Below are 144,179 nucleotides of genomic sequence, written 5' to 3'. Positions count from 1 at the left end.
GGTATAGCTATATAAATTCTTACGGATTTGGTAAAACTTGGTATGTCAACGCAGGACTTTAATCGAGGCTGGTGTCGTGATGAAGTTGATATTTGATTCGGACTACATTTAAAGGCGGGTACTTCTTGCTTTGTTTTCTTTTAGTACTTTGACCTTAGTGCATGAATTATTTTGGATAAGGACTGTTTACCTTGACTCCACTCTTATTTTTCCTGCGCTTGATACTTCCACGTGATCTTTGAGATATTTGTTTCCAGATCTATACAGTCTCTTGTTATTGTCCATGATCAGTAGCAGATACTAGATACCATGTTTGTATGCTTTAACTGTTGTTTATTTATGTACTATATTGAGTATGCTGGCTTCATGTAGCATACCTATTTCTGCTTATATATATGTGATGACTGTTGCATTGTTTGCATCATGTCATTGCATGCATGCCGCACCCTCGGCCACTCGAGAGAGTGGTAGCTGGAGTTGATGCTGTTTGTCCTGTCATGCCGCACTTGGCCACTCGTGTGAGTGGTAGCTGGAGTACGAGCAGCAGGGACCCCGTCGCAGATGTAGCTAGTTAGCTACTATGCAACTGTGAGTGGTAGCTGGAGTGAGTACAATTGTCATCGACCCGACCTCTCGACCATACAGGGGTCATGGTGCGGAGAGGTGGGCGGGAGTGACCATCCGTGCATACGCTGTTATTATATTTGTTTTGGCTATTGCTGTCTATATATGCTGTTATTGCTTACTTACTGCTGTTGTTCACATATACTGATATGCTTACTTGTGTTGAGATATATTCTCATTGTAGATGTTCAGTCATTGGAAATTTGTATATACCTTGCTTATTACCTCTGTAGTTATGAGCAGTATTGTAGCAGATTAGTATCAGTTCTGACCTACTATACCTAGCTTAGGATATGGTTTCAGGTATGAGCATTCATTTTGGTTCTACTGTAGTATCTGCTATTTCTCTTATGAGACTGTATACTGTTGACACTCTCTACTTATATGTTATATTCATGCACTATCTCTTCTCTTTACCCGCTGAGTTCCAATACTCACCACCCCACAAAAATGGTTTTCTTTCGCCAGGTAACAGATAGATGAGTCATGGATGCTTGGAGAGATGCCGACTGCCAGTCCTAGGTCCTACGTCACACTCGAGGATAGTTTTCATTTTGGTTTTGTTATCGTTTGGGGTGGTATATTGATTTTGTGTATTTTGTTTTCAATAAGTCGATATGAATTTTGGGTCAAGTCTGTGATGACAGGTATTTTTGTTAGTGTCATTGTTGGTTTACGTTCGTATCGTTTTATGTCTTCCGCTGCTGTGTGTTTATTTTATTCCAGCCGAGTGGGCTCTTATTAATTGTGTGGTTGAGCTTATATCCAGCCGTGTGGGCTGTTGTATTATGTTATATGTTTTATTCATTTATGTCCAGCCGGGTAGACTGCGTATATTAATTGCGTGGTTATGTTATTTCTATTTTGCATATATATTCCAGCCGAGTGTGGCTGAGGTATATTTTGTATGTAGTAATGTTTCAGATTGTCACCCGTACAGGGGAGATGTTGCCGAAATTTCTTCGGACAGGGACTCCTCTGGGGCGTGACATGGAAAGTCCTAGTGAGTGAAGCTAGGCAGATGGAAAGACCTGGTGAGTGAAGCTAGGCACGTGGAAATCCAGGTGAGTCAAGGTTGATCGGACACCTGGTGTTGAGAAGCCCAAGTAGGTCAAAGAATTGACCGGATACTTGGCATGAGGAAATCCAGGTGGGCCAAGGTTGACTGGACACCTGGTGTTGGGAAGCCCAAGTAGGTCACAAGATTGACCTGATACTTGGCACGAGGAAATCCATATGGGTCAAGGGTGACTGGACATCTGGTGGAAGTCCAAGTGGGTCATGGAGAACCGAACACTTGGCACGAGGCAGTAAGTTCAAGTGGGTCAATGTTGACCGGATACTTGGCACGAGGAGAAAAGTCCAAGTGGGTTAAAGGATTGACCGAACACTTGGTGAAGAAGTCCCGACAAGTTAAGGTTGACCAGATGCTAGGCACGAGGAGTCCCAGCAGGTCATGGTTGACCGGATGTTGGGTTTGGGAGCCCTAGAATTGATTCGGGCAAGCTAGGGTTGGTCAATTTGATTAAGTGATCAAATTAAACCAAGTCCAATCGATCAACTGATCGATTGGGCACAGCGTTGCGACAAATGGCAGCCCAATCGATCAACCGATCGATTAGGAGCTTATATTGCGTGCACGGTAGCTTCCCCAATAGATCATCCGATCGATTGGACTCCCCAATCAATCAGTCGATCGATTGGGCTCCCCAATCGATTAGGGTCAGTTTTCTCGCACAGATGCAAGAGTACAGAAGAAGGCTGAATCAATCAGTCGATCGATTCAGCCTCCCCAATTGATCAGCCGATCGTTACGCAACTTTCTCCACCGAGCTCACCTACACACACTTGATCTTGGAGGCTTAGAGAGGAGTGTTGGTACACTTCTAAGCAAGTCAAGAGGTGTATTCAAGCAAGAAGAAGAAGCTAGCGTTTCGGCTTCATGCTGTAAATCTTGTAAGATTTTACTTGTATTTGCTTCCCTTTTTTTTCTTGTTGTATTGTGTGTTGGTTGCTACTCGGAAAGCCTAGAGGTTCCACTGTACAAAAATTTTGTACAAAAGTCTGAACCTTTTCCTAGCTACCATGCGTTCTTTTAAATTAAATTTTGGATCGCCTGCGGAACTTAACACGTTTGATCCAAAACTTAATCTATTCGTTCTTTTAGGTTTTGACTTGGGTCTCCTGCGGAACTTAACACGTTCGACCCAAATCACCTTAAGTTATTAATTCCATTAAATATTATTTTCCATAATTGGTTCCCAGTACTGACGTGGCGAGGCACACGACCTTCTTGGATATGGGAGCAACCACCACCGACTAGACAAAACCTTTTATGGAAAGCTAATATTTAATTTCCTAAAATAACTTTAGGTTAACCGAAAAGAACAATCAAATCACAAGGAAAAATAAAATAAAAGAACACAACATCGAAAAACATATTCGAAACACTAAAATCATATGCCTCTTGTATTTGATATTATTTCCAAAAATAACTAGTATGATGCGGAAAGGAAAAATACTAGTTATACCTTTTAGAAAGACCTCTTGATCTTCTACCGTATTCCTCTTCTAACCTCGGACGTTGTGTGGGCAACAATCTTCCGAGATGAGAACCACCTTTCCAACTTCCTTCTTTCTTCTAGATTTCGGCCACAATAAACTCCTCCAAGGGTGAAGAATTTCGGCCACCACCAATGCTCCAAGGGATGCTAGAGACGAGGCTTGCTTTCTCTCCTTCTTCTCCTTCCTTGATCCAGCCACAAACAAAAGCTCCACCAAGAGATGAGTTTCGGCCAACAAGAGGAGAGGAGAGAAATAGGGCCGGCCACCAAAACCAAAGAGGAGAGGAAAGAAAAAGAATAGAAGTTCACCTCTTGAAGGCTCCTCTACCTCCTCTTTTATAATCCTTGGTTTTGGCAAATAAGAAAATTTTAATAAAAACTTCTTTAATTCTTTTGCCATGAAAAGGAAAAATTTATTTAATTAAAAATAATTTTTCTTCTCACAATTATAATGGCCGGCCACACCTATTCTCCAAGCAAATAAAAATTTTAAACACAAATTAAAACTTCCTTATTTGCTTCCGGAAATTTTATAAAAATTTCTCCAATAATTTTAATCCCTTCATGATTGGTAAAAAGGAAATTTTATAAATTAAATCTTTCTTTAAACATGTGGATAATTTCCGGAAAGTTATCTCTAAAAATTAAAATCTCTTTTCAATCTACAAATAAGGAAAGATATCAAATCTTTTCTTAATCTTTTGTAGAAACTAATAAAAGAGAATTATTAATTTTTTAAACTTTTAAATCATGAACATGATTAAAAAGGAAAGTTTTTACCAAAATTAAAATCAACCTTTTAATCTACAAATAAGGAAAGAGATTTAGCTCTTCTCTTAATCTTTTGTAGAATCTTATAAAAGGAAAGATTTAAATTTTTAAACTATATTTTAAATCATGTTATCCACATAAGAAAAATTTAAAAAATAAAAAACCTTTTATTTTAATTTGGGCCGGCCACACCAAGCTTGAACCCAAGCTAGGGCCGGCCACCTTGAAGCACCCATGAACCAAACTTTGGCCGGCCCTAGCTTGGTCTCCAAGCTAGCATGGCCGGCCCCTTATGGGATGGGTAAGAAGGTGGGTATAGGTGGGTATAGTACTTTATAATTCAGAGGCTACGATAGGGACCGAGAAGAGGAATTGGTTTTGGTCTCCCGATAAAATTAAGCATCCCATGTTCGCCCCGAACACACAACTTAATTTTATCAATAATAATTCATTCCACTAAAGAACTATTATTGAACTATCGCACCAATCCCAAATTACATTTTGGGCTCCTTCTTATTATGAGTGTGTTAGTCTCACTGTGTTTAAGATAACAAATGTCCACTAATTTAGTAAGTTACTGATGTTGGGTTTTTCGGGCCGCGAAAACCGCTTTTCGCGTCGCGGAAACCCCGAATCACCCAAAGCCGTAGATCCGTGCAAGGAAAACCGAACGAAAATTACGAGTACGAGTTTTAAATATCTAGATCTACTCCTAGATCTATGTGTTAAGAAGTATACCTTGAAGCGTGCCCTTTCGCGTTCCAGCTCGTCCAAGGAATTGCCGGATCTCTAGACCGTCAAGCGTCGGTCCTCTAGAAGTATCCACACGGACACGTAGGTGGAGAAAACCTCACACAAAGGTGTGCTAGCACCTTGGTAAGATTCGGCCAAGCAAGGAGGAGAGGGAGAGGGAGAGGGAGAGATTCAAGAGGAAGAAGGAAGAATAATGCACACTTGAATGAAAAATCAATTCATCCCCATTCAAAATGTGGCCGGCCACTATCTTCATGTGTAACTCCCCATTAAATGCAATTAATGTGAAGTTATTAAGAAAATGGCTTTGTAACTTCCATGAGGTGGCACCCATGATGATGTGGAGTAACATCATTGGTCCACTTCAATGCCAACTCACCAATGAGGTGGCATAAAGTCAAGTCAAACTTGACTTTTAATCTTCCTCTCAAGTCAAGTCAAACTTGACCAAATCTCTTCCATGGTTAATCGAATCCAACCATTTGATTCAAGCCAACTTAATATAATGAATCTAATTCATTTAATTAAATTGATTCAATGAGTCAAAATCTAAATTAGACTCATTGAACACATGAATCAACTTAAGTCGAACTCAAGTTAGCCCAATTAGGATTACTCTTAATCCAATTTGATTCATCAAATGAATCTAATACTCTTGGTTCATCATATGAACCTAATCTCCATCTAATTGTCCTAAGTGTGTGACCCTATAGGTTCTTGTAACGTTGGCAATGCCCTAAACCCATTTAGGAGCATAAGTAATGAGCGGTATCTAACAACACATCATTACTACCCAAGTTACAAGAATGTCGAGATCCGACATCACCTTGTGACTACTAATTGTGACTCCTCACAAAATATGACAAGTGTCCTTCTATCCTAGACATCTAGATTGATTAATGTGAGGCATAGACCGTGTCATCCTCTGACCAATCTAAATCTTGAACTCCAAGTAGACTCACTAAATCAAATGAGCTCAATATCCTATATTGACTCATTTGGGCATGGCCATGCACTTCGTGGTCTCACTCTATCAAGAATACCGATGTCTCTCCCGTCATATAGGAGGGATAGATCCCATCTACATCACTCACATCCCTCTGCATAATTTGTTATATACCCAGTAATCGCCTTTATCGTCCACCCAGTTACGGGTGACGTTTGACGAAACCAAAGTACATAACTCCTTATGTAGGGATCTATGGTGACTTCAGGTCTAAGGACTAGTAGTCATACTAATAGCCACATGAGAAAGTATATGACACTCATATAACGATCCATGATACTTTCTCATGGCGGGTCAATCAGTATACATTCTCTAATATATACCCATGTGTCAACTTGATATCTCTATATCCATGACTTGTGAGATCAAGTCATCGAGTTGACCTACATGCTAGTCTTATTACATTAACATTGTCCCTGAATGTTAATACTCGACTAGGAATGATTAAGAGTAGTGTTCCCTATATCATCTCACTATCGGTTCAACTAACCGATTGATATAGGTGAGAACCATCTACTCAAGGACATTATTATACTTAGTTTATTTGGCACCAATACAAGTAAGTATAATAACCAAAATCCAAATGCCTTTATTAACATACAAGAATATAATACAATGAGTCCATACAATCATCAAATGATTGGCTCTAGGGCTCTAACTAACAATCTCTCACTAGCACTAGTACCAATCAGTATAGGCTCTAAGGCCTAATGACCTAGTGTGACCATCATGCTTTCTCTGTGCCAAAGCCTTGGTCAAGGGATCTGCGATGTTAGCCTCTGTAGGTACTCTGCAAATCTTCACATCTCCTCTATCGATAATCTCTCGAATGAGATGGAAGCGTCGTAGTATGTTTGGTCCACTGCTGAGCGAGTTTCCTGTCGTGGCTATAGCTCCATTGTTGTCACAATAGAGCTCAAGCGATGCTAGAACCACCCCAAGTTCAGTGATGAACTGATCCAAACTTCCTCCTTCTTGCCTCCGATGCAGATATATACTCGGTCATTAGAATCACCATCGATCCCGCTGAACTCTTCCAACCGACAACACCACCATTAATGCAAAATACGAACCCCGATCTGTAATCCTTACAATAGTCATCACTGCCTCCATATATCAACCCTTTACAGCTAGCTCATCATCGCCTCCATATATCAAGAAATATTCTTTAGTCCTTCTTAAGTACTTAAGAATATTCTTGACCGCTATCCATGGACTTTCACCTGGATCATTGGTATCTGCTCGTCATGCTCAAAGCATACGAGACATCGTGTCGAGTACATAGCATGACGTATATGATCGATCCTATGGCTGAGGCATAAGGGATCGATCCATGCGGTCTCTCCTCTCTAGAAGAGGGACCTTGAGTCTTCGAAAGACTCACGCCATGTGACATCGGCAAAAATCCCTTCTTGGAGTTCTGCATGGCAAACCGAAGGAGTACCTTGTCAATGTATGTACTCTGACTTAGGCCAAACAATCTCTTAGATCTATCTCTATAGATCTGTATCCCTAGAATGCGGGATGCTTCACCTAAGTCCTTCATTGAGAAGCAACTCCCTAGCCAAGTCTTGACAGACTGAAGCATAGGGATGTCCTTCCCAATGAGTAGTATGTCATCCACATACAATATGAGGAAGACAACTATATCCCCTACAACCTTCTTGTAGACACAAGGCTCATCTTCGTTCTTGATGAAACCAAACTGTTTGATTGCATCATCGAATCGAAGATTCCAGCTCCGAGAAGCTTGCTTTAGTCCATAAATGGACCTATGCAGCTTGCATACTCTACTAGTATGCTGTGGATCTACAAAACCCTCAGGTTGTGTCATGTACACATCCTCGAGCAGGTTTCCATTTAGAAACGCAGTTTTGACATCCATCTTCCATATCTCATAGTCATGGTAGGCTGCAATAGCAAGCATGATCCGAATGGACTTAAACATCGCTACTGGAGAAAAGGTTTCATCATAGTCAATATCATGAATCTGCTTGAAACCTTTAGCTACCAAGCGACCCTTATAGATAAGTCCATCCATGTCAGTCTTTCTCTTAAAGACCCACTTGCACCCAATGGGTTTTACCCCTTCAGGTGGATCAACCAAAGTCCATACTTGGTTGGTGTACATGGATTCCATCTCGGATCTCATGGCCTCTAGCCATTTCTCAAATCTGGTCTCATCAGCTTCCTGATAGGTGGTAGGCTCATCCTCTATGAGCACAACATCATCATGTTGACAAGAGAAATGAGTATCTCTCGGGCTGACGACCCTATCGGACCTGCCAAGAGGTATGTCTACTTGAACCGTTGTTGTTCCTCAACTCCTTGTGGAACATCATCCACAACACTTTGTGGTTTCAACTTCCATCTAGGCTTCAGTGCGTGTATTATCTTGAACTTCTTCAAGATCGAACGTTGCTCCACTAGTCTTTCTAGAAACAAAGTTCCTTTCTAGAAAGACCCCTTCCACAACTACCTTAGGGAATGTAGAAATAATATCCTTAGTTTCCTTGGGTTATCCGATAAAATAGTACTTGTCGGATTGGGTCCTAACTTGTCGAGACTTGACATCGAGCGTAAGTCTCACAACCCCAAATCCTCATGAAAGACACAGGCATCTCTCCCATCCATATCCTATATGGTGTCTTTATCACGGCCTTGGATGGAACTCGGTTGAGAATGAAAGCTGCCGTGTCAGAGCATAGCCCCAAAGGTATGTCGGAAGATTTGTGTGACTCATCATAGATCGTACCATATCTAATAGGGTACGATTCCTCCTTTCGGATACACCATTCCACTGTGGTGTTCCGGAGGAGTGAGTTGGGATAGAATCCCACACTCGCTAAATAGTCACGAAACTCATGGCTTAAGTATTCACCACCTCGATCGATCAAGTATTTTAATACTAAGCTGGTTCCGTGCTTCATTCTTGAATTCTTTGAATTTTCAAAGGATTCGGACTTATGTGTCATCAAGTACACATAACCATATCTCCTGTCATCAAGAAATGTGATGAAGTATCTATAACCGCCTCTAGCAATGACATTGAAAGGGCCATATACATCACTATGTATGAGTCCTAACAAATCGATCGCTCTCACGGTGCCCACTAAAGGGAGTCTTGGTCATCTTGCCTCGTAGGCATGACTGCATATCTCATATGATTCAAAATCAAATGAGTCCAAAAACATCCTTATGGAGTGGGATAAGCGCTGTCATTTATATGACCTGCTAAGGTCGTAGAGATAGGTGTGGTTCATATCGCTCAATTTGAACCTCTTGGTACTAACGTTATAGATAGAGCTCTCAAGGTCTAGAATATAGAGTCCGTTCATCGAGGTGCACTACAATAGAACATATCGTTTAAATAGGGAACAACATTTGTTCTTTATTATAACGAGAATCCTTTCTTGTCCAAACAAGAAACCGATATAATGTTCTTAGTTAATGCAGGCATATAACAACAATCGTCTAACTCTAGTATAAGCCCAGAGGCGAGATAGAAAATAAGTCCCTACAGCAACAGCAGAACCTGCTCCATTACCTACTCGTAGGTCTATCTCGCCCTTGTCAATGCTCGCTATTTCTCGGCTTGTACATTAGTACAAATGTGAAAGCACATCCCAGTATCTAATACCCACGACGAAGAAATAGAGAGGTTGACTTCTATAACATTTATACCAAGTAGAAATCTTATTTCTCTTTTGTTAAGATCTTCCGTATCTCAAGTCTCTCAGGTCTCTCTTGTCCTTGATATAGTTGACGAAGATGTTCAACCATATCGTAAGCACACATCAACTCATGTTGCTTAAGCTCGAGTTCATGGTTGCGAAGTATTAGACAGGACACATCTAATGCGTCATCTTGATGCTTTTGTAAGCATCCGCCACCGCTGTGGCGTGGCGGAGGAGCCTCGGAATGGGTGCATCACGTATGATTACGTGAGTGAGAACTATTCTCGGTGTTCCCGCAATCCAGAAATTTGTTGAGCTTGTCCTTCTTAAGGACAGAACGCAGGAAGAAAGAGTTCGTATTCAACGTCATGGTTATCTACAACAGAAAATTTGCAGAAATAAATATCATATTTTTTTAAAATCATTTAATTAGGCCTTTAATTAAATGATACTCCCACTGAATTCTATAATTCTTGTGGGACAAGATCCACATCATACTAACCCTTGAGTTAGCTTTGGCTAATACGCCCAAGGCTTAGTATGATCGGTAGGTAACGATTACCAATTACATCTCTATGCAACTCTTGTTTATAAAATCAATATCCGCATTTATATTAAAACTCGAGTTAGCTTTGGCTAATACGCCCGAGAGTTAATATAGATGTGATTTTGACCTATCTTTTCCAACCGTTGGAAGAATGCCTATAGTTGACTCGATCTAACCGAGCAACTAGGAATACTCAATCTAATTGAGTTTGTATTTACCCATGCGTTGATAGGCGGGACCAAGATTGTCCCTCCGTACCCTACCAAGATAATATGTATTGCTCTGCTTTGGCAGATTCAACAATACATGTGATCGAGGTAGTGATAGGTATCACGGCACGGTTAGGCATTTAGAGTTGGTTCGATCGAGATCTAATCTAATCGAAAAGGATGCATCTTGTGCACGACTTAGATCTAATCTAATCGCAAGGGTGCATCATGTGCACGACTTAGATCTAATCTAATCGTAAGGCACTAATTAATTAATTACTTATTAAACATGCATCATATACATAAGCAATTAACTAATTAATCTATTTGTGATTTAGTCATGGCCCTACTACGATCTTCTCAAGCCAATGAGAAGATCGAATGGTCAACCTAGGGTCAACAGCTTCTTCAAGCTCCTCCCTTTGACCACCTTGTGTTGCTCGTGCCCGCCTCGGAACTCCGTCTCGTGTGGACCCTCCACCACACCAATTTGTACATTACAATTTGAAACTCGAGTTACATTCGAGTCTAAATCTAATTTACTACCAGAATATATGAGAAAGGCACGACGCGCGGAAAATAAAACATACAACACGCGCAAACACATAACGCACGCAGTCAGTATTATGAATTACAACACAATCCAATCATATTGGGTTTTGGGCCATGACTATCACAAAATTAATATATAATTCAAAATTATATATTTTCATAATTTTCTATAATTTTAAAATTAATTTTTACAATTTTACGAGTAAAATTTCAGGTCCTTTAGCTGTTTGGCGCAATCAAAACGGATCCCATTCTTGGCGCGCCTACCGCGATCTAACCATCACGAGGGTTCCTTTGCGATCCAACAGCGCCCAAACTCGCTGTCCCAAAACGATTGTCGAGACATTGCCGTTCGGAAAAATCTTCCCGGCGAGTTCGTTTTAGCGATTTCGGGTGCAATCACGAGCAAATCCCCTTGAGGGGGGTTAGTATCCCTACCCACAATCTAACCATCGTGAGTTGCTCCTGCGATCTAATGGCACCCAAGCCCGCTGTCCCAAACGGATTTGGGGCAAACGAAGTTTAAGAAAAACTTCCTGTCAAAAGCCTGATCAGAGATACTGTTCTTAGCTGAAAAATTACCCATAAAAACATAAAAATAAATTTTTACAGAAAATCACAGAAGGTTTAGTTTTCATAAAACCAAAAATTAAACTCGTACAAGCCTTGCACGTGGCTCTGATACCACTGTTGGGTTTTTCGGGCCGCGAAAACCGCTTTTCGCGTCGCGGAAACCCCGAATCACCCAAAGCCGTAGATCCGTGCAAGGAAAACCGAACGAAAATTACGAGTACGAGTTTTAAATATCTAGATCTACTCCTAGATCTATGTGTTAAGAAGTATACCTTGAAGCGTGCCCTTTCGCGTTCCCGCTCGTCCAAGGAATTGCCGGATCTCTAGACCGTCAAGCGTCGGTCCTCTAGAAGTATCCACACGGACACGTAGGTGGAGAAAACCTCACACAAAGGTGTGCTAGCACCTTGGTAAGATTCGGCCAAGCAAGGAGGAGAGGGAGAGGGAGAGCTTCAAGAGGAAGAAGGAAGAATAATGCACACTTGAATGAAAAATCAATTCATCCCCATTCAAAATGTGGCCGACCACTATCTTCATGTGTAACTCCCCATTAAATGCAATTAATGTGAAGTTATTAAGAAAATGGCTTTGTAACTTCCATGAGGTGGCACCCATGATGATGTGGAGTAACATCATTGGTCCACTTCAATGCCAACTCACCAATGAGGTGGCATAAAGTCAAGTCAAACTTGACTTTTAATCTTCCTCTCAAGTCAAGTCAAACTTGACCAAATCTCTTCCATGGTTGATCGAATCCAACCATTTGATTCAAGTCAACTTAATATAATGAATCTAATTCATTTAATTAAATTGATTCAATGAGTCAAAATCTAAATTAGACTCATTGAACACATGAATCAACTTGAGTCGAACTCAAGTTAGCCCAATTAGGATTACTCTTAATCCAATTTGATTCATCAAATGAATTTAATCCTCTTGGTTCATCATATGAACCTAATCTCCATCTAATTGTTCTAAGTGTGTGACCCTATAGGTTCTTGTAACATTGGCAATGCCCTAAACCCATTTAGGAGCATAAGTAATGAGCGGTATCTAACAACACATCATTACTACCCAAGTTACAAGAATGTCGAGATCCGACATCACCTTGTGACTACTAATTGTGACTCCTCACAAAATATGACAAGTGTCCTTCTATCCTAGACATCTAGATTGATTAATGTGAGGCATAGACCGTGTCATCCTCTGACCAATCTAAATCTTGAACTCCAAGTAGACTCACTAAATCAAATGAGCTCAATATCCTATATTGACTCATTTGGGCATGGCCATGCACTTCGTGGTCTCACTCTATCAAGAATACCGATGTCTCTCCCGTCATATAGGAGGGATAGATCCCATCTACATCACTCACATCCCTCTGCATAATTTGTTATATACCCAGTAATCGCCTTTATAGTCCACCCAGTTACGGGTGACGTTTGACGAAACCAAAGTACATAACTCCTTATGTAGGGATCTATGGTGACTTCAGGTCTAAGGACTAGTAGTCATACTAATAGCCACATGAGAAAGTATATGACACTCATATAACGATCCATGATACTTTCTCATGGCGGGTCAATCAGTATACATTCTCTAATGTATACCCATGTGTCAACTTGATATCTCTATATCCATGACTTGTGAGATCAAGTCATCGAGTTGACCTACATGCTAGTCTTATTACATTAACATTGTCCCTGAATGTTAATACTCAACTAGGAATGATTAAGAGTAGTGTTCCCTATATCATCTCACTATCGGTTCAACTAACCGATTGATATAGGTGAGAACCATCTACTCAAGGACATTATTATACTTAGTTTATTTGGCACCAATACAAGTAAGTATAATAACCAAAATCCAAATGCCTTTATTAATATATAAGAATATGATACAATTGTTGGTGCGGTTAGCACTAACGATTTAACCCAGGTTTTGATGAATGACAATTCAGGTTAAGTTAGTCTATTGTTGATCTAACACTCTGATCGAGTGTGCAGGAGAAGTCCAGACAGGTCGACGGGCGGATGTCGACCGACACGGAAGTCCGAGACGGATGACCGGATAGTCGGCGAGAAGTCGGCGGGTCGGAAGGTCCAGACCGGACGCTATAAAGAAGTCGACAGGTCGCTGGCGGCCAGTCGGGCGAAGTCCAAGGCCGACACGGGCGGCACTGACGCTGATGCGAGAAGTCCAGCTAGGTCGGCTGGTCGACCGGATGAGTGGCGAGAAGTCCACAGGACGAAGGGTCGCCGGGACGTCCCGCGGTAAGGTAAGTCATGAGGGGGTGATCGAGGACGCCTCCCGGAAGGAACATTAGGCGTCGATCCGGCTTAGATCCATTTCGGATATCTAAGTCGAGATTGTGACTAGATTCCGGTCTCGGAAAGACGGAATCTAAGTCATACTATTTGTGCTAGTTCATACTATTATAAAATGTGCTAACAATCTATTTTGCAGGATATATATTGCCTCGGACTAACTTTGTTTTGCAGGAAAAGGGAGTTTTCTGGAACAAGGTGAATCCGCAAAAGCAAATTATATCCAGCCAAGTGTCGCCACCGTGGAGCATCTCGTTGAGCACACATTCCGTGCATGCCCTAAGGAATCCAGCCTGAACATATAAAAGAAGCCGTGCAGGGGAGCTTCAAGATCAATCTTTTCACATCGAGAACTCGAGATTACTCACTGCTTCCGCCCAACGACCGATCATCACGGAGCTCCGCATACGATCCCGCTCTTTTAAATTCCTTGTCCAGCTTCCAAATTTGTTTTTCTTTTCATTAGCATCTTTTTGTACTTAAATTGTAATTATCCGAATTGCTAGTGAATTGCCCAACGAAAGTACTCAAGGAGTACGGGCCTTCGAGTAGGAGTCGTCACAGGCTCCGAACGAAGTAAAAAAACACTGTGTCTACTTTACTTTTCCGCTGCGCTTATACTCGATATTTTCGAATCGATATTCACCCCCCCCCCCTCTATCGACATTTCACGATCCAACATGTTGGTGCGGTTAGCACTAACGATTTAACCCAGGTTTTGATGAATGACAAATCAGGTTAAGTTAGTCTGTTGTTGTCTAACACTCTGATCGAGTGTGCAGGAGAAGCCCAGACAGGTCGACGGGCTGACCGGATGTTGCACGAGCCTGACCACAGGGTCGACGGCCACGATGGGGATAGTCCGAGAAGTAGCGGTCGACGGGCTGACCGTAGCTGCAGAAGTCCATAGGTCGACGGGTCAACCCTGATTGGAACGGTCGAGCAGGCGGCGTCGAAGAAGTCCGGGTCGAGGCTTGGAAGTCCAAATACGGTCGACACGTGATAGTCGAGAAGTCGAGCCAGAGTGGTCCGGGAGGCCTTGACGAGCGTGTAAGTAAGGTAAGTCACCGAGGGAGGAGATCACGTGGAGGAAGGGAACATTAGGCGTCGATCCGGCTTAATCCATTTGGATATCTAAGTCGAGATCGTGACTAGATTCTCGGTCTCGGAAAGACTAATCTAAGTCATACTCTTTGCTATTACTTTGTTGAACTTTAATTGTGCTAACAATTTCTTTTACAGGATATATATTTACCTCGGACTAACGCTGTCTTGCAGGATGGATTCATGGAAATAGGAGGTCCGGGCGCCCAGAAGGAATCCGGGCGCCCGGAGGTCCGGCGCCCGGAGGCAAACTTTATCCCGATTCGTCGCCACGTGAAGCTCATTGGTTGGACCCACCTCACGCGTCGTGGCCAGTATCTGAGGGATCGGGCGCACGAGCTTCATATATAAAAGAAGGGCAAGGGTAGAGCTTCGATATGAACTAAGAATCCAAGATCTGCTGCTCTATGACGCCACGAAAAGCTTTCCGACTTAGTGCTGGTTTTGTTTTAATTCTATTGTCGGTTTTTTTTATCTGTCAATTCTTGTACTTAACTCTGTAATATTCGAATTGATAGTGATTGTCCAACGAAAGTCAACAATAATGCCAGACTTTATGGAGATAGAATATCAGTAAAACAATCTTGTTCATTTACTTCATTTTTACAGAACTTAGATTTCATATTTACTATAATCTAACGATCACGGTCCTACAAGTGGTATCAGAGCAGGTACCGCTCTGATTTGGTGCAACCACCAATCAAGCAAAGGGGGGTCGTTTTAAAGAAAAAAAATTAGATATTGTTTGTCTTTTAAAGAAAATCACGCCTTTCGTTTTTCCCTCCAAAACGGTTTTTGAAAAATACATCGCCATCTTTTCACCATTGTTTAGTATTTAAAAAATATTACATTTTCAAAATTTTGAAATAATATTTTTTTCAATATTTTAATAATATTTTATTATTTTTCCCGAAAATAGTGAAATATTATTTTTTTCCAGCACTGCTAATCCAAGACCAAGTCTTGGGATTTTTTTTCTGTTTCTCTGTGTGCAAGAATAATGACTCTTCAAGAAGGACGGAACCCCCACGAACCACCACCATACGATCAAGATTTCAACTATTGGAAGCGATTAATGGAATGCTTCTTAGGAAGCGTAAACTTTGATTATTGGCTGATATTGAGAAAACCTTCTCAGAACTCAGAACTAAACACAAATGTAAGTAAAATCATTTGTAATATTTTACCTAATAATGTTTTATGTAGACTAGAAAAGTACAAAGATGCACATGAGCTTTGGACCCAATTGATCAAACTTCACGAGGAGCCGATGGAGCTCGAGGATCAAGTAAAAATCGAATCCGAACTCGGGTTAGATCCAATCGAAAAGCCTACTGAATTAGGGGTTGCGCTCAAGGTTAGTGATATTTACCAAAATACCCCTGCTAATAGTAGTTTAAAAAATATGAGCATTGATCTGGTTATTTCTGAAAATATATGTGAAAATAATGTAGTTGACAATAATTACAAAAATACCCCTAGGATATTATCCGATAAAACAAATCCAATTAATTTAAAAAATTCAAACTTAAACCTAAACAAATCTGAAAACTCAAATGATAGAGATGACAAGGTCAATATTGATCTAGATAAAATTAATAAATTATTTAATAATCTAGACAATATTAATCTAGAAAATCCTATCCAAACCTAAGATAATTTAATTAATAAAAAATTAAATTTTAACGATAAGAATAATCTAATAAATTCCACTAATTATATCAACTTAAAAAATAAAGAAAATATAAGAATAAAATCAAACACTTTGATAAAATCAAAACTAAATTTAACAAAATTAAAATTAAATGTTAAAAATAACATATTAAATAAAGATAATCCGAAAAATTCAAAATTAACAATTAATAAAAGGTTAAAAGATAAACCTTTAAGGAAACATAATTCAAACAATTTAATTAATTCAAATTTAAAAATGAATAAAAACTTAAACTTTAAAAATAAGCTAGTAAAGAAAGATAATTCAATTAACCTAAAAAAAGTGAAATTGAAAGAAAATTTAAATATTAAATACATTCTCTTAAAGAAAGAGAATTTGAGTAATTTAATTAATTCAAAATTAAAAACTTGAATCTAAATTACAAATTAAACATTAGATTTTAACCAAAACTTAACTATAATAAACCCAGAACTAAAAACTAAATTAATGACCAATAATTCAGGGGGAGGTTCCAGAATAGCTGGCACCTCCAAAACTAACCTACCCGATAGGGTAACCCTAACCAACCTACCCGAAAAGGGTAACCCCAACCAACCTACCCGACAAGGTAATTAGGACTAGTTAAAGAGGGTTCAAGTTTAACTTGAATCATGGTACTGGTGAAGTTTTTTGATGATAGTACGTTGGGGAAGCTTGGGCATCGCATGTCTAGAAAGATATGGCTTCAATCTGGTGCATTTGGCCAAGTGGAACTGACCGAAGCTACCTTTAAATGGATCCTAACTAGTTAGACCAAGGTTTAGTACTAAGCTCTGTGGATAGGACTATTCGGAAAACCTTGAAGGGTTGGTTACTTCTAATGATGTCCAGGTGACTCACCAAGCTTAGAAGTTTATTCGAAAAATGCCTATTTGTTGAGACCAAAGCTAAACCTGAATCTAACACAAGTTAAACCAAACTCTGTAATTAAATCTAATTCATCTCACAAAATTATAGGATTCCCTGATTGATAATCTAGATCGGGTGAGATGAATAAGGATCACATTAAAATTAAATTTTGAATTTCAAATTAAAATTAAATTTCGAATTTCAAATTAAATTAAAATTAATTAAAATTAAATTTTGAATTTCAAATTAAAATAAAATTTTGAATTAATTAAAAATTAAATTTTGAATTAAAACTAAATTAATTTTTTAAAAAAAATTAATATTAAATTAACTTTAAAAAAAATTTTAAAAATTAAATTAACTTTAAAAAATTATTTTAAAACAAAAATTAACTTTAAAAAATATTTTTAAATTTAACTTTAAAAATTTTATATTTAACTTAAAAATTTTATTCTAAACTTAAAAATTATTTTAAAATTATTTTCAAATTTTTTTAAAATATTTTAAAACTTAAAAATTTTTAAAAATTTTAAAATTATTTAAAACTCTTTTAAAATCATTTTAAAAACTTAAAAAATCTTTTAAAATATTTTAAAAACTTTAAAATTTTTAAAAATTTTAAAAATTTAAAAATCACTTTAAAAATTTAAACTTTTAAAATTATTTTAAAACATTTTCAAAATTATTTTAAAACATTTTAAAATTATTTTAAAAAAAAAACTTTAAAAATCTTTTAAAATTATTTTAAAACATTTTAAAATTATTTTAAAAACTATTTTAAAAACTATTTTAAAAATATTTTAATTTTAAAACTTTAAAAATATTTTAAAACATTTTAAAATTACTTTAAAATTATTTTTAAAACATTTTAAAAATTATTTTAAAACTCTTTTAAAATCATTTTAAAACTTTTAAAAACATTTTAAAACATTTAAAATCTTTTAAAAAATTATTTTAAAACATTTTAAAAAATTTAAAAAATTCTTTTAAAAATTATTTTAACATTTAAAATTATTTTAAAAACTCTTTTAAAATCAATTTAAAAACTTTAAAAATTATTTTAATTAAATTTTTTAAACACTTTAAATCTTTTAAAATTCTTTTAAAAATCTTTTTAAAAATTATTTTAAAATTTTAAAATTATAAAATTTAAAAACTAATTTTTTTTAAAAACTCTTTAAAAAATCATTTTAAAACATTTTTAAAACTTAAAATTCTTTTTAAAAATTATTTTACTTTAACATTTTAAAAATTATTTTAAAACTCTTTTAAAATCATTTAAAAAAATTATTTTAAAAATTTTAAATTCTTTTAAAAATTATTTTTTAAAAAAAAAACTCTTTTAAAAATCATCTTAAAAACTTTAAAAATTCTTTTAAAACCTTTTAAAACTTATTGTTATTTTAAAAATTATTTTAACTTAAAAATTATTTCAAAAATTATTTTAAATATTTTAAAAATTATTTAAAAATTATTTTAAAAATCATTTTAAAACTATTTTAAAAAATTATGTATCATTTTGAAAAATTCTTCTTATTTTTTCACTATAATAAAATTCTTTTAACTTAACAAAAATAGTAATAATAATAAATTATTTCTATAGACTATTTTCACATTAAAAATTATTATTTTGACTTTAAAATCATTTTTAATCTTAAACATCATTTTAACCTTAAAATTATTTTTTAATTAACTTAACTGAAAATTAGATCTTAAATTAAAACTCATTAAATCTTAATTTAAACATTACTTTTCAACTTAATTTAACCTAACTGAAAATTAAAACTTAAAAATTTAACTTAAACTTAAAACTTAAACCTAAATTAATCACTGATATTAATTTTAATCTAAAATCAAAACTGAATTGAGCGTATATTAATTGTCATTAAATAATTATAAAAATCATTTTAAAATCCTGTTAGAAATCCCTTAAAAATAGTAATAATTATAATTCTTTAAAATTCATTTAAAACTTAGACACCTAACTTAAAAACTTAAATTCCGTTAACTTTAACTTTAAACTTAATTATGTAATTAATAAGTAGAACTTAACTATTTAAGTTTTACTTTATTTGAGAACTAAGCTTGATTTGATTAGAACCTAGGTTTAACCTTAGTAAAAATATTAAAATTACTCTAAGTCATTTTTTCTATCAACCTTTAAAATATTATTTTTATTAAAACATAATTAAAGTTTGACTTAAATTGAACCTTACTTAACCTTGTTTAATAACGAGTTTAACTTCAAATTACTACCAACTTTAAACTGAGTTAATCCAACTTAAAAGGAAGTAAATGAAAAGTTAAATTATAACTAACACCTTCATCAATTAATACAAAATTTAGATTATATTAAATTATTGAATCAAGCAAAATTTAATCAATAAATTATTAATATTGATTAATTATTGAATTAATAACAACTTATCTTACTTAACATTACACTAAAGATTAACTCATTTCAACTGAATCTAACGTTAATTACGTTTAGTCAAATTTAAATAAACAATTTTATAAAGATAATTATACAATCGCCTAAAACACTTAGGTACGAAAATATGTTACGGTCTTAAAATTTTATATTAAGGGGGAGTAATAAATAAGGAAGATTAATAAATTAAAGGAGTATCAAATTCAGGGGGAGGTGTTTAATTATTTCCTTAAGTGTTATTTTTAAATCTTCTCTTTAAAATCTCTCTATAAAATTCTACCTCAATTTTTTTCTACTTTGAATATATTTAGCAAATATTTTCAAAATTTTATGTCAGGTTCAGGGGGAGAAATAAAACTAATTCAGTTTTTCAAATCGAATTTTAAACTTAAATTTGAAAATCAAAGTTTAAAAATCAATTTTCAAAATCAACCTGTTTAAAATTGTGAAAAATTTCTTAAATCAACTCACAATTGTTTGTTTTAAATCACAAACTTTTTATCCTTTTTACTTAGTCCTTGAAAACTGAACTTTTCTAGTATTTTAAACCATGGTTTTGAAACTAGTACTTTTGAACTATTAGAAAATTTTCTAGTATTTTTTAAAATGTTTGAAAAATAAATTTTTCAAACTCAGTCTTGAAATTTTTGAAAACTTATTTGAAAAGCATTTCAAAATTGAAACTTGTTTTGAAAATTTAAAATTTGATCTTGAAATTTAGAACTTATACACTTGTGTTTGAGATTTTGTTTATCTAAACTTAGCTATTTTTCTAAAATCTAAAAGCTAATGCTTTAAACAAGTTTTCAAAAGCTTAAACTCCCCTAGATTATCTTACATTTTTTCTTTGTCTGAAGTCTATGCTTACTTAATCCATGCTTATTTTTGATGAATGCCAAAGGGGGAGGGTTAGGTGGTTAAGTTAGCTAAACCAGAATTGAAAATACAAACTAACTTAAAAACCCTTTAAATGCTTGTTTTTTCACTAACTTAACAGGTTGTCATTCCATCAAAAGGGGAGATTGTTGGTGTTAGCACTAACGATTTAACAGTTTCAAGGAATGACAAATCAAAAGGTTAGTCTGTTGTTGCCCAACACTGATCGAGTGCGTGGGAAGACAGAAATACGACGTGGGTGGTACAGTGTGGGATGTAACCGCATGAAGCGTGGAGTCGGTAGGTCGTTGTGACCGAAGGAGCGGGTCGACTGGCATGGCCCGCTGTCTGAAGGTCAGGTCAGAAGATCCGATCAGTCCAAGGTCCGAAGTCGAGAGTGAGCCGATAGTCCGGACGCCGCTGACTGGCGAGAAGCGGTCCGAGGCCCACGGGCAACGGATAGTGGATAGTAGCGAGAGAATGGTCAATCGTGACGTCAAACAATACGCAAGTGGCAATGGGCAGGAGTCCTCGGGGTGACTTCGGTGGTTCAAGGGACATTAAGTCGCTCATTTCGCATCTCTCTATATCTAAGATCGGAGATCTAATTAGATCAAGTCATAAGTCATACTCATATTAACTTTGTGTACATATATTTGTTGAACCTTTCTACAACTCCCAGCGCGGTACGACCATATATTCTCTGTGACGCTTTGTTCGCAGGACCGAGAAGCACGCCACGCAGTCGAACCGCGCTCGGACCGCACTGTAAGCAGCCACGCCAAAGCTCATCGTGGACCCGCCACGCTCACTGGGGCGCCTCATATGTTTCGATACAAGCGTGAAGTACCGTGGTTAATAGGGCCCGCTGTTCCTTGTATATTTCGCTTCCATGTTTATCGGTCAGATATTATCTATCATTCGAATGTGAAGGGCACGCAAATGGTCTTCCATGGTGCCCTTGGACGACGCTGCGAGCGCCGCAGAAATCAAAGGCAGCTTCCAGGATCGCGAGGCATTACCGAACGTCCCGTCTGGTATCGGATTTTATTTTACCCTTTGCTGAAGTCGTCGCCGATTGAGCGCTGCTGCGCAGTCGTCATTACCAGCCCAATCATTGGCGGCAGCAGCTCAGCGCCATTGTTGGTCCTCACGTCGGTCTCAAGCTGTGGTCGACTAGTCGCGCGTAGCATTATTTGCTGAACGCCAGCCCGGCATGAATGCGTTATCAATGATCCGGCCACCGTTGCCACCATCTGCCCTGGGTCGTTGTTCATTACCCCGCTACCGTCGATCTGACTTCACAAAACCGATCCGAGTTAACCGCACCAACAATAACCTCCCTAGCTAACTGATTAACACTTAACCGTTACCGTTCTATTCTTGTTAAGAATTCGTTATTTGGTGTTAACCGCAACCCAATCTCCCTTTGATGATGACAACCGTTAAGTTAGTGCACCAACGGTCACGCAAGAATAGGAATGAGCATTTAACAGGCTTCAATTCGTTGTTTTAGTCTTAGGACTTGCATCTACAGTCCCTGGAATGCGTTGTCCAGCCACTTAGGTGCTCCGTGATATTCCGGCACACTCGACTGATAGTCGGATATGCCGTGCTCAAGCGGCGGCAACGGGGTCGATGGTCAACTCGAGGCTGACGGCGGACTCGGGCTGACCGAGGGAAGTCCAAGGGGACGCGACGGGGCGGACTGCTCATGAGAAGGTCCGAGTCGACTGTCTTTAGAACCCATTTCGATATCCGGCAGTAAGTCGAAGTCACGTCTCCGCCCTCTGAGAGACGGTGATCATGAGGACGCGCTACCAGTGAAGGGAACTATTAGGCCGATCCGCTAATAACATCTCTTTGCGTGATATCTCAACTTTGTTTTCGAAAATCGCCCGTCCCACTTAGGGATCGCGCAACCATATCCGACGAATCCTATTTGCTGTGCTGAAAAGTCAAAATTGTCAATCGCTTGCAGCGCCTGAGCATATTGCTGGCCTGACACTTGCGTCTTCTCCACTTCAACCGCATCTGTAGGCCCACCAAGTGTCCCTTCACGTTAGCATCCTCAGCTCAGACAGCAGTTACGCCATTCCATTCGTTCCGTTAGATAGTTATGTAGTGAGTCCGAGCTCAGTGTCAAACACAGTTCGCGAATAGAACGGCCAGATCGGGTGTTCATTTACCTACTCGATTTATGTTCCGTCTACCACCTGCGAATCAATATCGATCTACTACAAGCTCGTATCGCCGAGTCCAACACTCGGTCAGTAGTTAATCCTTGTCGGTATTACTCACTAGCTCTGCTTACTGACATTAAATTGATCAATAAGACCAGCCTGAGAATTTGAATCTACATTTTGTTGATTTTCACCATCATTATCTAATTCTATTGGTCAATATACCTTCTTTTCAAGAACCAAAGTTCTACCATGGGATATTATTTCGCGATATCGCTTGTATCTCTCAAGATCAGGAGGGTCCCGGCTTACTTGCTCTCCACTTTGCGGGGCAACGGGACGAAAGGCCCTACCAAGCAAGCAGCGCACAAAGCTGCCTAGACCAGATTCCCAACTTAATTAATGGGAATATACAAGATCTGACACAGATCATCTGCCGGTGATTTGAAGAAGAAAGTCAACGAGAAAATAAAAATGACCAAGTACACAACTCTGAGACAACACAGAGAAGAACTAAAGCAAGAGTCGGTCACAACAAAGCGCTTAAAGAGCATGTGGAGACAAATTGATCGAGGAAATGACAAGATTTAGAGAGAAAATACCTTGCCATAACCAAAGTAGGCTACTTGCTCTAAATAATTTTAATTTTTTTTTCAGGAATGAGAATGATGTTGAGGAGGCTCCATGCAGGATTGATGATGAATATGCTTGTTCTTCATTCGATAAAATTTGGTTCCAGACCTATTCATTATTGTTTCATTTTCACAATGTTTATGTTGTTGTTTCTATATCTTTTGGCTTCTATTTCTAAAAATTTCTAAAAAGATGAGCTTTTCCATGATGAGTTTTGAAACTAATGTGAGCGGAGCAGAAAGGTATATTTGGGCAAAACTCCACAAACCAGAAAAGCCTCAATTAGAAGATAGATTTACGAAGTCGAAGAACACTGTGAACTCTTGGTAAGAAAAATGTTCCCCTGGAGAAGCTTGCCAGGCTTGACAAGGACAGCCTCTCCAAAAAGAAGCGGACTTACGGAACTTAAGTAAAAAGGTGACACACTACGTAATGATGCCCACCAATGATTGACACAACCAAAGCCAACAAACCACGAGGCAAACCAACCTCCTACGACATCTGAGAGAGGAGGCGAAGCATATTAACACCGCAAATAACACAAGATGGTCCAAGCCCGCCAGCGCGGAGAGAAGAGGGTCCAACCTCGACAGCCACGAGTCCGATTCCTAGGGAATGAGGTATATTTTAATTTAAATATTTTTTTTAAATTATTTCTGTTTAAATAGTAAATTAACTAAAATAGAAAATAAAAACAAATCACTCTTGAGGAAAATCAAAACCTCAAGGAACAAAGCACAAAATCAAATCCAACTCAAGATCTAACACTGAGGAGGAGAATTTATCACTAACAAAATGAGATTAACAATTTAAAAGAAAAAAAATTCACAACAAGATCAAAAATCTAGACTTAATCCTAAATAATCAAAAAACTTGTTATAATAAAACTGGACTCGGATACAAATCTAATAAGTTAGGAAGGAAATAAAAAAAACATTAATAACTTATAACCCTATTCAAACATTTGCTCAATTGCTCGCCTCGATTGTTGCCTATCGTAGTGTCGCCTTCTGAAAGAAAAAAATTATATATCATTTTCGTTTAAAAATTATTTTAAAAAATAAAGACAAACGAATCAATTCCAAAATCTACAAGGCCCTACATGAACCGATATCATGGCCGACCACTTTAAAACTATAAACAAAGAATCAAGTTACAAACCACCAAAAATAGAAGGCTGGCTGCCAAGGCTCCTGATCTGTGGGATTCAGGCTGTCCTGGGAGGCTCGATCCGGGGTAACTAAACTACTTACTAACAAGCGTAGTACTTTGGTAGTTATTGTTTCCGTCTGAACTGTATGTAATTAATTAACCGTGCAAGTTATCTGAATCATGGTAAGATATGGTTTCGATTCCATTGCATAATCCGCAAGATTGAGTGGAACCGCTACTTAAATGGATCCCTAACCATAGATTCAATGTTGAGTACTAAGCCCTCGGATGGGACTATTCTAAAAAAGGTTGGTTCTTACCTAACGATGTATCATGACTCACCAAGCTTAGAAGTTTATCCGAAGAATGCCTGTTTGTAGAGACCAAAACTAAACCTGAATCTAATGCTAGTTAAACCAAACTCTGTAACCAAACCAATTTCATCTCACAAAATCATAGGATTCCCTGATTGATAATATAGATCGGGTGAGATGAATAAGGCTAAAATTTTTAAACTTAAAAAATTAATTTCAAAATTTCAATTTTAAAACTTAAAAAAAAAATTAATTTCAAAATTTCAATTTTAAAACTTAAAAAAAATTAATTTCAAAATTTCAATTTTTAAACTTAAAAATTAATTTCAAAATTTTAATTTTAAAACTTAAAAATTAATTTTAAACTTAAAAATTAATTTCAAAATTTTAATTTAAACTTAAAAATTAATTTCAAATCTTTAAAACTTAACTTAAATAATGTCTGCTCAAAAAGATTAACTTTAAATCCTACTTACTGTAGGAAACCAAGTGAATTTTGGACAGTGGTTGCTCCAAACATATGACTGGAGATCACACCAAGTTCACTCAACTCACTTACAAAAGCTTAGGAACAGTTGCCTTTGGAAACAACGGCAAACTCAAGGTAATTGGTATAGGTAATATTGAATTAAAATTAGACTTTATAATTACAAATGTTTTACTTGTTGAAAATTTTAAATATAATCTTCTGAGTATAAGTCAATTGTGTGATACTAGGTATAAGGTTAAATTTCTATCCACAGAGTGTTTAATCAAACATCTAGATAATCCTACCATAAGCCTAAAAGGTTTTAGAAAAGACAACATCTATGCCATCAACTTAACCATTTCTTCCATTAAATGTTATTTAACACAAAAAGAAGAAACTTGGTTATGGCATAGGCGGATGTCTCACACCAACTTCAGAAATATAAGTAAACTAAATGGACTTGTGAGAGGCTTACCAAAATTACCTAACTTAGATTCAACCATATGTAAACATCGACAAAACAAACTAAATCCACTCCTGACAAACAAACAAATCGATTACAAACTAACTCAATATTAAAACTTCTACTTGATTTGACTCCATGGAGTCAAATCCATAAATGAAACTTATATTGTTTAGTAATTATAGATGATTATTCTAGGTTTACTGTAAAATTCTTAAAACATAAAGATGAAACTTTTGAAATTTTTACAAATTTTTGCAAAAATTGAAAAGGAAAAAGATATTAAAATTAAAAGAATTATAAGTACGGGGGAGAATTTAAAATCACAACTTTAGTTTTTGTCTTGGCAGTATCATCATCGAGTTCTCATGCCTAAAACCCCCCGAAATGGGATCTCAGAAAGAAAAAATAACCTTACTTGAAACTTCTAAAACGATGTTAAATGAGTATAACACCTCAATGCTTCTTTTTCGACTAAAGTAGACACGCTCATGTGTGTACGAAGCGCGCACGATAAATAAAACCTATAACAAAACATTCTTCGAAATGTTTTATAATAAACAACCAAATATAAAATATTTTAAAGTATTTGGGTGCCCAGTTTTTATCTTAAATACTTAGGAAAATTCTCCTCTAAAATTGAAAATGGAAATTTTGTAGGATATTCCCTAAATAGTAGAGGCTATAGAATTTACAATAAGGTTACCTTTAAAAATTGAAGAAACAACTAATGTAAAATTGAAGAAACTAAACAAGACTTAGAACTTACACAACCACCTGAATTAATCAAGGTGGTGAAGGAATAACATCGAGAACAGTAACCAACTAGAATAATAAGGGTTAACCCAAATCACCCAACTGGTCAAATAATTGGTGACCCATATAGAGTTCAAACCAGATCATCATTTTAGAAACCTAAGTCAAATTTCTTTAATTTCAAAAATTGGAACCCAAACTGTGGATGAATCCTTTACTGAGGAGATCGGATTATAACTATGATGCGAGAGAGAACTAGCCCCTAATTTGCGTGCAGTATAATGAGTTTGGGACCTAGTACCACCACATAAGAATAAGAAAATAATAGAAACAAAATGGGTATTCAGAAACAAATTAAGTGAAACTGGGGAAATTACTAGAAATAAAGCTAGGCTAGTTGCCAAAGGATTTAGTCAGGTTGAAGGACTTGACTATGATGAAACCTATGCCCCAGTAGCCAGATTATAATCCATTAGAATGTTACTAAGTTATGCAGCCCACAAGGGATTTAAACTATACCAAATGGATGTTAAGTCTGCCTTTTTTAATGGACTAATTAAAGAAGAAGTTTATGTAGGTCAGCCTCCTGGGTTTGAAAGTCTAGAACACCCTGATCATGTTTTTAAGTTAAAGAAAGCTTTATATGGCCTTAAACAAGCACCCAGGGCATGGTATGAAAGACTAACATCGTACTTAACATCTAAAGGATTCAACCAAGGTCAATACGTAGATGATATAATATTTGGTTCAACAAATTCAGAATTTTTAGAAGAATTTATTAATCTAATGGAAAAAGAATTTGAAATGAGCTTAGTAGGAAAATTAACTTATTTATTAGGATTACAAATCAAACAAACAAATGAAGAAAATTATATTTATCAACATAAATACACTAAAGACTTACTTAAAAAATTCGGAATGAAAAATACAAAAGAACTAAAAACACGTATGGCAGTAAACACAATCTTAGACAGTGACCCAAATGGAAAACCAATTGACTTAAAACATTATAGGAGTGCAATAGGTAGCCTACTGTACTTAACTGCAAGCCGACCTGATATTTTATTTGCAGTTAGTATGTGTGCTAGATACCAAACTTGTGCTAAGGAATCCCATTTGACACAAGTTAAAAGAATTTTTAGATATCTTAAAGGAACAACAAATAGGAATTTGGTATCCTAGGACAAATAATTTTGAACTAATAGGGTATTCTGACTCAGATTATGCTGGATATAAATTAGACCGCAAAAACACAAGTGGTGGATGCCAATTACTAGGTAAAAAGAATTTACTTTATAAGATTATGTTATAAAAAAATAGGTCCTCTACATTATAATAGTTTTAATTATTATGGATGATGCATACCTTCTAAAAGATTTCAACTTAAATATCACAATGTAAAAGTATTAATCGACAATATAAGTTCAATTAACTTAACCTTGTGCATCATTCAAGAACCGAACATATTGAAATTAGGCACCACTTTATTATATCATAATTTACTATTTGTAATCGAAACATGAGTCCAAATCAAATTTGCGTACACATTTTTGGGATCCAACGATGTGGCGGGTGTGAGCCCCCATAGCCCTCGACTTCTATTCTTCCTCTGATTAGGTTAGGGTTAAGCGCGAAGGAAAAAAACAAAAGCGACAAGCGAGAATGAGAGAAACCTCAAACTTAATGATGTAACGAGGTTAGATGATACCTCACTCCTAAAAGTATTTGGGACCTATCTTATGAATGGGAGTTTCCACCCTAAAGACCCCTTAACAATGGAGATGACCCTAAAGACCTCTAAAACTTACTCACTCCTTCCTCCAAGAAGATCGATACAACACAAGATCGAAGATAGAGATCTACATATACGGAAATGATCTAATGTAACACCCTTGGTTGATCCAGATTCCAAGTCTGTGTCTTCACTAACGAAACGCTCACACTAAGCTTCAAATGTGCACTGGGATCGATAAGTCAAGAAGCGCTAGAGCTTCGAGGCTAAATATGAACGGCACCCCTTTAAGTCCTTGAACGGAGCGTGGGTAACCTCAAGAACTAGCAAGGAAGAAGTAACCTTGAACAAGAGTCTACTAGCCACGAAGCTGAATTAGCTGGCAGTTACGCGGAGTCGGACGCCAACAGCAATCTCCCAGTCTATCCCTTCAGGATGACGATCACGTCCCCGCAAGCGACTTCCTTCAATCGGGATGATGAGGACCGTCAACTTCCCATCGGTCCCATGACCATTCCTTCTTCGATCTCCTCCTTCGACGATGATCAATCGACCGACCGACGACGTACGATAAGACAGAATGGTACACTCTGATCGTCACAGACCGCGGACTCCGATCGAGAACGACGATAACGGTAATCCAGACACGGCAGTATCCGATCACCACTCGACATTTCATCACGGGCACGGGACCGATCCAAGCTTACCGATAAAACCCCTACTGTCACGAGAAACTACGAGCTCCGAGGACTGGCCGTCGCAGAACAGAACACACCAGCTCTCTCCTCACCCAGTCCGTCAGGTCAGAAGCCAGTGCCCTCCGAGTCCTTCCTATCATCTCCGACCAGGACCACGACACCAGAGCTCTCCTGTCCTCTCTCCTTCTCGCCCTCTTCATCCCGCCAAGCTTCCACTGGATCTTTTGATTTTTTCTCCCCGAGCTCCTTTTCGCTCCTTGATTTCTCGTACCGTCGTAAGTCTCCACTTGGATACAGTTCGTCTCCCACACTCATACTTCATTCAGACTTTTCCGGGTCGTCAACTCTGCACTTGCCTGATCGGCGCCTCTCACTCACGAGCAGCAGCATTAGAGTCACCTGTCTTACTTGCCTGCTTCACCACCGGTCTTCCCATCGCTTCTCAGGTGACTCTCCACCCGTCACCTCACTCCCAACACTGCCTGCCTCCCGGTGCGCCACCAGATCTCTTCCGGCTCCGAATCCGAACCGCCAACATCAGGACAGGTCAACTCAGATCATCAGTAGCCAGCCTCTTTTTCATCTTCCACAAACCGACAAGTACTCACCGCATTGTCATATACACTATATGTCATTCCGTTCAAAATCGCATCGAAACCATGACCAAGGTCGGCATCACGCGCACTCAGTGGACTAGGTCAACTTGACTTGCGGAAGTACAATCTCTCTTTGATGTGACAATACCTGTTAGGCTAATCCAATAGCCTCACTTTCCTCATGCCAGATAAAGATAATACATACTTACTTATTTCTCCCAGAAGGCAACTCTTCTTAGATAAAGAAGAAGACTTAACCCCTTCATTCTCCCCCTATTGACATCATCAACAATCTCCCTCTGAAGGGGTTTGTTATGTTCCACCCCAGCGTCAACAAACTCCTACTTAACTCGATGTTTTGTTGATTCTCTAGACATTCTCCCTTCGACATCAAAAAGAGTGAATATTAAGGTCAAGAGTTTCTTCCCAATGAAAGTCCCATATCTTTCATTGAAACCCTTATTTCTCCCTTGATACTAATGTCAATAGTCAATTTAGTATAATCCCATATCACTCATGTCTTTAACTCCCCCTAAAGGTCAACACCCCTTGACCAATAGGTAAAACTCCCCTTAAAGATCAACTCCCTTGACCATTGCATCAACAATGTCTTGGGAGTTCCAAACCTTTAGAAACCTAAACACCACTTCAGCTGAAATTTCGGACCCAGTGACGTTACGACAGTTAGATCATCGGTCGGACCGTTCGAGGCTGACCTTCCTGATCGGTCAAAGGATCATCCAACAAGACCGGACCATCGAATCTCGACGCCCAGTGTCTGATATCCAAATTTGCTTTCTCCCGAAATTCGAAACTGAAAATTCTTTTCGTAAAATTCCAAATTGGTATAAACTTTGAGGATACATTCCTCCTATCATAAGAATATATATTATCAAGGAAAAATAGTTTCAAAAATAGTTTTTTTTTTTTTTCAATCTTGATACAAAGTTTACAAGTCTGAAATAGCTCAAAGTTAAGTCATCTTGTGATCTAACAAGTTCATGAAGGCTATTACTAGAAAAGCTTCATCAAGGTTTTTCAAATCAATTTTGAAATGATTTTAAACCATTTAATTTAGGACCACAATCTTAGGGCTAAATGTACATGACTTGTACATAAGCTTTCCCTATGATCCTTAATTTCGAATTAGGCTCATCTAGGTACAAGAACTATGCACCTTGATCCTAACTCATGATCCTAATATCTCACACACATCTAAGGTGTATCAAACGCATCCAAGTCAATTTTGATGTGAGATATGGGTTTAGGTTAGCTTATTCTAAGTTCTCATGCATTTTTCTAAACAACAATTTGATCTCCATATCAAATTGTGTTTCTTATCCTTAAATCAAGTTAATTGATCATTAATGCACAAGATGATGACATGGCATATAATTGTATCATAAATGGAAACATGTGCCAATGTCATGATGTCATGGCATAAAGTATGAAACTTAAATAAAGCATGACATTTAACTAACCTAAGCATTATCATGACATTTTAAATGATCATGAATTAAATATGATGTCATGACATGACATATGGCAAGCAATATATGGCAAATAACATGTCAAGGTATAGAAAATACCTAATTCTAGCCTTAGTTGCCATTTTTGATAATTTTGATCATTTTGCCATAAATTCTATATTCCTAAGAGTGCCAATTAAATTGACCTAAGAGAACTCCTCAAATGTGATTGGCACATCCTAATCACCTTAGGAATAATTTTCAATTTCATTTTCAAGGCTTGATTACACCTTGAAAATTCCCAAAGTGCCACCTTTTGCCATGATTAGGTTAACTACCTATTCAAGTAAGGTTGACACACCCTAACTCAGAGAATATGCTCTTAGGAACCCAACACCTATTGATGCATGGGTTCACTAAATATTCACTAGGATGACTTCCTAGCAGCCCTTCTAATGACCCTCCTAGGCTTTAAAGCCTTGGTCATTTGGGACTCATCAAGATCAACTCTAGGTGACATGTGACCTGATGGTCTTTCTAGTTCCTAGATTTTGTTTCCAATAATCGAACGAATATTATGAGTAAGTTTGGCTACCACCACCATTTTGGGACTTAGGGGCTGGTGACCCAAACCTTTGTCCTTGACATTGGTTTTGACCTTAAACCCTAGAGATAACTTCTCCAGTTCTTAAGAGCCTTTTTCCAAAGTATCAAGTCTTGACCTCCAGACTTGATTCTCCTTATCTTCAATTTTAATTTTCATTTTTCGAGGTATTCCTAGTCCAGGCAACGTGTCTAGTTGTTTGGGTTTCTACCTCAGGTTCTCCCTTAGATGAACAATAACTCCTAGGGTTGGTATTCTTCTCTGTTATCCATCAGGCTCACATGCATGTTCATGCACCTACCTGCACATATTTATAATTATCATGCTTAACTATATTATCAATTGCAATCAAACTACTAGTATGCATCTTACTAGTATTGCGATAATGAGCCTTAAAGGTTACCTTAGGTTGCCTTAGGCTTAGGGTTCGCGCCTTATCCCTATTGATGTGCTTGGCTCTCGTCCCTTGTGTGAGGTTGTTTCACACTGGGTCTGGCAATGTCCAGTTCAGCACACCACGTCCTCTTGAGTATTGGGACTGCCTCTTTGATCTTTGGCAGGAGTCTTCTTCCCTAACCCTCTTGGACATTTACCTCTGTGTCCAAATTCCACTCAAAGCACATTATGTGTAATTTATTTGAAATTGAAATGCTTGAGTTACTTAGGGTTTGAGCTCTCTCCTTCATCCCTTCCGAGGTAGAAGCTTCTTCTTCTTGCTACGGCATGAGACGGTTCTCCTCCTCTCCTCTTCTTCTCGCCCTCAACCTCTAAATCCATTCCTCCATGAAATGAGCTCATCCTTGGACTCTTCTCTGATCAGTGGAGTTCCCACGGAGCTTCAGCTTTTGCTTTTGGCCGTTATTCCAAACTCCAACCTTGGTGACAAGTATATCCACCTATCCTACATAAAATATCATTAGGTAAAGTTAGTTTTGGAATACCAGCAAAATGGGTGCCTCCTCCACCACCCTCTTCTCTGAGAGGTCCTTCTTCATCCATCCTGAGGAAAGTGAAACCTACTACACCACACCCCAATCAAGATTAGTCATGAATATTTCATTCTATTTCAGCGGGTCGTCGTCGCGATGCGTAGAAGAAGGGTGGGATCTGATGTCCTCTTCTCGAGTGATCCATCTCAGCTCAGCAGCCAGGCTGTCGGTTGTTAAACAGACTCCGATACTGATACTGGTTAGATCGGTGATCGTGTACTAGAGTGGGTAAATCTTCACGCTTCTTCACGATGCCCGGAAGTGACAAACGATCGATAAACGAAGGGCATAGACCTGAACTTCCTGCAAGGTAGAGATGATGATCTACTCCTGCTGTGTCCGTAAGGGCTATCAACCTTCAGGACTGGCGCGCTTTGGAGACCCCTGTAAAATCTAATAACCCCCGGTGGAGAGACCGCCGCTTGCAAAACTTGCGAAATAGAACACCAAGAAAAACAAACAAATGAATGAATGAAACAGCTTGCCTTTGTCATTGTCCATTAGCTGTCAGCAAACGGAACGGCATTAAATGACATGCACAACTCACACGGACTATCCAAGACGAAGAGTAGCAAGTCATCTGGCAAGCAGTGTGCGCTCCTCAGCGGGGGGTAACCTAGAAACCTTGAAACAACGGGTGGGGACACGGTTGCACATCACTAACTTTATGTTCACACAGCCGCCGCTACGTCGGCGCTACTAGCTTCATCGCCCATCAGACGGATCAAGACCGACAGCGCAGTTTGTCCACCGCCATGAGCCATCGGTTCAACTCTTCCCCGACGGTCCCCGACGGCCATCCAGTCACCACAGATCGATCATCCTTCAATCGACCTTCCTTTCGATCAATCGGTCGGCCTCGCTGCCGGTCAATGCAGAGTTATCGTAAGACAATGAATGCATCATGGACCCGACGACTGAGACTGCCAGACAGAGACAACAATCAAGTTTAGAGCCCTAGCCACAACCGGGCCCAAGCTCATCAGCCCTAAAGCTTCTACTTACACGCCACTGGGAGTCCGTAGAAGCACGACCAGGGCCGAGCTCTCAGTCACCCAGTCCCTCTAGAAGCCTAGAGCGACAGCACTTGAGCCCGTTCTTGCTCGTCGGCCCCAAGCTATGAGCCAATGAGTCATCCGGAGAATACCCTAGCTCGCGGCTTCGCATCACGGCTCCACTTCCATTGACTCCATGCGCGCAGCTCCTACTTGATTTCCCCGCAAGCCTCGCTTGACTTTTTCCTGACTTTTCGTGCGTCCATATACCCGTCAGAGCAAGTCTCATACTTGACTTTACCCGCAAGCAAGTTCCATATCAGATTCTTTCACTGTATGTCTGGTCAACCTTGGACCCATCTCGATTCCTCAGCTCGCTTCACTCAACAGATCTCCAACTTAGCTTCACTGCCAGTTTTTCTCGGTCAAGCTTCACCACTGTGTCTTTCCTAATCGCTTTCAAATTTTTCATCAATGTGATTTTCCAACTGCTCGCTTCACTCACTGCAGATTTCCCGATCGCCTCAAGCCACTCACTGTGACTTTCCGAATCGCCGTAATATCCCAAGATTCCGTACCAAGCATCCGTCAACCTCGGGATCTACTGGATTTCTTCAACCGATCACCCCATCAAGATCTTCCGCACGGACAACTACACCTCGTATCGTCTATGTTCATTATCTTCAGATTGTCAAACATCAAACCACATCAAGGTTTACGTCAGGTCAACTAGGCCAACTCTCACCCATCGAATCGCGGCTCAATAATTTTCTTTTACAAAACCACTCCCCCCGAAGGAAAGCTTGAAGAACTATTTAAAATTGTGTGGACGTGTTCAATGACTAGGAATTAAATTTCAAAATTGTTTTCAAAACCAATTCTTTCAAATTATAAGTTAAACTTGTTTCTGTTTTCAAAATTTTCCATTTTAGATTTTCAAAACAGCTTGGCCTTAGACTAGTTTTGAATCCTTAAGTGTACCCATATAGTGTTTCGAGCATCTCACCAACACCTTAGGTTTACCTTGCTTGTGTTTGACAAACATAGAAAGGGGTGAGATGCATAGGCCAACTATTCGACTTAAGATGTTTATTTGCATCATCAGTCATAAGTCCGACGTTAAATACAATCGTATATTAATCGATTAGTTTAAGTTCATCATCAAAACCGATCGCTATAATCAACTTAACTGACTAACCAAGTGAAAGCTACTATCTTCCTAGTTAGTTAGTACCTAATTGGTTTAAATTGTTAATTTAAGTATCAAGTCTGTGAGAAATTAATTAAAATTTTGTGTGTTTGAAAAAAACTAACTTATGTTTGAACATTAGTTTACAAAAGTTAAATTTAACTAAGTGTTTGAAAACTGAAGTTTAATTCCACCTAATTTTCAAAACCGATTTAAAAGTTGACTATTGAAAATTAAACTTTCCAAATTTAGCTTTTATCAAATTAGCCTTAAAATTTTTTTTGGCAAATTTTACTTAATTTTGCTTTGAATTGAAAATTTTTACCCTTTTGAGAAGTAAATGTTACTTAAAAAAAGGAAAATTTATACTTAAGTTGAAAACTTGATTTAAAAAATTTTACACGTTGAAAAGTTAAACTTGATTAACTTTAAATTTATACTTTTCAAAATTCAACTTGTCTCCCCAAGTCAACTTGATTTTTACTTGGATTTAAAAATTGTACTTTTTCTTTGAATTTCGAACCAAACTCGTATATTTTTCAAGATTAGTTGTTATTATTTTACAGAACTCTACTACTTTGTTTACCCTTATTTTTTTATGAATGCCAAAGGGGAGGGTTAGGCGTTAAGTTAGATAAACCAAATTGAAAACACTAAAACTAACTTTAAAATCGGTCGACCTATTTTTTTGCGTTTTCACTAACTTAACAAATTATCATTCCATCAAAAGGGAGATGGAGATTGTAGCACCATAGCCTAACCTAGGTTTTGATGAATGACAAATAGGTTAAGTTAGTTTGCTTCTCCACTACTTGATCGAGAGTGAGGCGTCCAGACAGTCCGCGGAAGGTGGCGGCTCTCGGATGTCAACGCACGAAGTAGCTAGGCGTTCCACGGATAGTCAGCCGGCGGACGCCGGGGCAGTCCGCGAGAAGTCCAGCGGCGCTTGTCTGACGCGGGCCGAACGATTAGTCGAAGTCCGCAACGTGGCCCGGACGTAGGGCGAGTAAGGTAAGTCGAGGGAGTGGAGTCACGAGGCGCTCTGAAGGATTAGGTGTCGATCCGCTAGATCCATTTCGATATCTAAGTCGAGATCGTGATCGGACTAATCCTCTAAAGACTAAATCTCTAAGTCATACTATTTGTGCTAATTCATACTATTATAAAATGTAACAATCTCTCTCAGGATATATATTGCCCCTGACTAACTTTTTTGCAAAGGAGTCGAATAGGTGGCCTGAGGATCCGCCCCAAGGCAAATTATATCCAGCAAGTCGTCCACGTCGAGCACTTGAGCAACGTCTCCAAAGGCCCGTAAGAATCGAGCACCGAGCAACATATAAAAGAAGTCTGCAGAGTCAAAGAATCAATCATCAATCTGAGAATTCTTCTATCGCTGGTCTCGCTCGCTTCATCAGCCCTAAAGCTCGACAAAGTGCTCCTTGCTTTTAGTTAATTTCGCTCGGATTACTTTGTTTCACTAGCCCCCGTGTTCATTTTGTAATTATATTCAATTGTTAGTGATTGTCCAAAGTGGTCAAGAGACAAGATCGAGTAGAGTCGCCAGCTCCCGAACGAAGTAAAACAATCGTTTTACTTTTTTCCATTTTTACTCGACTTTTCGAATCGACCACCCTATCGAATCTAACGGTCCTACACAATCATCAAATGATTGGCTCAGGGCTTAAATCAAACCCCAACTCACTTAATATCTAGCTCAAAGAGTAGTACCATCAACTTCATCTTGTCACCTGCAAGGGTTTAACATGACAATATGAGCTCCTCTTGGGGACATTCTCAACCTAGATTACTAGGACGTTTCCTTCTATAATCAACAACACACACTATAAGTGATATCATTTTCCATTGATTCATCGAACTAAATCTCACCCATTGATAAATTAAAGAAATAAATATCAAATATATGTGCTTGTTATTATATTAGGATTAAGAGCACACACTTCCATAATAACTGAGGTCTTTGTTCATTTATAAAGTCAGTATAAAAGAAACGACCTCTAATGGTCCTACTCAATACACTCTTAGTGTACATAGTTAAAACTACTACGACCTTCCAATGGTTTGTTCCTTTCCATCATGGTCGTGAGCTACTGTTTATAATTTATAAGGTACTGATAACATGATCCTCTGTGTGTGACACCACATACCATATTATCTACAATATAAATTAATTAAACAACTACATTTATCATGAATGTAGTCATTTGACCAATGCGATTCTTATTTCTAGATAAATGTTTATACCAAAAGCTAGGCTTTTAGTATACATCATAACATTGTGAACGTTGTACAAGGCTTCTTGGATGAGTGAGTGAGGGTTAGATTTTTGGATTAGTCACCTCTTCTTGAGGTGAATACCAAGTAAATTCTCATGTTAATGTTGTGAGTGTTTGCTTTGAGCTCTTTTCCACTGCACATCATCACGAAACATCAAGACAACGAACGCGACGGGTGCCACCACGCATCTAAATTGGTGAAGCCCGCTGCTCATGGGCAGCCAACGCCGATGTTGCTTTTCCACTTCCCTCTCCTACCTCTCCTTCTCTCCTCCTTGGGACAAGAGCCCCAAACACCGGCAAGTGGCCTCCCTCTCCACGTCGTCTTTCTCGAGCAGCAACCACCTTTGCTCGACCTCTGCCATCCCTATGCATGTGCCATCCTCACACTGATAACAGTGCCACCTCACCGACGTTTTCCTATCCTCCCCACCTCCGAGCCAAAGTCACCAACCGCATCTGATTACCATGAGCAAACACACATCGTGTGCGATGTTGTCGTGTTGACTGCCCGTGATAGCCATTGTCACATGCCCTTACAACCGTCATTGCCATCGTCATTGACACCACTACTAGAGAGGTTGTCACCACCGGCCCTCGTGCCACAGTGCCGTCGAAATCTTAAGGTAATCATAATTAAGTAATCAAAGTTGTTTGATTTATTAGGATTAGTTAATTAATTAATATTTGATTAATTAATTGAAAGTTAGTTGATTAAATTAAGAATACTAGTTAGTTAATTATAATTATTATTTAATTAATTGATGATTAACTAACATTGATTGATTTGAAACATGTTAACAGGTAGGTTTAATTGAATCCCATTTCTAATTAGGTTTGATTAATGAATCAATTAATTATAGTTAGGGTAATGAAAAATTAATTATTAATTAACATCCTTAATCAATTAATTAATAAATTGTTTCTTCACGATTGAGAAATTTAGAAACTATTAAAGGCGGAAATAAATGATTAGCCACATATACTATTCATGGTTATTAGGAGTATTCTATACTTAATTTTGCTTCACATTTGTATGTGTAGGATTCGAGATTAAAGCAAACCTCTTTGACTCGAAGACAATTATGATGATTCTATAGTTAAGACGAGTAGTTCTTCCTTGACCTTTATAGTTTCTTTGCATGAGTGTTTGATTACGCATGGGTTATATGTTTACTTGGACTCTACTCTATGTTTTTTTTAGATTGATACTTAGTTGCTTGATCTTGTTATTATTTTAATTGATATCTATATAGTCTTTGCTATCCATGCTATTTATTGTTTATAACTTGTAGAGTTTTACCCTTAGATGTGATTATTTTTATTTATTTGGTTATTATTGTTGTGTATACTTGAGACTACTTTCTTTGACTCCATTTCATGTTAATTCATGCATACACTATCTTTCTATCTACCTGTTGAGTCATTTGTACATACTACCTCTTACTATTTCTTTAACTTTCAGGTTAACAAGTAGAGAATGTATCATATCACTCAGAGGTCCTGATTGTTGGTTTCACTTATGTTTTGAGTCTCTTTTCTAGTTGTTTGTTTTCTTTTTCGTTGTCTAATTTGATTCTTCCTCATCGAATCTTGGAGCTATGTATAACTTTTATTTTTTTTGGTTTACTATGTTCACATATACATACATACTAATATTAAATATATAATCTTAGTGATTTTATATTGCATTGTTTTTGTATTGGCTTTAACTGGTTTGATATCAATTATTTTCTATATCATCACTAAGGGGTATTGTTTGATCTTATGGACAAGTATACCCTTGGGGCATAATAATAAGGCTCGCCTTGTTGCCAAGGGATTATTTCAAAAAGAGGACATTAATTACAAGGAGACTAATCATGACACTTGTAGTTTATTTTAATTTAGAACTACATCAGATGGATGTAAAAAATGCATTCCTTAATGGTGATATTGAGGAGTCTATATGCATCATGCAATAGGAGAACTTTGAGTCCAAGAACTAAAATGACCTAGTATGTTGATTAAAGAAGTCTATTTATGACTTGAAACACACGTCATGTCAATGGTACCGAAATTTAATTAGATGGTTACTTCATTTAGTTTTAAGGAAAACCATGTGGATCAATGCATATATGTTAAGTTCAGTAGGAGCAAGTTTATTATTCTTATCCTACATGTGGATGATATATTGCTGGCAAGCAATAATCAAGGTTTGCTGCAAGAAATTAAGTCTTTTCTATTAGGCAATTTTGAAATGAAGACTTGGTAAAGTATCTTTTGTCTTAGACATATAAATATGTTATGATCGTTCAAAAGATATTCTTAAACTTTCATAAAAAGACTATATTGAAAAGATACTCATATGGTGACATGTAAAATTGTGCACCTAGAGACACACACAGTAATGTCTAAAGGTGCTAAATTCAGTTTGCAGTCGTGCCCATAATTAGAACTTAAAATAAAGAAGATGCAACAATTCCCTTATGTGCCAGCTGTGGAAAGTCTTGTATGTTGGATGGTCCTAGGAAGATCGTTCCTTTGTCATGTGTACTAGTGTTGAACCTTTCTAAACAACCTATTGTGTTCTTTAGAAGTTAAATTAGGAATCACAAACGGAACTTAACATTATTGATTCCAAATTTAACCTATCCATAATGGAACTTTGATCGATAACTACTTAACACTATTGATCCAATCCACCTATGTTATAAATTCAATTAAATATTAATTTCTAAAATTGGCTTCCAATGATCGCAGGAGGCACACGAGTGGAGCATCCACCACCGCCTTTAGACAAAGCCTTTTAAGGAAAGCTAATATTTAATTTCCTTATATAACTCTAGGTTTAACCCAAAATAAAAATCACAAATTAGAAAAAAAAAACACAAACACAAATTACTAATTCGAAAAATTAGATCTAATGCCTCTTGGTTCATAACAAAGAAAAAAGAAAAAAGAAAATTACTATTATCTCTTTGCAAGCTAATGACTTCAAGATCTTCTGCCGTATTTTTCGTGTGGGCGACGATCCTCCAGATGAACACCACCCAAAACCTCCTTCTCAAACTTGCCACCACCACAAAAAGAAGCAAAGGAGAAAGAGGAGAGAGGGCCGACCACCAAGAGAGTCTCCACCAAGAGAATAAGAGTTGTTATCTCATGAGGCCTCCTCACCCCTTCTTTTATATTACATGCTCAAGGCAAATAAGGGAAGAATTTAAAAAAAAAACTTCCTCTAGTAGTTTCGTCCTTTTTTATTTTTTTCTCTTGATTCAATCACCATCCATTGATTGGATTTTTTTATTTTATTGACTAGCTTATTCTAGCAACTTGTGAAGAGGAAGAAAAAAATATTTTTTATAAAATTTTATAAAAGAAGAAAACCTCTTATAAAATTTTACAAGCTCTCTTTCTAAAAGTGGATGTTAAAAAAAGAAAGTTTTAAAAATTAAAACCATGTTTTAAAATTTAAAACTTCTCTTCAAAAAATTTTCTTTTTTAACATGAATAGGAAATTTTAATTTTAAAACTTCTCTTCCTTTTTTCTAAAACCATGAGGACGGTTAAAAAAAGGAAAGTTTTAAAACTTTTAAAACTCTTTATTAAGCCATGTGACCTAATTCAAATAAGGAAAGTTTTTAAAATTAAAAACTCTCTTTTAAAACTAATAGTTTTCTACAAAGAGAATATTTTAAAAATTCAAAACACCCCTCCTATTTGAATTTATTATGATCGGCCCCTACTTGCTTGGTCACCAAGCAAGAGGCCCTCTCTTATGATGGTGGTGTCCATTCACGTCATGCGTTCCTGGATACCAAGAAAGACTTTTATTTGGATGGACTTGAGACTTTAATGAGGCTGACAGGGACCTAGAGGAGAAATTAGTTTTCCACTAGGCTTGAGTATCTCGTTCGCCTTAACACACTCGTTCATCAACAATAACTCATTCCACTAGAGTTATTGTTGCACTACCCACAATATCCCAAATTACACCTCCTTCTTACCATGAGTGTGTTAGTCTCTGTGTTTAAGATAACGAATGTCCACTAATTAAGTAAGTTATTGACAACTCACTTAATTAATATTTAGCTAGAATACCACCTAACTATCCCAAGTGCTCCACTTGTGGGAAATTCCACCAACTCCTCTTGGGACATTCTCAACCTAGATAACTAGGACACTTTCCTTCTATAATCAACAACACACTATATAAGTAATATCATTCCCAACTTATCGGGCCTATTGATTTATCAAGCTAAATCCCTCACCTTTGATAAGTTAAAGAAATAGATACTAAATATATACTTGTTATTATATTAGGATTAAGAGTACACACTTCCAATAACTAAGGTCTAGTCTTTATTAAGTCAATATAAAAACACAAAATGATCCCTAACATAATCACACTTACTTGAGTGTACTAGTGTAATTTATTAGTCAAGATAAACTAACCTAATTACACTACGACTATACCAATGGTTTGTTCCTTTCCATCTTAGTAAGTTGAGCAACAGTATAATTTATAATGAATCATCAGATATGTGTCACCACACCATGTTATCTACTTTATAAATTAATTGAATAATATATTTAACAAATAAATATAGATTGACCAATGTGATTCTTTTATTTCAAAATAAATGTTTAGCTAGGCTAGTATACACTCAACATCGATGTATATATAGGTTTCATATCTGGAACAGCATACAGATATTAGGTAGATATTTAAGTATCCTAGGTCTAACGAAAGCGAAAAGAGTGATGCAAGTTATATAAAAAGGATACATGCTCCTCAGGTCCGGGACTTGAGGTGATTAGATATTTAGACTCGACTTTTCTAGATGCTAGAATACTTCTTCATGATACATTCATGCTTGGGTGAAGTGTTATCATGGAAAATGTCAACATACGCTTATAATCACTTCCACATGAGAGCGAGTTGGTAGTTTGCATTTAATCATTTGGCTCATAACGAACTCATCACGATTGGAGATCTTCATATGACGATAGGCTATTGAGGATCGTTAATAAAATCATAGAACTTTATGCCAAGAACAACCGTAATTTTTCGAAGTTGAAGTACATCAACATCAAGTTTCTAGAGGTTAAAGAAAGAGTTCAGAGTCATCACGTGATAATATAATACATTAGCATAGATTCTATATTGACAGATCCACTCATCAAGAGTTGGTGTCTAAGATGTTTCATACATATGTTATGGATATGTGGATCATTCTTATGGAAGAAATACCCATCTAGTAAGATTTTGTATTTATTATAGTGCTTTGTATTTGTTAATTAACACATATATTTTGTTTTATTTTGGTGTACATACTTGAGTTCAAAATATGCACGTGTATTTTACTTAACAATCTAAAATAAAGTTATCATGATTTACTAATGCTGCTCAGCATATAATGCTTGTAAATATGATATAGATTCTGTTTAGAATCATAAAGTTTAGATCATGATTTGCTACTGTAGTGTTACATAAAGTGTTTACAAATATAATCAGGACCCCCAATATTAATTGGACCAATTAAAAATTGACATGTATAGATAACATTGCATGTATTTTCATCTTACACATCCACATTTTGATTTATGTTATTAATGACATTGGTATTGTGATAATTAGAGCTTATTACCTTTTTAGAGCATCCACATCAGCTACCTTATCCAAAAATTTTACCTAAATTTTGGATAGGGTAGCTAAAAAATTGGTGCATCAACTATCCTATTTATTCCCTAAATTTAGATTTGATAAATAGTGACTCTCTAAATTTAGGGAATGAAACCTCTACTCTAAAAATAAAATAATATTTCTTTTCAATCTTTCTCCTTCCACTCATTCCATAAATATAATAATAAAAAAATAGTAAAAAGAGAATAAAATAATAAAAGATTAAAGATAATAGAAATTTTAGGACAGTTGATGTAGTGTGTAGTGAAAAGTGATTGTCTAAATTTAATAAAGTGAGTTATTTTTCCTAAATTTTAGATATAGAGATAGGGAAATTGATGTGGATGCTCTAAATCAATAGAGTTAATGGACTAGATTATTTTATAAAGTTTTTTATATACCTACAAAGTTTGACATTATTATTGACGTTAACTAAGATTTACTCGTGTGTTGTATGCAAATCATATGCAACTCAAGTGGAAGATTGTTGGATTTAATCTCTATACGACGAGCTTACACATTATTTGTAAGTATCCAGATTTGTGCCATTAAGAAAATCAAACTTGTTAAGTGATTTAACTAACATGGAGAATTTGAGTTATTGGATGTGGAAGTTTGTATGTGTAAAACTTGGTAATCCAAACCGTTATCATTAATGAGCTAATAACAGATTATGCCATATATATAGGGCATAGTCCTAAGATATATGACAATTGAATCAATTTTTTTCCCATTATTTTACTATTTATAATAGTAATAGTGTGAAAAGAAAGTCTGTTCTGTTCAAGAATAGTGGCGTTGAGTTTTTTAACTCTTTGACTTAGAATTAGTTAGTTCTATTTCTTGATGAGACGTAGAAAGGATATAACTCGACGGTAGAGTGTCATCTTAACATGGTAGAAGTCATCAGTTCAAGCCAGGTTATCCCTTAATCGAATATAAGTTTCTCTATTTTGACTTACTCTCCTGTTGTAATCAAACGAGAATGTATAAGAGACTTGTGAGATTGACATGATAGCATAGGGATGACTATATTAATGGGAGCGAACTCCAGACCACTATAAAGCGCATGGATACAAGTTATGTCTTAGAATGAAAAAGAATTCAGAATTCGCTTTATCTACAAACAAGAAAACTATAAGTAATGCAACTATGAATTTTATGGATTGTTCGATCTTGACTCTGGATGAATATCGGTGGCATGCTTAACACATGTAAGTTGGACGGAAAGTGGTGCTTCCACTTATGAATGGGTGAAATAATGTGTTGTCCTCGTTGAATTTTGGTATTTTGATAGATCTCTACGCTCTCTATATCGGTAAAGAGATTATGGCGTCATTAACCTAACTCCTCTAGAAGACTAGCCCCTTGCTCTCCCTCAACTTTTATAGGATTCTCAAATTCATGGATGGTACATGAAGACGATGTCTTTTCCGCTACAATTAGGTCCATCGTCTTAGCTTATGCATTTATGTTTCCTTGCCGTAGATTCACCGTAACCAGATCCTTGTTTTATTTTCCTAGTTCATAGGAAACTTAACCTCATCAGTTATATCACTATCATCGTTGGCGAGTAGAGATTACAAGATTCATGCCGATCCACTTCAATGATCATGAATCCGAGAAGAAGAACAAGGACATGGAGATTGCATTATGTCTTCATCGATCTCACAGTTGTCAAATTATTAGTAAGCAGCTGTAACACCCTATCTTCCTATCTTATTCCTTTCACGTCGCAACTTCAATTATTAGTGCAACAAATCTTTTTCTTTTGCAATTGCACATTACAAAATTTTGTGTTTCGCAACTAAATTACAGCTGCAGTGTTGAAATAAGGTTTACCAAACTCGGAGAAAAGGCAGGGAGACACACAGCGAGCGAAGGACGAAGTCCACGTTTGGTGTGCATGGTGAGGGTTACAAGTCTGATGCTAACAACGTAAAGAAGACGTTGCTTTGAGTTTGGGTTTGGGCAGGGGATAGATTTCTTCTTAATGTCATCGTCGGATTCATCTTCTCCTCTACTCCAATATTGTTGATCTTCTTAAAAATTTCATCTTTATTTAGAAAAAATTTGTCTGTACACGATGTCAACACCGCTTCAGCCTACTTATCTTGCTATAAAAGAATTCAACTTTGTCCTGGCTCTTCCTAGCATCGTCTCAGGCTCGTTGAGTTTGGGGTTTTTAGAGACCGAGAAATATGGAGGGAGGTGAGAAGTTGCCGGCGGGAGGAGCCTTCGACGGCGCCTGGGCGGCCGAACTGATCGCGGAGCTGAGGCGGGGCTTTGCCTCCGGGAGGACCCGGAGCTACGCGTGGAGGGCCGAGCAGCTGAAGGGCATTGCCAGGATGATCGAGGAAAAAGAGGCGGAGATCATGACAGCCCTCCACGATGACCTCGCCAAGCCCCATTTGGAGTCCTTCCTTCATGAGGTACCCCAAAATCGAAATCCTTGTCTATCTCCTTTACTATCATTCTTTTTGACTCTTTGTTCGACAGATCGTTCTGAAGTGGCGACATTTGATGCTAACCGTGCTTTATTGCAGGACTCGATTGTGATATTGTGTGATTCTTGTTTGTTCGCTAGGAATCACTACAGGCAAACGAAAACTTTGCCTGCAGGTTGCAAATAGCAATAAATGCTTGGATTTGTAAAATGAGCCATCGGCTAACTGCACACTCTTGTAGAGTCTCTCTGATAAAACTAGGAAAATGACATCTTTGATTCCTGAGAAGTGTGGCAGAAAATTTATTTTACTAGCTTGAATTTGGAAATTCAAATTTTTGGATATTATCACTAATGCCATATCTAATGAATGACCTTTTAAAGAAGTAATCTAGGCCACTTTCTTGTGGCGTGGAAGGGCTTACTTCTGATTAAGATCAATTTCATTTGCAATCCTTGTTTTGACAATTGATAGTGATAGGGGATGATAATATACAAAATTCGAATAGCCCAGAGTATCAACTCAAGTTCCTTCTTGTATTACAATAGAGTCAAAGACAATTTGAGAGTTAGAATTCAGTTTCTTATAGATGGAGTTCTTTTCCTAAGTAATCCTTGTATTCGTACCTAATAGTGATGGGGGTGATAATATATTAAATTTGTCATTACCAAGGATATCAACTCTAGAGTTTCTTCTTGTATTGTAATAGAGACAAATATAAAGAAAATTAGAATTAAACATCTTATAGATGGAAGGTTTAGATTCTGATTAAAAGCCAATTTCAAGTGTAATCCTTGTACTGATAATTGCTAGTCAAAGGCAATGATATACTAAATTCATTCCCAGGATATCAACTCTAGAGTTCCTTCTTACATAGAGATGAAGATGATTAGAGAGTTAGAGTTCTCAGTGATAAAGTGAAATTTTGCACGACACATATTGGTGATAATTTTATTTTCCTTATTTTGCCAGACATGTTCCTATGTTTTGTTGTGGTTTCACTATTTTCTGCTGTAGTGACAACCCAAAGGTTTATCTGTCCTCCAATGTAATTTAGCACTTTGAAGCTCAGTAGGATTTATATGGGTAGATTTGATCATCTTTATTCCATGTTCCCTTTCTGCTTGCCAGTATTCTCAAACCAAGTTGTGTACTCATGGCTATTGCATGTTCCAGATTTCAATGGCAAAAGCATCATGTACATTTGCCCTTAAAGAAATGAAACAATGGATGAAACCGGAAAAGGTATTCTAAAAGCTAAAAATACTAAATTATAATCGTATGGTAATCTTAAAATTAGCCTTCTAATATCAAGGTTTAATAATTTTTGTTCAGGTGCCAACATCTATTACAACTTTTCCATCATCAGCAGAAATTATTTCAGAGCCCTTGGGCATCGTGCTAATCATTTCATCTTGGAACTATCCATTCTGTAAGTGGACTTTCAATGTTAAATTGATTTGTGAGAACAAGTGGCTTGTTATCTCAGGACAAGTACTTCTATATTCTTAGGATTAATGATAGTTTTTCTTAAGAACTGTGAGAATATCTGATGTTTTACATTTTACAACTGTGTTAAAACTTTCTTAATAATTTCTGCTAGTTGCTGCTCTTATGATCATTGAGATCGTCCAAATGAATATCTTTACCAAGTTTGATTTTTTTTTTCATTAATAATCCACTAACATGAAGAATTGACCAAGCTATTCTTCTTTTCTACTCGTTCAGTATAGAAGTTATTGATAATTGTCTTACTGAAAATCTGAAAAGAAAAGAGCATGTGCCCTTCAGTAAATATACCTTTTGTAATGTCTCACCTTTTTTTAGCATCATATCATTGCTTCTTTACAGCTAACTCGACGTATGTTGGTCCTAGAGTGCTGACAAAAGGATTCTATGACTCTCTTTTACATTGAAGCTATGTCAACATCAGTATGCTTTGTCTAGTAAAGATCTGATCTTCTACATAGTAAGAGCAATAACAGTTTGTTTCTTCTCTTCTTGCAGTGCTGTCAATTGACCCAGTAATTGGAGCTATAGCAGCAGGCAATGCTGTTGCTTTGAAACCATCAGAAGTTTCCCCAACTACATCATCATTTTTTGCAAAGATTTTACCAGCATATGTAGATAATTCTTGCATAAAAGTCGTTGAGGGTTCCATCCCTGAAACAACAGTACTTCTGGAGCAAAAGTGGAACAAAATATTCTACACAGGTTTTCAAACGATTATTGTGTACTTATGCTCATTACAAATAGCCGTTCAATATTTCAGCTTGCAAACATTCTGAACTCGACGCGTTTTTAGACTTCAAGAAGTGTGGTTCATGTAGTTTTAACTCAATATGCTTCACAGGTAGCAGAAATGTGGGACGCATTGTGATGGCTGCTGCTGCAAAGCATCTTACACCAGTAACCTTGGAGCTTGGAGGGAAATCTCCCGTCGTTGTGGATTCAAATGTCAACGTTAAAGTACTTATATTTTATTTGCTTTGTGCGCGTTGGCGACAATGATTCACCTTCAAACTAATCTTGATTTGCTTCCTTATCTATTTTGATAATCATTCAGGTGGCAGCCAAGAGAATTGCCGTAGGCAAGTGGGGATCCAACAGTGGACAAGCTTGTATTGCCCCTGACTATATTCTAACAACAAAAGCATTCGCAATAACACTGGTAAATTCTTCGGGGACGAAGTGTATCTGTAGCTTTTACCTCAGCTCTCCTGTTATTTTACATTCTATGAAACATAACAGGTAGAAGCACTAAAGATAACTTTGGATAAATTCTATGGGAAGGATCCACTGGAATCAGGAGATTTATCTCGTCTTGTGAATGTTAAGCATTTCTCACGCTTGACAAATCTCCTAAATGACAAGAAAATTTCTGGCACAATCATCTATGGAGGCCAGCGTGACGAACAAGGCCTGTAAGAATCAGAAAGCCGGTTACTATTTTAAAACTAGGACAAGATTGAACTTTAATCTGCAATGGCCACATATTTCCTTGCAGGAAGATTGCTCCTACTCTCTTGTTAGATGTTCCGCACGATTCACTGATAATGGATGAAGAAATATTTGGTCCTTTACTTCCAATTATCACAGTAAGAGGCCCTCTATGCTTTGGCAATCTTATATACTCAATGTTCATTTTCTAATAAACATTTTATACTTCTTCAACACAGTTTGATAAGATAGAACAGTGCTTTGATTTTATCCAATCAAAGGAAAAGCCTCTTGCAGCCTATCTGTTCACTAAGGACAAGAAACTAGAAGAGAAATTTGTGAAAACTGTGTCTGCAGGTGGCATTCTCATCAATGATACCGGCCTACATGTAAGTTCAATCGACTGCTAATGCTAGCATCGGATCATGGCAAACCAAATTACTACAAAATGTGTTCCATTTATGCAGTTTGCTAATCCACATTTGCCGTTCGGTGGTGTGGGTGAAAGTGGAATGGGAGCTTACCATGGGAAATTTTCATTCGACACGTTTAGTCACAGAAAGCCTGTACTATCTCGCGGCTTCGCTGGTGAAGTCCGAGCTAGATATCCTCCATATACACAGCAGAAGCAGAAGATTCTGAGGGGATTGATCAATGGTAGCTTCATTGCTCTTCTTCTGGCTTTGATTGGATTGCCAAGAGATTAAGGATTTGATTGTGCCAATGTATCATTTTGCTCCAACATTTGATATTGAAAAAGTTAAATACATTTGAATCCTGCAGTTCTTTCTTGTAGATAATTGGGTTCTCAGAACTGCTTGGATTGATCGATTGATGACTGAACTTATGTGTGTGTTTTCTTCTTAAAAATGTTAATAAACTCAGTTTCCGGTTTCATCATCTTCCTCTGTCATTAGAAACTATAATTATAATTTTTTTATTGACACCCAGGGCCGTCCTTGACTTTTGATGACTCTGGGAGAAAAGAGAAAAAGGGCTCTATAAGAAAAAACATATTTACTAATATACCATTTGAATAGAGTTTAATAGAAAAATTTAAAATTTAATATATTTAATTTAAAATATAATAAATTTTATACAAAATATATTTCTCAAGATTCTCCAAAAAGTACAACATCATACAAAATATATTTTTCAAGCTTCTTCAAAAAGTGCAATACCTACTAATAAAAAAAAAAAATTAACTAATCATTTAAAAAATCTAAATCTTCTAATTTGAAAAGCAAAATCATCAATAAGGTCTTCAAAATTAAGGGTGCGTTTGATACGCGCGTTTTTCATTTTCATTTTCTGAAAAACACGCGTTTTCTAGAAAATAAAAAATGACTTTTTATCATCCTCTGTCTTTCTAGAAAAACGCTATTTATTTTTTTAGAAAACAGGCCCGAAAAACACAAATCAAACATCATTTTTTAGAAAATGCGCATTTTTTAGAAAATGAAAATGAAAAAGCACGTATCAAACGCACCATAAGTTTTCCTAATACTTCATTTTCAATCATAAAATTGTCAAGTTATTTAATTTTTCCTGAGATATAATTGAACACAAGTGTGATTTATCAATTTTAATTTAGAAAAACTTTTTTCTGTTAATGTTACATAACTAGTATAGTTAACACTCTTTTTCTTTTATTTTTTTTATGACTCCCAGATTGATATTTTTTTTAAACATGTTTGTGCTATAAATTTCAAGTGTAAAAATAAAACACACAAAACCAGTAATAAACTAGCAACAAAACAAACACAAGCAGTGAAAATAATAGTGAAAGAGCAATAAAACCTAGTTTGTGCTTGAATCAATCAATATAATCTATTATATAATTATTAAAATTGGGATGATTTATTTAAACTCTTTTAAATCTGCAAGAAAAATTATAAAATATTAAACTCTAATACAATATTAAAAATCAATATTGAATATTGACAATAAAAAAATACAGATAAGTAGGTAACTTACGTTGCAGATTTATATATTGATAAATGATGATATTGATGAAACTAAAATTTTAGTTGGAGAATAAGTTTTTTTGATTTAATTATAAGAGATTCAAAGAAGAAGAGAAGAAATTGACGTTCAGGATTTAGACTTCACTTTTTAGAGTCTTCTGACTTTTGTAAACGAATTAATGAAGAAAGAATTGTACTCGGAATAAAGTCTTGGAAAAGACAAATGATAATTTACCATTTTTTTCTTTTTTAGATTCTTTTCTTGAATTTTAATGGTAAGTATATATATATTTTTTGGACCCTTTATTAAAACAACCTAATTATATATAATATATATTATATATTATATATGTATGTCAAATTTGGAGGGCTCTAAAAATAGAGGGTCTTAGGCCATTGCCCCGTGATATGTCTCAAGGTGCTCTGTTGACGTCATGTATTCTGACTGAGTGATCTGTTCTAACTCCAAAATTTTTTTTACCGACTATTAAAATAAATTGAAAAATAACAATTGCAACAGCAATCACACAGAAGTGCTTTGAAGATTTATTCTAATTATTTCGGTGAAAAATATAAAATAAATAAATAATGTACAGATAGGGAAACTGGACCGCCTGACTTCATCTATTTGGGAGTAGATAACTCAATTTCTTCTGCTTATCCGGGCACGGGCCAGCGGCGGCCATGTTGCACCGCCTTTGCCCAGTGTCCGTCGCCACCACGGCGGCTCTTACGCGCATCGGCTCTCGCCTCTACTCCTTCCAGTCGTTTCGAGGCCTCTTCTTTCGTGCTTCGGTCACTGCCGACTTCCGATGTTTGACCCGGAGGCATCGCCCTCCGTTGAGACGATTGGTACCTCTTAACTCCCGAGGCCATAGCACCATTGCCAAGGGTATGTACACATAAACTGATACTGGTTCGATGGTTTTTTAGGTTTTCGAATTAATCCTCTTTTATTACCTTGAATCACGCCTATTTTGGCGGCAAGCTCCAGCTTGTGTAGTTTGATGATGCCAATCTTAGCTTCAAGCTTTCCCGTAAAGACACTGCATGTATTGTAATGCCCTTTTGAAGTGAACCGAGTGTGAGGCTGGGTTGCTGGGATTGATTCTGATAACTCTACCAGTGAATGAGGTTGGGGTCCGTTCTAGCATCAGCTTCACTATATTTATAAAGAGAAATACACAAAGAAAGACAATACAAATTTAACTGGCTTTGTGCAAGCCTATATTTATAAAGAGAATCCAAGTGTATACAACACAAAAAGAAGAGATACAATGAAATTAGACAAATCGATTTCCACCACCTTGCACACTATCCATCTCAATCTATTGTACACTCCTACAAGCAATCTATTTTTGGACACCAAAAGCTCTCCCCAAGAAACAAGTTTCCCTCTCCATAAAGGATATGATACCCCACAGTCTTTAAACCACTTAATCCATCTTCCTTGTGCAAGTGCATTTCCCTAATCAGACCTAATAGTTAATTCAGCCTCCTTAGTCCTTTCTGTTACTTTTTATAATCACTAACCATGGGTACTATGGAATCCAAGCAATTATTGGTGCCGGTAAGAAAGTTTTCAAGTCATAAAACACAAGAATTTATTTTTGAAGTTGTTCAAAATCAATCTATTTAATGTAGGTACCAATCTTGATTTGTATGGAAACAAATCCTCTATGGAGGCATTCAGCCATTAGCCTGGTTGAATTGATAAATGATGGCAACTTGAGAGACTGAATTCTTGAAAGTTTTTTTTTAACTTTGTATACAAGCTCTGCTGTCTCCAACTGCCATGATTGCCATATTAGTTTCATCTCTTGCTAATGTACAAGAGTATGAGCACCAATCAGTAATATGCTCATTAACATAAGTCCAATATAGTGTGTGTGTGTGTGTATTTATAGTTCCCTAATATCATATATGCATCTAGACCTCGTTCTTGGAATTAATCATGATAATTTTATGATAAGCATGCAACTTGGAAGGAAGAAGAGGATAGAGCTGGGATTTCGATTCTTCACCATCTCTCTCTCTCTCTCTCTCTTGTCTTTTCGGCCAGATAAACAAATTTTGGTGGATTACAAATTCTTTCTTCTTAATTTTTACGGGGATAAACAAAACTTCTCTCTCCTCTCCTGTATGAATTAAACTTTCCTCGATCCCTTTTTCTAATATCTCTTCTCCTAATTTCTGCTTGCATAAGTAAACACAGCTATTCCTATACAAGTGAAAAGGGGATTAATCTTCATGTAAGTTCATTCAGATGTTGTGGATGTCCATGTTTGACTTGTTGAACTTGACCAATCAAGTAAAGTTGTTGGAAGTAGTATCATACTATCATATATAAGCTTCTGCAATTGGATCTGTACTATAGCTAATTACGCAAGAGGTTTAATGTAATCTCCCTCTCATTATCTTCCTACCTATTTCTGTTGTTGCTTTAGCAAGGTATATGAAAGCTAGATAGATGTGGCAAGGTTGCCGGAGTTCTCATGTTTTTATCCTTTTTTTGAAGCATTTCTTATTTTTCTTGAGTGAAAATGAATCTTGGACTTGATGGCTAGATGACGAGAGATGAAAACACTATATGGTGATCATCTTCCTCGCACCAACCAATCAGTGCACAACAGCTTCAGATAGGATATCCATGGCAGGTGAATATTGACAAGGCCACGCAATCAGTCCCCATGCCTTCCACTTGACACTACTCCTATCACATCCCAGTCATCAAACCATGGAGCTTTTAATTCTCCATGGAGAACAACAGCTGCGGCACAATTGACTTGTCCCCTACTCAACCTTATCTTATTCTTTCTATCATAAAGCACATGAAGTGGCAGTGCCTTGTCATTTTAAATCGTTGGGTTCTATGGAGCTTTTAATTCTCCATGGAAAACAACAGCTGCGGCACAATTGACTTGTCCCTACTCAACCTTATCTTATTCTATCTATCATAAAACACATGAAGTGGCGGTGCCTTGTCATTTTAAATCATTGGGTTCTTGACTGATAAAATCAAACCAGCTAGAATGAGGCACTAGAGGTGGTAATTCACATGGTGCAGAGATTACAACTCGAAATTTAACTCTCTGAAACTAAACAAACAAACTCTAATCATGCTTCGTTGAATCGATTGCCTTATCTTCCAATAGCTCCTTCGAGCATCCTCTTGCGAATCAGTGAATTTAGATATATATATATGGATCTGAATGATTAAGGAGTTAGGTTTGTTGGTCTAACAAGTTGATGTCAAGTGTTAGTGGAAAACTCCTAGTGAGTGAAGTTAGGCATTGACGAAATCCTAGTGAGTAAAGTTAGGCAATTGAAGTCCTAATTGATAGTAAGGCATGAGCTAAGTCTTGGTTGGAACCAAACAAGAAGTCCTAGCGGGGTGCTAGGTGAATCAAGTCCAAGTGGTGATAGATTGGCAAACAAAAGTCTTAGCAAGGTGCTAGATGAAACAGGTCCAAGTGGAGTTAGCTGGGAGATGAAGGCTTGACTGACAAAAGTCCTAGCTAGCAGCTAGGTGAATCAAGTCCAAGTAGAATCAGGTGGGGGATTGAAGTTTTGGTAAACAAGTCCAAGTAGAAGCAGTTGAGAACTGTGGCTTGGCAACTCTAGATGAGTCAGCTGGAGGCTGAGGTGCTGAGCGCCTAGACCCAACGTAAGTGCATGCAACTACTATAGGGAAGCATGTTCGACGGTTACATGCTACTGGAGGGGGTCTGGGGCAACTAGCGGGTGATAATTCTCTACGAAGGGATTTTGAAGGTCTTCCAGGTGACCGGGAGATGACATTATCAGCAATCTGAGGGAGTGGGGTCAAGATCAGATTTGACCCCTGTCTAGGCGATCAGAGGGCTTCCAATCGATCGGAGAGTTTTGTTAACGTTATCTAATGGATAAACGTTGTAGCTACGTCAGCATCAATACAGGTTACCAGGAAGTAGGGGTGTCAAAAATGAACTTGACCCATCAACTCGACCCGAGCCGACCCGAAAAATATCGAGTTCGGTTTGGGGGTTTTCTGGTTTGGGCCGGGTTTGGGTTGGAGGGTTTTCGGGTTGGAGATTTTCAGGTCGTGAACCCAAATTTAATGTTTAGTGGATTTTTTTGGGTTAAATCAAATTTTATTTTGAAAATTAAGATGCTTTTATGTATATCAATATCAATATTAGTATGATAATGATGAAATATTGAGATAAAAGTGAAGAATTATAGGGAAAATAACTAAAAAAAAGGGGAAGTCATTTTTAATCGGGTTATTCGGGCAGGTCGGGTTGGTTAGGTTTGGGTTTAGGGGTTTTGGGTTGTATTTGGATTTGGGTCGGGTTCAGGTTTGGATTTTTTATTATTATTTTTCAACCCGATCCACCCCAATTGACACCCCCTACCGGGATGGCTCTAGGCAACCAAAAGTGCTATAAAAAGAGTTTCGAGGCGAAGCTTGAAAATCACTATTCTCGCATTCTCTTGTGCTCATGCTCTTGTGCCCTCTCGTCTTTTGTGCTGCGACACATTGCTACTTGCACTTCATTTCTTATCGGCAACTACTAGAGTAGCATTTCATTTGATTTTGTGTTGCCTCATATTTGTTATTCTGAAAGGGTAAATTAGAAATAAGAATAAGATTTTATAACTGTTGCGTGTGTCTATACTTCTAGTTTGGTTGATCAATTACTTACATGCTTAATTTGTAGTTAAGTCATTTGCATGCTTACATTGCTTTGCATTTGAATCTGTTTAAGTAATTTATATTTTCGTTGTGCTACTTTGATTATTCAATTATTTCTGTTACCATCTGCTTCTACAATTCTTAATGCTATTCACCCCTTCTAGCTTCTAGTTCGATCCTACATTACATATACACCAGGTATCTTGGGTCTTATAACCCTACTGGTTCGGGGATAAATGGTCCGATCCCACATTTCCCCATCAAGTAAATCCAAGAAACGCATCAGCTCCTGACGTGACACCCATATGCACTAGGAATATTATATATATATATGGTATTTTGCCAATTTATGAATTTTTTTAGACTGACTTATATGGAAGTTTGACCAAGAAAATACTAGGGTAGTCTAAGGAATGAAGGGACAAATGAACCTTTTAGAGAGGATATTCTATGTATTTAGTCTCAAGCAGTAAACCTAAGCTAGTTCCTACCCCTTTCTTTCTCTTAACTGATGTCAGTGTTGCACGGATACGGATACGGGTATCGTATTGGATACGACACGGATACGGGGATACGAAAAATTTTAAAAATATAGGACATGATACGGCTAGGATACGACGATTATTAAAAAATAAAAAATATTATATATATATATATATCGTATTAAAAATTAAAAATCCTATAATAGAAAACCATGTTCATATTAGATCAACCATAATATCCATTACAAACAAAAAGTAAACATAACAAAATGCAACACACCAAATACATCTTAAATAAACAAGTTAAACTTACCAGAAATCGTACCAAAAGCAAAAACAAATTCGTGATCTCAAAAGAAAAAACAAAAAACTAAACTTACCACTTTACCAGAAAGAGGGCACTGGGCAGAAAGAGGGCAGCGACGGGAGACAGTGGGCTGTTGTGAGCAGTGGCGGGAGACGGTGAGCAGCGCCGGGCTCCTGCTGGCTTCTGCGAGGGCTGCTGTTGAGCAGGCGACGGCGCGACGCCTGGCTTTTGCAAGCAGCAGCGGCGACGTTGGCTTCTGTTGAGCAGAGAGGCGACGCTGGCGGGCTTCTGCGAGCAGCGGCGAACTACTGTTGGGTTCTGCGAGAAGTGGAGCTGTGGCGGACTTCTTCGAGCAGCAACAGGCGACGCGGCGAAAGCGCAGGGGAGATGGTCGCGTCTCGCGGCGTGAAACAATTTGTCGCGATGGAGAAAAGGAATCGGGAGTGGGGAGAGTAATTTAGGGTTTTTTTGCCATTTTAATAAGTGGTCCTCATAATTTTATTATTTTTCATTTTTACCCTCGAAATTTTTAATTTTGTTACAATTGTGCCCAAACGTGTCCGGAAACGTGTCTCATCCGTGTCCTAGCCGTGTCTGGCTGGTCAAACTTGGAAAAAGTCAACGACACGGTTTTTGCCGTGTCCGACACGCGTATTTGTGTGTCGTGTCCGTGTCCGACACACCCAGAAATTTTTTTTGAGGGGTGTCCATGCTACATAGACTGCTGTATTCTATTTATTTAGCTTGGGATTATTTGTGACCTTTGAGAATGAATTTCTATCTAGTATCTTTCCTATGGTTGAAGAATGATCATCATGTTTAATCACCAATTTATGCAAGTTTTTTTATTCTGAGTCAACCCTGAACACCCATAATTGAATCTCTTCTTTCTTGTAATTCTCTATCATTCTTTTTGGCTCGATTACTCATTCAGCAATACTTTCAGGATGAGCATTCAACTTTTTTTAAGAATCTTTACAGCTAACTAGTTGTTTATCTAATAACATATTTGTCCTGTAAAAGTACGTGATCTCGAATCATTAACAAGAGGCTCCTTTGCTTAATGTACAGGGCAGACTGACTATTCTGAAGCAATTGAGGAACAATATGACGTCATTGTAGTAGGGGGAGGGCATGCAGGCTGTGAAGCTGCACTTGCATCTGCTAGACTTGGTGCACGGACTCTACTTCTTACTCTCAACATTGATCGTATCGCATGGCAGGTCTGTTTTGTTGTACTCTTAACTTCTCATTGTTGCTTTAATCGTGTTTACATTCAATAGTCAACTGCCAAATTGTGGTATTATTGTTACTTGTTAACATGTTATTTTCTCCATTGCTTCAAAACATGTAATATTGCCAAGTTCATAGATTTTCTGGGCACATTGACTTAACATGAGAGAAAACATAAATTTTCTACAATTTCTTCAGTTTTTATCTTTAATAATTAACTTTATTCTTTTTTTTCATACTTTTGATAGATTGATAATGGGTCACATCTTTTATAAATACCATTTTCTAGCTGTTTTGAACTTTTATCTATTGTAATTACTGTTAATCATGTTTAGAGTCATCATCATGCTTTCAATTGGTTATTCTCACATTAGGTATTCAATTATAGGGTATTGTGTTTGAGTCCTACATTTGTATAGTGTGATAGTTTTGTTTAGCACAATATTTTATGATTTTTATCCCTTTTCACTTCACATCAGACTGGGATCTTCTTGTAGGATTTTTGTTTTTTTCTTCCTTAATCTCAGTATGGAGAGGTTGTGAGCTTCATATGATGGTGTGGCTTTCCATTCCTCTGTGACTATTAAAAAACCATATTGCTTCTCTATTACACACTTTTTCTCTCCTTGGACATTGATGTGTGTAAAGAAATAGATAAAACAGGGTAGCAAGTTTGAAAAGGAGGCCGTTAGATCAAATAAAGACTAATATTGGGAGAGAGAATGAGTAAAGTTCAACGTCAGTCCCTTGTCTCAAGAGTAAATGCTTGAACCTTAATCTATTTATTAAATTGGTAATCTCACACAAGTTGCCATTTTTTCCTTACAAACTTCAAAATCTTGCAGGATCTTCGGTTTTAGGGGAATTTAAGGAAGAAGATTATATCAAATTGTTTGATGATTGTCACTAACTTCATCTTTTTAAGATATCTCTCTTGAAGATTGTTGTGAACCATAGTTATTTAAGGCGTGAAGTGCCCAAAAGCGCATAGGTGCTTTGGGGCCTAAGACGCTAGGCATAAGGTGAGTAGCACGCCTTACCAAAGTAAGGAACTTGGGTATAAATTTTTACAATTCAAACATATATAGGAAATTTTTGCCAAAATATTTCACTAATAAAATTTAAATATTTCATAAACTATTAAATAATAATGTAACTGTCTTGTATCGCGTTATTTATCTTTGTTTGTCCCAAAGTGTACGTCCCATCACCTTACCCTCCCCAATTCACTCATTTCACAGAGGGAACAACACCACTTACTAGTGTTATAAATGAAAACCTTTCCTACTCTCTGTGGAAATTGTTGGGTTGGTTATGGAGAGCTCACCGGCCAGGGGGTAAGACGCTATAGATCTTTCGCTTTCCTCTCGATGACGATTAGATTGGAGTGAATAAAGAAAAGAAAAAACACTGAGACATGATGATGTGCGAAACAAATATGTCCATCCTTTCTTGCGATTGGATTTTTACCGGTGGATGATGCAAGAAAATTAAGATTAGGGTCCGCGGAGAGATTCCATCAACACACCAGGCCCATTGACGACCCTGAGATGTTCTCTCTGGCAAATGTTCAAATTTGGACATACAAACGTGGAAATATAACCGGTAGGCTGCTTTTACAATGGAAATTGGCATACGTGACGAAGACAGTACTCGTTGGAAGACTTGAGGCTGAAGAGTGTGTTGTTCTTTGCCGTCCACTCGAATACGACTGGCTCTTGCCTACGCCATACTCACAAACACTCGCGCGAAGACGCCACGAGTTGAATAGAAAGCGAGGATGCTCAATAAAGCTGCGAAGGCACCATAATTCCCGTCACCGATAGAGTTGTAACAAAGAGGACATGCCTCGCAATCCTTTTATAGCCGGCCGCAACACGATGCCAATCTAATCGTGATATGTCGTCATTCGGCAGAACTGAATCTGATGCACTCTCGATCGGTGATCGTTCGCGAACGCCGATGCTAATGATCGACGGCCGTGTCGACGGAGAGCGGCACCGACCATCAAGGATCAGGCAGACGATCGACTTTAAGAAACTTCCCACTGGAACTCGAACTGACCGGACGGTTCCACGCGGATCAGACAGTCAGTCAACTCCGAAGTACGGGTCTATACGACAGTGGCTGCATCACTGTACGTCAATCGTTATTTGGCAAAGATCGACCTACCTGACCGGCAACTCTACCGCGATTCCCATCGAAGCGAGTCCCGAATCAAAGCAATCCCGAATTCTTCGACTCGGCTGCACCGCATCGTATCCCTACTCCACACGCAACACTCACCATGCTTGACCTGTTGGTGTCTAACCCTCAACCGCTACCTACTACTCTAACGGGACTTGATTTTGACTGCGAATTACGACTGTGACGATTCCATGGATTTCGCTTCGACCGCTATCCAATCAGTGACCTCGACCCGCTCTTCCGCAGTCGTCGTGGGATCTCCTGGATTCCGTCGTGCTCGGCATCCCTTGCTTCCGTTTCCTCCCTTTCAGTCGTAACTGGACTTACTCATCGCCTGCTGCACTGACTCATCCACATTGCTACTCAATTCCCGTTCGATAGACTCCCAACGCCACATGCCCTGCTTCGATCTGCCTTTTCCAACCGGGAGTTAACGTACTAAGGCTCACGCGTAGATCACTCACTTTCAGACTCTAACATAGCCTATTCTCCACACTTTTCAGTTTCTAGATTCAGATCACTCCCACCGCCTAACACTCCCATGTCTGACCGCATTCTTAACATAACTTGCCCAACATCCGTACACTGATTTAGACATCCCGCAACATCAGATTCATGCGTAGGACTAACAATCCAGTTAGGCGCGCCTGTACACTGGGACTTCTCCACACTGTCTACATGCCGTACTCCTGATCGTCAATCCGTCAACTCCTCTTGGTCGACTAACATCCCACTCACTGAACCTGAGTCATGTAACTCCCATTCTCCTCGCGCGCAAGCAACTTGGAGCGCTTTCGCCAAGACTGATCGCTGTTTCATTTTTACGCAAGCTTTTCCACCTCGCCTCCTCCTCGACTCGCGCGACTTTCATTTCCCCGACTTCTCGAGGTCTCTGCGTACGCTTCCTGACTGAGCAAGCCCTCGATTTTTTTGGACTTTTCCGACAGCTGATGGCCAATCTCCCCTGCACGTCCTCGCTCCAACCTTTCTCCGAGCTCGTGCTTGGCTCCAGTATCATCGCTGATTCGTCGTCCAGCGCAAGTGCCAAGCTACAATCTTTAATGAGCTGCTCTCCCCCGACTCCTTATCACTCCAACCTCGACGAATGACCGTTTCTTGACCCCAACCCTAATCTTGACCTGTTGCACTATTCCCTCTGGGTGAGCCAGGAATACAACTTCTTGCCGACGAAGCATCATCGTCAGGCAGTGTCCATGTCACAACAACTCGGAGCTCGCTCAACCGACTCCGGGTGGTGGCTCACCGGACAATAAGACAGTGCATCTTTACAATGATTTAGTTTGACAATATCCAACCAAAATCAGTTGGGTTACCCGAACATAACCTTAACTTGTTTTCCAACCGTCTATCTTCCAATGTCCGATGTCCAATGCTCTTTCCAATGTCCAATGTTCTTTTCGAACATTCGGACATTCTCCCTTAGGTTAACCCGAGTAACCTAACTTGGGTTCTCGATAATTCTCCCCTTTCGACATACATCAAAAGAATTCCAATGTTCTTCCTTGAACATTCCTTGACATTCTTTCCTAGCTTAGGTTAACCCGATAACCTAACTTGGGTTCTCCAATAATTCTCTCCCCTTTTTGACACACATCAAAAGAACAAGGAGGTATCAAGGTCAAGAGTTTCTTCCTAATGAAAGTCTCATACCTTTCATTGAAACTCTTAATTTCCTGATACTAAACCCAACAATCAACTTAGTGATAATCCCATATCACTAATCCTCAAACTACTCCCTAAGTCAACTCCCCAGACCGATCATCTCTTCACCAGATCGAACTCGTGCAACTGAAACCCAACTGGATCGGTCTGCAGACCAATCCACAATACTCTGGATTGGTCCGCAGACCGATCAGATCCCCCGGATCGGTCCCGGACCGATCCACGCTTCACCGATCGCCTTCGGATCGGTCACCGGACCGATCAGAACTTCCTGGATCGGTCCGGTGACCGATCCACACTCTGAAATCGAGATTGATTTCCCTTCCGGAAATTCAGAAACTCCTAAAAATTCCAGAAAATTCGAAAAAAATGTGAAATTTTGAGGATACATTCCTCATAACATATACTATCATGGAAAAATAGTTTTCTATGAGAATAGTTTCCATTTTTCAATCTTGATACAAAATTCAAAAACTTTGAAATAGTTCAAAGTTAAGTCAACTTTGTATCACAATGTTCAATGATGAATGCAATCACTAAGATGGCTTCATCAAGGTTTTCCAAATCAATTTTAAAATGATTTTAAAACCATTTGAATTTAGGACCATAATCTTAGGGCTAAATGTACATGACTTGTACACAAGCTTTCCCTATGATCCTCCTTTTCTTGAATTAGGCTCATCTAGGTACAAAAACTATGCACCTTGATCCTAACTCATGATCCTAATATCTCACACACATCTAAGGTGTATCAAACCACATTCAAGTCAATTTGATGTGAGATATGGGTTAAGGTCAACTTAGGCTAAGTTCTCATGCATTTTCTAAACTACACTTTGATCTCAATACCAAAATGTGTTTTTATCCTTAAATCAATTTCATTGATTCTTAATGCAAGAGATGATGACATGGCATAAATTAATAACATAAGTGAAAGCATGTGCCAATGTCATGATGTCATGGCATAAAACATGACATATAGATAACCTAAGCATTATCATGACATTTCAAATGATAATAAAATAAGTATGATGTCATGGCATGGCATATGGCAACCAATCATGGGAAGTTAGCACAAATAAAATACCTAAATTCCCTATCTAAGTATCCTTAGCCTTAGCTAACTTAGAATCTAACCCTAGATTGCCCATATATCCCTTAGAGAAAACCAAAATCCCAATTATGGTATTTCTCTAGGTTTTCTTAAATTGTGCCAAATAAGATTGAAATCGATATTTTTCAAATATGGCACAATTTACTCTTTAAGGAGTAACTAGTAATTCTATTTCATTTTCAAAGGTTAACAAAACCTTGAAAATGCTCCTCGATTTCCTCAAAGTTGGGTTAACTACCCTTCTTTGGAGTTGACCCATCTATGGGGTAGAGAAGATGCTCTAGGAACCCAATACCTATTAGAGCTCATTGGGTTCACTAAATATTCACTAGGATAACTTCCTAGCACCCTCCTAATGACCCTCTTAGGCTTTGAAACCTTGGTCGTTTGGGTCTCATCAAAGGGTGACTCCCTTGTAACCTTGGTAATGGTCTTCCTAGCCCTAGGTTTTGTTCCATGTCGAATGGAACATTGTGATAAGTGGGCTTGACCATTTGGGACTTAGGTTTGTGACCCAAACCCTTTTTGTCCTTGGACATTGGTTTTGACCCTTAAACCCTAGAGATGACTTCTCCATGTTTTTAAGAGCCTTTTCTAAATTATCAAGTCTTGACCTCAAGACTTGATTCTCCTTCTCTAGTACCTCGATTTTTGATTTGTCATTTTTCTTTGAGGCAGTCCTAGGTATGTGGCTAGTTGATTTAGGATTCCTACCTAGGTTCTTCTTAGCCTTAGATGAGGTAATTCTAGGGTTGGCTTTCTAGTGTTATCCTTATCTAGGCTCATGTTGGCACCTAAGCATGTGTATCGATTTCTAATGTTATCATGCTTATCATTATTGACTAGTGCAATAAAATTTCTAGCATGCATCTTACTAGTATTGCACGAATGAGACTTAAATGATACCTTAGGGTTTGCCTTAGCTCCCCCTATAGAAGTGCTCGGTCTCTTGCCCTTGTGAGGTTGCCTCCCCTCGGACAATGACTCAGATAATGTCCCCTTTGCTTGCGTGTCGGGACTCCGGCTCCCTTGACTTTTGGTGCCGGTGGAGTCTTCCTAACCCTCCTTGGACACTTACTCTTGTAGTGCCCATGTTTCCTACACTCAAAACACATTATGTGTAATTTGCTTGAAATCACAGTGTTTGAGTTACCTAGGGTTGTGGATGGAGATGAGCTTTCTTCTTCAACCCTTCCGGAGGTGGAAACTTCTTCTTCTTGCTCCGAACTTGAGCAAGAGGAACTCTCCTCCTCTTCTTCCTTGGATGTTGAGTAGCCCTCAACTCCCAATTTGCTCCCTCCATGATGTGAGCTACTTGGCTCACTAGGCTCCTCTTCATGGCTTGAAGTGAAGCTCTCCTCATGGTACTTGGCCAAGTTATCCCACAATTCCTTGGCATTGTTGTATTTACCTATCTTACACAAAATATTAGTAGGTAATGAAAATTCAATTGTTTTAGTTACCTCATTGTTGATCGTGGATTGGTGGACTTGTTCCTTCGTCCACTTGTTCTTCTCTAGAGGCTCTCCTTCTTTATCCATTGGAGGAGAAAACCCTTCTTGTACACAAAACATATTAGTCTAAGAAAATACATCATCCTTACCTTCCAATATGTGAAGTTGTCGTTGTAGAAGGGTGGAATCGTGATGTCTTCTCCGAATTGATCCATCTCTAGCTTTGCTCCCACGGGTGTTGATCCGATAAAGAGCGGCCTCGCTTTGATACCACTTGTTGGGATCCTTGGGAGGAGGGGTGTGAATAGCCGATCTTTCTCGTTTCTTCCTACGATTAGGTTAGCGCGTGGAAATAGAAAGGAAAAACAAACCTCAAACACGAGGATGTAACGAGGTTCGGAGATTAGGGCTCCTACTCCTCGGCGTGTCCATAAGGTGACGAGTCCGATCCGTCGGTGGATGAGTCCCAGGAGCTAATACACTATACTCCTTGTGGGTGGAGAACCTTCGAGTACAAAAACAAAGAGTAAGCAAGAAATACAATAAGAATACACAAGCACTCTACCAATCTTGCTTTCTCGTTGACTGGAGTCCGGAAACTCTAACAGCAGCAGTGTTCCGGTCGGGAAGCTCACGCGAAGCTTTGGACGAGCTCAACAAAACTCAAGCAACAGGAAGGAGGAAGAAGAGTTGTCGAGGATGCCTCGATCCTTTTATACTGCGAAGAAGGCGGCGAGAAAACAGTTGCGTTAGACTCTCCGGGGGAATCGTCATCGATCGGTGCGTGGACCGATCGAGGTGCTGATCGGTCCCCGATCGGGCTTTCCCGAACTCCGCTATCGTGCTCACGACGTGGGGGACGGGCCGACCGGTCCCACGAGGCTTGAGTTGCCCGACTCTCCAGAATCGATCGGTCCTGGACCGATCCCACCTCGGCGTCCCCGATCGGGGACCGATCAAGCCATCGATCGGTCCCGAACCGATCGGAACCATCGCCTTGGTTATCGATCGGTCACGGCCGTCGGATACCAACAGATCTGATCGAGCGGTTTTCAAGTCCCAAGTCTCCCGAAGCCAACATCCCAACTGTTGGTATATCGTATAGCATCCGGTCACTCTTGACATACTCTGTTCAGGTCCCCTCGACCTACTTGGACTTTTCCACACGTGCCAAGTCCCTCATCCATCTGGATTTTCCTCTTCGTGCCAAGTGTCCGATCACTCTCGACCTACTTGGACTTTCCAACACCCGGTGTCCGATCATCCCCGATCCATCCGGATTTTCTTCACTCACGGGACTTTCAACCAACATCCTAGTTAGGACTTTTCCCTAACATCAGGACTAACATCCTGCCAGATTTTGGTTTCACTCACCGGGACTTTCCCTAACATCCAGTTAGGACTTTCCATTAACATCCATTAGGACTTTCCCAGTCGATTAGGACTTTTTACTGGTTTCACTCACGGGACTTTCTGATTCCCTCCTGCTTGGACAAGTCTCCATACTTGGACTTTTTTGTGCCAACTCCTTTTGGACTTTTCCATGCCAAGTCTCCATACTTGGACTTTTCGCCAATCAGCTCAACCAGGTCAACCAAGCTCCCACTCCAAGTCTCCATACTTGGACTTTTCGCGCGCCAAGCTCCCCGCTTGGACTTTTCCCGAATCAGTCAACCAGTCAACCTTGACCTAAGGTTGCACCTACAATCTCCCGAACACCTATTCTTGTCAAACATCAAGAATACAACTCTCTTCTCGTCAAACATCGTCAAACATCAAAACACAACTCGAGTCAGGTCAACTCGAGTCAGGTCAACCAAGTCAACCTTGACCTAAGGTTGCACCAACAGAAATCAGTGAAATAAGTGGGAGGGGGGGGGTGTTGATGTTGATTTTTTAGGAGAGAGGAAGAATCAAGTAGAGAGAAAATCAATAAAATAAGTTTGCAAGGGACTAAAGGAGGAGGATGTTCATTTTCTAGGGGAGAGGAAGAGTCACGTAAGAAAAATATGCCGCATGCATGCAAGTTAATGCAACATAATTAATTTAAAGGGTAATTAAAGTTATGGGTTGGACTTTAATTTTTTTTAAACTTCAATAAGGCGTGGAAAATTGCACCTTAAGCATGCCTTAACCTCTCAAAAGGCACGCACTTAAGCATGCTTCATTCAAGTACTACGTTTGGGTCGTTGCCCAAGCGCAAATGGCACGCTTAGCTGCACCTTGCACTTAAGTGCAACCAAGCGCACACTTTTCACAACATAGTTGTGAACTATAATAAAAAAAAGGACAGTTTTAAATGGCTAGAATCTAACTGTTAGAATGCCATTCTAGCTAGCCAGATTTTGGCTATTAAGATTTCAGTGCTGAATGGCTAGAATTGGGCCAGCTAGAATGTCATTCTAGCTGGCATGCCATTTAGATTTACTCTTCCTTCTTGAAGAAGTGGCTGTCGGTCATTTCATGAATTAAGCATTCAGTGCGTATAGTATCTCCTCAGTCGTTGATTTTGTATTTATTATGCAGAAAAAATTCAATAAAAGTGATAGCATTATACAATGAAAGGATGAACAGTTTAGAGTTTAGACCACATAAACCAACCAAGGGAGTTCTATCCTCTTTAAATTAAGATCACCTGAATTCTATTCATCTTGAACCACTCAATAAAGGGAGAACAAATAAATCAAATTCTATTTAGTGAGATTGATCCCATAGAATTAAGTCCTTAATTATGCAGGATGAGCATAAGAAAATTGGGGTTAGATAGTTCTTCTGCCAATGATGAGTCAACTGCCCATGCTTTCCTCCATCCTCCCCTTCATCCTCGTCGCAGAACAACCACGGCGACTTCCGCCGATGAGGCCTTCGTCTACAATGGATTCGTAGGGGCAAACCTGAGCCTCAACGGTTCTGCGGAGATCACCTGCGACGGACTCATCAAGCTCACCAACGACACAGAACAAACCCAAGGGCATGCTTTCCACCCGCTTCCTCAACGTTTCAAGGACTCCGTTACCGGTGCGCCTCGCTCCTCAGAGTGAACAATCAGATCGATCTGATTGTTCACTTTGAGCCGAATATTAGCTGTGCATTTTTAGTCAGATTAATATTTGTCATATAACTGGTTTCAAGTTTAATTAAGGGCTAATTAGTAATTTGTTATGTCGAGGGGCCGGTGGGGCGTAGAGGTTGCAGTTCTGGAGCACCACAGCAGTGTTGCCGAAGATGAAGTCGACAATGTCGTAGACATCGCAGTTGCCAAAGAACTGGTGCAGCAAGTGGGCGTAGAGGGTGCCCTGGTAACCCACGAAGTTGCAGCGGTAGAAGGCGGAGAGGTCGGCGCTGACACGGAGGGCCACGACCTGGTGCTTGCTCAGCCCTGCCAAATTCTCCACCGTCAGATTGCGCATCCTGTCACCCATCACCGCTTCATCAATCGCTATCAATATTCATTAGTCAATCAATTAGTAAAGGGCATCATTCATGCACAATCGATTTGTCTTTTCAAAATGACTTTGACAATTGCGTTGTTAATTAATAAAAGCATTCATTAATTAAGAAATCTACCTTTACGTTCTATCGGAGGAGTTGGAAAATTCTACTCCAGTTCTTGGGTCTAGCCAAATTGTCCTTGCCGCCGTGTCTCCTATTAATCCCCCTCGTTAATGGGAGCCACACACATTTAATAATGTCTAATTGATTTTGTAGCCGGCCAGATTCTAGCCATTAAGATTTATCAATCCGGTGCACGAAGTTCCCGTTAATGTAGGGTCCCGAGGAAGGGTCAGACCACATTGAATCTATTGTATGCAGCTTTACCTTACATTCTGCAAGAGGCTGTTTCCGCGACTTGAACCCATAACCTCAATGCCATATGACATCAATTTACCGTTGTGCCAAGACTCTCCTTATGTTGTGAACTACAGTTCAGCCTTCATTTCATAGCATTGGTTGTCAAGCTTCAAAATCTTGTGGTATCTTCAGTTTGAGGGGAATTTAAGGATAAAGATTATATCAAGTCGTTTGAAGATTGTTCACTAACTTCATCTTTTGAACATCTCTCTCTAGAAGATTGTTGTGAACTACAATTCAGACTTTATTTCATAGCATTGATTGTCAAGCTTCTCAACCACTATACTATTGTCGTGTTGACGTCTTTATCACAGTTGAATGTCTTATTTTCCCTCTCTTTTTGTGAGATCACTTCTACTTCATGGAATAGGAAGGGCATGAATAATAACTGGTGTCAACATGAGGATGAGCGTCACAATATTAGAAATTTAGAATTAATTTTGAGAATGATTAAAGTCATAATTGCATGTTGATATAAGTTTGAATTCATAATAATTCTTTCTTAAATACCGCAAGACAATATTTAATCCCTACTATAGACAATTTTGTATGCCTGTAGTTTCCATATTCAATACTGCCGGTAAATTGAATAATCTGATGTACTTTATCCTGGAGAATGTTTTCAGACTTTCAGATTTTCCCTTTCTCTGCTACGTGTCTAGTTCACTAAATATCAAATCATCTGTGATAGAAAAGCACTAGAGAAAGGCTAAGTGCAAGTTTATGCCATATTTTTATGGTACATTTTATAATTCAGGTAGTACTAATTGTTCTATAGTGCATAATTACCTAGATATCTTGTAGAATCTGTTTCTGAGATGAGGATTTGTTTTCTGCTATGTTGTACACTAATATTCTTTTTCCTTGGATTTGCTATATATATTATAAGGATTTTAGCATATGAGTGGTTATGTGGTTTATTTATTGCTTTTTCATGTGAAAACACATTTTCTGGCATATGATAATTTCATTGAATTTCCTTAGCCTAAAAGCTATGCTTTTAGGTAGCTGTGTCCTGATTGTTCCTCTTTAGGTTGAATATCATTTAACTAGATAAGCAACATTTGATGGATACCTTTTTTATTTTTTGGGGTCAAATTATGTAATTGGGCTTAAAACATGTTCTCATACTTTTTTAATTATCATTTCTTGAGACAGCCATGCAATCCAGCAGTTGGTGGTCCTGCAAAATCTCAGTTGGTACATGAAGTGGATGCTCTCGGTGGTGAAATAGGGAAAATTGCTGATAGGTAGAGTACTCACCACAATTGACTTTAACATGTTTCTAGTGTTCTTTTAGACTACATATTTGTTTCACTTGTATATTGCTGAAGCATATTGTTAAATGCTCGTTCTTCTTCTTTTTTCTTTAATCCTTAGAGAAGAATGCTTGAAAATATTTACAGAACTACTTAAGAAAATATTTTTGGAAGAATTTTTTTTTCTTGCTGCATAATTTACTTAAATCCTAATTTTACATGGGATTTCACAAACAGAACTAAAGGATAATGTTACTGAAATAATATTGGATGTCTTACGGTAAAAATATCCCCAAGTTGTAATTTTTGTGTAGCCATATTGTTAATAGTTTCCCACAGTCTAACCTAGATCTGAAATGTGCCTACATTCTATTGCCGTTATCTATAAGCCTAGTTGGTTGTTTATGAAAATCGATCATATGCTTCATGAATTTAGCTGCAATATTTGCATACAGAGCCACAGTAAACAATCTTCCAACACAACTAAACTTGGTACAAATATGGGCACTAGACACTTCAGTTGGCGTTAGAAGAACATAGTTTTTTGATTATCGTCTCTCAAGTGCATGAAGTCTTTTTGCAAGGTTAAGCACACAGGTTAGTTTTTGTCATAGTATATAAAACTTCTAGAAATTCTTGAATATTATACATGAATTTTGTTGACATTTTTTTTTTTTTTTCATTTGACATCTGATTCATCTTCATTCTTAATATTAGTAATCAAGATTTATAAACTCACAAAAAGAATCCTCTAGCTTAATGGAGGCCATTTTATCTGTATTGATCCTCCTTTTTGGTGCTCACTGTATTTCAATTTTCTCCTCTTTGTAAGATTGGGTCTATCATCACAGTTCCGTTATGTAAATGGATGTTATTTTGATTATAAAACCACTGCAAATTTCAATGCTAGTTTTGATTATCTAGTATTAGAATTTGAGGGATGTCCTAAGGCAATCTCCTTACGTTATTTTTTTCTATTTATTTGATAGTATAGATTCACTATTTTAGTGCATATTATATATTTGATTCTCTTAAACTCATTTACTGAATATCCGTAATATAATTCATAACATTAGAAAATTTGTGATTGGATCGCAACTAGTGATTATCTCTGCATGTGCAATTATAAATATATTGAAATTTTCCTAGTAGTGGAATTGATGCATTCGGATATCATCAATTCTGTAAGACTAGCACGAGTTATACTCCTTGGTTTGGCCAAGCAGCTGTTTTCTCACTAGCTGGAGACATTGGGATGTCGAGAGTTAAACGTGGATACTGGTTATGGTAACTAGTTCATTGGAGTGACTCGCTGTAAGACTTCATATGGTTCTCTACATATATATATAAATATGTCTGTTAAGTTCTTGCTGCAGCACTAGTGCAAGTTTCTTTCGACTTGAGGTATATAAGTCATCTTGGTCATAGAGACTTATACTTTAACATCTTAAGCAAGCATCTCATTGAAGTATGGACCCGGGATGATTGGGTATAAGTTGAAGTGTCCGAAGGTGTTTGGATAGCCCACAGAGGATTTACCGTTCCTTGCGAGGAGACGTATACCCTATGACCACTCGTTAGGATTATTACTCAAAGTCTTTGGCCAAAGCATCACATGTTAAGAGTGCGAGACTTTTGTACACATGTATGAGTAATTTGAATTTGCAGAACGAGGAAGTATTATTTGGACTAGGTGTGAAATAGTCAGCCTAGTGGGGATAAGACATATAGACTATGTCCTGAACCAAGTGGGTATAAGACGAGTGAAAAGAACGAGATACGACTCACTGTAGCTGCTGAAGGGTTTAGAATTAATTTTAAGATCAACTATGATTTTCCGACTAATTGAGGATCATGATGTACTACTAGATGCCACTTATGATCGTTTTATAATTAAGTAGTTAATTATGAACGACCAAGATAAATCGGGAACCTATTGAGTTACACGCACTAACGAGTCTCTAAAAGATGTAAAACAAGTTAAAGAATAAGATTCTTAGATCAAGAGATAAATGTTTGGTTCGACCATACATAAGACAAATATGAAAATATTTGTCGTAATGGAAGCGCGGATGGACCACATCTCTTATGGAATAGTTGGACCATATTTGGTTTAATCATGAATTAATAATCAACCAACTTGGTTATGTTGTGAATCAAACAAAGGGGTTGATCCTGTCCGAATCGCTGAATCAACGGACGCTGGGCACGTGGTGCTCTCCTTGTCGCTGACGTAGATCTTCGGCCGGTCGGACGGCGCTCCGGCGAACCTGCAACGACCCTCAAGTCAAGTAAGCGAACAACGAAGTGGCTCAAAATTGTAGAACGCCTACCTCCGGTGAAGCTCTTATATAGGACCCTTGGGAGGCTCGTGCACACTTCTCAGAGGCGCATGTCTGACGCCATACTGCTACATCTGATCATCTCCTTGATGGGATAGCAGGTCCTTCTGTCGTACGATATTAAGTATGGTCCGATTTTCGAACATGCCGGTTGTCAGCAACTTACTGAAATGATGTTCCCGCTGTCCCCTTTTTGTCTTCCTTTTCCCGGATCGACCATCAAGCCGCTCGGTCAGAATATTCGCCTTTGGTATGGCGTAGGTGGTCGTACGTCCGGGAAGGTTCAGAGTCGTCGCATGCTCGGCTCTTATAGCCTGACACCCTGCCGTTCGGCCCGGCATCCTTCCGTTCGGCCCGGCATGCTTCCGTTCGGCACGGCATGCTTCCGTTCGGCCCGGCATGCTTCCGTTCGGCCCGGCATGCTTCCGTTCGGCGCGAACTTGGGGTTGACCTCCACGTGTCTTTGACCCTCCGCCCATGAGGGTCTCCCGTCCTTACCACCGGATCAGGGGTTAATGGACTAATTTTTGATTAAGGGATAATGGGTTGGATTTGGGCTTTCTAATCCTACTCATTAATGAGGACTATATATTGATATGGTTGAGAGAAAATATAGGCTTGTAAGGTTTTTGAAAAACCTTAACCCAATTTCTCTTTTCTTCTCTTCTCCCTCTCCCCTCTCTCTTCCCACCGCCAACAACAAGAGGAAACCCAACAAGAGGAAACCCCTCTTGTTGCCGTGACCACCACAAGGGAGAAAACTCTCCCTTGTGTGCTTCTCTTCCTCTCTCTTCCTCTTCCTCTTCCTCTTGATCCCTCTTCTTCGCTCGTGGCTAGTAACTTCTGAAGGAGAGGCTTGTACTCAAAGAGTTGTCTTGAGGAGCTCGGTGTGGATACAAATAGAGACGAGGTTCGACAACGTCGCTACGGTTGATGCCTTTCTCGTTACAGGTCATCCGTAAGGTACACCTAGCGTAAATTTATTTTCCGTAAAAAATTTATTATGCGATCATGTTTGGCATGTTGTATCCATGTATGTGTGTGATGTAATAATTTAGGAATTATTATTGTTTTATTTTCCGCTACGCATGTTTACGAAACATGTTTTAGCACGAACCGCATCGGACATATCTCAACAGTGGTATCAGAGCTTGATCGTGCTTCGACATAATCATAAAATTGTTTTACGGTTCGTAATTTGTGTTGTAATTAATTTTGAAATTTTTCTGGAATTATTAAAAGATTTTTTTATTTTTAAAAAGTTTCCTAAATTGTTAGGAAATTCTATTTCTGGAAAGTTTCTGATATAATTTCAAAAAATTAAATTTAGAAATATTCTGTTAATTTAGAAATAATCATTTCTAAAATTTTAAGAAATATTCTATTTTTGAAAAATTTCCTAATTTGTTAGGTAATACCAAATATGGAAAGATTTTGAATTTTTTTTAAAAAAATCCAAACCTGATATATTCTAAATTAAATTATAAAATTAATCTTTTCTAGAATTTTCGGATTTATTAAAATATTCCATTTTTGAAAAGTTTTCTAAATTATTAGGAAATACAAATTTGGAAAGATTTTAAAAATCATAAAAAAATCCAGATTTGAGATATTCTAAATTAAATTATAGAATTTATATTTTCTGAAAATTTTGAATTTATTAAAATATTTCATTTTTGAAAAATTTCCTAAATTGTTAGAAAATATCAAATTTGGAAAATTTGAAAAATCACATAAATCCATATTTGAATTATTCTATAATAAATTAAGAAATATTAATTATTTATTTCCTAAATGGTTAGTAAATTAATTTGGAAATTTGTTTCCAAAATAATTAAAGACTCTTGATTGATAGAAAGATTCTAGATGAGATATGTTAATTAAATTTTAAAATTGGTTTCCTAATTTGATTAGATAAATCTTGATTTATTAAAATCAGATTTATAATATATTTTTATTTCCAAAATAGAATTATAATATATGTAAATTTATGCTATGAACATACCATATTGTATGTCATGTAGATGCATTAATTATGACATGATTAGATTTTGCCATGTGTGTGACGTGATTAGATCTTACCATATGTATTATGTGTCATGCTATGCCATGCGTATGATGTGTCATGTCATCATTTATGCCATGCGTGCGATGTGCCATGTAAAGAGAATTTTGCATGATGTAGATGAGACCTAAATTCCTCACTTAATATTAAAACCTACACCTTCCGTTAATATGGTAAAAACCAGAGTGTAAATTCTTGTTTGAATTGTTGGCTAAAGTCAAGCTTAACTTGAAATTAAACATGTTCAAACCATAGAGATGCAATCTCATGATTAACGGGTTGATTTAAACTTGAAGCGTTGATTTGTTGTGCCAAAGTCATGATCAATATAGATGGAGGTGAATTTGGGTGATGTGCATTTGATGTATACTTTGACTTGTTGGCTAAAGTCAAGGTTATTCTTATCTATGGTGGATATCAACCCATTTGAAGAAAACCTACCATCTCTCAAATTCAAAATAAGGGTATTTGAATTTGATAAATAAGCGGGTTTTTATGAAAATTGTTTACATAAATAAAATCATGTCTTTTATACATTCTCGTTTTTGTATTTCTAGGTTAATCATTTAATTATGACGTCTGTTAATCTGCGTTCGATTTTGGACTCGAACAAACTGACTAAGCCGAACTTCTTGGACTGGTTTCGAAATTTGAGAATTGTTCTCAAAGCTGAGAAGCTAGCTTATGGCCTTGATCAGCCTCTTCCCTCCAGTCTTGATGCCGATGCAACTGCGGACCAACTGTTGGCCCTTCAGAAACATAAGGATGATTCTGTACTTGCTAGTTGCATCATGCTAGCCGTTATAACTCCTGAATTACAGAAACAACATGAGCATTTAGATGCTTATGATATTGTCTATTATCTTGGTGAGAAATTTAATGAGCAAGCTAGATCCGAAAGGTTCGAGGTCTCCAAGCTTCTCTTTTGCTCAAAGATGCAGGAGGGTTCGTCGCAGTACAATATGTATTAAAGATGAACGACTACATAGAGCGTTTAGCATCACTCGATTTTACGATGGATCATGAGTTAAGTATTGACTTAATTCTACATAGTTTACCGAAAAGTCATTCACAATTTGTGATGAATTATTGGATAAACAATTTGGAATCGACCATTCCCGAGATGATAAATATGCTCAAGATTTCTGTTAAGGGTGAACAGAAAACAGTGATGTACTTCTCCAAGAAAAGTTCTAAGAGGAAGCCAAAATATCAGGTTAAAGGAAAGAGAAAAAAGGCCAAGATAGTAGAACCGGCACAAAAGGGCCCATACCATCATTGTGGCAAGATGGGACACTGGCTAAGAAACTGCAAGATCTATTTTGAGTCCGTGAAGAAGAATAAGGCATCAGATGTCCCATCCTCTTAATGTATTTTCGTTATTGATTGTTATGCTATTTCCTCATACATTTGGATATTGGATACTGGGTGTGACTCACATATATATAATGACATATAAGGGCTAAGGAATAGCAGAAGACTCATCAAGGGAGAAACAAGTCTGCGAGTTGAGAATGGAGCAAAGGTTGCTGCAGTTGCCATCGGAACATACTTATTAAAGCTTTCTAGTGGACTTGTCTTAAAATTAGATAATTGTTATTTTGTTCCAGCATTAATAAAGAACATTGTTTCTATTTATTGCTTAATAGAAAAGGTTTCCATTTAACTTTTAGTAACAATTGTTGTTATATAACCTTAAATGACGTTCTTTATAACATTGGAACTTTATGCGATGACATTTACGCGTTAGATATATCTAGTGACATACTCAATATCGAAAAGAGCAATAAACGCGCTCGAATAGATAATCAATTAACCTCTTACTCGTGACATTGTAGCCTTGGCCATATAAGCAAGAAACGCATGTCCGAATTGCAAAAGATTGCAGTTCTCAAATCATTTGAATTAGATACATTTGATATATGTGATTGATGTTTAAAAGACAAGATGACAAAATTACCTTTTTCTCGAAAGGATGAATGAGTTATGAGTTACTTGGGCTCGTACATACCGATGTATGTGGACCAATGATAACTCATGCATTAGGGGGTTATAGCTATTTCATTACTTTCATTGATGATCACTCTCGTTATGGGTATGTGTATCTAATGAAATACAAGTATGAAGCCCTTTGAAAAGTTTAGAAAATTCAGAAGTGAAGTAGAGAAACAACTTGGTAAAAATATTAAGATACTTCGATCCAATCGAGGTGGTGAATATTTAAGCCAAGAGTTTCTAGATTATCTAAAGGATAATGATATATTGTCTCAATGAACTCCGCCTTATACGTCACAACATAATGATGTATTGGAAAGACGTAATCGAACCTTGTTAGACATGGTTAGATCAATGATAGATCGTGCAGATCTTCCCAAGACCTTTTGAGGTTATGCACTCATGATAGCTGTTTACTTGCTAAACAGAGTCCCGACGAATGCAATATCAACTACTCCATATGAGGTATGGACCACGGTTTGAAATGCCGTTTCGTGCCACCTGGCACGGACGGTTTTTACCGTTCCGCCGGGCTGCCGAAACCTCCGGCGCCGCCGGACGCCCCCCGCGGGATCGCCCGAGATCGTCGCGGGCACGATCTCGCGTACGCAATTTTTTTTATGGTTTTTAATAATTATTTATTTTATTTAATTAATTTAAACGATTCCCAAGGATGTATGGAAGATGTGTGTATTTCGAAGAGGTTTTTATAAACCCTAATTAAATTATCCTAATAAAATATATAAAAAATATATTTAAAATTAAAATAAATTAAATAAATTTTATTAATTAATATTCTGAAAAAATAAAATTTTAAATTTCATTTAAAATTTTTAAAAAATATATAATAATTCTTATTTATATTCTAATATATTTTTTATTATTTTAAATTTCATTTAAATTTTTAAAAAAATTCTAAATTTTTTAAAAAAAATTATAATAAATTATATTTATATTCTGATTATTTTTTTAAATTTTTTTACTTGATATTTTTTACTATTTAAAATATATATTATTTAATTAATAATTAATTAAATGGATAAATAGTTAATTTATATAATTATTATTAATATAAAGTAATATCTTGTATTAATTTATATACTTATTATTATTATTATTATTATTATTATTATTATTATTATAGATACTTCCATTTTAATTTGAATTATTGATATATCAATTCTATTTAAATAAAATTATTTTTAATTATTTTTTCTAACAATATTAAATTATTCAATAATTGAGAACTTATAATAAATCAATATACAACTTATTTTTATATACACAATAAATATATTGATCTTATAATTACTATAGATAAATAAAAAATACTGAAACTGTATCGGCACGATACGATATGATACCGAAACCGTATCGTTCCGGTCAGACCGAAATCTCGACATGGGTCGAAATTTTAAACCTTGGTATGGACTTGTAAGAAACCCCTCATATCTTATTTGAAGATATGGGGATGTCCTGCTTATGTGAAGAGGACTATATCAGACAAGTTGGACGCCAAGTCTGTTTAGTGTTTATTAATTGGATAACCTAAGGAAACTAAGGGTTACCAATTCTATCATCCCTTACAACAAAAAGTGTTTGTTTCAAGGCATGCTACCTTCCTAAAGAAAGAATTTCTCTTACAGGAAGCAAGTGAGAGTATGGTTGAACTTGATGAAGTTCAAGGACTCTAATAAACACTAATGAGATGCGTAGTCAAGAACCACAATCGATTATAAAACAATCTCTTCGTAGATCAAGTAGGACACGTAATATTCCTGAGAGATATGGATCTCTTGTAAGAGAATCGAATGATGTGTTACTCATTGAGGATGAGGAACCTACTTATTACGAAGAGACTCTGAATAGTTCAGAAAATGACAAGTAGCTTACAGCCATGAAGTCGGAAATAAATTCTATGCACGAAAATCAAGTTTGGAACTTAGTGTACCCACTTGAAGGCATTACGCCTATAAGGTGCAAATGAGTTTTCAAGAAGAAAACCGACATGGATGTTAATATTATTACCTACAAGGCAAGGTTGGTGGCGAAAGGCTATCGTCAAAGGCGAAACATTGACTATGACGAAACTTTCTCACCTGTGGTCATGCTTAAATCCATTCGGATACTCCTGACCATATCCACTCATCATGATTATGAGATATGATAGATGGATATGAAAATAGCTTTTCTTAATGGAAATCTGCTCGAGGATGTGTATATGACACAGCCCGAAGGCTTCACATCTGTCAACAAGAATAAAGTATGTAAGCTTTAACGGTCCATTTATGGACTAAAGCAAGTATCCAGGAGTTGGAATATCCGTTTTGATGAGGTGATCAAATAGTTTGATTTCTCACATAATCCAGATGAACCTTGTGTGTATCAAAAGGTTAGTGGGAGTGTAGTCATATTCCTAATATTATATGCTAATGACATATTTCCTATAAAAAACGATGTGCCAACTCTACAGTTAGTTAAAGTTTGGTTGTCCAATACGTTCTCCATGAAAGACATAGGAGAAACAACTTACATCCTCGGGATGAAAATCTATAGAGATAGATCGAGAAGGTTGCTTGGTCTTTCATAGTCGACATATATAGACAGAGTGCTAAAACGATTTAGCATGGCTGAATCCAAGAAAGGTTTCATACCAACGAGGCATGAAATTCAACTTTCGAAGTCTATGTGCCCACGCACAGAAGACGATAGGATTTGCATGGATAAGATACTTTATGCGTCCGCAATAGGATCTATCATTATGCATTCAAATGGATCACATTTAACTACACTATATTATAGCACCCGGGAACTCATCCTTGCACCTCCTACTTCATGCATTAAAGAACATCTTGCCATATACATTAAGAATTCCGAAAGAACAGTTCCAACTACCAAAAGAAAATAATCAAATCACTAACCCATCTCTAATAACAGGAGACTCTAGCAACCGAACAAGATTACACCAATTCACAGGTATCTACTAAAACAAAGAACATCAACAAAATTCCCAATCGGTCACAACTCATTCTTGAATCCAAAGATTCCATCCATCAGAGCTAACACTTGTAACAGACAAGACAAAAGCACAGGAACCGAGGTCTCATCAGCGATCAAAACATGTGCTTCGCCGTTATCATCTGATCAGGGAGATCGTTAGTGGGAAAGAAATACAATTCGAGAAAATTCCATTGAAAGGAATCTAGCGGATTCTTTGATAAAGACTCTACCACAAAGCAAGTTTGAGAGTCACGCATGCGCTTACGGTTTAGGACACCGTAGCGATTGACTTTAGGCCAAGTGAGAGTGTTAGAATTTGAGGAATGCCTTAAGGCAATCGCCTGATGATTTTTTTCTATTTATTTGATAAGTATAGATTCACTATTTGAGTGCATATTATATGTTTGATTGTCTTAAACTCATTTACTGAATGTCCGTAATATAATTCATGACATGAGAGAATTTGTGATGGGATCGCAACTAGTGATTATCTCTGCATGTGAAATTATGAATATATTGAAATTTTCTTAGTAGTAGAATTGATGCATTCGGACATTATCAATTCTGTAAGACTAGCATGAGTTATACTCCTTGGTTCGGCTAAGCAGCTATTTTTTCACTGGCTGGAGATATTGGGATGTCGAGAGTTAAACGTGGATACTGGTTATGATAACTAGTTCATTGGAGTGACTCGCAATAAGACTTCATATGGTTCTCTACATATATATAGATATGTCTGTGAAGTTATTGCTGCAGCACGAGTGCAAGTTTCCTTCGACTTTAGGTATATAAGTCATCTTAGTCATAGAGATTTATACTTTGACATCTTAAGCAAGCATCTCATTGAGGTATGGACCCGGGATGATTGGTATAAGTTGAAGTGCCCGAAAGTGTTTGGATAACCCACAGAGGATTCACCGTTCCTTGCGAGAAGATGTATACCCTATGACCACTCGTTAGGATTATTACTCAAAGTCTTTGGCAAAAACATCACATGTTAAGAGTGCGAGATTTTTGTACACATGTATGAGTAATTTGAATTTGCAGAATGAGGAAGTATTATTTGGGCTAGGTGTGAAGTAATCAGCCTAGTGGGGACAAGACATATAGACTATGTCCTGAACCAAGTGGGTATAAGACGAGTGAAAAGAACGAGACACGACTCACTGTAGTTGCTGAAGGGTTTTGAATTAATTCAAAGATCAACTATGATTTTCTGACTAATCAAGGATCATGATGTACTACTAGGTGCCACTCATGATCGTTTTATAATTAAGTAGTTAATTATGACCGACTAAGATAAACTGGGAACCTATTGGGTCACACACACTAACAAGTCTCTAAAAGATATAAAACAAGTTAAAGAATAAGATTCATAGATCAAGAGATAAATGTTTGGTTCGACCATACATAAGACAAATATGAAATATTTGTCATAATGAAAGCGCGGATGGACCACATCTCTTATGGAAGAGTTGGATCATATTTGGTTTAATCATGAATTAGTAATGAACCAACTTGGTTTAGTTGTGAATCAAACAAAGGGGTTAATTAACTAATTTTTGGTTAAGGGATAATGAGTTGGATTTTGGCTTTCTAATCCAACTCATTAATGAGGACTATATATTGATATGATTGAGAGAAAATATACACATGAGATCATTAATTGGCTTGTAAGGTTTTTGGAAAACCTTAACTCAATTTCTCTTCTCCTCTCCCTCTCCCCTCTCTCTTCTCGCCGTTAACAACAAGAGGAAACCCCTCTTGTTGCCGTGACCACCACAAGGGAGAAAACTCTCCCTTGTGTGCTTCTTTTCCTCTTCCTCTTGATCCCTCTTCTATGCTTGTGGCTAGTAACTTTTGAAGGAGAGGCTTGTACTGAAGGAGTTGTCTTGAGGAGCTCGGCGTGGATATGAATAGAGGCGAGGTTCGACAACGTTATTACGGTTGATGTCTTTCTCGTTACAGGTCATCCGTAAGGTACACCTAGCGTAAATTTTATTTCCGTAAAAAATTTAATTATGCGATCATATTTAGCATGTTGTATCCCTGTATGCGTGTGGCGCATGTGTGGCGCATGTGATGTAATAATTTAGGAATTATTATTCTTTTATTTTCCGCTGCGCATGTTTACAAAACGTGTTTTAGCACGAACCGCATTGTGCATATCCCAACATCTAGTACATTGCAGATTTGCTCGATGAATACAATTAATTTCTTTTATTGCTGGACTATCATTAATTTTGTCCTTTTCCCCTTTATCATGTTATAATACCAGTTTCTTAAGCTGATATGTTTTTTTTTTTCTCAAACAGGTGTTATTTACAAAAGCGCGTCCTTAATCGTTCAAAAGGCCCTGCTGTTCGAGCATTGCGTGCTCAGACAGATAAGAGGGAGTATGCCATGGAAATGAAAAAAGTTGTTGAAAGGTTCTCGACTTGCTAAAGATCAATTATTTTGTTTAGACACCTCATACTCGTGCATGCCCTTGTTAGAGACTATGCAAGGTTTTTTATTAGGAATGCACATGATTTTTGAATTTTTGTCCAGAGATGGGTAGTGAATATAGCTGGACTGATTTTTAACTAATATTTCTAGTCCTTTGGAGTTACAATATAGTTCTTAATCCTTTACCTAACTTTGCATTATTCTTAATTTGTTACATCAGAAAATAGTGTAATAGTTTAGCAGGTAGAAAATATAACCTCAAGAGTGATTAAGGTTATGAAACAATATGCTAACTAAAGAAACTCAAAATATAACCTCAAAACTTAATAGTGTAATTTATGATTTAAGCTTTAACTGGCTAACAATTTAGTGCAGAACCCGTGTACAGTATGCTTATTTAAGTTGAACTTGATTAGCTTCATCTTGCTAGATTGATTATTCAGTTGTACTGATTAGGATTCACCTTGCTAGGTTGATTATTCAATTATGTAAATCCTAGACTGTTCTAAAGTTGCATCTCCCTGTTCATCTAGAATGCATTAAGATGGCATTATTGGTTATAAGAACTGTTGCAATAAATTCTAAGCGGCTTTTAATTGTTTTACTATTTCAGCTCCCCAAATCTTTTCATTAGAGAAGCTATGGTGATTGATATCTTGGTAGGCAAGAATGACAATGTGGAAGGAGTTTCAACCTTCTTTGGCATGAACTTCTATGCCTCTTCTGTTGTTCTGACAACAGGAACTTTTATGAGTGGTAAGATCTGGGTTGGTAGAAAATCAATGCCTGCAGGACGAGCTGGGGAATCTGCTTCTTATGGAGTAACTGAGAGATTGCAGCAGCTTGGATTTGAGACAGACCGACTCAAGACAGGAACTCCGGCACGTGTTGACAGACGTAGTGTTGACTTCTCTGGTTTAGAACCTCAGCATGGAGATGAAGAGGTAATTATTGATAAAAGCTTGTATTGGTAGCGGACTAGAAAAACTTTGACTTCTATACCCTTTTAAGTTTTATCTATCATACAGGTTTCTGTCAGTTGGAAGATTAACTTTTTCTATGTTATTGGTGATATAAGTCTTTTGTAATTGAAGAGTATTATTAAATCGTTCTGTAACTTTGCTACACTTTTTTGTCATCTTTGCATTTACATTGATTTTTAGGGTCACAAGTAGATTTCCTACCGAATAAAAATTATCTGGTAAATCATTTTAAATAATTTCTAGGTTTATCATGACCTAAGTAAGCATATTTTTGGGTTTAAACTTCTTGTTTTCACAATTACATATTTTGTTATTGATGTTTTGTCAAAAAAAATGATCTAGTAAATTTTAGGAACTATCATTTTGTCAATGTCATCATAACTTGGATCAAGAATGTGGAGAATTTATTCTTTGCATTTTATCACTGATTGTATACTATTTTTTTTTCCGTCAACTATTTGAGAACTTGGAATGTGTATCATAGCCAAATTTTAGGTCAACTTCGCTCTATTTGCCCTCCACTAGTGTACTAATTATTGTGCAATATTTACATAATTGTGTTTTATAGTTGTGCACACAACACAAACTATGTGGAATAAGCTTCTCTAAAATGACATAATAAATTAATTATCTTAATTTGACCCATTTTCTTCTCAGGATTTAACTAATTTAAATTATTAAATTTGGAACAATTTAATTGGAAGGGATTCTGGACAATGGATTTTCTGTCCGCAAACACACTAGTGTTTAGCTTCAATAGACCATAAAATAAGTCAAGATAGTTTGAGTTGGGTTGCACATGTTTAAATGTGACCAATACCTTCCATAGTTAGATGGGTTGGGTCGATTAATGTAATAAAATTGATTTTAGTCTTGCATAGAGCTTACTGGAGGGAAAAGATTTGGGATAAACACTGGTTGACAATGATGACAACAATGATGTTACTCTCAATATATTTAGGAACAAGTGCATATGCAGGTGATTTCTTTTCACCGTCTTTTGTTAGAAACTTATAGGTGTAAATGTGCTTCCTGAACTTACCTTTCTTTCTGAAACAGTTAAGTTGGTTCAGCTTTGATCCTGATTATCACATAGAGCGAGAGCAAATGTGCTGTTATTTGACACGCACCACAAAAGATACCCATCAGCTAATCAGAGATAACCTACATGAAACACCAACTTATGGAGGTTGGGTAGAAGCAAAAGGTCCAAGATACTGTCCATCCATTGAAGATAAGGTATATCACAAGTCATGACAGTTTAATATCGGGTTTGGGCAAATTTCAATACTACAGCTGATATTTTAACTTCTAATTTCGAATATGATTAAGAATTAGTTGTAGGTCTCATTGCTTTCTCTCTTAAATAATTGGTAGATTTTTATCAGATTGTCAGATTTCAAGACAAAGATTCCCATCAAATATTTCTTGAACCAGAAGGCCGTACTGTCCCTGATATCTACGTGCAGGTAGCTGTCATTGTATATCGCTAAGCTATGGTTTCTATGGTAATCCAATTTACAATGAACTCTTCTATCTTCCATAGCCTTATGTTTTCCACTTTTGACATTCCTTGAATTGCAAAGATCATCTGGGCATTTGCTTTAGCATATCTTACCATGCAACTGTTACATGGTAACTTCACAACTTTCTCAAGCTCATCAATTTTATTCAGATTTGTTACTGGTTTGTTAGCAGCCCACACATTATTGGTTCATGGGAAACTCTAATCTCTGATCTTTGATTTCTTCACCATTGCTTTAAAACTAACTCATCCAAGTTATCATTCCTTTGGGTTTTGATGTGATCCTTCTTTACTTTAGATAGCACACTTGCTATGTTCTATATCTTAAAGCCTTAAACTGTAATTTTTTCTGTCCCATAGGGGTTTTCTACTGGTTTACCTGAGAGGCTGCAATTGGCACTTTTAAGAACATTACCTGGACTTGAAAATTGTTTGATGCTCAGACCAGCATATGCTGTGGAATACGACTACTTGCCTGCCCATCAGTGCTCGAGATCCCTAATGACAAAGAAGATTGAAGGTTTGTTTTTCTCAGGCCAGATTAATGGAACCACAGGCTATGAAGAAGCAGCAGCTCAGGTTACACTCTTCATGGCTGAACACATTTTGTATGCACTTTGTTTCCTTAGCCTAGTCATTTATATCCCACATTCCATCTGTCTTCAAAAAAGTGTATGCACATTTCTGGACACTGTTTTTCTAGTTTCCTATTCAAATGTCATGTGCAGGGACTTGTTTCTGGGATTAATGCTGCGAGACATTCAGATGGAAAATCTGAAATAATTCTTGAGAGAGAAAGTAGCTACATTGGTACCTTAATTGATGATCTTGTGACAAAAGATTTACGGGAGCCTTACCGCATGTTAACAAGGTATGATGCTTATTTTGTGGGTGCACCCTTCTACCTTTATTTCCTGGATCGTTTCTCTTCAGTAAAATTGTTGGTCAATTTTAAATAGTCGTGTCGAACACCATGATTTGTAGATGTAACATAGGCCTGTCTAATCTATTGGACTATTGAGATAAGCATTTATTTGCTGTATTGACTATTGACATTGCTTGTTGTAGTTAAGTTGAAAACTGGAATGAAAAATCACTTATTTTTTATTCTTGTGATGTTCTTTAGAATACGTACATTTCCTATGAGTTTATATCAAATTTTGCTCTGCATTTCTATCTCTGTAGCTTTTATATCTTTATTTTTAAACTTGAAATGAACACAAAGGTTTTATATTGACGGGATTGCCCTTCTTTCAGTAGTAACATTCAAAACCAAGCTGTTCATCTAGAAAAGTAAAAATTGTAAATCGTAACTGCTTCAGTTATTTGTTCTGCTTATGAATCTTCCTTCTTCAGCCGTTCAGAGCATCGATTACTTCTTCGCGCTGACAATGCTGATAGTCGGCTGACTTCTTGGGGCCGAGAAATTGGTTTAATAGATGACAGACGTTGGAATATCTACCAGTTAAAGCAAGCTCGAATAATGGAGGAGAAGGAGCGTTTGAAATCTGTGCGAATTTCAGGTTAGCTTAACTGGTTTAAGTACTTCATCCAAGACTCTTTACTCTTGGAGTCAGATTCAAGGCTACCTGGATTCTTTGATAGCATCTAAACATCTTGGTGAGACTACTGTTATAATTCTGTTATAACAGGTGGTAGTTTTGCTGCTGATGTTAGTGCCTTATCTGGACAACCGGTTAAAGACTCTTCTACATTGGAAAGCATTCTAAAGAAACCTCATATAGAATACAAAGTTCTTGACAAGCATGGCTACGGTAACCAACTTTTATCCAGGATGGAGAAAGAATGTGTGGAGATTGACATCAAGTACGAGGGTTTTATTGCACGCCAACAGAGTCAGTTGCAACAAGTAAATCTAATCATTCCATACACTTCTGCAGATAGTTTAGTCACTAAATTATATGTCTGTGTTTTATATGTACATTTTTTGAAGTTGAATGGATTTTACTACTTTTTTGTGTATTCATTTTATTGTTATCTTACCTCAAAAATGATCTATGTGAGTTTTGGGACAAATAATAGGGCCATTGATCTATATGGCTCCATTGCTTTATTTTATGTATTCCATTTCTTTGAGGCCTGTAGCTTTAGCTAACTAACCAAATCTTGAATTCTTGCCTAGTATTAACTAATAACAAGAGTGTCTGTTTGTTCGTTGTCACCCTTGTTAGTTGTTTGAATTGTTTTCTTCAATTTTTTACTTGTTGTAAATTGTAAGCTGTAAATTAGTTTGAAGAACCATAAGCTTGACAGTACCTGGGCTTAGTTTTCTTTAGCTGTTTTGTTCCTAGTAATTACCATATCATTTATGGTTAGATACGTTTATGTATTACTTACATTAACTTGTGTTTAGTTAGCCATATGCAAAATGTTCATATGAAGCAATGTTGATCACACCCTATTATTTTCTTAAAATCCAAAAACGAAGAAGATTCTTCTCTATGACCTGTACCAAGCAAGATACTGCTTTTACACATGGTATACAACCGTACTAGCAGATTGCCCTTACTTCCCAGCAGATAGCTCAAAGCATAGTGAGTTGCCTGTGGTTTATCTCACTGACTAGTTGGTAATGTCTGTACTGGCCTGTATAGGAGTACCATTCTTTAAACCCTGTTTCCAACTCATATATATCAGTGGTTTCATAAGCGTTGCAAACATCATAAAAGTTTTCCATGTTGGATTTTTGAGTTTACCAGTAATATAGTTGCATTCTGTTCTAATTTCTAGCTATATAATTGAGGATTTGAAGCACTGATATCAGACTTCTGGAAGTCCCTTTAATTTATGTTAGCTATACCATATTGTATCTGATCTGGGGAAAACGTAAACTCCAAAGAACAAAATGACAGAAAGAGATTAAGAACTCCAAATATAAAGGCAGGCCAACAGGAAGAGGCAATCTTTTAGTACTTGATTAAAAAAATGATCTGTTATACTTATATTGAAAAATCGTGGCTAACTTTTGGACTTTCTAAAATGGTGGGAGAAAACCATCCAATTCGTCAATTTTATTTTGTAAAATAGGTACAACATGAAATATTTTATAAGATTTTTGGCTGACTAGACTTGGGAATTATTTGATACCATTATTACATTTTTTTTTTGTCTAGATCATTAATCAACAACATAGAAAATTGCCAGACGACTTGGATTACTATTCCATGACAACTTTGTCTCTGGAAGCACGGGAGAAGCTATCTAAGGTATGGTAGCTCACACCACTTGATTTTACTTTATATGGTGATTTCTGCATATTACTAATAGTGTGGCTTCATAGAACACAATGATGAGGAAAGATCCATAATCCCACTTCATATACTTGAACTTAATGACGGGATAATGACAAGATAAGATTCATAATTGAACCCTAAAAACATGGAACATTTGCCTTGCTGATGTTGTGATTTTGTGAGATGGTTAATGGAAATTTTGACTTTTATTTTTCCATTATTTGTAAATTCTGTTAATCTTTGTTAACTTTTTTCGCTGAATGTTTTGAATTGGACTGGTGAGTGTAACTATACATCATGTTCTTGGATTACCTCCAGGTTTCATTTTTCATATAGCTTAATAGCTATTCCAAACTTCTATACACTCATGCAGTTTTCTTAGATACGAATCCCAAAATTCCTAGCCCCACCCAAATAGAAATATCCCCCAAAAAGTTCTCTCATGTCTGGCCATGGCAGCAGCACCCGGTGTCCACTGGTTTGAATGCAAACTAGTTAGTATATCTTTTAGAAAATTTTAAACATAAATAAGACCTTTCTGTTGAGATCTAAAACTTACTGTTAAGTCAAAAGTTTATTTTTTTCATCTTCATGTTATATAGTCGATCAATTGAAATACACATGCCTAATTTTCTGTAGTACAAAATGTTTTCAGATCAAGCCCCAAACTCTTGGTCAAGCAAGTAGGGTTGGTGGTGTGAGTCCTGCCGACATCACAGCTCTCCTCATTGTCCTAGAAACTTATCGCAGGAAGGCCAAAGATAGGAAAATGCAAGACTTAGTTAAATCAGCCAGAGATAACTCTGATGAACCTGAAGCTTCTTTAGCTACTGCTGCACATACAGCTGGTGCCCTGTAAGAGTTACGGATGCAAATTTTCCATCCACTCATTTTGTTGTTTTTTTTGCTCATATAGAAGGTTTTTAAGTTCGTTAATGTATCACTCTGCAACATTTTTATTTTTCAGTTTCCAATATTTATCAGTTCAATCTGTCTTGGATGCCAATCTGATGAAAGTTTTTTACCATTTTTTTTTATTGAACCTCGTATGTAACTTTGCCAATTACTCAAATACCATGCGTGACTTTGGAAATTACCAAATCATGTATTTGATACCTTTTTTACCCTCTGCATTATCCCTCACGTCGGTCGTATGTATTCAAACTGAAAGAGAAATCCGAAGTTCCGAACCATGTTTGATTTTTTCTTCACGATGTGTGACTGAACCAACATCGATGGCTAGCAATGGTGCACTTTCTTTGTTAAAAAGGTGAACAAGAAAATGTAAATCTAAACACGTCATTTCCAACATCGATATGTTTCCGATGGTCTACAGCACGACACAACAACTAAACGAAGACAAATTGTTGGTGCAGTGGAACCGACAATAGGAGGATGAATTGCCTACAAGAAAAGTAAATCACTTTCTCGATCCTTTAATTAGTAGCACAATAACAATAATAAAAGAAATAATAACTTAAAAAGAGTAGGTAAAAGACTAGAGTTTTACTTGATTACAACGTAGGTGGTTGTTAATCTAAGGCGTTGAAAAGATCACTAAAAGATCTCTTTCGTTGAAGACGGAGAAACCTTTTACACACGTTGATAGCTCAAAAATGATTAGAAAAGTTAATACAGAAGTTGTTCTATATTTCCTAGGTCCAAAGGTCTTTTTATAACCCTTGAAAAATCTTATCCGAGGCTGGAAGATGCCTCTAATAAGTTGGAAGACGCATCCAGTGAAGCAAGCGAAGATAAGGTTTTATCTTTGCTAACGGTTATGTTTTGCCCAATCTAAGACGCCTTCAAAGGGTTGAAGGCGCCTTCCATGGGTGGTTGAAGGCGCCTTCAATTTTGTTGAAGGCTCCTTCCCATAGAAAAGCGCAGAGGCTCCTCCAACCAAATTGAGGGCGCCTCCAGCAACTCCCTGTTAGCTCTTCCGTTGCTTCGATCGTCTGAGTGGTTTCTTTCATCCGGAATTGGGCTCACCCGGATCCATCTTCCAGCCTTCTCCTTGAGCATGCTTCCTCCCCGGCTTCTCGTTCCTCGAGCGTCGCACACTTCCTTCTCATCCACTGGTGTACTCTTCTACAACATCGAGCCCGTCGACTCATTTCCCGTGTCATCCTTTTTGCTGGCTGCGTCTTCCGTTCGATTTCTTGTGTTCCTTAGCTCCTGCACACTTAGACACAAGGATCAAACACACACGGGATCTAACTTAACTTGGTTGACTACATCAAAACTACCACCCGGTATTTACACAAATGACCCTCCCTGACCACGAAAGTCTTAACCGACGAAATGCAACCTTCCTTCCGCCCAACTCTAACTGCAATGGTCAGGCAAAACTGAGCTCCGTTCCCTTTTTTTAGTTAGCATTCAAATCTTCTGGTAGGGCAAAACATCCTTAAAATTGAAGTATCATGCTTTGGTTTGGTGTAAATCATTATTCTGGCAGCTCCAAAACTCCCAACACAAAAAAGTGCTCCAAAATTTGAAGAATTTCAAAAAAATTCCAAAACACCAACAACATCTAAAATCCTACTGATGACTAAGCTTTTCATTGGGATCAATCACATGTATGTTTTCTTCTACTAGTTTTTGTTGTCCTTTTTTTTTATATAGATTAGCATTATCAATTTATACAAATATTAACATTTTTATTTTTTAGATATTTTTATTTAATTTTTTTAAATCAAAATCCTAATTTTATTTTTATCTAAAAGTTAATTGCTTCTAAAAGGATAAATCCTAAAAAGTTTATAGTACAATTTTATCAAGATACATATTTAATGGTCTATTGATTTCCTCTACTCGGCTATTATGTTTTTTAAATATTCATAGTTTTGATAGAATTTTTGTTCGTAATTTTTTATTGTATCAATACATGGAAGATCAAAATTTGAAGAGGTGCTCACATTTATTATGCAATCTATATATTCACAAATAGAAAATCGAAATAAATCCATTACTCTAAATATAAATATGAGTACCGACAATATGATATCTTCAACTTCCTCTAGTATTGTGGTCAATACTGGAGAGACTATTAATTACAGTTTCAATTTGAATGAGCAAGTTCATAGTTTTGAGGATGACCTAGTATATACGAGTACATGATTGGAGGATCTTTTTGAAGATACGTGGATTGAACAAGAATATAACAACAATAGAATGGAAGTGGAAATTGAAATGGATGTTTCCGAGGATGAATTCTTAGCAAATGATATGCACTATTTATAAGATGAACCAGCCAACACTAATGAATATAGCGATCTTGAAGAGTAGTTTTTATTAGCTAAAGATATATATGAAATGAACACAAGCCTTGTTCCATTATTAATGGAAGAACTAGATGACTCTATTGAGGAATTTTGTGTTGGTTAGGGAACGTATTTTTTTAAACTTTTATAATGTTAACTCAACTCAATTTCAGCAGTACTAATATAAAGTTATATTAATTCTTATTGTAGGTTTACACAACACAAAAGTATTTTAAAGACGCACTTGCTATATGCTATGAAAAGATACTTCACATACAAAATAAAAGACACCAAGAAAAATAGAGTTAAAGCATTCTGTGATGAAGAAAATTACACATGGACAATAATTGCAAGAGGAAATATTGAATCCATGGTTACAAAATATTTAAAGTGTAACCAATGTAGTAGTATGGTAACAACTGATCATCTTGCATGTATATCTTCATTTATAACTTCTCAGATTTAAAGTTATTTTATTGATTCAGAAGATTATAAATCCCTAAACATTCGAAATGAGATGAAATCACGATTTGAAGTGAATAATATCGAAAGACATACTGTGCACGTGTGAAAGCTATAAATAAGGTAGTAGGTGATTTTGATAAAGATAATGGTGATTTCCCTAGACTATTTCATGAGCTAAAATATAGAGACCCAGATACATACGTTGTATTGAAAAAAAATGATGATAGATTTCAATGTTGTTTTTGGACTTTTGGTACATATAGAAGAGTTTTTTGAACATATTTTCGTAAATTAATTGGAATTAATGCAACACACCTGAGGGGCAAATATCTTGGTGTATTATTGATAACTACAATAATAGATGGTAATGGAATATTCTTCCAGTTGGCTTTGCAATTGCTAAGGTTAAGTGTGGCTTTGCATGAGAGTAATTTTTAAATCATCTAAAGATATTTCTTGTAATTGATCCATCAAATATGATAATTATATCTATTAGACATTGTGGAATATTATCTGTAAAGTAAAGTTTACCCTACTATTTGTCATGATTATGTTATCATCACTTGTCTTGTAATATGATTACATATACACATGATAGACTTGCATTAAGATTGTTTTGGATTACAGCAAGAGCAAATACAATTCCACAATTTGATCGAATCATGCAGATTATGTCAGAGACACATGTTGATGCTTATAAATTGTTTCAAAATATAGAACCCATAAAATGGGAAAATGCACATTTCCCTGGTAGAAGGTACTCAATGTTGACCATGAATTGTTCTGAAAGCATGAATGCATTGTTCAAGAAGACTCGAAAACTGTTGCATAATGGTTTTATAATCGTAGGGAGCAAGTGTCTAATTCTACATGAGTATTGACACCATTAGCTATGAAGTAGATTGACACTAGGAGAAAAAAAATTGGGTATTGTACAGTGCATCCACATAGCAGAACAAAAATGAAGGTACAAACTTTATCATCATCCTATATAGTTGACATGGAGTTTTGTAAATGTGATTGTGGCGAATTCCAGAATTCAGGGTTTCCTTGTTCACATGCTACTGCAATGTGTTTATACATGATTATGAACCCGTATAAGAATTGTGAGCATTATTTCTTATTTAAAACTTAGAAAAGTACTTACATGGATCGTATTTATCTATATAGAAGTAAACAATATTGGTCAATAGGTGGACACGAATATATTGTTTTACCACCTAGTAGCCTTGTGCAACCTGGAAAAAGGAAGAAAGCAAGGATCCTGTCCAAGACACAAGAAATATTAAAAACAAGTGTAGTAGGTGCAAACAATTAGGTCAATAAAAGTTTGTCTAGAATGTCTCCAGCAAGTTGATTCATGTATTGTTCTTTTGTGATAATGCTTAACTTTTATATGTATTTGGCACACAAGTCTATTGATGTGCGTAGATTATATACTATTTTATGCATGTTTTTACGCACATTTACATACTTTGAGCATTCTTGATCTATGCATTTTTATACTTCCAGCTTTCCTTTTAGCATATTTACTCTTTTGGTTCGGAGATCTGCTTTTTGCTGGAGTCGATTTGGTGAAGAATCTACATCTTTGGGCAAGCCTTGGAGGAAACAAAGGGAGAAAGCACCAGTATCTCACTTACCTCGTGTATGGATGCGTGGAGTTTGGCACCAGCTGAAGAGGAAGATGACATGGCCGTGTGAACCTCTGTCAAGAAAGCCAACCGCGAAGCCTTACAGTGGATCTTGACTGAGTCAGAGGGTCGTGAGTCACGTGCAGCTGGCGGAAGGGACATGGCAGTGAATCTCACACGTGTCACTGGCCGTGTATTCCTCCTCTATTTAAACCCTCCTTCATGAATTGAAAGGGATCTCTCCCTTTGGGAGAAGGCAAGATTTGGTGGTTTCCTCCCATTCTTGGGAGGATTTCTGGGCGATTCTAAGGGAGTTCTTGACGATTTCGACTCCGGAGCGAGGATTGGATCCGAAGACGAGTCTTCGTAGATAAGTTTTCTCTTTCCCCTTTTCTTGGTTTCTTGGATTGGGGATTTAAGAAATGCTTGTAATCTTCATTTCTTCGGATATTCTTCCTCGATTCATGGAGTAGATCTTGTATTCTAGGATTAAGGGAGTATTTGTATGATGGATTGATGTAATCTCTTATGGATTTGCCATTTTCTTGTTTCAATGACATTGTCTTGCTTGTATCAATTAGATCTTGAATGATTAATGGTGGTTTGTGCTTAATTCTCATTCTTGATTGATTGTTTTGATTTCTTGTGGACTTTGTAAAGATAAACTCTCACTCGATCATCCGAGGGATCCACGTGACAGGTGCAAGTCCGTGTAAGGACGTTTGAGAGATAATCTTGAAGAGGAAATAGGAACATTCAAGAGAGTAGGATGGATTTTGTGATTAGTTTCTTGTATCTTGATAGATTAATAAGTTGTGGGCTTCTATGTTGATATCCGAGGAAGGCATAGTAATAGGTGCGCTTCTGTGTAAGGACAACGTAGGTTCACGTCTAATTGATCATATTTAGATACATTTCTCAGTCCTTAGCCGGTTGTCTATTGCAAGAGAGAACCGGCAACTTTCTACAAGTACTTGGCAATTGAGGGAAAAGAATTGGTGAACCATTTACATTCAAGAAATCTTACAAAGAAATCGAAACTCCTAGAATCTCTCTTATCATAACCCAAAACACTAAACTCTTGTTTGTAGATCTATAATATTAGATTTGTTTACCTTCACTTTGCATTTGAAACGATTGGATAGTTATTTAGCTAATTCGCATTGAGACATTTCTAGTGCTTATTCCAGTCCCTGTGGATACGATAATCTTTTATATTACTTGCGACATTTCCGTACACTTGCGGAGCGTGACAAGTTTTTGGCACCGTTGCTGGGGACTGCGCTATAACATTAGGAATTATCAATTGAGTTAGACTAAACATAACATTTGTTTTCCTTTCATATTGCATCGTTGTAGCTAATCATTAGATTTCTGTTTTTATTTTCTTGTATAACTTTTACTTCTTGTTAATTCTTTTTGTACAAATTCAATTCTGCATTTTTGATTCTTTTATTTTTCTTTTTTCTGTTGAATTGTCATTTGCTATCTTGTTCTTGTGTATGCGAAGATCTAACTTTGCAGGGGAATTCTTTCCTTTTGACCCTGAGATTGACAGAACTTTCCATAAAAGAAGAATTCTAAGGCAAATTGAAGAACATGAATATTTGAACATGGCGAATAGACCACTCAAGGATTATGCAGCACCTTATGCAAGAGGTTTTCGATCTAGTATTTCAAGACCTCCAGTGGAAGCTAATAACTTTGATATCAAACCCGCAATTATATCTATGGTGCAGCAGAACCAATTTGGTGGAGGACCTCATGAAGACCCCAATCAACACTTAGAGGTCTTTTATGAAATATGTGGTACCATGAAAATGAATGGAGTTCCTTCAGAAGCAGTTAGATTGTTATTATTTGGGTTTTCCTTAAGAGATAGGGCAAAGCAATGGCTGAATTCTTTGGCCCCTAATAGCATCACCACTTGGGAGCAGTGTGAGCAACAGTTTCTTGATAAATTCTATCCACCAAGCAAAACAGCTCATATGAGGAATTTAATTGCAAGCTTCAAGCAAACTGACTCAGAATCTCTTTTTGAAGCATGGGATAGATATAATAGTATGCTCAGACAATGCCCACATCATGGGTTGGAAAGATGGTTAATGTTGCACACTTTTTACAATGGTATCAACTATCATACCAAAGTGTCCCTCGATTCAGCTGCTGGAGGGGCACTTATGAATAAAAGTTTAGATGAAGCTGAAGAAATTATTATCATCATCAATGGGCAAATGAAAGAAGTGGTGGCTATTCTTCTGTAAACCCAACAATTAAAGCATCAGGGAAGTTTGATGTAGATGCAGTCACTCTTTTGTCTGCAAAATTGGACGCTCTTACAAAGAAATTTGAAAATATGGGGACTAGTGCTAATATGGTCAATGCTATTAGTACATCTTGTGAAGTATGTGGGAGTTCAGAGCACTCAAATGACTCATGTCCATTGGGAGCTATCACTGCACAAATCAATCAACTGGAACAATGTGATGCAATCGTGAGTTACAATCAAAGGCAGAATAACCCATACTCAAATACTTATAACCCTGGATGGAAGAGCCATCCCAATTTTTCTTACAGAAATAATCAAGATCAAGGACCATCTATGGGGGTAAGACCAAATTTTCAAGCTGGGCAACAAAATTTTCAACATCTATCTTCTCAAGGCTTACCAAAGTCAAATATTGAAAAGATGCTTGAAGAAATTATCTCAAGTCAGAATGAAATGAAGCAAGATTTAGCAAAGCTCATTCAGAGAATGGATAATTCTGATAAGCATCAAAAGATCCAGGATAGTCAAATTGCCCAACTAGCTTCCTCATCATCCAGAGCACCAGGACAACTTCCAGGAAAACCTGATGTGAATCCTATGGAGCATTGCAATAGAATTGAGCTTAGGAGCGGACGGATCTTGGGAGACTCCCAAGTGACCGCTTCAAAAGGGATACAAAAAGAAGAAGAGCTCTCTCCTCTTATACCAAATCAGATTCAAGCTAATGAGGAGAGTACCATTGAGGTTGAAGAGACTCTTCCACTGAACCATCAGAGCAAAGCTGTCCCTTTTCCTCAGAGACTTACAATGCTCAAGAAAGATGAATAATTTGGCAAGTTTTTAAAAAAAAGTTAAGGAAATTTGTGTAGAGGTACCTCTTATTGATGCTATTCTTCAAATGCCTAGATTTGCCAAATTCCTGAAGGATCTCATGTCAAACAAGAGAAGAAGGGGAGAGGTTGAGACAATTGCGCTTAGTGAGGAATGTAATGCTATTTTGGAGAAGAACACTTCCCCAAAACTAAAGGACCCAGGGAGCTTTTATATTCCTTGCAACATAGGAAAAGAATTTTTTGAAAAAGCTTTTTGTGATTTGGGGGCAAGTGTTAGTCTCATTCCCTATTCAATTTGTAATAAATTAGGTCTCAAAAACATTAAACTTACTACTATGACACTTCAACTTGCCGATCATTCCTGCAGGTACCCTTTGGGTATTTTAGAAGATGTGCCAGTAGAGGTGGATGGGAATGTTATTCCCATAGATTTTGTCGTGCTGGACATGGAAGAGGACCCCAGGATTCCTATCATATTAGGAAGACCTTTCCTTGCTACAGCTGGAGCTATAATTGATGTCAAAAATCATAAGCTTTCTTTGGTAATTGGTAAGGAAAGGTTGGAATATGATCTATCTAATATCTCTAACCATGTCTCGTCTCTTTGAAATGCTTGTAGCAGGACAAGCATTTATAAACTTTAGGAATGGAATTTCCATCCTCATGGAAGGCCACCAAACGAAGGAGACAATGTGGTGGAAGATGTTGGGAGAAGATCTCCCAACAAAAACGAAAAGTATATCTGTCCTCCAAGGGCGAGGAAAAGAAGTGAATGATCAAGTTTGGTCGAGCTAAAGACCTTAAACAAGCGCTTCTTGGGAGGCAACCCAAGGGTTCTTTTAGTTAGTTAGTTTTGATTTGTATTTTAATTTCTTTTAGTTTGATGCATTCTTTTGATTTTGTTATCGGGTTAGGTGCAAGAACGGAGTGCTACGCACTGTAACGCTGCCAGTAAAGTAAAGGAAAGGTTAGTCCGTCGGACACGGCCGGCGTGATCTCCGGAGGAGAAAAGGTATAGGCCGTGTCCCAGACACGGCCGTGTAAAGAATCCAGAAGAAGGATGGAGGCCGTGTCCCGGACATAACATAGTGAATCCAGAGAGGGAAGAGGGGGAGGCCGTGTGGATCTGCACGGCCCGCGTAGGAGAGTTATTAAAGTCTTCTTTCTACCTTACACGGCCAGATCTTGGCCGTGTTCCGCACTCCCCCAACTCTCCAAAACATATCTTTCTCTCCCGATCTCTTAAAAACTCCTCTCTAATCTCTCAAGATCTCTTAGATCCGATTCTCCTCCTTTCTAAGACTTGGACTTTTTGTTCTCCTAACCTAAGATCTTTGTTCTTTGAGTTCCATTTTTCCAACTCTAGATAATTCTTCCCCTATCTAAACTCATCAAGATGTCCAATATTTTGAAGAAACTTCGCAAAGGAGGTGGTGGATCCAGTGGAGACAAAGAGAAGGAGCCGTCAAGGGACAAAAGAAAACAACCAGTGAAGGGCAAAGGCAAAAGGACTTCACGCAACGAAGGTAATGACAATGAATTCAATATTGTGTTTAGAAATGATGATCAAGTAACTAGATTTGCAATTCTTGTCAATAGAAAGATAGTGTGTACTAGATATATGGACACAACTGTTCTTGATATGCTTGGAATTAGGGAAGATGTAGATTTGATGATTGGGCTTTTGGATTGGAGTGATATTATGTATACACATTTGCCTACATATCCTCGTCTTGTTTTGGAATTTTTAAGTTCATTGGATGTCCATTTTACTAATGAAGATGATTATTTTGGAAAAATCTCTTTTAGACTAATGAATCAAGAATTTCTATGGGCATTTAGTGACTTTAATTCTTGTTTTGGATTAACCACCGGTAGCCCTCGTAGGTTTGATCCAAGGTTTAATTGGAATCATTTTTGGAATGCAATAACTGGGTTAGATCAACCTTATGAGCCTTCAAGAGCTAAGGCCTCCCATATGCAAAACCCCATCTTTAGGTATCTACATAGAGTCATGGGTAAAACTATTTTTGGTAGGGGAGAGAGTGATGGGGTGGTTAAAAAATAGAGCTTTATGCTTTATGGGCTATGCTTTATAAGGTTGAATTTGATTCTGGTTTTCATTTTGTTCAAACCTTATTAAGATCTGCTAGGGCATCATCGGGATCAATTGTTTTTGGTGGTTTGATTACCCGAATAGCTTATAATTTAAATCTTGATGTTGATGGGTTGGAAATAATTCATAGTAATGACATGATTGACATTGATGCATGTCTTGCTATGAAAATGATCGTTCGGGATGAGAATGGTTTCGCGTTTCTTAGGAGGAGTGGTTCTCCTTTACCCCTTCCTTTTCCTGAACGAACTACTATTCGTAACCCGACTAATTGGGTAATTTCTGAGTTAGATTTTGAGGATAACCCTTCTATACCTGGAGACACTGAGCCACATCATGAGCCCTCGTCATATGGACACCCGCAGCCTTCTAGTTTTATGGAGCCCGCTAGGCATTCTTTTGCATATGGCACGGTATCTTTTAGGTTTGATTTTTCAGATTTTCGTACGTCTCTAGAATCACTTCATGAGAAGCAAGATTCCCAACGAAAAATGTTGGAGGGGCGCTTCTCTTTATCTGATGATCAGTTTAGGGAGGTACAAAATCATTTTCAGTTTACGAGGAATTTTCAAGGTCAAGTGGCTGAGTTTGTGCAGGATTATGATACTGATCAGGCTAGGATGAGAGATTTTATGCAGAGCATGATGCTTACTAGCCAACAAGTAGATGCTTTATATGAGTATCATAGATCTTTGGGGTGAGATTCCAGGTTTTCCTAGTTTTCCTATTGGCCAACCACGTCGTAGACCTCCTTTCCCTCGTCCACCTCCACCTCCTCCACCATATTGATTTCATCGAGACGATGAAAAGTTTAAGTCTGGGGGGGTGTCATGTACTGTTTAGTTTGGTTTTCATTTTCAGTTTTTAGTTTTTGTTAGTTTTTCATGTTGGTTCTTGTTGCTTTATTTTGCTTGCTTTTGAAATAATCATGGCAAAAAAAAATTTGAGAACATCAAATCTTCACTTATATGCTTTCTTGGATTCAAGTGAAATGTTAGCACGATTATTGTCTTGATTCATGGTGTTCGAATGATGCTAGTAGTAAACTTTGTGTAGTTCTTTTTTCTATCTTGGGAAGCATTAATAAGCTGAGAATCTTATGGTAATGAGTTTTAGTTTTGGTTCAACCTTAAGGATTTTATCTTCACTACACTTGTGCTTGATGCTTGAATAGTTGATGTCATTGAAATAGTCATGATTCATCTTGTTTGCTTAGTACTTGGTTTCCATGGTGATTTCTCAACTTTCATTTTGGTTACTGGATGAGGCTCAAATCATTAAAGCTCATTTGGAAAAATCAAAATATCCCAACATGTGTGCTAAAAAGTACATTTGTGAATAAGTTTTGCACAATGCAAACACTTATAAAAAAAAAAAAAAATAAGGGATATAAAAAACAGTTGTCATGAGTGAAATCTAGCAAGTCACCCCTTTGAGACCGAGTTAGGTTACTGGGGAAATGACTGCTTAGCTTCCCTTGAGATTGAGCACACCTTTGAGACCTTGGGTTAGTTGAGAAATATGAACCAAGTGAATGGTAAGTAAGTGCCTATCACTGGTTACTTGCCTTTCATTGGAAACACTAGGAATTCAAATTTGATGACGACTTGACTAGGACATGGATTGAAACTTGAAGGGTGTTGAGTTGCTTTTACACTGTGCACAAGATTCTTATGCTTGAACCATACTTTACTTGTTTCTATGATCATGCTTGTTAATGAAACTTTTTGATAGAGTTAGGAAAATGCACTAGGTTTTATGAATGTGTTGTAGAACATATGAATTTAGACTGCAGCATTTTGCTTGAGGACAAGCAAAGGTTTAAGTCTGGGGGTGTGATGTGCGTAGATTATATACTCTTTTATGCATGTTTTTACGCACATTTACATACTTTGAGCATGCTTGATCTATGCATTTTTATACTTCCAGCTTTCCTTTTAGCATATTTACTCTTTTAGTTCGGAGATCTATTTTTTGTGCATTTTCTGTACACAGGAGTCGATTTGGTGAAGAATCTACATCTTTGGGCAAGCCTTGGAGGAAACAAAGGGAGAAAGCACCAGGCCGTGTATCTCACATGGCCCTGCACTGGTATGGAGCTCGGGCCGTGTGGAGTTTGGCACCAACAGAAGAGGAAGATGACATGGCCGTGTGAACCTCACACGGCCGTGTCAAGATTTGAAGCCAACCAGCGAGGAAGCCTTACATGGTCGTGGTGGATCTACACTGCGTGAGGTTCCGAACCTAGCAGTGTGGTCGTGTGCACCACTGACCGGTGTGACATTTCCGGATAGTAGAAGGGTCCTGGCCGTGTGAGTCACACGGCTGCAGCAGGCAGAAGGAATCGGACATGGCGTGTGAATCTCACACTGCCGTGTCACGGGCCGGTGTGGCGCCCGATTCCTCCTCTATTTAAACCCTCCTTCATGAATTGAAAGGGATCTCCCTTTGGGAGAAGGCAAGATTTGGTGGTTTCTCCCATTCTTGGGAGGATTTCTGGGCGATTCTAAGGGAGTTCTTGACGATTTCGACTCCGGAGCGAGGATTGGATCCGAAGACGAGGCTTCTTCGTAGATAAGTTTTCTCTTTCCCCCTTTTCTTGGTTTCTTGGATTGGGGATTTAAGAAATGCTTGTAATCTTCATTTCTTCGGATATTCTTCCTCGATTCATGGAGTAGATATTGTATTTTAGGATCAAGGGAGTATTTGTATGATGGATTGATGTAATCTCTTATGGATTTGCCATTTTCTTGTTTCAATGACATTGTCTTGCTTGTATCAATTAGATCTTGAATGATTAATGGTGGTTTGTGCTTAACTCTCATTCTTGATTGATTGTTTGGATTTCTTGTGGACTTTGTAAAGATAAACTCTCACTCGATCATCCGAGGGATCCACGTGACAGGTGCAAGCCCGTGTAAGGACGTTTGAGAGATAATCTTGAAGAGGAAATAGGAACATTCAAGAGAGTAGAATGGATTTTGTGATTAGTTTTTTGTTTCTTGATAGATTAATAAGTTGTGTGCTTCTATGTTGATATCCGAGGAGGCATAGTAATAGGTGCGCTTCTGTGTAAGGACAACGTAGGTTCACGTCTAATTGATCATATTTAGATACATTTCTCAGTCCTTAGCCGGTTGTCTATTGCAAGAGAGAACCGGCAACTTTCTACAAGTGCTTGGCAATTGAGGGATAAGAATTGGTAAACCATTTACATTCAATAAATCTTACAAAGAAACCGAAAAATTGGGAGCATAATGGTTTTATAATGGTTTTATAATCGTTGATGCTATAATCTTCAAATCTTATAATGTTGCCAAACAATCTTATGTAGTGCTATAATGGATGCATAATGAAAAATTTGGCAAGTTTTTAGAAAAAGTTAAGGAAATTTGTGTAGAGGTACCTCTTATTGATGCTATTCTTCAAATGCCTAGATTTGCCAAATTCCTGAAAGATCTCATGTCAAACAAGAGAAGAAGGGGAGAGGTTGAGACAATTGCGCTTAGTGAGGAATGTAGTGCTATTTTGAAGAAGAACACTTCCCCAAAACTAAAGGACCCAGGGAGCTTTTATATTCCTTGCAACATAGGAAAAGAATTTTTTGAAAAAGATTTTTGTGATTTGGGGGCAAGTGTTAGCCTCATTCCCTATTCAATTTGTAATAAATTAGGTCTCAAAAACATTAAACTTACTACTATGGCACTTCAACTTGCCGATCATTCCTGCAGGTACCCTTTGGGTATTTTAGAAGATGTGCCAGTAGAGGTGGATGGGAATGTTATTCCCACAGATTTTGTCGTGTTGGACATGGAAGAGGACCCCAGGATTCCAATCATATTAGGAAGACCTTTCCTTGCTACAACTGGAGCTATAATTGATGTCAAAAATCATAAGCTTTCTTTGGTAATTGGTAAGGAAAGGTTGGAATATGATCTATCTAATATCTCTAACCATGTCTCGTCTCTTTTAAATGCTTGTAGCAGGACAAGCATTTATAAACTTTAGGAATGGAATTTCCATCCTCATGGAAGGCCACCAAACGAAGGAGACAATGTGGTGGAAGATGTTGGGAGAAGATCTCCCAACAAAAACGAAAAGTATATCTGTCCTCCAAGGGCGAGGAAAAGAAGTGAATGATCAAGTTTGGTCGAGCTAAAGACCTTAAACAAGCGCTTCTTGGGAGGCAACCCAAGGGTTCTTTTAGTTAGTTTTGATTTGTAATTTAATTTCTTTTGGTTTGATGCATTCTTTTGATTTTGTTTTCAGGTTAGGTGCAAAACAGAGCGGCGTGTGCTATACACGGCGGTAAAGGTTGCGAGAGAAGGGAAGTGTCGCCGTGTCATCCGGTGGTGGAGACTGAGATCTCCAGGAGAAAGGTATAGGCCGTGTCCCGGAACACGGCGTATAGAAAATCCGTGAAGAAGGATGGAGAGGCCGTATCCCAGACACGGCCGTGCGAAGAATCCCGAGAAGAAGGATGGAGAGGTCGTGTCCCGCATACACTACTGCACGTGAATCCGAGAGAGGAAGAGGGGGAGGCCGTGTGGATCTGCACGGCCCGTGTAGGAGAATTATTAAAGTCTTCTTTCTACCTTACACGGCCAGATCTTGGCCGTGTTCCGCACACCTCCAACTCTCCAAAACATATCTTTCTCTCCCGATCTCTTAAAAACTCCTCTCTAATCTCTCAAGATCTCTTAGATCCGATTCTCCTCCTTTCTAAGACTTGGACTTTTTTTCTCCTAACCTAAGATCTTTGTTCTTTGAGTTCCATTTTTCCAACTCTAGATAATTCTTCCCCTATCTAAACTCATCAAGATGTCCAATATTTTGAAGAAACATCGCAAAGGAGGTGGTGGATCCAGTGGAGACAAAGAGAAGGAGCCATCAAGGGACAAAGGAAAACAACCAGTGAAGGGCAAAGGCAAAAGGACTTTACGCAACGAAGGTAATGACAATGAATTCAATATTGTGTTTAGAAATGATGATCAAGTAACTAGATTTGCAATTCTTGTCAATAGAAAGATAGTGTGTACTAGATATATCGACCCAACTGTTCTTGATATGCTTGGAATTAGGGAAGATGTAGATTTGATGATTGGGCTTTTGGATTGGAGTGATATTATGTATACACATTTGCCTACATATCCTCGTCTTGTTTTGGAATTTTTAAGTTCATTGGATGTCCATTTTACTAATGAAGATGATTATTTTGGAAAAATCTCTTTTAGACTAATGAATCAAGAATTTCTATGGGCATTTAGTGACTTTAATTCTTGTTTTGGATTAACCACCGGTAGCCCTCATAGGTTTGATCCAAGGTTTAATTGGAATCATTTTTGGAATGCAATAACTGGGTTACATCAACCTTATGAGCCTTCAAGAGCTAAGGCCTCCCATATGCAAAACCCCATCTTTAGGTATCTGTTAGAGTGTATACTAAAAGCCTAGCTTTTGGTATAAACATTAATCTAGAAATAAGAATCGCATTGGTCAAATGTCTACATTTATGATAAATGTAGTTGCTCAATTAATTTATATTGTAGATAACATGGTGTGTGGTGTCACATACAGAAGATCATGTTATCGGTTCCTTATAAATTATAAACAGTAGCTCACGACCAAGATGGAAAGGAACAAACTATTGGAAGGTCGTAGTGTAATTAGGTATTAGTTTATCTTAACTATATGATTACACTAGTACACTTAGAGTGTATTGAGTAGGACCATTTGAGGTCGTTCCTTTTATACTGACTTTATAAAAGAATAAAGACCTCAGTTATTATGGAAGTGTGTGCTCTTAATCCTAATATAATAACAAAGCACATATATTTGATATTTATTTCTTTAATTTATCAATGGGTGAGATTTAGTTCGATAAATCAATAAACCCGATAAGTTGGGAAATGGTATCACTTATAGTGTGTGTTGTTGATTATAGAAGGAAACTGTGTCCTAGAGATACTAGGTTGATAATGTCCTCAAGAGGAGCTCATTGTTAGAGTGTATACTAAAAGCCTAGCTTTTGGTATAAATATTTATTATGAATAAAGAATCACATTTGGTCAAATTGTCTACATTTTTTTGTAGTTGTTCATTTAATTTATATTGTAGATAACATAGTATGTGGTGTCACATGCAGAAGATGATGTTATCAGTACCTTATAAATTATAAACAGTAGCTCACGACCAAAATGGAAAGGAACAAACCATTAGAAGGTCGTAGTGTAATTAGGTATTAGTTTATCTTGACTATATAATTACACTAGTACACTCAGAGTGTATTGAGTAGGACCATTTGAGGTCGTTTCTTTTATACTGACTTTATAAAGGAACAAAGACCTCGGTTATTATGGAAGTGTGTGCTCTTAATCCTAATATAATAACAAGCACATATATTTGATATTTATTTCTTTAATTTATCAATGGGTGATATTTAGTTCGATGAATCAATAAGCCTGATAAGTTAGGAAATGGTATCACTTATAGTGTGTGTTGTTGATTATAGAAGGAAACTGTGTCCTAGAGATACTAGGTTGATAATGTCCTCAAGAGGAGCTCATAAGGATTGTCATGTTAAACCCTGCAGGTGGACTTAGTCCGACATGATAATAATGTTGAGTGGTTCTACTCTTGGATTTAGATATTAATTAAATGAGTTGTCAGTAACTCACTTAATTAGTGGACATTCGATATCTTAAACATAGGGAGACTAACACACTCATAATAAGAAGGAGCCCAAAAATGTAATTTGGGATTGGTGCGGTAGTTCAATAATAATTCTCTAGTGGAATGAATTATTATTGATAAAATTAACTTGTGTGTTCGGGGCGAACACGGGATGCTTAATTTTATCGGGAGACCAAAACCAATTCCTCCTCTCGGTCCCTATCGTAGCCTCTTAATTATAGAGTACTATACCCACCTATACCCACCTTCTTACCCATCCTATAGGGGCCGGCCAAGCTAGCTTGGAGACCAAGCTAGGGCCGGCCATGGGTATGTTCATGGGTGAATTCATGTGGCCGTCCTTATTAAAATAAAAAGGAATTTTAATTTTAAAATTTTTCTTATGTGGATAATATAATTTAAAAGAGAGTTTAAAAATTTAAATCATTCCTTTTATAAGATTCTACAAAAGATTAAGAGAAGAGTTAAAATCTCTTTCCTTATTTGTAGATTAAAAGGTTGATTTTAATTTTGGTAAAAACTTTCCTTTTAATTATATTCATGATTTAAAAGAAAGTTTAAAAATTAAAAATTCTCTTTTATTAGTTTCTAAAAGATTAAGAAAAGATTTAATATCTTTCCTTATTTGTAGATTGAAAGGAGATTTTAATTTTGAGATAACTTTCCTTTTGGAAATTATCCACATGTTTAAAAGAAAGATTTTAATTTATAAAATTTCTTTTATTAACAAATCATGAAGGGATTAAAATTATTGGAGAAATTTTATAAATTTCTAGAAACAAATTAGGAAGTTTTAATTTTGTTTTTTAATTAAAACTCTCCCTATTATAATTTGAAAAGAAAATTATTTTAATTAAATTTTCCTTTTCAATGGAAAAAAATTAAGGAAGTTTTATTAAATTTTCCTTATTTGCCAAGACCAAGGATTATAAAGGAGAGGGTAGAGGTGTCTATTCTTCCTCTCTTTTCTCCTTGGGTGTGGCTCTCCTTTCCTCTCCTCTCCTTTGTGTGGCGAAACTTTCATGGTGGAGATAGCTTTGGTGGCGGATCTAAGAAGGAGAGAAAAGAAGCCTCTTTTCTAGCATCCCTTGGAGCATGGTGGTGGTGGCCGAACCTCTACATCCTAGGAGAAGTTTTGATGGCCGAAACTTGCAAGGAAGAAGAAGGTGATTGGTGGTTTCTCATCTCGGAAGAACGTTGCCCACATAACGTCCGAGGTTAGAAGAGGAATACGGTAGAAGATCAAGAGGTCTTTCTAGAAGGTATAACTAGTAATTTTTCCTTTCCGCATCATGCTAGTTATTTTTGGAAATAATACTAAATACAATAGGCATACGATTCTAGAGTTTCAAATTTGTTTTCGATATAGTGTTCTTTTGTTTTTCTTTTCCTTGTGATTTGATTGTTCTTTTCGGTTAACCTAAAGTTATTTTAGGAAATTAAATATTAGCTTTCCATAAAAGGTTTTGTCTAGTCGGTGGTGGTTGCTCCCATATCCAAGAAGGCCATGTGCCTCGCCACGTCAGTACTGGGAACCAATTATGGAAATTAATATTTAATGGAATTAATAACTTAAGGTGACTTGGGTCAAACGTGTTAAGTTCCGCAGGAGATCCAAGTCAAAATCTAAAAGAACAAATAGATTAAGTTTTGGATCAAACGTGTTAAGTTCCGCAGGCGATCCAAAATTTAATTTAAAAGAACACATGGTAGCTAGGAAAAGGTTCAGACCTTTGTACAAAATTTTTGATGGAACCTCTAGGTTTTCCGAGTAGCAACCAACAATTGGTATCAGAGCTAGGGTTTTGCCTCTGTGTATTTGGTATTAGGTTAATTATGCACATGTCATACATAATTTAGGTAGGTTAATAGTAAGATGTGCTAACTTTGTGGATGCAGGATCCAACTATTATGGCTTTTAATTATTATGTGTGTGATTGGACCCTTGGACATGTCAAGGACATTTATATGTGTGTGCATGATTGTATTAAAATACAGCAGGAGCTGTTTTATTAGGATTTTATTTTTGATCTAGATATATGTACATTCCTTTTATGGAATATAGGATCAAAATGTAAAATTCTATTTATGTCGCGGATCGAATCTTGCAAAGCGTGGAACTTTCTAAGGACCAGAGGCGCAGCGGAACTAGGAGCAAGATGGAGGCGACAGCTAGACCCGGTGGCGGTGGCCAAATATGGCAGCAGCTTGGGATGACAACACACGGAGGACAACTAGAGATAAAAGCCATAATAGTTGAAAATTAGATTTTCTATTTATTGCTTTTATATTGTGTTGTGTGTGCATGTTAGTTTACAAGTTTAGTAGGCTAGCATAGTTTAAAATTCCTCATTTATAAATAACTAAGTGGGAGAGGGATTTTTAAGTAAATCCCATGGTCTCCATTACTGGTTTGTAAGTGATGCAAACAAGCTTGCGCGTTGGCTCTGAGTGCCTTCCTCCATAACGGATGAGCTTGTTTGCAGATCACTAGAACAGACTTCCATTTTTGGATGACTATAGGAAGTTAATTAAGAGCGTGTGATCTTCCCCAACGGAAGGGGCATAATCTTATTAATGGACTTAGTGTCAAGTAATGGTATACACTTAGACACATCTAATAGTATCCTCCCCATCGGAGTCACTGCTATTATTTGTGTGACCAAATGAAACCAACTATTAATTTGTCATAAAACTAGGTTGACAAGATAATAAAATTAAAGGGTTAAAACCCTCTTACAAATGATTGATTTTGTATACGTCCACACTAACGTGGCATACAAAATTAACGGTGTTTGAGATAATTTTATTTGTCATAAAGTTACGTTGACAAGATAGTTAATGGGTAAAACCCTCCTCTTACAAATGCTGATTTTGTATACGCCCACACTAACGTGGCATGCAAAATTCACGGTGTTTTGAGGTGTTGGTAAATTTAAATAGTATTGTTAGAGGAATCAATATTATTTTAAATTTAGAGTCTTGACCAAATATTTGATTAAAGATAGACCAACTATTAATTTTATTCGTCATAAAGTAAGGTTGACGAGATAATAAAATTAAATGATAAAATTTCCTCTTTGAATTTGTATACGTCCACACTAATGTGGCATACAAAATTCATGGGGATTTTTAAGGAGTTGGTCTTAACCAAATATTTTTGTGATTCTTAGGATGATGGTCAATCCCTAGCTGATATACTTTAGGATAGACTTAGTGGTCCCAATAATAATTGATTGGAAATAGGATTTAGACATTAAGGTAGACTGTCCTCTTAGAACTAAGAACAAGTTGAAGGTGTATTTAATTCATTAGTTGAAACATGTCTAGTGGTGTTATCTACCAGAACCTGGAGTGTAGATACAGATGCCATTAATCATGTCTGCAATTCATTGCAGAGTTCCAGGAAACCCGACAACTAAATGAAAATAAAAACACCGTCCACATGGGCATTACTGCAAAAAAAATAGCAGCTGTTGCAGTGGGAGAGGTTTATTCTCTAATAGGAATAAAATATGGATTATTAGAAATTATCTTTACATACTAAGTTTAGAAAGAACCTGATTTCAGTTTCTAAACTATTATAGAATAGATATTGTATCTATTTTGATAACAAAGTTGTTATTAAGAAAAATAGGGAAGTTATCTATTCTGGTATGTTGGTTGAAAATTTATAATCCAATAACTCCCACGATGCAACAAATAGAAATTAGTAACACATCTTCTAACTTTAAGAGAAAGCAACCTTCGGAAATGAACCAATTATATCTTTGGCATCTAAAGCTAGGTTATATTAACTTAAGTAGGATTCATTGGTAGCTGATGAACTTTTGGGCTCATTAGCAGTGGAAATCTTTCCAACCTACGAGTCTTACTTGGAAGGAAAAATAACCAAGAAGCTTTTAAGTCTAAGGGGTATGGAGTCAAAGATATATTGGAATTGGTTCATTCTGATTTGTGTGATCCTATGAGCATCCAGGCAAGAGGTTGTTTCAAATATTTCATCTATTTTATAGACAACTATTTGAGTTACGAATATATTTACTTGATGTGCCGCAAGTCTAAGTGCTTTGATTAGTTCAAAGAGTACGAGGCTGATGTGGAGAAACGACAAAGTAAAAGTATCAAGACACTATGGTAAGATCGTAGTGGCAAGTACCTCTTGGGAGAATTTAGGAGTCATTTATCAGAAGTAGGGATTTAATCCAAACTAACTGCACCTGGTACACCCAACATAATGGTGTAGGAAAAGGAAGGTATATGACTCTTATGGAAATAAGTAGATTGATGAGTTATTAAGAATATTATCAAAATCATTTTAAGGATATACTCTGGAAACAGGAGTGAATATAGTACCTTCTAAAGTCAGAACTCTCTACTCATATAGAATTGTTGAATAGGCGTAAGCCTATTTCGAAGCATATTCGGATTCGAGAAGTCCAGCACATATGCAGAAGAGAGACAATGATAAGTTGAACAGAAATTCACTTGTTTGTGGGTTATCCTAGTAAAATGAAAGTAGGTTTATAGTCTTAAAAATCAGAAGATCATTGTTAGTATCAATGACCGATTTTTAGAAAAGGACTATGTAATAAACCATGTGCCCATAAGAAAATTTGTTCTTAAGGAAATAATAAAAGGCATGTCTAATCTAGTACCAACTGTACAAGATGAGATACCACAAGAAACTGCAACACGTATCACAAATGATACACAATTGCGAAAGTGTCTTGTCGTAGTGGGAGGGTTGTTAGGCAACCTAAAAGATTCATGTTTTGGGAGAGTTTTGGACTCGATCCACGGAGGACATGAACACGATCTCCGGACATATGACGAAACACTCCAAGATAAAGATGCAACATCTTGGCAAAGAGTAATGAATATCAGAATTAGAATATATGTATTCTAATAAAATCTGGAAGCTTGTAAAACCACCAAATGGTGTAAAAGCCTTTGGGTGTAAAAAGGTCTATAATAGGAAAAGAGGGATAGAAAGGAAGGTAGTAACTTTCAAAGCAAGGCTTGATGAAAAAGGAAACTTTTTCACTGGTAGCCATGCTTAAGTCTATTCGGATTCTTTTATCTATTTGGCAAGTGGATGTCAAGACAGCATTCCTTAATGGAAGTCTTGATGAAAGCATCCATATAAAGCAACCAGAAGGGTTCATTGCAAAGGGCAAAGAGCATCTTGTGTGCAAGCTCAATCAGTCTATGGACTGAGGCAAAGCTTCAAGGTCTTGGAACATCCGGTTTATCAAAGTAATCCAGACCTATGGATTTATTGAGTAAACGGATAAGTCTTGTGTATACAAAAGGTGTGATGGAAACGTGGTGGTATTTCTTGTACTATACGTAGATAACATTTTTGGTAGTTGGAAACAATATCAAAATGTTGTCAGAAGTAAGGGTATGGTTGTCCAAATAATTCGAAATAAAGGACTTGGGAGAATGTATATATTTTTGAGATCAAAGTAATAAGGGATCGAAAGAAAAAAAATATATTTTACTTATCCCAAGCTTGATACATCAGAAAATCCTTGCTCGTTTTAAGCATGAAAAACTCCTCAAAAGGTTTCTTACCTTTTAAGCATGGAGTGCCTTTATCTAAAGAGATGTCTTCGATGACATCAAAGGAGATTGAGGACATGTAGGCAGTCCTTTATGCTTCGGCAGTTAGACAACCTAGTGTATGCTATGCACGAGATCAGAAATCTGTTTTGCCAAGGGCATAGTTAGCAGATATCAAAGTAACTCTAGACAAGGACATTGGACTGCAGTAAAGCATATATTAAAGTACCTTAGAGGCGCTAGAGACTATATGCTAGCTTACAAGGCAGTTAATTTGGTCCCTGTGGGTTACACGGATTTTAACTTTCAATCGGATAGGGACAATAATAAGTCGACCTCGGGGTTTTGTGTTTACTTTAGGAGGAAAAGTCATAACTATGGAAGAGTGATAAGCATAGGTATTTTTCTGGACTCCACCATAGAAGCTGAGTATATGGCAAGCCTCTGAGGTAGCCATAAAAGCTGAATGACTTAATTACCTCAAGATAGACTTAGATATGATTTCTAGTTTGTCCAAAGATTATTACAATTTATTGTAATAATAATGGTGCAGTAACAAACTCGAAGAAACCATGAGTCTATAAGGCAAGTAAACACAATAGAGCGCAAGTACTACCCAATACGAGAAATTGTATAACGAGGAGAAGTTGTTGCCGCCTAGATTTCATCAGATGATAAGGCAAGAGCTTTTAGCAAGAAAGGCATGAGAATCAGATGTATGGCAGATATATGGCAGCATAGTCTTTTAGTATAAGTGGGAGATTGTTAGAGTGTATACTAAAAGCCTAGCTTTTGGTAAATATTTATTATGAATAAAGAATCACATTAGCCAAAAATGTCTATATTTATATGCTAAGTGTAGTTGTTCATTTAATTTATATTGTAGATAACATAGTATGTGGTGTCACATGCAGAAGATGATGTTATCAGTACCTTATAAATTATAAACAGTAGCTCACGACCAAAATGGAAAGGAACAAACCATTAGAAGGTCGTAGTGTAATTAGGTATTAGTTTATCTTGACTATATAATTACACTAGTACACTCAGAGTGTATTGAGTAGGACCATTTGAGGTCGTTTCTTTTATACTGACTTTATAAAGGAACAAAGACCTCGGTTATTATGGAAGTGTGTGCTCTTAATCCTAATATAATAACAAGCACATATATTTGATATTTATTTCTTTAATTTATCAATGGGTGAGATTTAGTTCGATGAATCAATAAGTCTGATAAGTTGGGAAATGGTATCACTTATAGTGTGTGTTGTTGATTATAGAAGGAAACTGTGTCCTAGAGATACTAGGTTGATAATGTCCTCAAGAGGAGCTCATAAGGATTGTCATGTTAAACCCTGCAGGTGGACTTAGTCCGACATGATAATAATGTTGAGTGGTACTACTCTTGGATTTAGATATTAATTAAATGAGTTGTCAGTAACTCACTTAATTAGTGGACATTCGATATCTTAAACATAGGGAGACTAACACACTCATAATAAGAAGGAGCCCAAAAATGTAATTTGGGATTGGTGCGGTAGTTCAATAATAATTCTCTAGTGGAATGAATTATTATTGATAAAATTAACTTGTGTGTTCCGGGCGAACACGGGATGCTTAATTTTATCGGGAGACCAAAACCAATTCCTCCTCTCGGTCCCTATCGTAGCCTCTTAATTATAGAGTACTATACCCACCTATACCCACCTTCTTACCCATCCTATAGGGGCCGGCCAAGCTAGCTTGGAGACCAAGCTAGGGCCGGCCATGGCTTGGTTCATGGGTGAATTCATGTGGCCGTCCTTATTAAAATAAAAAGGAATTTTAATTTTAAAATTTTTCTTATGTGGATAATATAATTTAAAAGAGAGTTTAAAAATTTAAATCCTTCCTTTTATAAGATTCTACAAAAGATTAAGAGAAGAGTTAAAATCTCTTTCCTTATTTGTAGATTAAAAGGTTGATTTTAATTTTGGTAAAAACTTTCCTTTTAATTATATTCATGATTTAAAAGAAAGTTTAAAAATTAAAAATTCTCTTTTATTAGTTTCTACAAAAGATTAAGAAAAGATTTAATATCTTTCCTTATTTGTAGATTGAAAGGAGATTTTAATTTTTAGAGATAACTTTCCTTTTTGGAAATTATCCACATGTTTAAAAGAAAGATTTTAATTTATAAAATTTCTTTTTATTAACCAATCATGAAGGGATTAAAATTATTGGAGAAATTTTTATAAATTTCTAGAAACAAATTAGGAAGTTTTAATTTTTGTTTTAATTAAAACTCTCCTTGTTTTGGGGAGAAGAGTGGCCGGCCATTATAATTTGAAAAGAGAAAATTATTTTAATTAAATAAATTTTCCTTTTCAATGGCAAAAGAATTAAGGAAGTTTTTATTAAATTTTCCTTATTTGCCAAGACCAAGGATTATAAAAGAGGGGGTAGAGGAGGCTTCAAGGCGAACGACTCTATTCTATTTTTCCTCTCTTTTCTCCTTGGGTGTGCCCTTTCTTTCCTCTCCTCTCCTTTGTGTGGCCGAAACCTTCTCATGGTGGAGATAGCTTTGGTGGCCGGATCTAAGAAGGAGAAGAAGGAGAGAAAAGAAGCCTCTTTTCTAGCATCCCTTGGAGCATGGTGGTGGTGGCCGAACCTCTACATCCTAGGAGAAGTTTTGATGGCCGAAACTTGCAAGGAAGAAGAAGGTGATTGGTGGTTTCTCATCTCGGAAGAACGTTGCCCACATAACGTCCGAGGTTAGAAGAGGAATACGGTAGAAGATCAAGAGGTCTTTCTAGAAGGTATAACTAGTAATTTTTCCTTTCCGCATCATGCTAGTTATTTTTGGAAATAATACTAAATACAATAGGCATACGATTCTAGAGTTTCAAATTTGTTTTCGATATAGTGTTCTTTTGTTTTTCTTTTCCTTGTGATTTGATTGTTCTTTTCGGTTAACCTAAAGTTATTTTAGGAAATTAAATATTAGCTTTCCATAAAAGGTTTTGTCTAGTCGGTGGTGGTTGCTCCCATATCCAAGAAGGCCATGTGCCTCGCCACGTCAGTACTGGGAACCAATTATGGAAATTAATATTTAATGGAATTAATAACTTAAGGTGACTTGGGTCAAACGTGTTAAGTTCCGCAGGAGATCCAAGTCAAAATCTAAAAGAACAAATAGATTAAGTTTTGGATCAAACGTGTTAAGTTCCGCAGGCGATCCAAAATTTAATTTAAAAGAACACATGGTAGCTAGGAAAAGGTTCAGACCTTTGTACAAAATTTTTGTACAGTGGAACCTCTAGGTTTTCCGAGTAGCAACCAACACTCATAAGGATTGTCATGTTAAACCCTGCAGGTGGACTTAGTCCGACATGATAATAAGGTTGAGTGGTACTACTCTTGGACTTAGATATTAGTTAAATGAGTTGTCAGTAACTCACTTAATTAGTGGACATTCGATATCTTAAACACAGGGAGACTAACACGCTCATAATAAGAAGGAGCCCAAAATGTAATTTGGGATTGGTGCGGTAGTTCAATAATAGTTCTTTAGTGGAATGAATTATTATTGATGAAATTAAGTTGTGTGTTCGGGGCGAACACGGGATGCTTCATCGGGAGACCAAAACCAATTCCTCCTCTCGGTCCCTATCGTAGCCTCTAGTATATAGAGATTTATACCCATGACCTTCTTACTATTCAATAGCTAGCTTGGAACCCGAAGGCGGCCAAGATCAAGTGGATGAGTCATGTAGTGCGTGACAAAGCTTAAGTCTCCTAGGTGTGGGCCGCCACTAGAATAAGGATTTTTAATTAAAATTATTTCTTATGTGGATATCATGATTTTTAAAGAGAGTTTAAAATTAAAATTTTCCTTTATAACTTTCTACAAAAGATTAAGAGAAGAGATTAATCTCTTTCCTTATTTGTAGATTAAAAGGATTGTTTTAATTTTTGGTAAAACTTTCCTTATTTGTAAATCATCTACATGTTTAAAGAGAGTTTAAAATTTGAAATCTTTCCTTATTTGTTGATTAAAGGAGGATTTTAAATTTTAAGAAAACTTTCCATTTTAACCATGTTTATGATTTAAAAGAAAGTTTAAAAATTAATAATTCTCTTTTATTAGTTTCTACAAAAGATTGAGAAAAGATTTGATATCTTTCCTTATTTGTAGATTAAAGAGATTTTAATTTTTAGAGATAACTTTATTTTTATCCACATGTTTAAAAGAAAGATTTTAATTTATTAAATTTCCTTTTATAAACCAATCATGAAGGATTAAATTATTGGAGAAATTTTATAAATTTGGAGACAAATTAGGAAGTTTTAATTAATTAAAACTCTCCTTGTTTGTAACTTTTGTGCAGCCATGAAAAGTGAGAAAAGGAAAATTGTTTTAATTAAATAATTTTTCCTTTTCATGGCAAAAGAAGGAAGTTTTAATTAAATTTCCTTATTTGCCAAGACCAAGGATTATAAAAGGGGGGTAGAGAAGGCTTCATGGTGAACAACCTCTATTATTTCTCCCTCTTTTCCTTGGTGTTGTGGCCCTCTCTTCCTTTCTTCCTCTTGGTGGTGGCGAACCCTTCTCTAGTTGCTTGGAGCTCTGTGGTGGCGGATACTACTTGGAGAAGAAGAAGAAGAAGGAGAAGCTTGTATCCCTTGGAGCTTGGTTGGTGGAAAAGATCTTCATCTTTTGGAAGCTTTGTGCTAGGGAACTTGAAGAAAGGAGAAGAAGGTGCTTTGGTGGATTCTCATCTCGGAAGATCAACGAGGTCTTAGAAGAGGAATACGGTAGAAGATCAAGAGGTCTTTCTAAAGGTATAACTAGTATTTTTCTTTCCGCATCATACTAGTTATTTTTGGAAATAATACCAAATACAAGAGGCTTACGATTCTAGTATTTCGAATATGTTTTTCGAAGTAGTGTTCTTTTGTTTTATTTTTCCTTGTGATTTGATTGTTCTTTTTGGTTAACCTAAAGTTATTTTAGGAAATTAAATATTAGATTTCTATAAAAGGTTTTGTCTAGTCGGTGGTGGTTGCTCCCATATCCAAGAAGGCCATGTGCCTCGCCACGTCAGTACTGGGAACCAATTATGGAAATTAATATTTAATGGAATTAATAACTTAAGGTGATTTGGGTCGAACGTGTTAAGTTCCGCAGGAGACCCAAGTCAAAATCTAAAAGAACGAATAGATTAAGTTTTGGATCAAACGTGTTAAGTTCCGCAGGCGATCCAAAATTTAATTTAAAAGAACACATGGTAGCTAGGAAAAGGTTCAGACCTTTGTACAAAATTTTTGTACAGTGGAACCTCTAGGTTTTCCGATTAGCAACCAACAATTGGTATCAGAGCTAGGGTTTTGCCTCTGTGTATTTGGTATTAGTTTAATTATGCACATCTCATATATAATTTAGGCAGGTTAATAGTAGGATGTGCTAACTTTGTGGATGTAGGATCCAACTATTATGGCTTTTAGTTATTATGTGTGTGATTGGACCTTTGGACATGTCAAGGGCATTTATCTGTGTGTGCATGATTGTATTAAAATACAGCAGGAGTTGTATTTAGTTTTATTAGGATTTTATTTTTGATCTAGATACATGTACATTCCTTTTATGGAATATAGGATCAAAAATGTAAAATTCTATTTCTGTCGCGGATCGAATCTTGCAAAGCGTGGAACCTTCTAAGGACCAGAGGCGCAGCGGAACTAGGAGCAAGATGGATGCGACAGCTAAACCCGGTGGCGGTGGCCAAATATGGCAGCAGCTTGGGATGACAACACGCGGAGGACAACTAGAGATAAAAGCCATAATAGTTGAAAATTAGATTTTCTATTTATTACTTTTATATTGTGCTGTGTGTGCATGTTAGTATACATGACTAGTAGGCTAGCATAGTTAAAATTCCTCGTTTATAAATAACTAAGTGGGAGAGCGATTTTTAAATAAATCCCATGGTCTCCATTACTGGTTTGTAAGTGATGCAAACAAGCTTGCGCGTTGGCTCTGAGTGCCTTCCTCCATAACGGATGAGCTTGTTTGTGGATCACTAGAACAGACTTCCATTTTTGGATGATTATAGGAAGTTAATTAAGAGCGTGTGATCTTCCCCAACGGAAGGGGCATAATCTTATTAATAGACTTAGTGTCAAGTAATGGTATACACTTAGACACATCTAATAGTATCCTCCCCATCGGAGTCACTGCTATTATTTGTGTGACCAAATGAAACCAACTATTAATTTGTCATAAAACTAGGTTGACAAGATAATAAATTTAAAGGGTTAAAACCCCTCTTACAAATGATTGATTTTGTATACGTCCACACTAACGTGGCATACAAAATTAACGGTGTTTGAGATAATTTTATTTGTCATAAAGATACGTTGACAAGATAGTTAATGGGTAAAATCCTCCTTTTACAAATGTTGAATTTGTATACGTCCACACTAACGTGGCATGCAAAATTCACGGTGTTTGAGGTGTTGGTAAATTTAAATAATATTGTTTGAGGAATCAATGTTATTTTAAATTCAAAGAGTTTTGACCAAATATTTGATCAAAGACAGATCAACTATTAATTTTATTCGTCATAAAGTAAAGTTGACGAGATAATAAAATTAATGAATAAAATCTCCTCTTCGATTTTGTATACACAAAATTCATGGAGATTTTAAGGAGTTGATCTTGACCAAATGTTTTTTGTGATTCTTAGGATGTTTGTCAATCCCTAGTAGTCATACTATAGAAAAAGACTTAGTAGTCCCAATTGTAATGATTGGAAATAGGACTTGGACATTAAGGTAGACTGTCTTCTTAGAACTAAGAACAATTTAGGTGTATTTAATTCATTAGTTGAAACATGTCTAGTGGTGTTATCTACCAGAACCTGGAGTGTAGATACAAGATGCCATTAATCATGTCTGCAATTCATTGCAGGGTTCCAGGAAACCTGACAACTAAATGAAAGGTAAATCACCATCCACATGGGCACTACTGTAAAAGTGGTAGCTATTGCAGTGGGAGATGTTTATCCTTTGATAAGAATAAAATATGGATTTTAAGTAATTGTCTTTACATACCAAGTTTAGAAAGAACCTGATTTCAGTTTCTAAACTATTATAGATATTGTGTCTATTTTGATAACAAAGTTGTTATCAAGAAAAATAGGGAAGTTATCTATTCTGGTATGATGGTTGACAATTTATAATCCAATAACTCCCACGATGCAACAAATGGAAATTAGTAACACATCTTCTAATTTTAAGAGAAAGCAACCTTTAGAAATGAACCAATTATATCTTTGGCATCTAAAGCTAGGTTATACTTGAGTAGGATTCATTGGTAGCTGATGAACTTTTGGGTTCATTGATAGTGGAAATCTTTCCAACCTTGCGAGTCTTACTTGGAAGGAAAATAACCAAGAAGCTTTTAAGTCCAAGGGTATGGAGTCAAAGATATGTTGAAATCGGTTGACACAAGCTGATTTGAATCCAAGACTACAAGAGATAATTGAATATTTTGTCTAATTTATAGACAACTATTCAAGATACAAATAAATTTACTTAATGTACCGCAAGACTAAGTACTTTGATTAGTTCAAAAAGTAGTTGATGCGGAGGAATAAATAGTCAATGGAAGATCACTAGTCACTTGAGAGATTAGAGTCACTTAGTAGAAGTACCTCTTGAAGATTTTATCCAAGTTGGATTTCATCCTTACAGCCAAACTGGTAGTGGGTGTAAGAAAGAAGGAAAAACTCTTATGGAATAATTAGATAGATGATGAGTTATTAAGAAATTACCAAATTTGTTTTAAGGATAAACTTGAAATGAAAGTGAACATAGTGCCTTCAGTCATAACTCTCTACTATAGAATTCTTTCGCGTTGGCTATAAGTTTTTGAGCATCGGATCGTGTAATCACGGCATATGTTAAAGAGAGATAATGATAAGTTGGATAGGAGTTCACTTGTTTGTAAGTTATCCTAGATAAACAAAAGTAGGTTTATAGTCTTAAAAATCAGAAGGTCATTGATAACATCAATGACGGATTTTAGAAAAGGACTATATAATGAACAACGTGCTCATAAGTAAATTTGTTCTTAAGAAAATAATAAAAGACATGTCTAATCTAGTACCAACAAGATGAGATACCACAAGAAAAGCACAACACGTATCACAAATGATACACAATTGCGGAAAATGCCTTGTCGTAGTGGGAGGTTGTTAAGCAACCTTAATTCATGTTTTGGAGTTTTGAACTCGATCTAGAGACATGAACACGATCTCGGACATATATGAAGCACTCCAAGATAAATATGAAGCATCTTGGCAAAGAGTAATGAATAATAGAATTAGAATATATGTATTCTAATAAAATCGAAGCTTGTAGAATCACCAAGTGGTGTAAAAGCCTTTGGGTGTAAAGGTCTATAATAGAAAAAGAGGGAGACAGGAAGATAGAAACCTTCAAAGCAAGGCTTGATGAAAAGGAAACTTTTTTCGGTAGCCATGCTTAAGTCTATCCGATTCTTTTATCTATTTGGCAAGTGGATGTCAAGACATTCCTTAATGGAAGTCTTGAAGAAAGCATCCATATAAAGCAACCGAAGGGTTCATTGCAAAGTGCTAAGAGCATTTTGTGTGCAAGCTCAATCAGTTCAGTCTTGGAACATCCGGTTTATCAAAGTAATCCACACCTATGGATTTATTGAGTAAACGGATAAAGTTTTGTGTATACAAAAGATGTGATGGAAACGTGGTGGTATTTCTTGTACTATACGTAGATAACATTTTTGGTAGTTGGAAACAATATCAAAATGTTGTCAGAAGTAGGGGTATGGTTGTCCAAATAATTCGATATAAAGGACTTGGGAGAATGTATATATTTTTTAAGATCAAAGTAATAAGGGATCACAAGAAAAAATATATTTATTCCAAGCTTGATACATCGAAAAAATCCTTGCTCGTTTTAAGCATGCAAAACTCCTCAAAAGGTTTCTTACCTTTTAAGCATGGAGTGTCTTTATCTAAAGAGATGTCTCCAATGACATTAAAGGAGATTGAGGACATGTAGGCGATTCTTTGCAGTTAGACAACCTAATGTATGCTATGCGAGATCCGAAATTTATTTTGCCAAGGGCATAGTTATATCAAAGTAACTCTTGACAAGGACATTAGACAAAGCATATATTAAAGTACCTTAGAGGCGCTAGAGATTATATGCTAGCTTACAAGGCGATTAATTTGGTCCTAGTGGGTTGCATGGATTTTGGCTTCCAATCGGATAGGGATAATAATAAGTCAACCTCGGGTTTTGTGATTACTTTAGGAGGTATAGTCATAACTATGGAAGAGTGATAAGCATAGGTGTTTTCTGGACTCCACCATAGAAGCTTAGTATATGACAAGCCTCGAGGTAGCTATAAAAGCTGAATGACTCAATAACCTCAAGATAGACTTAGATATGATTTACGGTTTGTCCAAAGATTGTTACAATTTAATGTAATAATGTTGGTGCGATCAAACTCGAAGAAACCATAAGTCTATAAGGCAAGTAAACACAATAGGGCACCAATACGAGAAATCGTATAAGCGAGGAGAAGTTGTCGCCTAGATTGCATCGGTGATGACCTATAGATCTTTCACTAAGGTCCTTAAGGCAAGAGCTTTTGATGGGCATGTTGAAGGGTTGGGAATCAGATGTATGGCGGCATATATAGTCTTTTAGTATAAGTGGGAGATTGTTAGAGTGTATACTAAAAGCCTAGCTTTTGGTATAAACATTAATCTAGAAATAAGAATCGCATTGGTCAAATGTCTACATTTATGATAAATGTAGTTGCTTAATTAATTTATATTGTAGATAACATGGTGTGTGGTGTCACATACAGAAGATCATGTTCCTTATAAATTATAAACAGTAGCTCACGACCAAGATGGAAAGGAACAAACCATTGGAAGGTCGTAGTGTAATTAGGTATTAGTTTATCTTAACTATATGATTACACTAGTACACTTAGAGTGTATTGAGTAGGACCATTTGTTCCTTTTATACTAACTTTATAAAAGAATAAAGACCTCAGTTATTATGGAAGTGTGTGCTCTTAATCCTAATATAATAACAAAGCACATATACTTGATATTTATTTCTTTAATTTATCAATGGGTGAGATTTAGTTCGATAAATCAATAAACCCGATAAGTTGGGAAATGGTATCACTTATAGTGTGTGTTGTTGATTATAGAAGGAAACTGTGTCCTAGAGATACTAGGTTGATAATGTCCTCAAGAGGAGCTCATAAGGATTGTCATGTTAAACCCTGCAGGTGGACTTAGTCTGACATGATAATAAGGTTGAGTGGTACTACTCTTGGACTTAGATATTAATTAAATGAGTTGTCAGTAACTCACTTAATTAGTGGACATTCGATATCTTAAACACAGGGAGACTAACACGCTCATAATAAGAAGGAGCCCAAAATGTAATTTGGGATTGGTGCGGTAGTTCAATAATAGTTCTTTAGTGGAATGAATTATTATTGATGAAATTAAGTTGTGTGTTCGGGGCGAACACGGGATGCTTAATTTCATCGGGAGACCAAAACCAATTCCTCCTCTCGGTCCCTATCGTAGCCTCTAGTATATAGAGATTTATACCCACCTTCTTACCCATTCAATGGGGTCGGCCAAGCTAGCTTGGAACCCAAGCTAGGGCATCAAGTGGATGAGTCATGTAGGTGGCCGGCCAAAGCTTGGGTCCCAAGCTTAGGTGGCCGACCACTAGAATATTAAAAGGATTTTATTAAAATTATTTCTTATGTGGATATCATGATTTTTAAAGAGAGTTTAAAAATTAAAAATTTCCTTTTATAACTTTCTACAAAAGATTAAGAGAAAAGATTAATCTCTTTCCTTATTTGTAGATTAAAAGGATTGTTTTAATTTTTGGTAAAAACTTTCCTTATTTGTAAATCATCTACATGTTTAAAAGAGAGTTTAAAATTTGAAATCTTTCCTTATTTGTTGATTAAAGGAGGATTTTAAATTTTAAGAAAACTTTCCTTTTTAACCATGTTCATAATTTAAAAGAAAGTTTAAAAATTAATAATTCTCTTTTATTAGTTTCTACAAAAGATTGAGAAAAGATTTGATATCTTTCCTTATTTGTAGATTAAAAGAGATTTTAATTTTTAGAGATAACTTTCTTTTTATCCACATGTTTAAAAGAAAGATTTTAATTTATTAAATTTCCTTTTTATAAACCAATCATGAAGGGATTAAATTATTGGAGAAATTTTATAAATTTCTGGAGATAAATTAGGAAGTTTTAATTAATTAAAACTCTCCTTGTTTGTAGCTTTGGTGTGGCCGGCCAAATAAAATTGAGAAAGAAAATTGTTTTTAATTAAATAAATTTTTCCTTTTCATGAATTAAGGAAGTTTTTAATTAAATTTCCTTATTTGTCAAGACCAAGGATTATAAAAGAGGGGGTAGAGAAGGCTTCATGGTGAACAACCTCTATTATTTCTCTCCCTCTTTTCCTTGGTGTTGTGGCCGGCCAACCTCTCTTCCTTTCTTCCTCTTGGTGGTGGCCGAACCTACTTGGAGAAGAAGAAGAAGAAGAAGGAGAGAAAGCTTGTATCCCTTGGAGCTTGGTTGGTGGAAAAAGATCTTCATCTTTTGGAAGCTTTGTGCTTGGCCGAAACTTGAAGAAAGGAGAAGAAGGTGCTTTGGTGGATTCTCATCTCGGAAGATCGTTGCCCACACAACGTCCGAGGTTAGAAGAGGAATACGGTAGAAGATCAAGAGGTCTTTCTAAAAGGTATAACTAGTATTTTTTCTTTCCGCATCATACTAGTTATTTTTGGAAATAATACCAAATACAAGAGGCTTACGATTCTAGTATTTCGAATATGTTTTTCGAAGTAGTGTTCTTTTGTTTTATTTTTCCTTGTGATTTGATTGTTTTTTTTTGGTTAACCTAAAGTTATTTTAGGAAATTAAATATTAGATTTCTATAAAAGGTTTTGTCTAGTCGGTGGTGGTTGCTCCCATATCCAAGAAGGCCATGTGCCTCGCCACGTCAGTACTGGGAACCAATTATGGAAATTAATATTTAATGGAATTAATAACTTAAGGTGATTTGGGTCGAACGTGTTAAGTTCCGCAGGAGATCCAAGTCAAAACCTAAAAGAACAAATAGATTAAGTTTTGGATCAAACGTGTTAAGTTCCGCAGGCGATCCAAAATTTAATTTAAAAGAACACATGGTAGCTAGGAAAAGGTTCAGACCTTTCTACAAAATTTTTGTACAGTGGAACCTCTAGGCTTTCCGAGTAGCAACCAACAGTATCTACATAGAGTCATGGGTAAAACTATTTTTGGTAGGGGAGAGAGTGATGGGGTGGTTAAAAAGATAGAGCTTTATGCTTTATGGGCTATGCTTTATAAGGTTGAATTTGATTCTGGTTTTCATTTTGTTCAAACCTTATTAAGATCTGCTAGGGCATCATCGGGATCAATTGTTTTTGGTGGTTTGATTACCCGAATAGCTTATAATTTAAATCTTGATGTTGATGGGTTGGAAATAATTCATAGTAATGACATGATTGACATTGATGCATGTCTTGCTATGAAAATGATCGTTCGGGATGAGAATGGTTTCGCGTTTCTTAGGAGGAGTGGTTCTCCTTTACCCCTTCCTTTTCCTGAACGAACTACTATTCGTAACCCGGCTAATTGGGTAATTTCTGAGTTAGATTTTGAGGATAACCCTTCTATACCTGGAGACACTGAGCCACATCATGAGCCCTCGTCATATGGATACCCGCAGCCTTCTAGTTTTATGGAGCCCGCTAGGCATTCTTTTGCATATGGCACGGGATCTTCTAGGTTTGATTTTTCATATTTTCGTACGTCTCTAGAATCACTTCATGAGAAGCAAGATTCCCAACGAAAAATGTTGGAGGGGCGCTTCTCTTTATCTGATGATCAGTTTAGGGAGGTACAAAATCATTTTCAGTTTACGAGGAATTTTCAAGGTCAAGTGGCTGAGTTTGTGCAGGATTATGATACTGATCAGGCTAGGATGAGAGATTTTATGCAGAGCATGATGCTTACTAGCCAACAAGTAGATGCTTTATATAAGTATCATAGATCTTTGGGGTGAGATTCCAGGTTTTCCTAGTTTTCCTATTGGCCAACCACGTCGTAGACCTCCTTTCCCTCGTCCACCTCCACCTCCTCCACCATATTGATTTCATCGAGACGATGAAAAGTTTAAGTCTGGGGGGGTGTCATGTTTGGTTTTCATTTTTTAGTTTTTGTTAGTTTTCATGTTGGTTCTTGTTGCTTTATTTTGCTTGCTTTTGAAATAATCATGGCAAAAAATTTGAGAACATCAAATCTTCACTTATATGCTTTCTTGGATTCAAGTGAAATGTTAGCACGATTATTGTCTTGATTCATGGTGTTCGAATGATGCTAGTAGTAAACTTTGTGTAGTTCTTTTTTCTATCTTGGGAAGCATTAATAAGCTGAGAATCTTATGGTAATGAGTTTTAGTTTTGGTTCAACCTTAAGGATTTTATCTTCACTACACTTGTGCTTGATGCTTGAATAGTTGATGTCATTGAAATAGTCATGATTCATCTTGTTTGCTTAGTACTTGGTTTCCATGGTGATTTCTCAACTTTCATTTTGGTTACTGGATGAGGCTCAAATCATTAAAGCTCATTTGGAAAAATCAAAATATCCCAACATGTGTGCTAAAAGTACATTTGTGAATAAGTTTTGCACAATGCAAACACTTATAAAAAAAAAAGGATATAAAAAATAGTTGTCATGAGTGGAATCTAGCAAGTCACCCCTTTGAGACCGAGTTAGGTTACTGGGGAAATGACTGCTTAGCTTCCCTTGAGATTGAGCACACCTTTGAGACCTTGGGTTAGTTGAGAAATATGAACCAAGTGAATGGTGAGTAAGTGTCTATCACTGGTTACTTGTCTTTCACTGGAAACACTAGGAATTCAAATTTGATGACGACTTGACTAGGTCATGGATTGAAACTTGAAGGGTGTTGAGTTACTTTTACACTGTGCACAAGATTCTTATGCTTGAACCATACTTTACTTGTTTCTATGATCATGCTTGTTAATGAAACTTTTTGATAGAGTTAGGAAACTGCACTAGGTTTTATGAATGTGTTGTAGAACATATGAATTTAGACTGCGGCATTTTGCTTGAGGACAAGCAAAGGTTTAAGTCTGGGGGTGTGATGTGCGTAGATTATATACTTATTTATGCATGTTTTTACGCACATTTACATACTTTGAGCATGCTTGATCTATGCATTTTTATACTTCCAGCTTTCCTTTTAGCATATTTACTCTTTTGGTTCAGAGATCTGCTTTTTGTGCATTTTCTGTACACAGGAGTCGATTTGGTGAAGAATCTACATCTTTGGGCAAGCCTTGGAGACAACAGTGTCTGTTGTGATGGTGAATCGGAGTAGAGGGGCGGTGCGACTTGGCAGAGACCAGGAAGAGGAAGATGACATCCCTCAAATTCGGCTACCGGAAACCCTAAGCCAACGTGCACCACACGGCCGTGTGAAGTTCTCAGTGGCAGAGAAGGAAGCAGGTCGTGTGCACCACACGGTCATGCCAGGTTTCTAGAGACGAATACAGCTCAGGCCGTGTAGATCTACACGGCCATGTAAAGGGGTCATGGTAGATGCTTGCCACGACCGTGTCTCACACATGGCCGTGTAAGAATTGAAAGGGGATCTCTCCCCTTTGGGAGAAGGCAAGATTTGGTGGTTTCCTCCCATTCTTGGGAGGATTTCAGGGCGATTCTAAGGGAGTTCTTGACGATTCCTCGAGCGAGGATTGGATCCGAAGACGAGGCTTCTTCGTAGATAAGTTTTCTCTTTCCCCCTTTTCTTGGTTTCTTGGATTGGGGATTTAAAAATGCTTGTAATCTTCATTTCTTCGGATATTCTTCCTCGATTCATGGAGTAGATCTTGTATTCTAGGATTAAGGGAGTATTTGTATGATGGATTGATGTAATCTCTTATGGATTTTCCATTTTCTTGTTTCAATGGCATTGTCTTGCTTGTATCAATTAGATCTTGAATGATTAATGGTGGTTTGTGCTTAATTCTCATTCTTGATTGATTGTTTGGATTTCTTGTGGACTTTGTAAAGATAAACTTTCACTCGATCATCCGAGGGATCCACGTGACAGGTGCAAGCCCGTGTAATGACGTTTGAGAGATAATCTTGAAGAGGAAATAGGAACATTCAAGAGAGTAGGATGGATTTTGTGATTAGTTTCTTGTATCTTGATAGATTAATAAGTTGTGGGCTTCTATGTTGATATCCGAGGAAGGCATAGTAATAGGTGCGCTTCTGTGTAAGGACAACGTAGGCTCACGTCTAATTGATCATATTTAGATACATTTCTCAGTCCTTAGCCAGTTGTCTATTGCAAGAGAGAACCGACAACTTTCTACAAGTGCTTGGCAATTGAGGGATAAGAATTGGTGAACCATTTACATTCAAGAAATCTTACAAAGAAACCGAAACTCCTAGAATCTCCCTTATCATAACCCAAAACACTAAACTCTTGTTTGTAGATCTATAATATTAGATTTGTTTACCTTCACTTTGCATTTGAAACGATTGGATAGTTGTTTAGCTAATTCGTATTGAGACATTTCTAGTGCTTATTCCAGTCCCTGTGGATACGATAATCTTTTATATTACTTGCGACATTTCCGTACACTTGCGGAGCGTGACAAGTTTTTGAAGATTATAAAACCATTAGATTTGCCAAACAATCAACGATTTGCCAAACAATCTTCATTATAATGTTGACCATGAATTGTTCTGAAAGCATGAATGCATTGTTCAAGAAGACTCGAAAATTGTTGCATAATGGTTTTATAATCGTAGGGAGCAAGTGTCTAATTCTACAGGAGTATTGACACCATTAGCTATGAAGTAGATTGACACTAGGAGAAAAAAATTGGGTATTGTACAGTTCATCCACATAGCAGAACAAAAATGAAGGTACAAACTTTATCATCATCCTATATAGTTGACATGGAGTTTTGTAAATGTGATTATGGCGAATTCCAGAATTCAGGGTTTCCTTGTTCACATGCTACTGCAATGTGTTTATACATGATTATGAATCCGTATAAGAATTGTGAGCATTATTTCTTATTTAAAACTTAGAAAAGTACTTACATGGATCGTATTTATCTATATAGAAGTAAACAATATTGGCCAATAGGTGGACACGAATATATTGTTTTACCACCTAGTAGCCTTGTGCAACCTGGAAAAAGGAAGAAAGCAAGGATCCTGTCCAAGACACAAGAAATATTAAAAACAAGTGTAGTAGGTGCAAACAATTAGGTCAATAAAAGTTTGTCTAGAATGTCTCCAGCAAGTTGATTCATGTATTGTTCTTTTGTGATAATGCTTAACTTTTATATGTATTTGGCACACAAGTCTATCATTATGATGAGTGAATATATAAGTGTATTTTGCTAAATATATTCAAATGTGTATTTTGATTAACATAGCATTAATTTTAAAATGGTTTATTTACGTTTAAATATCTCAATGTACTATTGTCTATGTTATGTGTCTATATTTATATGTTCTTTTATATAGAGATATAAATTTTGTGTGCTGATATATGCAATTAGAATGTTTTGGATGCAACTAGAATGTTTGAAAAATGGATAATTAGAATGTTTTGGATGCAACTAGAATGTTTGAAAAATGGATGATAAACATTCACCATTGAGATAATGTAATGGATTATTATTGTATTGTGTAAAATTGGTGTGTTGTTCTAATTGTTGTGTTGTGTTGTGTTATTCTAAATTATTCTTGTATTGGATTATGTAAAATTTTTGTATTGTGTTGTTCTTGCACTATATGAATTTGGTCAATAGACTTATGAGATTCAATGAATTTGGTTAAGTAGATACTTACTGAAGTAGACGCACGTGAAATAAATGTCAATTTATTACTTGGCCATAAAGTACTAAAGTCTTTAGACAGTCTAAGAATTGCGTAACTAGTTTAAAATTGGATTGATTTCAAAGTAAAAATCTCTTTTACTCAGTGATTCTGTAAAAATACTGAAGTAGTCGATCATATATAACTTCACATGTTACATTGATTGATAAAGTAAATTATTTATATGATTTTATAATTTTTGTATTGTGACAAAGTAAATATTTTCTTTAACCGCGACACTATTTAAATTTGTCAAAGTCTTTTATATGGTATTACTTTACCATTTATTTGTAGTGTATAAATAATTGGTCATATTCTACTGCAACACAATTTTAATTGAACAAATAGTTTTCACCATCATAATTGAACAAACATATCACAAATATCTACCAAATACAACCCAAAAGTGTATTCACAAAAGATATATTTGGCCAACTTCATCCAAAAATGCATCCATAAATATGTAAATACAACTCAAAAATTTATATCACAATATACACGACTCTTAGGCACCTATATAAGAATAGACGAACTCGATCCATTCAGTTCTTACTTTATGATAGTGAGATTGATTGAAATACTCATTCTCGATTGATCCTGCAAATTAAAATATTAACAAAAGTTCGAGGATCAATACACAATGATTCAATATTTCATTAAAAAAATTCATAGAGAAGAAATTCACATGCTTCTCCAACTGTAATTCTTCATTCAAAACTGTCTCTTTCATGTACAACATTACACAATATCCACATTCCACATTATCACTTTAATTTAAATTACTCTAATAAAATTGAAAAGATAATACAATTAGTCATAATCCAAATAATAAGAACTATCAATGGATGCATAAATACATAGTCACAATACATACTATCAATTATTTAAATGACTAAAAAGATATAGACTGTCCTTCAGTGCTCTTGCATAATCACAACTTGATAAATATGCACACTCTGATATAAATAAAACTAGGCAATCTAAAAAGAATAATCATTTATGAAATAATAAATTTCAAGTTTGAAATAAATATAATTACAAAAATAACCATTCTATAGGCATAATACAAACTGTATTGTTAAGACTAGTTGAATCAGAAGCAAATCCATAGAATTAAAGGCATGTATGAAAAGCATAAAGTATACATAGTTAACAAAGATAACTTATTGTAAGATACCGTTAACTACATCAACTCTTCCCTTGTCTCAAAAGAGAATTTGAGTTGTTATTTACAGTAACTTTTTGTGGCACTGAACTTAATCAACTTCTCTTTATTCTACTGATGCTTTCTTTTCAAAGATGACACAACTATTTGTTTTTTCTTTTTCTTTTTGTTTTCTTTAGGTTTTATGATCAACTAGATGTACCTATAAGGCTGTAGCATTTAGGTTCCTTCAGGTCCTAATACAGGGAATTGATGACAATGTGTATCACACATTAGTAGGTCCACAGCTAATGTCCTTGCAATTTATTATGAGAAGTTTTTATCAATCATATGTGAACTGAGTTTACCTTCAAAAGCAGTATCAGGAACTCGGCAGATAGATTCCTTAATATCACTAGCAATAGCTCGCTGCCAAATAGCAAAAATTAGTAAGAATATCCACCAACAAGAAGATTAAGTCCAATGAAGGAAAAAAGTAACAAAGTTAAGATTACCATGAGTACAACTTGTAACTTTCATTAGTATTTGGAAAGTCAAGATTAATGATCTGTTCATATGCAAGACATGAAGGAAAAAATAAAATCCAATACATTGATTAAGTTTCGCGGGTAATCATTCTTAAAAAAACATTATAACAAGATGCAGGGATAAGTTTAATAGGCCATGACCATACATAATTTAGAATGCAAGGAAAATAAGCTTCATATCTGGTATGACAATAGAAAAACGTTGAAAAATAAACAACCACTAAGTATTACTTTTGTATATTCGAATGATTGCCTCCAGAGCGTAGCGCAGACGGTGGGCGCATGATATCTCTCGCGTAATGGCCAGGGGTCGATTCTCAGGAACTGACGACCTGAGATTTATCCCACCATACGCCTATGATCTGTGTACCTGTATGAACTATTTGAATGCATACTAAAAGTCTAGCTTTTTGTATAAACATTTATTTAGAAATAAAGAATCACATTGGTCAAATGTCTACATGCTAAGTGTAGTTGTTCAATTAATTTATATTATAGATAACATTGTGTGTGGTGTCACACATAGAAGATCATGTTATCAGTTCCTTATAAATTATAAACAGTAGCTCACGATCGAGCTGAGATGGAAAGGAACAAACCATCAGAACAGTCGTAGTGTAATTAAGTATTAGTTTATCTTGACTATATAATTACACTAGTACACTTAGAGTGTATTGAGTAGGACCATTGAGGCAGTTTCTTTTTATACTAACTAAATAAAAGAACAAGACCTCGGTTATTATGGAAGTGTGTGCTCTTAATTCTAATATAATGACAAACACATATATTTAATATTTATTTTTTTAATTTATCAATGGGTGAGATTTAGTTTGATAAATCAATAGGCCCGATAAATTGGGAAATGATATTACTTATAATGTGTGTTGTTGATTATAAAAGGAAACTGTGTCCTAGTAATCTAGGTTGATAATGTCCCCAAGAGGAGCTCATAAAGATTGTCATGTTAAACCCTGCAGGTGGACTTAGTCCGACATGACAATAAGGTTGAGTGGTACTACTCTTAGACTGAGATATTAATTAAAATGAGTTGTCAGTAACTCAATTAATTAGTGGGCATCCGACATCTTAAACATAGGGAAACTAACACACTCATAATAAAAAGGAGCCCAAAATGTAATTTGGGATTGGTGCAGTAGTTCAATAATAATTTTTTAGTGGTATGAATTGTTATTGATGAAATTAAGTTGGGTGTTCGGGGTGAACACAGGAAACTTAATTTCATCAGGAGACCAAAATCAATTCCTCTTCTCGGTCATACCCACCTTCTTACCCACTCTTTGGTGGCCAACCAAGCTAGCTTGGAGCCCAAGCTAGGGCCGGCCAAGACCCAAAGATTGAGCCAAATAGAGGGGTCGACCAATGCTTGGAGCCCAAGCATGGTGTGACAGGCCCTAAGCAAAATAAAAGGGTTTTTATTTTAATTTTTTCTTATGTGGATTCCATGGTTTTAAAAGAAAGTTTAAAATTTAAATTTTTCCTTTTATAGCTTTCTACAAAAGATTAAGAAGAGATTCGATATCTTTCCTTATTTGTAGATTGATAGGAAGATTTTAATTTTGATAAAATTTTCCTTTTTTGTAACCATGTTCATGATTTAAAAGAGAGTTTTAAAATTAAATATTTTCTTTTATAAGTTTCTACAAAAGATTAAGAAAAGATTAGATATCTTTCCTTATTTGTAGATTGTAAGGAGATTTTAATTTTAAAGATAACTTTCCTTTTTGGAAATCATCCACATGTTTTAATAGAGAAATTTTAATTTATATAATTCCTTTTATAACCAACCATGAAGGAAAAAATTGTTAGAGAAATTTTTATTTAAAATTTCCGGAAACAAATTAAGAAGTTTTAATTCTTGTGATTAAAATTTTTCTTGTTTGGAGTTTTAGAGTGGTCGGCCATTAAATTTTCTTTTTCATGGCAAAGTAATAAGGAAGTTTTTATTTAAATTTTCCTTATTTGCCAAAACCAAGGAATATAAAAGAGGGATAGGGGTGCCTTTTTGGCTAAGAACTCTATTCTAGTTCCTCCTCTTTTCCTTGGTGTGTGGCCGGCCCTATTCCCTCCTCTTCTCTTCTTCTTTAGTGGTCGGATCATCCTTCTCTTGGAGCTCTTGTTGGTGGTCGGTTCTAGCTAGGAGAAGAAGGAGAGAAAGGAAGTTTTGCTCTTGCATCCCTTGGAGCTTGGTGGTGGTGGCCGGACCTCTACTTCTCTTGGAGAAATTGGTGGTGACCGAATCTAGCTTGGAGAAGAAGGAGCTTGGTGGTTCTCGTCTCGGAAGATCGTTGCCCACACAACGTCCGAGATTAGAAGAGGAAGACGGTAGAATATCAAGAGGTTATTTGCTTACAAAGGAAGGTATAACTAGTAATTCTTTTCCGCATCATGCTAGTTATTCTTTGTACAAATTCCAAATACAAGAGGCATATGATTCTAGAGTTTCGAATTTGTGATTCGAGTTTGTGTTTTTTTTATTTTTCAAATTTGTGATTCGATTGTTCTTTTTGGTTAAACCTAATGTTATTTTAGGAAATTAAATATTGAATTTCTATTAAAGACTTTGTCGAGGCAGTGGTGGATGATCTCATACCCAAGAAGGCCTAGTGCCTCACCATGTTTGACCTGGAAGCCGATTTTAGAAATAAATATTTAATCAACTTTATAACATAGGTGGATTTGGATCAATAGTGTTAAGTTCCGCTTGCGATCCAAATCTTAACTATTAAGAACAGATAAGTTAAATTTTGAATCAATAATGTTAAGTTCCGTTTGCGATTCCTAATTTAATTTCTAAAGAACACAATAGGTTGTTTAGGAAAGGTTCGACACTTGTACAAAATTTTTGTACAGTGGAACCGGTACAATCTTCCTAGGACCAACCAACATGAACTTCTCTCTATATCCATAGGGTCGGCACTAGGGGGCCGCTAAAGTAGCGGATCTATCTTATTTTTATTTATTTATTTTGTATATTCGAATGATTATTTAAGCTACTTTTGTATTACTTAAGCCATGAACAAAGCAATTCAAGTAGATTATTATAGCATTGATGCAAAGTATATAAGCTAAAAATACAAATCAAAGGTTGAAGAGCTACAGTACAGTAAGATGTAGATGATTCTTACATAAAAATACTTTTTGGAGAAAGAAAAATTTAGGATGTGAAATGACGCTGGATAGGATAGCGATTATCCTATTAGCCGATGAGAAGACGGAATTGAGGAAAAGGTAAGAAGAGAAATCATAAAAAAATCATCATTCTCTAGGTTTTACCCAAAAAGGAAAAAATTATTAAGAGTAGAGGATTAATTCTCAAAAAGTTAATTACATATTTATATACACTACATACTCTAATAACATCCCCCAACACTATATAATATATGGACTCCAATTACTATCTCGTAAAGAAAAGAAATAAATTCTAAAATAAAGAAATAAATTATTAATAGACTCATAATCTAAAATCCTAAATGGTCTCAAAATATAATAAAAATAGAAATGATCAAAAATACCTAAAATACCAAAAATGTAAAAATTATCAAAAAATGATAATAAAAATCTACGGATCCTCTTGCATCAATCATCCCGGGTTAAAAGAAATTATCTTAGAGTTTAAAGTAGTTTCAGTGGTTGTCCAAAAGAAAGATCATCTAGTACCAAATCAGTAAAATATACTAATAGCTCCTGCACTTCCGTTGGTAAATCAGGATCAAAATTCTAGAATACATTTGCTTTGGCAGCAGGGAGTCTTCTAGGTGCATATTGAATGTGCAAAAGTGTCAGCTCCAATCTACGATTAGTGCTTGCCTAGAACCAGCCCTTCTCCATACTATCATCAACTTTGTCTAAATCAAGATAAATCAAGATCAAAATGTTGATCTGTGAAGGCACCCTTGCAGAGCATCCTTTTGGGAAAAGGACCCTTTAACTCCATATGAAGCCGAAGCATGTCATTGTTGGATGGCCTAAGAAAGAGCACCTTTCCTGTGTAAAGTTCATAGTGTTAGAATATATACTAAAAGTTTATTTTTTTTATAAATATTTATTTTGAAATAAAAATCACATTGGTCAAATGTCTATATTTATATGCTAAATGTTGTTGTTCATTTAATTTATATTGAAGATAACATGGCGTGTGGTGTCACACAGAAGATCATGTTATTAGTTCCTTATAAATTATAAATAATTGTTCACAACCAAGATGGAATGAGATAAATCATTGAAATGGTTGTAGTATAATTTGGTATTAGTTTATCTTGACTATAAAATTATACTAGTACACTCTGAGTGTATTGAGCAAGACCATTTGAGGTTGTTCTTTTTATACTGACTGTAAAAAAGAACAGGACCTCTGTTATTATGGAAGTGCGTACTCTTAATCATGATATAATAACAAGCACGCATACTTAATATTTATTTCTTTAATTTATCAAAGTGTGAGATTTAATTCGTTAAATCAAAAGGCTCGATAAGTTGGGAAATGATATTATTTATATGGTGTGTTGTTGATTATAGAATGAAACTGTATCCTAGTGATCTAGGTTGATGATGTCCTCTTGAGGAGCTCATAAGGATTGTCATGTAAACCCTGCAGGTGGACTTAGTCCGACATGACAATAAGGTTCAGTGGTACTACTCTTGGAGCTAGATATTAATTAAGTGAGTTGTCAGTAACTCATTTAATTAATGGACATTCGATATCTTAAACATAGAGAGATTAGCACACCCATAATAAGAAGGAGCCCATATTATAATATGGGATTGGTGCGGTAGTGCAACAATAACTCTTTAGTGGTATGAGTTATTATTGATGAACTTGAGTTGGGTGTTCGGAGCGAACATGGGAAGCTCAAGCTCATCGGAGACCAAAACCAATTCCTCCTCTCGGTCCCTGTTGTAGCTTCTTATTTATAAAGCCTTATATCTACCCAAAGCCCAGCTTCTTAACCAAGCTTAAGGGCCGACCACATCCTTGCTTGGAGCCCAAGCAAGGGGTCGGCCAAGCAAAGCTTGGAGCCCAAGCAAGGGGCCGACCAAGCCAAGCTTGGAGCCCAAGCTAGGGCCGACCAAGCCTTACTTGGTGCCCAAGCAAGGGGCCGACCATCCACACATAGAAAAGGAAGTTTTATTTTTTTATAAAATCTTTCCTTTTATAGAGATCCATTAAAAGGATTTAAAAGGATGATTTTAATTATAAAATTTTCTTTTTTTAGATCGGTCATAAAAGGAAATAAAAGGGAGTTTTTATTTTGTTAAAAAACTTTTCTTTTATGATACTTTCCATATGGTTTTAAAAGAGAGTTTTAAATTTTAAAATCTTTCCTTGTATAGCTTTATACAAAGGATTAAAAGAGAGATTTGAAATCTTTCCTTATTTGTAGTTATCTATAATGTTTAAAAGAAAGATTTTAATTTTAAACTTTCCTTTTTGTAACCATGATATAAAAGGAGTTTTATTTTAAATATTTTCTTTTATAGACATCCACAAAAGGATTTAAAAGAGAAGATTTTAATTTTATAAAACATGCCTTTTATAGCTAACCACAAAAGGATTTTAAAAAAGAGGTTTTAATTTTTTTTTTGTTTAAAATCTTTCCTTGTTTGATGCATAAGTAGGTGGCTGGCCATGTAAAAGAATAAAAGGAAGTTTTAATTTTTTGGTTGAAAACTTTTCTTTTTTGGATTCACCAAGGATTAAAAAAAAGAGGGAGATCGGGTGCCTCATTGAGAACAATCTACGCCTTGCATCCTCTCTATTGTGGCCGAAATCCTCTCTTCTATTCTCTTGGTGGCCGACCCTATTCTTTATCTCTTCTCCTTTTGTTTTCTCTCTTGGAGGTCGGTGGCATCAAGTTTGATTTTCTCTTGGTGGCCGGTTGCTTGAAGGAGAAGAAGAAGAGAAGGAAACTCTCTTGTCTAGCATCCCTTGGAGTTTGGTTGGTGGCCGAAACTTGGAAGCAAAGGAAAGGCTTTGGTGGATTTCATCTTGGTAGACCGTCGCCCACACGACGTCCAAGAGGAGGAGAGGAATACAACAGAAGATCAAGAGGTCTATAAGCTACTAAGAAAGATACAACTAGTTATTTGTTTCCGCATCATAACTAGTTCATCTTCTTTGTAAAGATCTTGAAAACCCAAACAAAAGAGGCTATCGATTTTAGGTTATCGTTTTGTTATCGATTTTATTTTTCGATTTCATGTTTCGATATTGTGCTTCTATTGAGGTCTCTGTAGTTAAACCTAGTTTATTGTAAGAAGTTAAATATCTGATTTCTTAGAAAGGCTTTGTCTAGGAAGTGATGGATAATCCCATATCCAAGAAGGTCTAGTGCCTCGCCATGTTTAACCTGGAAGTCGATCTTTGAAATAGATATTTAATTAACTTCTCTAATATGGTTTAATTTATGAAGAACATATCGATTAAACTTGAAATAAAAATATTAAGTATCTTTTCCAATCCAAGTTTAACTTCTGAAGAACAATTTGGATTAATAATGTTAAGCATCGTTTGCAATCCAAATTTAATTTCAGTAAAGCGCGCACATGGATAGCTAGGATAGTTCAATGCTTGTACAAATTTTTGTACAGGGGAACTAGAACGGTATTCCGAATGACAACCAACACATAGAGACAATAGCCAACCGCAAACATGGCGTTCCCAAAATCACAAAGCTTTGGACATTTTTGGCCTCATTTACCCGCATGATATCTGGCTTAATATCACAATGCAAAAAGCTTGAGCCCAATGTTACGACCAAATTTCTTGAACTCCTGTTCGAGTTGCTCAGGTGTTGCATCCAATGGAAAACTTTTCACAAATATGGAATGGTCATCAACTTCTGCCTCAGCTGTAACATTGCTTCTTTCTGCTGTATTAGAATTGGTAGTAGGAACATCAGTTGCAGAAGGAGCTGAAGGAGGGACCGGTGCTGGTGTTGCTTGCCTTTGCGGAATCTGTGCTGATACTGATGCAGCAACACTATCTTTCATAACCTTTACAATGGTAGCATATGATTTCTTTGGCATGTCTCCTTGGACAGCTATAGGACTCGGTTCAGCAACCATCAGTACTGGAGTAATAGTTGGAACTTTGTTAATCACATCGGCTGTAGGTTCTTCATCTTTGATGACAAGGCTGTTTTCTGTAGGCTTATATAGAGTTCGTTCCTCCTTATTTAAAACCTCATCATCTACAGAGAAAGTTTGATCTGGAGCATGCTCCTCTCGATCAGTGAAGTGTGTGGGGAAAAAGGAGGCTGCTTAGGGCTTTAGCAAAGGATAGGTGGAAAAATTATAAACCGGTTCAACTTATTACAGGAGGGGACAAATATTTTAATCAGTTCAAATTTATTATTTCAACACTAAACATATCAATTTTATTTTATTACTTATTACTTCATCGAATAAATATTAAGAAGTAAAATGTCAAATAAAATTAGGGGTGAGACCCGCGTCTTGTTAAGATTTTATCAACGAGTACTTTTGTAAAATGATCTTCGTATTTGATTAAGATGATATATTTATGACACAATTATAAAAAGTGCCAGAATCGTGTTCAAAAAATTATTACTCTTGATATGATATATCACAATGATGTTTGAGGGCATGGATACATTCAAGACACCAGCTCGAGTACAAAGAACTTGGTCCTCCTATATCAATCTGATATCGTTTGATCTATCAACTTATTTTGGTCAAAATTGACTGATATACACAATATCGTATCAATCGATTTGAAAAATTATTCATGATCATAGGAAATATTTTAATCTATTGTTAATCAATTAAAATAATTGTTCATGTTCACAAAAGGCATTTTAATGGATTACTATTATAGCAATTGATTAAAGGTACTGATCAGGAACACAAAATGAGTTTTAATCGATTACTACATTAAACCTAGTGTTCATCATCATAGAAACTTTAAATCAATTGTTACTGTAGCAATCAATTACAGTTGATTAGGAGCATATAAGGTATTTTAATCGATTCTTAAACTATAGCAATCGATTAAAACTACCCCAGATTTTATCTTTTTAGGTATCTTCATTTCCTCTTCGTGCTATTCTGACGACTTTGGATTCTTACTATTTTTAGGGATATTTTGGAACCTACACTGATTGCTAAAGTAAACCCTAATACCAACTTTTGTTGTTATCTCTATTACTTTTCATATAGTCACTAATTGGTTGTCATTTGTTTTGCATTCATGCATCAATTTGGCATTTATATGATCGCATGTATCATTTATGCATAAATAGGCCAAAACGCAAAAATATTGAGTCCACTGAAGGTTCATCGGGTACACAAAAATTGAGTCCCAATGCATCCAATCAAAAAACTTATCCAATTCCTAAGTTTAAGTTTGTTGCAACTTGATCTCTCGATGCACAATTATTTCATAACAATTGCTTTGATGTTGTCAAAATCATTCAACATTATCAGTTAGAAAATATTATCTATTGTGAATTAGATATCAACGTTGAGTTCATTTCTGAATTTTACAACAACCTACGTCCATTAGGTGATGGTCTTAAATATTAGACCGTGTTGCTTGTTGCAACTTGGGTTTTACTCCTGTCATTCTCCAAGACTTCTTAGGGCATCGAGCTTCTACTAATGATTTTGTATTCTGCCCCTTGTTGAATGAGCCTCTAGTTACACCCTTTGAGTAGATATCATTGTCTTACATATATCAATACTTTTTTCACAAACCTCGTCCCGATGACCTCAATCAGTTTCCAAGTAAAGAAATAGCCGCCCCCTGATAATGTACTATATAAGTTGTTGTCAATTGCATTCTACCTATAGTGAGTCATGCACTGGGTTGCTCAAGAGTTTTTACATTTAAAAGAAAATATCGACGCTATTCGACGACAACAACTTGAGATGTTCAAGTTCTTGAGTTCTTGCCTTCCAAGGGAGCATGCTCCTTCCGCCACCCCCGATGATGGAGATGGTGACGATCAGTGGTGTAGCTAGGATTTTCACTTAGGAGAGGCAAAGCGATAGAGTCTACGAACGATGACAGTGATGCTGACAGTAAACAACGGTGTCGGCTAAGCGAAAGAAATCAATTAAGTAAATTTCACCTCAATTAAAAGATGTTTTTTTTTGGAGCATCGGCGAAGCGACGACGTTAGCCAAGTGAAGACAACGACCATGCAACAAATGACAGAGACAATGGTAGCAATCGTTGTCCGACGATAACAACTTGGGCTATAACGGCAGCGACATGTCGTGAAAGATTTTGTGGATAAAATTAGAGTTAGAAAAAAGAATATGAAAGAAATTATAGGAAGAAAAAAAATGAAAAGAAGAAAATAAAAGTTCGGGAAGAGGAAGAAGAAGAAAAACAGATAAAGAAAAAAAATTGATTTGGGAAAAGAGGAAAATGTTTTAGGTTGAAAGGGTTTTAATTGAAATTTTTGGCTAAAAAGATGAAAACATTTCAAATTTATGACTATATATATATTTTTTATTCTCACTTTATTAATATTTTCCTTGAATTTCAGAGGATGAGATCGCACCCCTTGAGCCTTATATAGCTATGCCCCTAGCAACGATTAGATCTTATTGTTTAGTGTGTTTAACTTGTTCTGCTGTTATAATTATAAATTTTTATGCATATTGTTTTGTTGGCATGGATGTTACACGATAATTTATCGACTGTTATATGTTTAATCATATATTGATTATATTTTCATACACTTGATGGGTCCTCTTGAGAAATGATGTAGGTTTTGGACGAATTGAACATGAGAATTTTTTCCAATTGACTGAAACACCATAGTTATGGACATATGAACAGTAATTCATAATCGATTGCTATAGTACAACCGATAAAATACCTTTTGTGAATATCAATTGTTACAGTGTAGCAATAAATTACTATCAGGGGCGTAGCCACCTTAAGGAGAGGGGGTGCGACTGCTCCCTCTCAGATTTTATTAAAAAATAATATATATATATATATATTTGGAAGTCTTTATCGTCATTCACCATTCAATGTCTAAAATTGAAATTGATCATATATTTTGAAAGTTCATGATCTAAGTTATCTATTAGTACCACTTCTACGAGGAAATATCACGATTTGAAATATTGAGTATTGAATTTTAAAAAATATATATATAATAATAAATAAATGAAATAAATCGTAGGGCACAAAGTAAAGAAACTATATTAAAATTGAATCGAGTTTGAACTAAATTCAACGGGTAAATATGGAGATAAGAATTATGTTAGTTCTAATTGGAATTGATTTGAAGTTGAATTATGACCGAACCAAGTTTAATGTTTAAATGAGTTCGAACGATTTAAAAAGAATTAGGATATTTTTTGATGAAACCTTTCATTTTTTTTCTCTCCCTCTTCTCTCTATGTATGTTACATCCCAACGTACCGTATGTCAACCCTTCACCCATTCCTCTCTTTTATTTTTTTTCTTCCTCTTCTTCCTCATTTGCTTCTTCTGCTTCTCTTCTCCAACGTTAGTAAACCTACAATTTTTTCCTCTCTTCTTTTAGAGCACACGAGCTTTTTTCTTCTCCTTTCTCTTCTCCAACAAACAAGAAATACAACACCAGTTGTTGTCCTCTTCTAACAACAAGATCAATCAACCATCAACCCCCCTATCTTCTTCCTCTTCTGGTATTTTTTAGGATTTTATTGGCACAACAAAATAGTCATGTTTTGTCTTACCTTGCTCTCTTTGTGTTATTATCGAGTTCGTCGAAATTAGGCAATGTTGTTAACGAAGAAAGTAAAGTTCTTCTTTTTTACTTCTTCCTCTCTGTTTTTTCTCAAAAGCAATGATCTTCCAAAAATTGTAAGTTATTCCTTTCTCATTTCATGAATTTTTGAAAATTGCCCCTCCTAATCGAAAATCCTGACTACGCCCCTGATTACTATAGTGATGCAATGTAGCAATCAATTAAAATACCTTCTGTGAACATAAACAGTAATTTTAATCGATTACTATAGTGCAATAATCAATTAAATTCATTTTGTTCTCTTGATCAGTATCCTTACGATAACAATTGATTAAAATATCTTCTGTGAACAAGAACAGTTAATTTATTTAATCTATTGTTATGGTGTAACCATCGATTAAAATTACCTTATGTGAACATGAACAGTTAATTTAATCGATTGCTACATTATAGTAATTAATTAAAATACCTTTTGTGACCATGAATATATTTTTAAATCTATTGATATGATATTGTGCATATTAGTTAGTTTTGGAAAAAATTTGTCGATGGATCAAATGACCTCCGATTGATATAGGACGAGGTCCTATGTGCTCGAGAAGGTGTCAGGAATGTATTCATGACTTCAAACATCATTGTGATACATCATATCGAGAACAACGATTTTTTGAAGATGATTTGGGCACGAGAAATGATGTCGGAAACTCAATAAATGATACGGCGACGATGATTTCTCGTTCACACCATATTTGAGATCCTTGATTTTCCCTCTTTCTGAATATATAAACTTTTGATTTTTAAAATTGTTAAGGTCTATCAGCCAATTTTGACTAACCCGACTTATGGACCAAACGACATCGGATCGATATGAGACCATTTTCTTTGTGCTCGAGCTAGTATCCTGAATGTATCTATGCCCTCAAACATTATTGTGATACACCATATTCAGAGCAACAAATTTTTGAACATGATTCGGACATAAGAAATGATGTTGAAAGTTTAATATAAATGATAAGGTAACTATGATCGCTCAAACACACCATATATATTTGATATCCTTGAGCTTCTCGCTTTCTTAAGATATGAAAGTTTTAATTTTTAGAATTGCTAAGGTCAATCAGTCGATTTTGACCAAAATCGATTGATGGACCAAACAACTTCAGATTGATATGGAACCAGATTCTTTATGCTTGGGTTGGTGTCTTGAATGTATCCATGTCCTTAAACATCATTGTGATACATTATATCGAGAGAAGTGATTTTTTTTACCATGATTCAGGCACGAAAAATGATGTTGTAAGCTTAATATAAATAATACAATGATGAGGATCACTCATCCACATCATATTCGAGATGCTTGATCTTCCTTTTTTTTTTTTCTTATGAGATAAAATTTTTAATTTTTAAAATTACTAAGGTTCATCAGTCGATTTTGATCAAAACTGATTGATAGACCAAATGATCTCGAGCTATGTGCTCAGATTGGTGACCTGAATGTATTCATGCCCTCAAACATCATTGTGATACATCATATCAAGAACAACAATTTTTTGAACACGATTCGGATGCAAAAAATGATGTCAGAAGTTCAATATAAATGATATGATGATAATGATTACTCATCCACATCATATTTGAGATCCTTATATTCTCTCTTTACTATACAAAATTTTTTATTTTTAGAATTACTAAGGTTCATAAGTCAATTTTGATCAAAACTAGCTAAAATCGATTGATGAACTAAATGATATCGGATTGATATATGACCAAATCTTATGTGAGGTGTCCTAAATGTATCCATTCTCTCAAATATTATTGTGATACACCAATCGAGAGCAACAATTTTTGTAACATGATTTAGACACTTTTTATAATCGTTTGATAAATATATCATTTTAATCAAATAAGAAGATCATTTTACAAAAGTACTCATCATTCCAACGAGAATTCAATAGCAACATAAATTAATATAAAATGATTGCCTTAAAATCATTTTATAACATACCAAATGACAATTTACAAGATAAAAATTACATGTGATTTCAACAACAATTTTACACAATCCAATTTTAATACAATCCAATACAAGAACAACACATAAACTTTACACAATCCAATAACAACAATCTAATACTAGAACAACACAACACAATTGACAAAACATAAAAATTATAAACAATCCAATAACAATCGAATACATGAACGTAACTCAACACAACAATTTAGAACAGCACAAGACAAGAATTTCATACAATCCACTTAACAATCCATTATGAGAACAATATGACACAAGATTTTTATACAATCCACTTACCAATCCAATAAAAGGACAACACAACAATTTAGAACAACACAACAATTTTACATAATCTAATACAAGAACAAAACATCAATTTTACACAATCCAATAACAAAACAACGCAACACAATAATTTAAAACAATAACAATCAATATTAACAAGAATCTAGACTTACACAATCCAATAACAAAACAATGCAACACAATAATTTAAAACAATAACAATCAATATTAACAAGAATCTAGACTTAAAATTTATCATATAGTTCAAGTAGATGAAGTATCAATTTACAAAAACATACGTGCAACATCATTTGATATACAAGAAATATAAACATATTACAACACGTCAACAAGACAACAACAAAATTGATGTTTCATTTTACTTTGAATTTAGAGAATTTGTCCTAATAATTGATATCACAATCTCCACTCTAAATTTATGAATGTCTTTTTGTGTGAATTCCATATTCATATTGTACAAAAGATGTCTAATATATTGCATAAGAAGACACAGTCATTCCTGTAGTGTCACAAAATTATAATATTAACACAGAATAAAATATTAATGTACCAATGAAATTTACTAATAATGTAATAATTTACTTATGATAAAATTTGTTGAGGACAATCTACTTTAGTAGAGGCTCATTCGTCTAAAGGATGATAATTTTGTAATCAATCTTGCATTTCCTTTAGTTTATCACTAGGAAATATTTAAAATCTAGAGACAAGTATTGGAAATACAAAAAAAAAATCATAAAAATATATAATAAATACATAGTGCTAGAATATACATTTAAAAAAAATAAAATATTGATCATATTTATAGTTATAGGACAACAAATTATAATGATAGAATATTTTTACGTCGATGTCTATGACCATTAAATGATAATGTACACGATCAGTATTTATAGGTATAAAAAAATACCTAACTTCTCGATTAATCAGACTAGTTTGATAATTTGATATAAAATTATTTTCTATAAATGTTTGTATGATGATTGCAAGATTCAATATGTCATCGTAAATTTGGATAATAATATCACAAACATAATAAAAAATTATAATACAAAATCAAAATTTTACCGTGAATCTAGTTGAGCAATATATGGATTTATTATAGACCTACCAGAAAAGGGCACTTCCTTGAAGAGTAATAAAATATAAGCGTCAATTTCTTCCTCGCTGGTAAATGTATGACCTAATACACATGTGAGGAATGCATTTATTGTCAATAAATAGTAGTCTTCCTCCTATAGAAACTCAGAAGTAGGTCATATCAAATTTTAAATGAATTTATGAGGTAGACTATATCTTCTTATCATTTTTTTCTTTTTTGTTTCTTTGAATTTTCCTTTGAGATAATTCAAATAAATCAAATTAAAGAAAATGTAATTAATAACAAATCTAAATATTACTGTATAAATGTTAACTTACTTTAATAGCATTCAATCTTATAGTATTATTTCCTTCTCCATTCCTTTTATTCTATGGGCCTCTTTTTCTTCTTCATCAGTCTCATTGGCCACTAATATAGTTTTATCCTCTTCTTGCATATAAAAATCATCCACCCTAGACTTTATCTCCAAATTATCCCCTTCACCCTCCTTTATTTCTCTCATGGTCATCTTCCTAGTTAGGACCAATGTTAGCCAATTAGATGTATCTTTATGAGTTGTGAGGTTATAGTGACTTCTGTCACGTCCTCTCCTAGTCATATTGCTTGAAACAAGGTCAGGATGAGGATCTTCTATAGGGTAGCTAGTTGGATAAGAAAAATCTTCTCTTTCCAATATGACAACTAATTCTTGATTAATGTGAATTAAACTTTCATTCATGAGGGTAAGCTTTTGGCCTTTTTTTGCATTTTAATGCAATGTGAATATTCAGATTTTTCCTCTAAGTCCATGAAATCATATAGTCGATGTTTGACCCTTTATAGTGTAGACTCATATTAAATGAGAGGGGGGTCCCAAGTAAATGAACTTCCTCATGATTAGGGAGAATATCAACAATAATATTACATAATTAATTAAAAACATTTAATTATATAACATGCATTTAGCAATGGTAGAAATACACATAATGGTTAGCTGGTAGATAAGACTCTTGCTAACTTAATTTTTACTTCATTTCTATGAGAATAAGTAGACATTCACTTATCCTCGATGTTACCATGTTGCTTGCCAGTTGAATGGAAACATGCTCAAGAAATCAAGCCTGTGTCATAATTTAACAATTAGATAGTATTATATATTTATGAAATAAATTAACTAACTAATCAAAACTTACAATAAGTAGACCAACAAATCCCTTTGTATAAGATAGAGGATAGGGCTAGGAGTTTGATGCAAAATCATCCCTAAATATTGAGAATTGAAGAGCCATATAATTACATATTACCTCAACCCAACTATAACTTCGTAGGTTGTCAAAATCATCGACAATAGAAGCAAACAAAACAAACAAAAAAAGATATAAAATATTAAATTTACAAAAAATAGCAAAACATCCATATCTGAATCAACTCAAAGAGAATATTTCCTTAATAGATTTTCCAATATGGATCAATTTAATTCTTTCCTTGCAAAAAAAATGTTTCAAATAATGCACTAGAAGCAACATTGTAATACATCTAGACATGTCTACTTCTATTTGAGATTCTAAACAATAATGTTATATCGTTGGTTGTGAAGGACACAATCATGTTGGAGAATTTGAATATCTTTGCTTCCACATCTGGATTAATTTAATTCTTTCCTTATAAAAAATATTTCGAATAATGCACCAAAAGTAATATTGTAATCCATCTGGACATGTCTACCTCTATCTGGGATTCTAAGCAATAATGTTATATTTTTGGTTGTGGAGGACACAATCACGTTGGAGAATTTGAATATATTTCCTTCCACATCCCAATTCTTAGATATGTTTACTAGTAATCCCCCAAGATGTCAAAATTTTGCTATGGAGAGGAATGACGCAAATTGGCTACTCCTTATAACACTATGTTTTCCATGAAGAATAACTCCTGAATGGCCCTTTCCTCCCTTTGTCTTTCCCTTTGTAGAAGTTTCAGAATAAAATTTTATAAAATATCCTAACTTACTAATCCAATGTAAGATTTCAGTTACAGAACTAGATATGATTTTTTTTAATTTCTTATTGTATAATAAAAACAATCAAGTTTTGTAAATTTCAATCAAATATCTTTTGTAAAATTAAGTTAAAAAAATATTAAATTTGGAGATAAATTAAACTAAGTTGATGAACTAAGTAAAACAACATGATGAGATCTATACGCACATAAAGGGGTAGGTTAGAGATGATATAATATATTTAAATTAAAAGATCCTTATCACATTGTAGGTAGGAAGTATGATATAGAAGAAAACAAAATACGCTATTTAGATTAAGTATATTTTAGATAATTCATCTAAATAGTATTAACATACTTAAATATAATACATCACAACTAAATATGTATGATCCTGTCCGAGCGCTGAGTCGACGGACGCTGGGGACGTGGTACTCTCCGCTATCTCCGA

At 36.3% G+C, this 144,179-nt stretch overlaps 2 protein-coding genes and 1 non-coding gene across 4 annotated transcripts; 2 read left to right on the top strand and 1 right to left on the bottom strand.

Annotated features, from left to right (window-relative positions):
* Positions 1-44,094: 44,094 nt before the first annotated feature.
* Positions 44,095-49,071, top strand: LOC122049409 (aldehyde dehydrogenase family 3 member H1-like). Of its 2 annotated transcripts, XM_042610796.1 has the most exons (13): positions 44,095-44,230; positions 44,309-44,472; positions 44,603-44,693; positions 44,974-45,216; positions 46,408-46,476; positions 46,567-46,663; positions 47,239-47,445; positions 47,585-47,700; positions 47,798-47,902; positions 47,983-48,155; positions 48,239-48,329; positions 48,411-48,560; positions 48,639-49,071. In XM_042610796.1, exons 2-13 carry the CDS (start codon positions 44,438-44,440, stop codon positions 48,876-48,878), a joined length of 1,617 nt encoding a protein of 538 aa, XP_042466730.1. In that variant the 5' UTR covers positions 44,095-44,230; positions 44,309-44,437; the 3' UTR covers positions 48,879-49,071. The 2 variants fall into 2 exon arrangements, with proteins under 2 accessions (XP_042466730.1, XP_042466737.1); XM_042610803.1 differs by lacking the exons at positions 44,095-44,230; positions 44,309-44,472 and having other exon boundaries at positions 44,613-44,693; positions 44,939-45,216.
* A 1,680-nt stretch (positions 49,072-50,751) lies between these two features.
* Positions 50,752-86,990, top strand: LOC122049397 (tRNA uridine 5-carboxymethylaminomethyl modification enzyme MnmG-like). Its single transcript, XM_042610786.1, has 13 exons — positions 50,752-51,030; positions 56,677-56,828; positions 68,287-68,378; positions 80,105-80,218; positions 80,851-81,181; positions 82,280-82,459; positions 82,609-82,689; positions 83,106-83,324; positions 83,474-83,616; positions 84,102-84,268; positions 84,398-84,615; positions 85,880-85,972; positions 86,655-86,990. Exons 1-13 carry the CDS (start codon positions 50,823-50,825, stop codon positions 86,856-86,858), a joined length of 2,202 nt encoding a protein of 733 aa, XP_042466720.1. The 5' UTR covers positions 50,752-50,822; the 3' UTR covers positions 86,859-86,990.
* A 6,357-nt stretch (positions 86,991-93,347) lies between these two features.
* LOC121994482 lies at positions 93,348-93,453 on the bottom strand. Its single transcript, XR_006115745.1, has one exon. It is a non-coding gene; the product is annotated as a small nucleolar RNA R71 (small nucleolar RNA).
* Between the last annotated feature and the right edge of the window lie 50,726 nt (positions 93,454-144,179).

Source organism: Zingiber officinale, chromosome 1B, assembly GCF_018446385.1.
Source record: "Zingiber officinale cultivar Zhangliang chromosome 1B, Zo_v1.1, whole genome shotgun sequence".
In the NCBI taxonomy this organism is placed as follows: domain Eukaryota; kingdom Viridiplantae; phylum Streptophyta; class Magnoliopsida; order Zingiberales; family Zingiberaceae; genus Zingiber; species Zingiber officinale.
The sequence above is the reverse complement of the archived record's forward strand: the minus strand, read 5'-3'. Positions and strand labels throughout refer to the sequence as shown.

Coding starts and splice junctions, on each gene's coding strand:
- LOC122049397 (XM_042610786.1), top strand. CDS start 50,823: ATGTTGCACCGCCTTTGCCCAGTGTCCGTCGCCACCACGGCGGCTCTT. Junction 82,690..83,105: donor TCCCTGATATCTACGTGCAG/GTAGCTGTCATT, acceptor TCTGTCCCATAG/GGGTTTTCTACTGGTTTACC. Junction 84,269..84,397: donor GAAATCTGTGCGAATTTCAG/GTTAGCTTAACT, acceptor CTGTTATAACAG/GTGGTAGTTTTGCTGCTGAT.
- LOC122049409 (XM_042610796.1), top strand. CDS start 44,438: ATGTCTTCATCGATCTCACAGTTGTCAAATTATTA. Junction 45,217..46,407: donor TGGAGTCCTTCCTTCATGAG/GTACCCCAAAAT, acceptor TGCATGTTCCAG/ATTTCAATGGCAAAAGCATC. Junction 46,477..46,566: donor AATGGATGAAACCGGAAAAG/GTATTCTAAAAG, acceptor ATTTTTGTTCAG/GTGCCAACATCTATTACAAC.